The sequence below is a fragment of the Coturnix japonica genome, chromosome 13 (assembly GCF_054131305.1).
Source record: "Coturnix japonica strain WE chromosome 13, WE-NBRP24, whole genome shotgun sequence".
NCBI lineage: Eukaryota > Metazoa > Chordata > Aves > Galliformes > Phasianidae > Coturnix > Coturnix japonica.
In genome coordinates, this window is record NC_140675.1 from 2,285,835 (window position 1) to 2,430,013 (window position 144,179).

At 42.7% G+C, this 144,179-nt stretch overlaps 1 protein-coding gene across 2 annotated transcripts; it reads left to right on the forward strand.

Annotated features, from left to right (window-relative positions):
• The first annotated feature begins 32,264 nt into the window (after nucleotides 1–32,264).
• On the forward strand, nucleotides 32,265–72,926 carry LOC107322840 (receptor-type tyrosine-protein phosphatase T-like). 2 transcript variants are annotated; one of them, XM_085514538.1, is made up of 5 exons: nucleotides 32,266–32,379; nucleotides 35,297–35,412; nucleotides 37,564–37,738; nucleotides 71,846–72,139; nucleotides 72,781–72,926. In XM_085514538.1, exons 3-5 carry the CDS (start codon nucleotides 37,591–37,593, stop codon nucleotides 72,801–72,803), a joined length of 465 nt encoding a protein of 154 aa, XP_085370664.1. In that variant the 5' UTR covers nucleotides 32,266–32,379; nucleotides 35,297–35,412; nucleotides 37,564–37,590; the 3' UTR covers nucleotides 72,804–72,926. The 2 variants fall into 2 exon arrangements, with proteins under 2 accessions (XP_085370663.1, XP_085370664.1); XM_085514537.1 differs by having other exon boundaries at nucleotides 32,265–32,379; nucleotides 71,846–72,926.
• Nucleotides 72,927–144,179: the final 71,253 nt, after the last annotated feature.

Sequence of the window (144,179 nt, forward strand, 5' to 3'; positions counted from 1 at the left end):
ATCCTCAATGCCTCGCATCCTCAATGCTTAGCATCCTCATTGCTTAGCATCCTCATTGCTTAGCATCCTCAATGCTTAGCATCCTCAATGCTTAGCATCCTCAATGCTTAGAAACCTGAATGCTTTGCTTAGAAACCTCAATGCGTGGAATCCTCAATGCCTAGCTTAGAATCCTCAATACTTAGAATCCTCAATGCTTAGAATCCTCAATGCTTAGAATCCTCAATGCTTAGCATCCTCAATGCTTAGCATCCTCAATGCTTACCATCCTCAATACTTAGAATCCTCCATGCTCAGCTTAGAAATCTCAATGCTTAGAATCCTCAAGGCTTAGAATCCTCAATGCTTAGAATCCTCAATGCCTAGATTAGAATCCTAAATGCTTAGAATCCTCAATGCTTAGCATCCTCAATGCTTAGCTTAGAAAACTCAATGCTGAGAATCCTCAATGCTTAACATCCTCAATGTTTAGAATCCTCAATGCATAGCTTAGAATCCTCAATGCTTAGAATCCTCAATGCTTAGCATCCTAAATCCTTAATATGCTCTATGCTTAGCTTAGAATCCTCAATGCTTAGAATCCTCAATGCTTAGCATCCTCAATGCTTAGCATCCTCAATGCTTAGCATCCTCAATACTTAGCATGCTCTATGCTTAGCTTAGCATCCTCATTGCTTAGAAACCTGAATGCTTTGCTTAGAAACCTCAATGCGTAGAATCCTCAATGCCTAGCTTAGAATCCTCAATACTTAGAATCCTCAATGCTTAGAATCCTCAGTGCTTAGAATCCTCAATGCTTAGCATCCTCAATGCTTAGCATCCTCAATGTTTACCATCCTCAATACTTAGAATCCTCCATGCTCAGCTTAGAAATCTCAATGCTTAGAATCCTCAATGCTTAGAATCCTCAATGCTTAGCATCCTCAATGATTAGCTTAGAAAACTCAATGCTGAGAATCCTCAATGCTTAACATCCTCAATGCTTAGAATCCTCCATGCTTAGCTTAGAAACCACAATGCTTAGAATCCTCAATGCTTAGAATCCTCAATGCTTAGAATCCTCAATGCCTAGATTAGAATCCTCAATGCTTAGAATCCTCAATGCTTAGAATCCTCAATGCTTAGAATCCTCAATGCTTAGCATCCTCAATGCTTAGCTTAGAAAACTCAATGCTTAGAATCCTCAATACTTAACATCCTCAATGTTTAGAATCCTCAATGCATAGCTTAGAATCCTCAATGCTTAGAATCCTCAATGCTTAGCATCCTCAATCCTTAGTATGCTCTATGCTTAGCTTAGAATCCTCAATGCTTAGAATCCTCAATGCTTACAAACCTCAATGCTGAGAAATTTTATTGTTTGAAACCTCATTGCTTAGCATCCCAAATGCTTGCAAACCTCAATGCATAGAGGCCTTAATGGTTAGAAACCTCAAAGATTAGAAAACTCAATGCTTTGCTTAGAATCCTCAATGCTTAGAATCCTCAATGCTTAGAATCCTCAATGCTTAGCATCCTCCATGCATTGCTTAGAATCCTCAATAGTTAGAATCCTCAATGCCTCGCATCCTCAATGCTTAGCTTAGAAACCTCAATGCTTAGAATCCTCAATGCTTAGCATCCTCAATGCTTAGCATCCTCATTGCTTAGCATCCTCAATGCTTAGCATCCTCAATGCTTAGCATCCTCAATGCTTAGAAACCTGAATGCTTTGCTTAGAAACCTCAATGCTTAGAATCCTCAATGCCTAGCTTAGAATCCTCAATACTTAGAATCCTCAATGCTTAGAATCCTCAATGCTTAGAATCCCCAATGCTTAGCATCCTCAATGCTTAGCATCCTCAATACTTAGAATCCTCCATGCTCAGCTTAGAAACCTCAATGCTTAGAATCCTCAATGCTTAGTATGCTCTATGCTTAGAATCCTCAATGCCTAGATTAGAATCCTAAATGCTTAGAATCCTCAATGCTTAGAATCCTCAATGCTTAGAATCCTCAATGCTTAGCATCCTCAATGCTTAGCATCCTCAATGCTTAGCTTAGAAAACTCAATGCTTAGAATCCTCAATGCTTAGAATCCTCAATGCTTAGAATCCTCCATGCCTAGCTTAGAATCCTCAATGCTTAGAATCCTCAATGCTTAGAATCCTCAATGCTTAGAATCCTCCTTGCATTGCTTAGAATCCTCAATAGTTAGAATCCTCAATGCTTCGCATCCTCAATGCTTAGCATAGAAAACTCAATACTTAGAATCCTCAATGCTTAGCATCCTCAATGCTTAGAATCCTCAATGCTTAGCATCCTCAAATCATAGAATCCTCAATGCTTAGCATCCTCAATGCTTAGCATCCTCAATGCCTAGCATCCTCAATGCTTAGTATGCTGTATGCTTAGAATCCTCAATGCTTACCATCCTCAATGCTTAGCATCCTCAATGCTTAGCATCCTCAATGCTTAGAATCCTCAATGCTTAGAATCCTCAATGCTTAGAATCCTCAATGCTTAGAATCCTCCATGCATTGCTTAGAATCCTCAATAGTTAGAATCCTCAATGCTTACCTTCCTCAATGCTTAGCATAGAAACCTCAATACTTAGAATCCTCAATGCTTAGCATCCTCATTACATAGCTTAGAATCCTCAATGCTTAGAATCCTCAATGCTTAGCATCCTCAATGCTTCGCATCCTCAATGCTTAGCATAGAAACCTCAATACTTAGAATCCTCAATGCTTAGCATCCTCATTACATAGCTTAGAATCCTCAATGCTTAGAATCCTCAATGCTTAGCATCCTCAATGCTTAGCATCCTCAAAGCTGAGAATACTCAATGCTTACTATCCTCAATGCTTCACATCCTCAATGCTTAGCATCCTCAATGCTTAGAATCCTCAATGCTTAGCATCCTCAATGCTTAGCATCCTCAATGCTTAGAAACCTCAATGCTTTGCTTAGAAACCTCAATGCTTAGAATCCTCAATGCTTAGAATCCTCAATGCCTAGCTTATAATCCTCAATGCTTAGAATCCTCAATGCTTAGAATCCTCAATGCTTAGAATCCTCAATGCTTAGCATCCTCAATGCTTAGCATCCTCAATGCTTAGCATCCTCAATACTTAGCATCCTCAATGCTTAGAATCCTCCATGCTTAGCTTAGAAACCTCAATGCTTAGAATCCTCAATGCTTAGAATCCTCAATGCTTAGAATCCTCAGTGCTTAGAATCCTCAATGCCTAGATTAGAATCCTCAATGCTTAGAATCCTCAATGCTTAGAATCCTCAATGCTTAGAATCCTCAATGCATAGCTTAGAATCCTCAATGCTTAGAATCCGCAATGCTTAGCATCCTCAATCCTTAGTATGCTCTATGCTTAGCTTAGAATCCTCAATGCTTAGAATCCTCAATGCTTACAAACCGCAATGCTGAGAAATTTTATTGTTTGAAACCTCATTGCTTAGCATCCCAAATGCTTGCAAACCTCAATGCATAGAGGCCTTAATGCTTAGAAACCTCAAAGATTAGAAAACTCAATGCTTGGCTTAGAATCCTCAATGCTTAGAATCCTCAATGCTTAGAATCCTCCATGCCTAGCTTAGAATCCTCAATGCTTAGAATCCTCAATGCTTAGCATCCTCCATGCATTGCTTAGAATCCTCAATAGTTAGAATCCTCAATGCTTCGCATCCTCAATGCTTAGCTTAGAAACCTCAATGCTTAGAATCCTCAATGCTTAGCATCCTCAATGCTTAGCATCCTCATTGCTTAGCATCCTCATTGCTTAGCATCCCCATTGCTTAGCTTAGAATCCTCAAAGCTCAGAATCCTCACTGCTTAGGAACCTCAATGCTTAGCATCCTGCATGCATTGCTTAGAAACCTCAATGCGCAGAATCCTCATTGCTTAGAAATTTTATTGCTCTGAAACCTCAATGCTTAGCAACCCTAATGCTTACAAACCTCATTGCATAGAGGCCTTAATCTTTAGAAACAACAAAGATTCGAAAACTCAATGCCTGGCTTAGAATCCTCAATGCTTAGCATCCTCAATGCTTAGCATCCTCAATGCTTAGCATCTTCAATGCCTAGAATCCTCAATGCTTAGAATCCTCAATGCTTAGCATCCTCAATGCTTAGCATCCTCAATGCTTAGTATCCTCAATGCTTAGAAACCTCAATGCTTTGCTTAGAAACCTCAATGCTTAGAATCCTCAATGCTTAGAATCCTCAATGCTTAGCATCCTCAATGCTTAGCATCCTCAATGCTTAGCATCCTCAATGCTTAGCATCCTCAATACTTAGCATCCTCAATGCTTAGAATCCTCCATGCTTAGCTTAGAAACCTCAATGCTTAGAATCCTCAATGCTTAGAATCCTCAATGCTTAGAATCCTCAATGCCTAGATTAGAATCCTCAATGCTTAGAATCCTCAATGCTTAGAATTCTCAATGTTTAGAATCCTCAATGCTTAGCATCCTCAATGCTTAGCTTAGAAAACTCAATGATAAGAATCCTCAATGCTTAACATCCTCAATGTTTAGAATCCTCAATGCATAGCTTAGAATCCCCAATGCTTAGAATCCTCAATGCTTAGCATCCTCAATCCTTAGTATGCTCTATGCTTAGCTTAGAATCCTCAATGCTTAGAATCCTCAATGCTTACAAACCTCAATGCTGAGAAATTTTATTGTTTGAAACCTCATTGCTTAGCATCCCAAATGCTTACAAACCTCAATGCATAGAGGCCTTAATGGTTAGAAACCTCAAAGATTAGAAAACTCAATGCTTGGCTTAGAATCCTCAATGCTTAGCATCCTCAATGCTTAGCATCCTCAATGCCTAGAATCCTCAATGCTTAGCATCCTCAATGCTTAGCATCCTCAATGCTTAGCATCCTCAATGCTTAGAATCCTCAATGCTTTGCTTAGAAACCTCAATGCTTAGAATCCTCAATGCCTAGATTAGAATCCTCAATGCTTAGAATCCTCAATGCTTAGCATCCACAATGCTTAGAATCCTCAATGCTTAGAATCCTCAATGCTTAGCATCCTCAATGCTTAGAATCCTCAATGCTTAGAATCCTCAAAGCTTTGCTTAGAAACCTCAATGCTTAGAATCCTCAATGCTTAGAATCCTCAATGCCTAGCTTACAATCCTCAATGCTTAGAATCCTCAATGCCTAGATTAGAATCCTCAATGCTTAGAATCCTCAATGCTTAGAATCCTCAATGCTTAGAATCCTCAATGCTTAGCATCCTCAATGCTTAGCTTACAAAACTCAATGCTTAGCATCCTCAATGCTTAACAGCCTCAATGATTAGAATCCTCAATGCATATCTTAGAATCCTCAAAGCTCAGGATCCTCAATGCTTAGAAACCTCAATGCACAGAATCCTTAATGCTTAGAAACCTCAATACTTAGCATCCTCAATGCTTAGCTTAGAATCCTAACTGCTTAGAAACCTCAATGCTTATAATCCTCAGTGCTTAGCATCCTCAATGCGTAGAATCGCCAATCCTTAGAAACCTCAATGCTTAGCATCCTCAATCCTTAGTATGCTCTATGCTTAGCTTAGAATCCTCAATGCTTAGAATCCTCAATGCTTAGCATCCTCAATCCTTAGTATGCTCTATGCTTAGATTAGAATCCTCAATGCTTAGAATCCTCAATGCTTAGCATCCCCATTACATAGCTTAGAATCCTCAATGCTTAGCATCCTCATTGCTTAGCATCCTCATTGCTTAGCTTCGAATCCTCAAAGCTCAGAATCCTCACAGCTTAGGAACCTCAATGCTTAGCATCCTCCATGGATTGCTTAGAAACCTCAATGCGTAGAATCCTCATTGCTTAGAAATTTTATTGCTTTGAATCCTCAATGCTTAGCATCCCTAATGCTTACAAACCTGAGTGCATAGAGGCCTTAATGTTTAGAAACCTCAAAGATTAGAAAACTCAATGCTTGGCTTAGAATCCTCAATGCTTAGCATCCTCAATGCTTAGCATCCTCAATGCTTAGAATCCTCAATGCTTAGAATCCTCAATGCTTAGAATCCTCAATGTCTAGCTTAGAATCCTCAATGCTTAGAATCCTCAATGCCTAGAATCCTCAATGCTTAGAAACCTCAATGCTTAGAAACCTCAATGCTTAGAAACCTCAATGCACAGAGTCCTTAATGCTTAGAAACCTCAATACTTAGCATCCTCAGTGCTTAGCTTAGAATCCTCACTGGTTAAAAACCTCAATGCTTATAATCCTCAATGCTTAGAATCCTCAATGCTTAGAATCCTCAATGTCTGGCTTAGAATCCTCAATGCTTAGAATCCTCAATGCCTAGAATCCTCAATGCCTAGAATCCTCAATGCCTAGAATCCTCAATGCTTAGAAACCTCAATGCACACAGTCCTTAATGCTTAGAAACCTCAATACTTAGCATCCTCAGTGCTTAGCTTAGAATCCTCACTGCTTAAAAACCTGAATGCTTAGAATCCTCAATGCTTAGAATCCTCAATGCTTAGAATCCTCAAAGCTTAGCATCCTCAATGCTTAGCATCCTCAATGCTTAGAATCCTCAAAGGTCAGGATCCTCAATGCTTAGAAACCTCAATGCACAGAGTCCTTAATGCTTAGAAACGTCAATACTTACCATCCTCAGTGCTTACCATAGAATCCTCACTGCTTACAAACCAGAAAGCTTATAATCCTCAGTGCTTAGCATCCTCAATGAGTAGAATCCTCAATGCTTAGAATCCTCAATGCTTAGCATCCCCATTACATAGCTTAGAATCCTCAATGCTTAGCATCCTCATTGCTTAGCATCCTCATTGCTTAGCTTCGAATCCTCAAAGCTCAGAATCCTCACAGCTTAGGTACCTCAATGCTTAGCATCCTCCATGCATTGCTTAGAAACCTCAATGCGTAGAATCCTCATAGCTTAGAAATTTTATTGCTTTGAATCCTCAATGCTTAGCATCCCTAATGCTTACAAACCTGAGTGCATAGAGGCCTTAATGTTTAGAAACCTCAAATATTAGAAAACTCAATGCTTGGCTTAGAATCCTCAATGCTTAGCATCCTCAATGCTTAGCATCCTCAATGCTTAGAATCCTCAATGCTTAGAATCCTCAATGCCTAGAATCCTCAATGCTTAGAAACCTCAATGCTTAGAAACCTCAATGCTTAGAAACCTCAATGCACAGAGTCCTTAATGCTTAGAAACCTCAATACTTAGCATCCTCAGTGCTTAGCTTAGAATCCTCACTGCTTAAAAACCTCAATGCTTATAATCCTCAATGCTTAGAATCCTCAATGCTTAGAATCCTCAATGTCTGGCTTAGAATCCTCAATGCTTAGAATCCTCAATGCCTAGAATCCTCAATGCCTAGAATCCTCAATGCTTAGAAACCTCAATGCACACAGTCCTTAATGCTTAGAAACCTCAATACTTAGCATCCTCAGTGCTTAGCTTAGAATCCTCACTGCTTAAAAACCTCAATGCTTATAACCCTCAGTGCTTAGCATCCTCAATGCGTAGAATCCCCAATACTTAGAAACGTCAATGCTTAGCATCCTCAATCCTTAGTATGCTCTATGCTTAGCTTAGAATCCTCAATGCTTAGAATCCTCAATGGTTACAAACGTCAATGCTGAGAAATTATATTGCTTGGAAACCTCATTGCTTAGCATCCCAAATGCTTAGAAACCTCAATGCATAGAGGCCTTAATGCTTAGAAACCTCAAAGATTAGAAAACTCAATGCTTGGCTTAGAATCCTCAATGCTTAGAATCCTCAATGCTTAGAATCTTCAATGCTTAGAATCCTCCATGCATAGCTTAGAATCCTCAATGCTTAGAATCCTCAATGCTTAGAATCCTCAATGCTTAGCATCCTCATTGCTTAGCATCCTCAATGCTTAGCATCCTCAATGCTTGACATCCTCATTACATAGCTTAGAATCCTCAATGCTTAGAATCCTCATTGCTTCTCATCCTCAATGCTTAGCATCCTCATTGCTTAGCTTAGAATACTCAAAGCTCAGAATCCTCACTGCTTAGGAACCTCAATGCTTAGCATCCTCCATGCATTGCTTAGAAACCTCAATGCGCAGAATCCTCATTGCTTAGAAATTTTATTGCTCTGAAACCTCAATGCTTAGCATCCCTAATGCTTACAAACCTCATTGCATAGAGGCCTTAATGTTTAGAAACCTCAAAGATTAGAAAACTCAATGCTTGGCTTAGAATCCTCAATGCTTAGAATCCTCAATGCTTAGCATCCTCAATGCTTAGCATCCTCAATGCCTAGCTTAGAATCCTCAATGCTTAGAATCCTCAATGCTTAGAATCCTCAATGCACAGAGTCCTTCATGCTTAGAAACCTCAATACTTAGCATCCTCAGTGCTTAGCTTAGAATCCTCACTGCTTCGAAACCTGAATGCTTAGAATCCTCAATGCTTAGAATCCTCAATGCATAGCTTAGAAACCTGAATGCTTAGAATCCTCAATGCTTAACATCCTCAGTGTTTAGAATCCTCAATGCATAGCTTACAATCCTCAATGCTTAGAATACTCAATGCTTAGCATCCTCAATGCTTAGCGTCCTCAATGCTTAGCATCCTCAATGCTTAGCTTAGAATCCTCAAAGCTCAGGATCCTCACTGCTTAGAAACCTCAATGCTTAGAATCCTCAGTGCTTAGCATCCTCAATGCGTAGAATACCCAATGCTTAGAAACCTCAATGCTTAGCATCCTCAATCCTTAGTATGCTCTATGCTTAGCTTAGAATCCTCAATGCTTAGAATCCTCAATGCTTAGAATCCTCAATGCACAGAGTCCTTAATGCTTAGAAACCTCAATACTTAGCATCCTCAATCCTTAGTATGCTCTATGCTTAGCTTAGAATCCTCAATGCTTAGAATCCTCATTGCTTAGCATCCTCCATGCATTGCTTAGAAATCTCAATGCGTAGAATCCTCATAACTTAGAATCCTCTACGCTGAGAAATTTTATTGCTTGGAAACCTCAATGCTTAGCATCCCTAATGCTTACAAACCTCAATGCGTACAGTCCTTAATGCTTAGAAACCTCAATGCATAGCATCCTCAATTCATACCTTAGAATCCTCAATGCATAGAATCCTCAATGCTTAGAATCCTTAATCTTCGAATCCTCAATGCTTAGAATCCTCAACGCTTAGCATCCTCAATGCTCAACTTAGAACCTTAAATGCCTAGAATCCTCAATGCTTAGAATCCCCCCAATGATTAGAGCCCTTAAAGCTTAGAAACCTCAATACTTAGCATCGTCACTGCATAGCTTAGAATCCTCAATGCTTAGAAACCGTAATGCTTAGCATCCTCAATCCTTAGTATGCTCAATGCTTAGCTTTGAATACTCAATGATTAGAAACCTCATTGCTTAGCATCCTCCATTCTTTGCTTTGAAACCTCATTCCATAGAATCCTCAATGCGTAGAATCCTCAACGCTGAGAAAACTTATTGCTTTGAAACCTCAATGCTTAGCATCCCTAATGCTTAGAAACCTCAGTGCATAGCTTAGAATCCTCAATGCACAGCATCCTCAATGCTTAGCTTATAAACCTCAATGCATAGAATTCTCAATGCGTAGAATCCGCATTCCTTAGAATCCTCAACGCTGAGAAACTTTCTTGCTTTGAAACCTCAATCCTTAGCTCAGCACCCTCAATGCTTTGAAACCTCAATGCATTGAGTCGTTAATGCTTAGAATCCTCAATACTTGGAATTCACAATGGTATGCTCAGAATCTTCAATGCCTAAAATCCTCAATGCTTAGAATCCCCAAAGATTAGAGTCCTTAATGCTTAGAAACCTCAATGCTTAGAATCCTCAGTGCTTAGCATTCTCAAACCTTGCAATCCTCAATGCATAGAATCTTTATGTCTTAGAATCCGTACTGCTTAGCATCCTCAATGCTTAGCATCCTTAATGATTAGAAACCTCAATGCACAGAGTCCTTAATGCTTGAAACATTTATGCTTAGAAACCTCAATTCATAGAACCCACAATGCTTAACCTAGTATCCTCAGTGCTTAGAATCGTCAATGCTTAGAACCCTCAATGTTTACCTTAGAATCCTCAATGCTTAGCATCTTGAATGCTTAGTATCCTCAATGCATAGAATCCCCAATGCTTAGAATCCTCAATGAAAAGAGTCCTTAATGCTTAGAAAGCTCAATGCTTAGAAACGTCAATGCATAGAGTCCTCAATGCTTAGAACCCTCAATGCTTAGAACCCTCAATGCTTAGAATCCTCAATGCTTAGAAAACTCAATGCTTAGAAACTTCAATGCATAGAGTCCTCAGTGCTTAGCTTAGAATCCTCAGTGTGTACCATCCTCAATGCTTACAAACCTCAAAGCTTAGAAACCTCAATGCTTAGAAACCTCATTGCTTAGAATCCTCAACGATGAGAAACCTTATTGCATAGAAACCACAAAGCTTAGAAACCACAATGCATAGAGTCCTTAATGCTTAGCAACCTCAATGCATAGAAAACTTAAAGCATAGAAACGTCAATGTTTAGAATCCTCAATGCTTAGAAACCTCACTGCTTAGAAAGCTCAATGCATAGAGTCGTTATTGCATAGAAACCTCAATGCTTAGAATCCTCAATGCTCAGCTTAGAAACCTCAATGCTTAGAAACCTCATGGCATAGCATGCTGAATGCATAGCATAGAATCATCAATGCTTAGAACCCTCAATGCTTAGAATCTTCATTGATTTCCATTCTCAAAGCTCAGCAGCCTCAATACTTAGCATCCTCAATGCTTAGAATCCGCAATGCTTAGCATCCTCAATGCTTAGCATCCACAATGCTTAGATTAGAATCCTCAATGCTTAGAAACCTCAATGCTTAGAATCCTTAATCCTTAGCATCCTCAATGTTTAGCATCCTCAATGCTTTGGGTAGAATCCTCAATGCTTAGAAACCTTAAAGCTTTGAATCCTCAATGCTTTGCTTACAATCCTCAATGCTTAAACAACTCAATGCTTAGCATCCTCAATGCTTAGCATCCTCAATGCTTAGCTTAGAATACTCAATGCTTAGAATCCTCGGTGCTTAGCAACCTCAATGCACAGAGTCCTTAAAACTTAGAAACCTCAAAACTTAGCATCCTCAATGCTTAGATTAGAATCATCAATGCTTATAATCCTCATGGCTTAGATACCTCAATGCTTAGTATCCTTAATGATTGGAAACGTCAATGCTTAGAGTCCTCAATGCTTAGCGTAGAATCCTCAAGGCGTAGAATCCTCAGGGCGTAGAATCCCCACGGCGTAGAATCTCCAAGGCGTAGAATCCCCAAGGAGTAGAATCCTCAAGGCGTAGAATCCCCAAGGCGTAGAATCCCCAAGGCGTAGAATCCTCAGGGCGTAGAATCCCCAAGGCGTAGAATCCCCAAGACGTAGAATCCCCAAGGCGTAGAATCCTCAGGGCGTAGAATCCTCAGGGCGTAGAATCCTCAAGGCGTAGAGCCCTTAAAGCATAGAAACCTCAATGCTTATAGTCCTTTATTTTTAGAAACCTCAATGCTTAGAAACCTGAACGCTTAGAATCCTCAATGCATAGAGTCCTTATTGCTTATCATCCTCAATGCTTAGCATCCTCAATGCTTAGATTAGAATCATCAATGCTTAGAATCCTCATGGCTTAGATACCTCAATGCTTAGTATCCTTAATGATTGGAAACGTCAATGCTTAGAGTCCTCAATGCTTAGCGTAGAATCCTCAAGGCGTAGAATCCTCAGGGCGTAGAATCCTCAGGGCGTAGAATCCTCAGGGCATAGAATCCCCAAGGCGTAGAATCCCCAGGGCGTAGAATCCTCAGGGCGTAGAATCATCAGGGCGTAGAATCATCAGGGCGTAGAATCCTCAAGGCGTAGAGCCCTTAAAGCATAGAAACCTCAATGCTTATAGTCCTTTATTTTTAGAAACCTCAATGCTTAGAAACCTGAACGCTTAGAATCCTCAATGCATAGAGTCCTTATTGCTTATCATCCTCAATGCTTAGAATCCTCAATGCTTAGCATCCTCAATGCTTAGAAACATCAATGCTTAGAAACCTTTGATGATTAGAATCCTCAATGCTTAGCGTCCTTAATGTTTAGAAATCTCAATGCATAAAGTCCTTAAAGCTTAGAAACCTGAATGCTTAGAAACCTGAATGCTTAGATTCCTCAATGCTTAGAAACCTCAATGCCTAGAATCGTCATTGCTTAGCTCAGAATCCACAATGCTCAGATTCCTCCATGCTTAGAAATCTCCTTGCTTACTCAGTGCTTAGAATCCTCAATGCTTAGCATACTCAAAGTTTAGAAACCTCAATGCTTAACATCCTCAATGCTTAGCTTAGAATCCTCAATGCTTAGAATCCTTAATGCTTAGAAAGCTCAATGCTTAGCATCCTGTTTTCTTAGCTAAAAAACCTCAATGCTTAGAAACTTCCCTGCTTAGAAACCGCAATGCTTTGCATCCTCAATGATTTGCATCCTCAATGCTTACAAACATTAATGCTTAGCATCCTCCTTGCTTAGAAACCTTAATTCTTAGAAACCTCAATGCTTAGAATCCTCATTGCTTAGAAACCTCAATGCTTAAAATCTTCAATGCTTTGCTTAGAATTCTCAATGCTTAGGAACCTCATTGCTTAGAAACCTATGTGGTTAAAATCCTCAATGGTTAGAAACCTTAATGATTAGAATACAGAATACTTAGAATCCTCAATGCTTAGCTTAGAATCTTCAGTGCTTTGCATCCTCAATGCTTAGCATCCTCAATGCTTAGCTTCAAATCCTCAATGCTTAGAAACCTCAACGCTTAGCATTCTCTATGCTTAGCTTAGAATCCTCAATGTTTAGAATCCTTAATGATTAGAATACTCAGTACTTAGATTCCTCAATGTTTAGCTTAGAATCCTCAACACTTAGAAACCTCAATACTTAGAATCCTCAATGCTTAGCATACTCAATGCTCAGCATACTCAGTGCTTAACTTAGAATCCTCAATGCTTAGAAACCACAATGCGTAGAATCCTCAATGCTTAGCTTAGAATCCTCATTGGTTAGAAACCTCAATGCTTAGGAACCTCATTGCTGAGAAACTACAGTGCTTAAAGTCCTCAATGCTTTGAATACTGTTTAAGTTTTTAACTAACATCTCCATCTAAGCAGTTGCATCTGCATTAGTATAGCATGATATTACAACCACTGCATTTTGAACCAGATATGCAACTCAACATTCATTGGCATTCTTTATCTCACTCTGCCAGTCCTCTGAGCTATGCATATACAACTGAGTTTCAAAATTTAAACTGCATACCTATTATATTGCTGCTAATGTTAGCTTCACAGGTACTCATCACAAACTAACCTTGCATTTACTGTAGGGTAAGAACGTTCCCATCCACGATTGTATGCCACACATTCTCAGTCTAGCCTGGCGGCAATATCCAGAGACAGAGTATTGAGACAAATTCCATCGGAATCAAATTAAGACGGAGGACAGCTGGCTAGCAAGGATTACTGCCAAAAACAACTGGGGATTATACTGGATGAGCTGATGATGTAAATAAATTCCCAAAAATGACATTTCTCCTTCTGGGACACACTAACATCAATGTCTCAGCTAACACAAGTAATGCTGTTCTACTGGTCTTTTTTTCCCCACCTTGTTCAACCCAATGAACAAAAACAACTTGCTTAAGTATGGTGTCTACTGCTGGCCACCAAAGTTTAAAAATTTAAACTGGTGAAAAAGCCATTAAGGAACGATAACATGTTTGGTGTTAACAATGTATTAAGAAAATTAGGGAAAATGGATTTTAAGCTAGAAAAGGAAAGATGAACAGAGAAGAAACAACAGTGTTATTGTCTATCTGCTAAACCTATCTACAGTAACTTGACTGCATTCATGTGTGCCTCCATATTTACACTACCCTCCCGCTAGTCTTTGTCTATAAAAGTTCTGTATGAAGATACTCCACCACAGAGCTCAGAGTAGAATCAGTGCTAAGTCTATTATCACATAGGTCATCCTAGCTACAGGTTTAGAAATTAGGTCCAAGAATGCCCTCTATACCACTGAAACCAACTCTTGGATCCTGAGATTGGCTTGAGATTATTTTTTTTCCTGCAGCACCAGGTAATTTCAGGTATCCAAGTATTTCCTACTAGCATGTATTTTCTACTACTAATCATCAGTCCATATGTTTTTCAGTCTATGTGAGAAAAACATAGATTGCCTTGTAGAAACAGTAGAAGATGCAGTCAGCAGATGCAGAAGACACTGGAGATCCATAAAACAGACTGCAACAATATGCTCATTCAGGATGAGCAAAGCAGTGGAACCATTGCCCTAAACTGTCCCATACGTAAAATGAAGTATAGGCAGGACACGAGAGCAGCAGAGACCTGTAGGATAAGTGCTGCAAAGGCAAAGCAAAGAAATCCACAGAGCTATGAAATCCACTGGCTATTTTCTGAGAGAAGGATTTCATCTGAAATGAAATCAGGCAGGAGAAGCAGACTGAGAAAGTTTCCATTGTCATAAAAATATCTCCCTGGGTAATCCACGCTGATGGGAAAAGGAAACTCTGATAATTTATGTGACAGTTTAATGGGATTTTGGTGACACATGATACTTTAGAAAGAATTTGCCCAAATCGGACAGACAGGACTTTAATAAGGTTTCAGCCTCAAAACAGCAATATTTTCACCCTTTATTTTGCATTTTATCCTACACATACACTGCTCACTCATAGCCCATCTATCTCATTTGCAGGGCATATTTCTATATTGTGAGAACAACAACTCCTCTGCACTTTCTGGTGACATTCTCAGCTAGAGAAACCTCTGCCTATCTGAGATCCCTAAAGGGATCAAGCTGACTTTGCATCTTCAGGGCAGAGCAGCAGAGCTTTGAATTCTGAGCCATAAGCTGCCCATGGGCCACATCCCCAGCTCTGTGGATGTCATTAATAGCTTCTCTGTAGAAATCAAGGGTAGCAGATGGACAGTCTGCAGTAGCGATCACAAACAATAGGATGCACCCAGGGCACACTCCAGGAGTAAACGTCTCTCACGCTGACTTACACCTCAACCCATTTCTTCTCCTTATGAGAGACAGCCTTCACCCCAGTGCAGCATTCCCCTGCCCTTCATTGCCATCACTCAGAGAACAGGCACAGTACCAAAAGTAGTTGCTTAGAACACTCAACTATGGCGAAGCCAGGGTTAACAGGACGAAACTTTGCAGAAGTTGAATATCAGTGAATTATATGGAAGAGTTTCCCCCGTGGAGAAGTAGAAGTTAACATTAAATATACATTGCCCTGAGCACTAGAAGCCATTCTGTACATAACAGCCTCACAGAGGCTGGAGACAGAGATAACCCGACAGGCATTTGTTTTCTTACTCATTCCTATGGATCTACCCCTGAAGCCCTTATTTTTTTCTGGAAAAGCACCTTGTGGGAATCTGGGCAGGTGAGGAACGGTGTGCAAATGATTCAATGTTTTGCCCAGTGTTTCTTTACTCCATGAAGCTAAGATCAGCGTGGGACATGAAATGATACCTGTTGGCCCTACGATGGGCGTGGAAAACAGAGCACCTGTCACTATTTCTTTCACCATTGGGACTACCAGCCAAATTTAACAGGGAAACAAGCTGTGTTGTGTAGTCCCTCGAGCTCTTCTGCTCTACGTGAGACACATTCTGTAGTAAAGAGAAGAATTTAAACCCACCTAATCCCACCAGCAGCATAAAGCAGTGCTCATTCTTAAACATGGGTTGTGTCTTTAAGAGGTACAGATCCATCTCTGCCTCTGACTTGAGGTCTTCCTCAGGGAATGGCTCATAAGAAATGAGATATATTAAAAGGAAGTGAAATCAGAGCCTCCCATTATCAAAGGGATAAAATATCAATTTTTTGTCAAGATAAAAAGCATCGTAGATTGGCTCAGATGGGAAAAATTAAATTCTTGGTCTTCAGTTGATTTGATATTTATCACTCCACCGCTCTAGAAATATTCTGACAGGGAATGTTTCTTAAAATATTATCCTGCATTTCTCCTCAGTTAGCAAGCTGGGAGAGTATGAACTTGTGTGTCTTGTTACACCTAAAAAACTCATAGGAAAAGAGAAAAAGGAAAGAAAACAAAGTCTAGAAAATACACCTTCTAACACTTCATTTCACCAAGAGCTTCTCAATAAAGGACCTCAATTGGGGAATCACTGCTGTCCAAGTCTACCTACCCCATATTGTAGAATATCCCAAAAGCAATTCTCTCTTCCCATATAAAGAGACTAATAAGCAAGAACTGTCTCCCAGTTCATAACAATTAATCTTATCTTGACAGCAAGAGCTCAGATGAACTCAGAGAATTGAGTAAGAAATTGAAAGTAGGGGAATAACGTAGAAGGTCTTTCAGGGAGTCCTGCTGCCCACCCTCCAATGGTGAGGACTGATGTATCCTTCAGCCTGGACAAGCTTACTTCTAGATATACAGTGTTGTCTTGATAAAGAATTAAGTGGAATGAGCCAGTGTTTGTGTCTAAAACATGATTAATGGAACTTGATCACGCACGTAAAAAAAAAAAGTGTTTAGGAGAACTGTCAATTCAATGTTAGTGGCTGCTCCTAATCTGTATTCCCCTGGCTAAAGAGCGACTTGGAAACACTGCAGTGTTTTAACAGCTTGTGTTCAAACCCTCAAATCAAAGGCTCCTCAGTAGCTGTTTAGATCATGGACAGAACATCAGTTTTCCAAGAGAACACGGATGAACCTTGGAGCTCACAGGCAAGCTCAGAACTAAGCAATACTTACATATCATCAAGATGATCAGGCAACTGAGATCCTATGGCATAATCAGAATCTCAGCATACTTGGCAGAAAGATAGATAAAGCAAGATTCGCCATTGCAATAAAGTAGATAGCATGAGGAAATTTCAACCAGTGTGTGTATGCCAAGACACTGTGCAGCCACCATGAGATCAGGAAGATCTTCCATTCAGTGAAGAGATTTCTGATGAATCACACCTTTCTACATCAATCACTATTGGGAGTGGAACATCAAGCCAGGAAGACTACTGGGCAGAGGAAAACTGTCTCCTCTTAGGTCTACTAGTAGGAAGGTTGGACAAATGAAATATATATATATATATATATAATTTTTTGCCCCAGAAGTTGCTACAAAGCATGGAATAAAGGTATACCTGAATAAAGGAGTCAGGTTGTGAAACAGTCTTATCAGCTCCAGAAGGAAAACTAACAGAAGTGAACACAATGTCCAGCACCCAATTGCTTTTCCTTAATAACACGCTATGTATCATTAAAGTGGGAGTTTTCACACAAGAGATCAGTTTGTTCTTTAATTCCTATCTTCATAAGTGATATTCTGTTTTGAATACAATCTCCAGAAGGTTCTTTTTTGTCAAATAATTTAACAGCATGAATGATGGCTGCTGATCAGTTTGAATTTCTGATGCCTACTACAAACAATGCAGACTTACACTATATGTTTGTGAAGCTGATACTGCCTGATATGTTTCTCCAATTCTGGTGCCTCCTTGTATATTCAACCCAACATTTTCCTAGCAGAACTCTTCCAGTTTATGTTGCCAAGGAATCCTTCCACTGCAGCTCAGCCATTCTTCACAGTCTGAACAAATCCTTACTTGAAATGAAGCACTTGCAATGAAACAGTTCTATTTCAGAGCATTCGCTGCCACTTCATCTTCCGCTCTGTAAACTATCGGAATGCTTTTAAAGGAAACACTTATTTAAATAAAAGAAAATCCCTGTAAATCACAGTCGTGACAAGCTAACAGCAAGCACTGCAAAGATGATTTATCTTCCTGCTACATCTAACAAAGCTTCGCACATCAACACATTGTTTGTAAAGACTTCTAACTCACGATTTCTAACTACAAGAATATACTAGTAACAAAAACCTTCTTATATCAGTAATCTCTCCCTGTCATCTAATATCCCATCAACCTCAAAATCTGAGAGTCTCCTTCAATTATTTCTGTTTACTGTCTTATCCAGCATGCCTTCTTCATGGATGAAGAAACCAACTATTTAGTCTCACTGCCTGCTTGTAATCCAAATTCATTTCAGAGCTTGCATGCATTAGCTGCATGCTTTAATTTGATTTATTTTATTTGACTTCTATTAAATTACATTTGAGACAGGTTAGCAGATGGCCTCATGGGGAGCATCTCGCCAGCATCACCCCCTGTGCAAACAGCAATTATTGTATCTTAGCTGAGCCCAATTTCAAGTTATATCTTGACAAGCTAACAAATAAGGTCACAGTATCTGCATTGCAAGTAATATCCCAACTGGTGGGAAAGACACTTGACAAGCTTGAAGGTGGGCCCAGAGAGCGTTCTGATTGCAAGGGGAAGATGTAAAGGAAATTAAGCAGCAAGTCACCACTTAAGAGCAGGGATGCTGTTTCAAGTCTATCCACATTCTGCATTGCTTGCAGGCCCGCCACCTATGTTAGTACAGAGACTCCACGTCACTACGTGGATTGCTCATTCACAGTCTGTTAGTGCTAAACACGGGAGATGATGGATAGTGAGGGCACCACAGCCACCGAGGCCCCCTCTTTCTTCATATTTCTCACTCTTCTTTTGCCCCTGGCCAGTCGCTCTTTGTGAAAAACAATTCCTGCACGTTGCATTACCCTCCACGGTGACCCTCGAGCTGTTTTTTTTTTTTTTGCCCTTTCAAAACACTTGACAAAGCTGTCACAGAAGGAGTTCGGCATCTGGAAGCTGTGACAGACACGATATGACCTGATTCATAAAACATAACTAAACAGCTTGGGCTGCCAGAGGCCAGGATTTACAGGACTGCGTTTCAAGAACGGCCTTCAACGCCTGCTCTACCAAACACACTCCTACTCTGCCGCAATACAAATTCCCCAGCTCCGATGGGGTGACCTGCAACACTACAAAATGACAGAGCAGCTGAGACACTAATCTTGTTACAGTCTACCCTGTCTCCTGCTGGTCAAGAAGGGGAAGGGATGACCTTGGTGTTGGCTGCACCTTTTACACCAGGCTACAAGGGAAGGGAATGCTATAAAAATAAAAGACATCATTTTTTTTTTTTCAGAAATGACTCCAGCACAGCAAGTACAAAGGAAACAAATCAAGGCACTGATAGTTTCTGTTATATTATCCCTACAGCCTCACTTTTACAATAAAAGCCTCTCTGCATTTTTATTTCCTGAAGGTGCAACCTGACCGACAGTGTATTTAAGGACTTTCTGCCATCCTATCCATCAACCCTTTTTCCTTCATTTTCCCTTCAATCACTAGTTATAGTCTGTTAGGTGATTGCCATGGTACCAAAAGGCAAACATCATTAACAATTACACTTTCTTATACCATCAAAACAGTTTGTCAAACAGTACAGTTCTTCAGTTCACATAAACTCCCTTAATACAGTCTGTATTCTTCAGTTATAAACACTGTGCCACAGAACCAGCACTGATTGAACCACCTCCCTCACACACTTCCTCGCAAGCAGTACATAGTATTACATAAATGGGTTGACACTCATTGGTCGGGTGGAATGTACACCTCTCCTCAGGACAATCTTACTAATCTACAGAGTACAAACTCCCATCTTCTTACATACAAGCAGAAAGTACATATGAGTGGACAGACAACACAGTCTTTCACTTTGTCCGTGTCTGGCCATTTCCCTCACAGGAGGAAGGAAACATGGATCGGGACTCGGCACTCACCCTGCAGCTGTTCTGTGTCTCACTCACACCACACTCACTCTGACATTTAGATCAAAAACCATGGTTTATTCATACTACACAATGCTGACAACGTTTTCTAGCTGGAATCTTAATAACACTCATACTCTGGTCGACCAGTTGCAAACGTTAATGTTTTTCCCAGAGTCGGCTTGACACACGGTACCAAACACTTAAAGCAGATGATAATATTGAACATACAACCTATAAGCCCCGTGATTACAACTTGGAGAACCCAGGCTACCATTTGACAGGCTATCCACTATATCCCATACCTGTAGGAGAGACCAACCTAGGCCCCTCCTATTGTCAACTACCTGGGAGAGAGTATTTGTTCTTGTTTCCATTCATATGACATACAGTTCCCTTTCATAGGAACTCACCCAAGGAGTCTTCCTACCCCAGCTGGCAACCAAAGCCATGAGCTCACCTCCCTGGGAGCAGCACGTATGGCTGTAAACTGTGTAGGATGTCTCCTCAAGACATATGGGCTCCACTTACCATACACATACCTGGTCCACCTATGGGTGGTCCTTGTCTGTCCCTGCAGTGATCAGGTGAGGAAGGGAGTCCTTCAGAGAAATCTCAGGGTGCGCCAAAAGTGTCTCCCTCTCAGCTGGTCCTGCAGCGAACAGAGCTGGTCCCACCTGGGCCGCCAAATTGACTACAGGAATTGAACTCTATAACCTCTATAACTGATACAGTCTCCCATGACATCCTTATAACAAAGCTGAGGAAGTATGGGATAGGTGATTGGACAGTGAAGTGGGTCGAGAATTGGCTGACTGGCAGAGTGCAGAGGGTTGTCGTTGGCGGTGCAGTGTCTGGCTGCAGGGCTGTAACTAGCGGCGTCCCCCAGGGGTCTGTGCTGGGTCCGGTCTTGTTCAACATCTTCATCAATGACCACCCTCAGCAAGTTTGCTGATGACACGAAGTTGGGAGGATTGGCTGACACGCCTGAAGGCTGTGCTGCCATTCAGCGAGACCTGGACAGGCTGGAGAGCCGGGCAGTAAGAAACCGGATGAGGTTTAACAAAAGCAAGTGTAGAGTCTTGCACCTGGGTAGAAATAATTGCATGCACCGGTACAGGCTGGGGGAAGAGCTGCTGGAGAGGAGCTCTGCTGAGAGGGACCTGGGCGTCCTGGTGGACGACAGATTAACCATGAGCCAGCAGTGTGCCCTTGTAGCCAAAAAAGCCAATGGCATACTGGGGTGCATTAAAAAGAGCGTGTCCAGCAGGTCGAAGGAGGTGATCCTCCCCCTCTACTCTGCCCTAGTGAGGCCTCATCTGGAATATTGTGTCCAGTTCTGGGCTCCCCAGTAAAAAAAGACAGGGATCTCTTGGAAAGAGTCCAGCGGAGGGCCACAAAGATGGTGAAGGGCCTGGAGCATCTCCCCAATGAGGAGAGACTGAGGGAACTGGGTCTGTTTAGCCTTGAGAAAAGAAGGCTGAGAGGGGACCTGATCCAGGTCTATAAATATTTGAGGTGTGAGGGGCAAAGTGGTGAGGCCAGACTCTTGTCAGCAGTGTGTGGAGGAGTGACAAGGGGAAACAGACAGAAACTGGACCATAGGAAATTCTGCACTAATGTGTGCAATAACTTCTTTATGGTGAGAGTGACAGAGCACTGGAACAGGCTGCCCAGGGTGGTTGTGGAATCTCCTTCTCTGGAGATATTCAAGACCTGCCTGGATGCCGAGCTGTGCGACGTGGTGTAGGGAACCTGCTTTGGCAGGGGGGTTGGACTCAATGGTCTCTGGAGGTCCCTTCCAACCCCTACAATTCTGTGATTCTGTGAATATCATGGGGTGGTTTGGATGAGGAAAGACGACCCCTTTGAATGACCTTTTGTCAGGGCATGTCCTGGGATTCCTAGGATCCTCAAAATGCAGCACTGCTTCTGTCACTGAAAAATGGGGCCCTGTGTGGGACGGAGGGAGGGTCCATGAGTCCCTGGCCCACCTGACTGAGTATTTCCATGGTCTTAGCAAAGACATACGTACAACTTGAGAATGACAGTTAGCTGCGTTCATGGTGGCATGGCCACTGCTGATGGCCTTGAACTGTCTGAACATAACTGAAGAGGCTCAGGCTGATGCAAATCAGCTATTGAATGACAGTGTTGAAAAACTGGAAAGACAGGTGGCAGTTTTGATGGGGAAAAAACCTAATTCAATCATTCTCCTATGGAAGATCAGGAACATCTTTCTGGAAGACCATGGGGAACCTGTACAAGGGAATCTGTATAAAATGGACTCTGTAAATGAAGGCACTAAAAGGTCAGATTTTGAGGTTCCATTTGGACTAGATCTATTTGAGATCTGACTGATTGTAACCCAAAAATGAAAAAAAAAAAAAAAAAAAATGCAGGATAGGCTGGTGGGAGTGCCCTGACCAGTGTCCAACCCCCCAAACCCTGCTGCCCATAATACAGCAGCTGAACTGATGGATATAGTACAGTGGTTTAGACAGAAACCAAGAGAGCATGCCAGCATAGCTGCTCTGGTTATGGGACATGGAGGCAGAAAGCGCTGTGGTGAACGGACTGGAAATTTCAAAACTGACATCCATTACTACTCACCCTGCCCTCAGGCAAAGACTGTATGCTCTGTCCAACATAATGAGGATAGCCATTTGATCAGTGAAGGATTTATGGCTGTGTGTCATATAACATGGCCAAATAAGAATGACATACCATTAAATATCAGCCTGTGGTCCTCTATGGAGGACTAACAAAATTATATTAGAGAATTAGGCATGAAAGAGGCAATCTATGAAGATGATTTTGAGAGCCCAGTCAATAAATTTTTCATCAGGAACGAGGGATCTCATCCTACAGCCATCACCTTTACATCAGGATGGGTCTATGTTATCCATACTGAACCCCCCAGTGGCCCTCAGGTGCTGTAATACAACAGGCTGCCCAATTGATGGGGAGACAAGAGTGCCTGCAGCCAGATGCAGTCTCTGAATGGTGGTGGAAAGGTCAGAGAACCATCTGCTGCCATGACTTAGGCGTCCAGCCCCTAAGGTAATCCAGTCTGGACCCATTAGGGTCTTGAGACAACAAATGTTTAAAGACCAGATTAGAGCAGGAGTTCAGTTTAAAAAGATCGATGGACAGCATAATCAGGAAAAAATATCTGTTAAACAGGCCCAAGCACTGAGTATTTATAGTCCAACCTTTTCAGCCAAACTAGATGTGAATGTAACTCAAGAAGGGTCTGGATGGGGGCTCTGGCAGAGCCAGAGTTCTTTGTGAACCCCTATGAGGTTTTGGTCACAGGTTTGGCATGGAGCAGAATAAAGATACATCACAGTTGAAAAGCATTTATTGGCTACCTATTCTACACTACAGGTGGTAGAACCAGTAACTCAGATTTCAGAGGTTATCATTAAACAACAAGGCCAGTCCAGGGGTGGGTAAAAGATCTAACACACATCTCTATGATGGGGGTGGCCCAATCACAAGCAGTGGTGCGCTCAGTTGTTCTGCTTGCCTGCTCCTCACGGAGTTTGGAGAAATCTGTGCCTGTTGCGTGTTCGAGTGCATGCGCAATGCCATGTGGAGGGCTTATCACAATAAAGATTGGCGGATTTGCTGCGCAGACCGGTCAGAACTCAGATCTGCGTTGTGCTTCCTGCGGCACCAAACGCCCAACAGTGGCAGTTCCGTGTATTGGCCAGCAGGTGGCAGCAGAGACCACGGAAAGAACGTCTGCGGGACAGACCCTGGGGATCCGTTCTCTTTTGATTATAGGGGAAGAACACAAAGATGGAAGAGGAGGGAAGGGGGAAAAAAAAAAAGAAAAAAAGAAAAAAACAAACCACAGCAAACAAATAAAAACTTCTCCAAACGTAGCAAACGTGAATGTCTGTCAATAAATAAATGAGTAATTGAATTGATTTCTGTTTCCACTCTCCCCCGCCCCCCTCAACTTCCGAGATGAAGAAACACCTGGTATCAATTGGACAGATGCACACAGTGAAGCCAGGGATGGTCTGAAACGCAAAGCAGCTGAGCAGCTTTTAGAAGAAAACAGAGTAGTAACAACTTCTGTACCTACATTCACCACTCTGAGATCCTGTCTGGGTCACCCAAGGCTTGTAAATAACCACTGGGTCGGTTCTGATGTCGCGTGATTTGTTGTCAGTTCTCTCATGGTTCTCCGGTCAGTTCTCCGGTGCCAGGATCTGCCACAGGGCATTCTGACCACGGGCATCATGTTTCTACGCTGCCGCCTGCATTTAACAGGCAATGGGACTGCCCAGCATGTGCAAGGCAGCACCTCTGTCACACCACCAGAATGTTTAAGGCTGTTGGGATTGTTGTTAGCGTCCCATTAACACTGAGGCTAGAGATACCCTTAGGATTGACATTACTATTAGCATTACTTTGATGGTGCCCTATCTGGGTCATTTCCAGGGGATGTCAGGAGTAAGGCATAGTGTCAGGAGAAAAAGAACAGACTCTGTTACTTTATAAATGTGATAATAGAGAGAGTTCATTGGAAAAAATACAACTCTTAAATAATACAAAGCATGCTTCTGATTGGATGCAGGCATCATCTGGGCTCTGATTAATATTACTTTTAAGGTAAAGATTATTGTTACCATAATGATTTTTTTTTTGGATTATGATCAGGGTAAAGGTTCCTTTTGCTACAAACTTCTAGCATCATTTTTGTTGTTACATTTGGAGTTAGAGACGATTTTAGAATCAGGGTAAGGGTTAGGATTAGAGTTACATTGCGGGTTATTGCTGTTATCTTTACAGCTCCTGTGAGGGTTGGGGTCTGGGTCAGGTGTTTAAAAAATGAAATGAGAAAAGAATAAAAAAAATATATTGAAAGCTTCAGATTTCCTTAATCTTTGTGGGAATCATATAATGTGCAACTCAGATCTACCTCTTCGTGCAGTGACTGCCTGTAAATTTGCTAGAGCCTAATATAATATGGCCTTGTGCTTTCCGCTAACTCACCTTCATTTCATTTTCATTACATTTGCTTGGTAGTCAGATTTTGGTGTGTGGATATTTTAAAACAATCTAACTGACATTGGCAAAAAATTAAAAATAAATTAAAAAATGCACGACAGCATCGTATCAATTTTTATAGATAAGATAAAGAAGAGCAGTTTCCCTTAGTTTTCTGTGCCTCTTTACTTTCTTACCCTCTCCCCTTGTGTGAGAAACTCTCAAAGTCAAAGATTTCTAGTTAGGCAAAGATGGCAGCGATAGCAGCAGTGCTTATTCATTATTGCAATACTGCGCGCACATCCCCTGTTGGCAAGGGAGAAACTGCACACCAGTCAGTGAAATCAATTCTGTTCTGTGCCCTAAACCCAATGCAGGTGATGCTCTCATGGCTCTCATTGGTTGAGCATCTCAGGCTCACAGACTCCTCCAGACTGTTGCTAGGTTTCATTTCCATATAAGGTCAATTACCAACCTCTTGTTTTTAGGTCTGCCTTGTACTTTTCTGCGGACAGAGAAGGGCAATGTTTCCAAAAGTCAGTACATTCATTCTGTCCTGTGCTGGGCTCTACCCACCCTGTATTTATCTTGTGCTTGTCTCAATTCTCCCCATGTCAGAATGCCCCCAGTCTGAACTTAACTCTGTTCAGCAACTTTCTTGGTGGAAAAACTACTTATACAGCTGTTTTACAAGAGGGTTATACATTCAGTTAGGGCCTACACTATGTACTGAAAATACTGGAAACTTCCACTGCAAAAACACAATCTACCTCTCCCATCTGTGCAGCCTTGCAGACCCAGAGCATGCCAGGTTATTTCTGCTTTCATAGCATTTGCATGCTGTAGGGTGAGCACAAGGTTCTGCTGCTTGATTCTTCTGCAAGAGCTGCCTACCGGCAAATGGTTGCAGGGATGGAGGATGTGACAGAAAGCATTTGTCTCCACAAGAGCAGAGTTACATTCAGTGCAGAGTGTGAGAGTCAGGTTGGTGTGGAAAAGCACTGACACGCTGGGGATGATGCAGTGCTCACATGTCTAACACTCACAGACATTACTGTCAGAAGGATGGTGCTGTGTTGTGCTTCTACCTTTGGCAGCCCCTGGAGAAATGCTGTGGCACACAGAACACCTTTGTATTGCACTGACTGCTGCCATGCAGCATGGATTTAACACCAAATCCAGAGGAGCATGACTGCATCTATTTGCCCTGAGAAAAACTACTGTAGCTGAAGAGATGAGGAGGCAGCTGCTCATCTGCAGAACAAGCAGTACTGCCAGACACTGGGCCAGGTGAGCACCTCCTGCTGCAGCGTGATGATGACAGGGCTGGAGATGATCTGCAAAGCCAGCTTAAAAGTGGGAGACATGAGTCAACATGGCAGGAGGACAGAGGTGTTAGGGAGCAGCCAAGGCATCAAAGAGTATCAAAAGGCTTTGAAAGGTATCACAAAGTGACAGCCAGGAAGACTGGGATTATCATGAGCAGCAACCTGGATGCTAGAGATTATTTGCTCCCATACAAAATGGTAGAGATCTTGCTGCAGACATCCCAAAGCCAGGCAAAATGGGAACCCAGAGCTCTGCCTGCACGAACCCCACAGCCAGAGTGTTGCAAGCTGAGCTGCCTTGCTGTTTGTTGCATTCATCGCAATCACTGTGAATGAATACTCAGAATGCAGTCAAGGCGATGATTGAGCATGAGTGACTTTATTCAATAAAAGACAGGAGGGCTTGAGAGGTCAGGGGTGAAGATGGGACCCCTCTTGTCAAGATGAGAGTGGCTCAGAGCTGGTGCTGCTGCCTGGTGCCTGGGACTGGCAGCCTGACTCTAAGTCCCCATCTAAGATGCTCAGCTTCACCTCACTGATGCTGACCTGCTCCTGCATGGTGGTGCTGCTGCTGGGGCACTCGGGCTGTGCTTGGGATGGGCAGCACTGCAAAGGCACTTGTTATGGTTTTGCAATTTGGTTGGTGTTGGTATTCCACATCAGAACACCATGTTAATAATGGGAGTAAAGGGGACAAGTTTTTTTCCTGTGAACTGCCTTAATGAGCATGTGGGGTGGGGCACCGGAAGGGAAGTGAGGAAGGGGACGGGGTTGCTGGACCGGCTCCCTGCGAGGAGACAACGTGGTCAGACCTTCCTGCCTTCCACAGCTCCATCGGTGAGATCTGGGACTTGGTATTCTCTTTGTTGAGACTCTCTTGTTGTTTGTTTAGCATTATTAGGTTATTAAACTGCCATTCGTTCTCAGATCACCTTTTTCCTCCCTCATTTTTGGTTAGACCTAATCGCAATCTCCCTTCCCTTCCCCGTCTCCCTAAACGCACGTGGCCAGGCCGCGCCGGGCCGCCCCGCATTGCCGCTAGAGAAAAGGGGGAGGGCTTTTGTTCCTGCTGCCCCGGGTTTGTGCCCACTGTCCCGGAGTGAGCTCTAGAGAGAACTCCGTGACATTTTTGGTGGAGAATGCGGGCACAGCTCAGGGCAATGTTTTGGGCAGTAATTAGGTGGTCTTTTTCAGCAGCCCTGTATGTAGGACTGATAGTCCCTAGGTTCCTGTGGTCCTGGCTTAAGGACTTCCTGATGTTGGGGGTAGGGGTAGATTTATTAAGCCGATGGCTGGCAGGGATAGAGATATCTGCCTGGCTCCCTTCCAGACTAACGAACATCACAGGCACCGTGCTTGAACTGGCTCACGAATGCTCTGAATTCCTTAAGTATGACTGGGGTGTCAATTGGAATACTGTGTTGTTAGTCTCTCTAATTGTAGTAGTTTACTATAAATTGCAGAGAGACTTGCAAAGAATAGTGCAGAGAGACTCAGGAAAAGGGCCAGAAGCATCGGGACCCCCAGTATCAGGTAATCTCACCCCTGAACACCAGAGGGACCTTGGGAAATTAATAGAACCCCTGAGTGAGTGTGGGAGATCAGGGGGATCTCAGAACGAATGGCTTATGAAAAAGATAGAGAGTCTCGAGAATGAGATCCAAATACTAAGGGGAAGGCAACAAGTTAATCCCAGCCGACCACAGGAAGCACCAGCATCAGTGTCAGTCGCCCCAGTGGAAGGCCAGAGTTGGGACGTGTGTCCTCACGTCTGGAACGGATGGAGGAAGTAGAGGAAGATCCGGGCGAGGGACCCTCCCCAAAACCACCAAGGAAGGCAACTCAGAAGACTAACAGACATGGAGAAGATAGTGACGATGAAGGCCAGAGATGGGAGCGTGTGCCCTCATGTCTGGAACGGATGGAGGAAGTAGAGGAAGATCCTGGTGAGGGACCCTCCCCAAAACCACTGAGAAAGGCAACCCAGAAGACTAACAGACGCAGAGAAGATAGTGATGATGAGGGAAAAGTCACTGCTTCCTCTACTCGTAAACCTCTGAAAATTACTGAAATCCAAAGTGCGAGAAAGGAGTTTGCCCGACTCCCAGGTGAACGCCTTGTCACTTGGCTGCTCCGGTGTTGGGACAATGGGGCCTCCTGCATGTCTCTAAGCTGCGATGAGGCTCGTCAATTAGGAAACATTGCTCGAGACTCATCTATTGATAGAGGGATCAGCAGATGTCTCGATGGAGTCGCCAATCTCTGGGAGAGGATTCTATCAGCTGTAAAGGCAACCTGTCTTCTCAAAAGTGATTTGGAGCCTGTACTGGAAAAATGGAGTACAGCTGAGGAAGGTATCCAGTACCTGAGAGAAATGGCTGTGGCAGAAATGCTGTTCGATCCCACGTTTGTCCCTGGGGACCCAGAGGATTACCATGACCCAGAAAAGGTGAGCGGTACTCCGGAAATATGCAAGAAACTCATACGGTCAGCACCAGTGAAGTATTCCAGTATACTATTAACGAACTCTAACAGGTATGATGAGCTGGATAGGAGACCTGAAATTTTTGAGCTCATCCTTTCACTGCAAAATATCGAATACTCACTACTGCCACACCGTACCACCATCGCAGCCATCTGTAAAATGGTGGATAGAATGGACCGAATGGAGAAAAGACAGGACAACATGCAGAAGAGCTGGTCTGCGGCAAGGAACCACAGTGAACCTGTGGCAGTCTCAGCTGTCAGACGCAAACGCACACCTGTCCGAGTGAAGGACCGCAGTGAGCCTATGTCACGTGGTGCCATGTGGAACTACCTGCGTGACCATGGAGAGGATATGAAGAAGTGGCATGACGAACCCAATTTTGTACTGCGAGCACGGGTAAGAAAATTACAAAAGAGGTCAGCCACTACTGAGGTTGCCTCTACCGCTGCAGACAACCAATAGAGGGGCCCTGCCCTCAGCCAGGGGGGGGAAAGGGATAATAGAGTGTATTGGACTGTGTGGATTCGGTGGCCTGGCACATCAGAACCACAAAAATATAAAGCACTGGTGGATACTGGTGCCCAGTGCACTCTGATACCCTCAGGTTTCGAAGGGACAGAACGGATACATATACATGGGGTGACTGGGGGTTCGCAGGAACTGTCTGTATTGGAGGCCGAGATAAGCCTCACTGGTAGAGACTGGCAGAAACATCGTATAGTGACTGGCCAGGGGGCTCCTTGCATACTTGGAATAGATTACCTAAGAAGGGGACATTTCAAGGACCCCAAAGGATACAGATGGGCTTTTGGAATAGCTGCTATAGAAACAGACAGTATTAAGCAGCTGTCTGATTTGCCTGGCCTATCAGAGGACCCGTCTGCTGTGGGGTTACTACGGGTGGAAGAACAACGGGTACCAATTGCCACGAGAACAGTACACAGACGACAGTACCGTACTAATAGGGATTCCTTGCTCCCTATCCATAAGCTCATTCAACAACTAGGAAGTCAGGGAGTAATTAGTAAGACCCATTCACCCTTCAATAGCCCCATATGGCCAGTGCGCAAAGCCAGTGGAGAATGGAGGCTGACAGTGGACTATCGTGGCCTTAATGAGGTCACACCCCCATTGAGTGCTGCAGTGCCAGACATGTTGGAACTCCAGTATGAACTGGAATCGAAAGAGGCAAAATGGTATGCCACCATTGATATTGCCAATGCATTCTTCTCTGTCCCTTTGGCCACAGAGTGTAGGCCACAGTTTGCTTTTACTTGGAGGGGTGTTCAGTACACTTGGAATCGTTTGCCCCAGGGGTGGAAACACAGCCCGACCATCTGCCATGGGCTGATCCAAGCCACATTGGAACAGGGCGGTGCTCCAGAGCACCTGCAGTATATAGATGATATAGTTGTGTGGGGTGATACAGCGACGGAGGTTTTTAAAAAAGGAGAACAGATAATCCAAATCCTCCTGTCTGCTGGTTTCGCTATTAAGCGAGACAAAGTGAAGGGCCCTGCCCAAGAAATCCAGTTTCTAGGGGTGAAATGGCAAGATGGGCGTCGCCATAGAGTGGATCTATCACATCCCCTATCACGCACCAGACGCGGGTAAGATCGAGCAATGGTTTGCTGAAAACCACGCTGAAAGCGATGGGTGGTGGAACATTTAAGAACTGGGAGAAACATCTAGTAGAAGCCACCTGGCTGGTAAACACCCGAGGATCAGCCAACCGAGATGGCCCTACACAGTCCAACTCCCTGCGTACCGTGGAGGGAGACAAGGTTCCTGTGGTGCATGTAAAGAATATGCTGGGAAAAGCGGTTTGGGTCCTTCCAGCCTCTGGAAAGGGGAGGCCCCTCCGTGGAACTGTCTTTGCACAGGGACCTGGGTGCACCTGGTGGGTGATGCAGAAGGATGGGGATGTTCAGTGTGTGCCACAGGGAAACTTGATGCTGGGGGAGTGCAGCCTGTGATTCCATGTGTGTGTATATATATATATATATATCTGTATGTACATATGTAATGCATGTTAACTACTGTTCTGTTTATATGTTGATAAAAGTTAGGCATGATGTGATGATGTGTAATAAGGGGTGGAATGTTATGGTTTTGCAATTTGGTTGGTGTTGGTATTCCACATCAGAACACCATGCTAATAATGGGAGTAAAGGGGACAAGTTTTCTTTTCTGTGAACTGCCTTAATGGGCATGTGGGGAGGGGCACCGGAAGGGAAGTGAGGAAGGGGACGGCGTTGCTGGACCGGCTCCCTGCGAGGAGACAACGTGGTCAGAGCTTCCTGCCTTCCACAGCTCCATCGGTGAGATTTGGGACTTGGTATTCTCTTTGTTGAAACTCTCTTGTTGTTGTTTAGCGTTATTGGGTTATTAAACTGCCATTCGTTCTCAGATCACCTTTTTTCCTCCCTCATTTTTTTGTTAGACCTAATCGCAATCTCCCTTCCCTTCCCCGTCTCCCTAAACGCACGTGGCCGGGCCGGGCCACGCCGCACTTTGCCGTACCGTGCCGTGAGAGAAAAGGGGGGGGGGCTTTTGTTCCTGCTGCCCTGGGTTTGTGCACACTGTCCCGGAGTGAGCTCTAGAGAGAACTCCGTGACAGATGGTTTGATCATCTTCCAGATATTTGCTACCTCCTCTTATCCTTCGGACAACCTATTTTTTGCCCACCTTCATCTGCTGCAGAACTCTGTTTATATTGCTAGCACCTGAGCTTTTCTTACTTTGTTTTTTCCCCTTTATTTCTTTATTCTACCTGTTTTTATCATGGCATTTTTCTAAAGGGCTTATTTCAGGAGTGCTCCCACTTGGAATGCTTTGAACTGAGGGAGTAGATCTTAAGATATCATGGGAATATAAGTAGAAACTAAATTATGGAAGCCCAAATGCAAAGCAAAATGATTAATGGCAACCTGATTATGAAGTACATGCTGCTCCACTTTTGTAGCTTGAGCTGTGGTGGTCGGCATTCAAAAAGCTGAATCTTTTGTTGAGTTACATCTTCCAATGGAGGAGATGAAGAAAAGGCTCAATAGTGACAGGCTAGGAATGCCAAATTTTATTTAAAGTGGGAATAGCAGTGTTGAAGACTGGCTTTTAGTAGTTAACAAACTTAATGGTGTTCCGGTAATGATTTTGATAGTCACGAATTATCCTGCAAAAACAGTGGCTGCTGCAGTAGTAGTAACTGTGCCAGCTGAACACATTAATTAGCTTTGTCCTTGTAAACTTTACAGCATTTAATACTGTTTTTTTCCTGAATTTTATTTTGCTTATTTGGCAATAGTTAATTAGTTTGAATTTTACCAGTCTCCCAGAGTCCCCTTGCCCTGCCCCAAACTCTTTGCACACAGTATTTGTATTGTACTTATAGAACACTTCAAATCAGATGTAATTGCACACGTGTGTAATTGGTTTCTTTGCTCTTCCAAATGGAAGCAGTACATAGTTCTCACTAATCCTAATTAATATTGCTCTTTTTGTTATCTGTGTCAAGTTGATTTTCTGTCTTTGACATGTGTCTTCATGCTGTATTGCATAGGTACCCCTTTGTTATTAATGATAAAATGCTTTGAATGTATCAGACATTGGAATAGGAGTGGAATGTGGTGACTGGCCAAATGACTAGTGCAGTTCTTTCTAAGAAAACCTTTTCTTTGTATTTCAGGTGATATTTGAATCTGTCTCTTTGAAAGGACATCCAGGGTACATAGCTGTGGATGAAGTCAGAGTTCTTGCCCATCCATGCAGTGAGTATTCTTTGTTCTTCTAACCGTCTCAATGCGTTAAATACCAGGCTTTGCAGTCTATAATACTGGGCTTGGCAGTCTTAAGTTGTGACTTATCCAATAGTGCCAACTGTAAAATCTCTTCTGTTTTGGTATCCCCCAAAACAACTAAAGACAGCCAGCCTTGTGCAATTAAATAACTTGACAATTTGTGCAAAAGGCAAAGGTGCTCTGATTCGGTCACTTGTGCCAGGATGTTTGTGGAAGTTTCTCATTGTAGAAGAGTCACAAGAACATAAAACTCTGTTTTGTTGTTTCGGAATTGTTCTGCTGTAGGAAAAGATCTAAATGTTTCTGATAATGTCCTGCGTGGTTAACTTAAGGAAATAAGACAAATTGGTTCGATATATAAAGTAGTAAAATAAGAAAAGACATATCCTAAAGGTATCTCTCAAAAGAAAGGTTTTTGATTCTGCATGAGTTATTTAATAAATAAATCTCATTTAGACTTACACAGCAACGAAAACTAATGCAGGTTCATTACACTGTTCAGAAATATTTGTTCTGTTTCTCCTACCTTAGCTGTACTATGCCCAGCTTACATTTTTCCAGCATAGAGAGACATTAAGCCTCTACATTTGTGTGCGCACTTCTTTGGTTTCTCTGTGCATCTACTGAGAGGCTCAAGGACTTTTGTATCCCTACACTGTGTATGGAGCATACAGATTTTTAACAGCTTTCATGTTCATTGATGAGTTTAGACATATCTCTTTAAAATATAGTATTTTTAAAAAGTAATCCATAATAAATTAATGTCTTTTAGTGCTTGAATTATTAATTGTTATGTAGCAGATTAAATTGAATTTATGGGTGATACTTTGGCTTATTATATTTAGGTTTGTTTATAACTTTGATGCTGTAGTATTTCCAGGTGGCCTGATGTCCTTTGGGAAGGTAGCCCACCACCCCCATCAGGTTGGAGCTTTAACAGCCCCTTTCACTGGTTCTTAGTTTCAGTAAATGAGCAGCAGCTCTTCCAAACAAAATTCTGTGGGTGAGGTTCACCCATTTTATTTCAAAGAATAGCAACCATTCGCAATGTGAGGTACATGGCTCTGCTCAAGTTTAACAGGACATTTCTGATAACTGCAGTATGGTTAATTGCAGTTTAACTGAATTATATTTGTATTTACCATGTGCTTGTTCCTCGGGCCTTTGGGTGTATTTACTTCATTAAGAAATACTTACAATCTGTGTTGACCAGATGTTGCTGATAACTGGCAGCCTCCAAACAAATCCCCCAAATGATGTGTATGCATTCCAAAGCATGTTTGGTGGTGACTAATCCCTTTACTGGGAAAGAGGCCACAGAACCAACTGTGAGGCAAAGACTAGAAGGTTATGGGATTAAAAAATATATAGCAACCCCAAATCCTGCTTGGTGAATTATTAAAACTGATGTTTAAAACTCCATCTCCAAGTACATGCAGGTTCCTCTGGAAAATTAAATGCAATCTTGGTGACCCAAAGCTGGAATTACTCAGACTATATCCAGTGCATTTGAAATCAGTTGGCAACCTGCAGTGTGTGCAGGTCCCTACAAGCTATGAGTTCTCTGCAGTCTTTGCAAATACTTCTGTCTGATTCCCAGTGTTGTCTTTGCTGTTCAGTAGTGACACTGTACAGACTTACTTTGCCCCTCGGGTTCATTTTACAATTGTTAAAACTCAAAGCACAGGAATGAGGAAGCTTCTGATTGAGCCTGAATGGCACTTGAAATTATTGGTGTTATGTTTTAGTTTTGAGGCTGGTGTGGCTATATGTGCCTGATTTGGAGCTCACTCATACCTGAACATAGGCAGAAGTCACTCCTAAATAGCCTGCAAGCAGCACATAGTACTTGCTTTGCTGCCTGTCACCCAGAGGTGGTTTACCAGTTGGCTTTGACACGCTGCTCTGACCCCTAGAAAGCACGATAGTACAGAATCCCTGCACTTTGCTTGAGTTGTCAGCAAACTGGGCATATGGAGAATGTGGCACAGGAATTAGATAAAAACCTCTGACGTAGCATGCGGGCAAGGGTTTTCTGTTCATGTGCCTGTAGTAGACAACCATCTATTTGCCAGGCTTCCTGCACACACATGCCTACATCTTCTGAACCTATTTAATTCCAATAGAAAAATGTAGGTTAGTTTGTGCTCTGAAAATATGTAATTCCTTGGCTACTTATATCCAAAAGGTAAAGATGAAGTTGAAAAATGCTGACCCTTACTGTATTAGAAGGCTGTTGTGTGTCCTACTCTGAGAGTATTTGGTTGGTGCACAAACTTCCTTCTGAAGCCCAGCAAGCACAAAGCTAATCAGATGATCTTTTTCTGCTGTCACAAAATATGTTGGTGATATCAGCATTTGGATGTTGGTGGTTTAGTGTTGAACGAATACTGAATTTATTGTCATCAAAAAGCAGATATTGGCGTTATTAACCAGTGCAGCAATCCAACACTTATCAGTAATATCAATGTTTCATTTAATATCAGTGATTTTATATCAGCGGCATTGTTACTCCACAGTTACAGGATGTATTTGATAGTCAATACAATTGAAAGGAGAAAATTCTTTATACAAATTTGTTTTGGCCAGCCACACTTGACAACCTCAATTTCATTTCATTTTGCCCTTGGTAGAGCCACAGTTTCCTAAAGAGAAAAAATGTTCTCAGTTACTCTTAATAGAAGGGAGTAACAAATTGCTTTGGTGACCATGAAAGATCTGTAAGATCCCCTTGCTCTGCACCAAGTAGCTCAGTACTGAGGGACAGCTTTATTTTGCTAAATCTCTTTGTCAGGAGTAGGATGACTTGCTTTGTTCTGATATCTGTGTTGGTGTAACACAATCGCTGCCTTGCTCTACCCTTCCTATTCTTTGCATTTCTTGTTAGGAAAAGCACCTCATTTCTTACGGCTTCAGAATGTGGAGGTTAATGTGGGACAGAATGCGACATTCCAGTGCATTGCCGTGGGGAAGTGGTCCCAGCATGACAAACTCTGGCTTCAGGTAAAGTGATGCAATTTTTTCAAGTAAAATAAATAGACAGAGGACAGCAGGGTGGTGGGGCAAATGTTTATCATCAAAATCCTTTGAGAACTGCCTTGAGTTGTTTCCAGATCAGAATTCAAGATGATAAAATGCAGAACTGTGCTTCAGAAGATGGAAAAAGTGGCCAGCAAAATGTTAGTTCTAAACATACATCTTCAGACCTGTAAGCACTCCTTCATAAAAAAGAAAAGGCAGAACAGGTGCAATAATCCCTCCCTTCTGCTTAATTTTTGGTCTTCTTTCCTTTTGCCCTCCAAAAATATTGTTGACAAAGGCTGAGGGAAGTATGTTGAGATGAAAACATTCCTTAAGGTATGTTATAAAAGGACAAAGCCAGTTTGTACTCATTTTGTTTCTTCCTCCCAGTTTCCGTTGGCTTTTGCTCTGCATTGGCTCTATATTGATAGCAGAATGTTCCTCTGGTTGCTCACTAAATGACCAAAGAGTTCCTTCTCTTTGTGTCTATTTTCATTCTACTGGTTGGACTTCAAAAACTGTGTTGTGCTATTCACGTAGTGACAAACTTAAGTGATTTTCAGTTCTGGAGTTAGAAATGGAGCTTTTAGCAAACTGGAAGGGTGGAGTGCTGTTTGCCAGTGAAGGACAAAGTTATTACTTGTGCCCTTTGGAGTACTTGGCTCTGTGGAGTTCCAGCATTGCCATATTCTATACTAGAGTTCTTCTGGAGACTTTGAAGATAGTTGAGTTGAAAATTGTTTGAAATTGGTAATCACAGCCTGAACCTCTGATTAATCAGCTGAGGCAAATGTTAGGTCAGCTGTGGGAGCACAGGTGAGACTAATTTAGCTGTGGTCCCAGAAGGGGTGGAGCTTGACTCCACCTCCTCTAGACCTCATTTAAGGGCTGACCACCACTGAGGCAGTATCTCTTGGAGATTGCTCCCTGGTGGAGGTTGCTTCAGCATTTCCCAGCGAAGGCATCCATATTAGTGAGTTTTTCCTCATAAATAACCTTCTGAATATCTGTTACCATCTTTGTATCATTCCACCTTGCACTAGTCTAAATACTCAGGCAAGAATCAGTTTACTAATGGTGTAAACAAAAATTAATACCGGGAAAAAGATTGTGTTGGTGAGAAATGTGGTTGGCGTTCTGTAAAAATAACAGTCATTCTAACTGTACATTATTAAAGCTGTTATCTTAAAATATACCTTTTAGCCTGAAAATTATTGGCTATGTTGTACTTTTAGCATTAACAGAAACATATTTTGGCTTATTCTATATCTTTTTTTGAATTATTTCTGTGAAATCTTTCCACTGAAAGATTATATGTGTGTGAAAAAACTTCTGATCTGAAGCACTGTGAACCTTTTTTCCAAAGAGAAGAAGGGATTTGGGAGGAAATCATCATTGGTAGGGGGATCCTGGTTTCCATTCTTTTAAACTGGAGGATTTAATGAAAACAGCCTTGGAAATACTTCCCAAAATTGATTACTGGAAACTGGCACAATGACTCTGTGTTTTCCATTGAGGTTTCTAATAAAATAGACCAACTGAGCAAGTTCAGGTGTTTATGCTGATTTCCAGTTAATTCATCATCTGTCACTTTTCCAGTTGGGAAAATGCTGCATGGCATTGGTGGAGAAAGATTTATTGAGGATTGCTGGACATATAAACATTGCTGTTCATCCAAGCAATGTATTTAAATTGTTCTGGAAACAAAGTTTTATGCCTGAAAATGACAGGTTTATAAAATCTGTTCACTTATAGTATTTTCACAGGAGTACAAAATGCATTCATTTGTAGTATTTTCATGTCCTGGATAAGCTTCTGGATATACCCAGTACAAATAGTCTTAGCTGTCACTCTCCAGGCTTTTCAGTATACATAACACATCAAACGCACAAAAATATGTCAGAATTTAAGTAGATACAAAAAACTTAAATATATAAGAACATTTAAGCCCACTACTTCATAAAACCCAGAAAGCCTGTAAATTTTTCAGGGACGTTACCAGCTGTCTTTTCCTGAATGAATTGTACTCGTACAAAATCTAACCTAGTGAAGGTCTGAGCAGTTTTAAGAGTAACGAAGAGTGAATAATTTGTGTGCCTTTGTGATGTGAGTTGTTTTCATCTGTCTCCACAGCAGTGGAATGGAAGGGACACAGCATTAATGGTTACTCGAGTCGTCAACCACAGGCGTTTCTCTGCTACCGTCAGCGTTGCTGACACTTCGCAGCGCAGCATCAGCAAATACCGGTGTGTCATTCGCTCAGATGGAGGATCTGGAGTTTCAAATTATGCAGAACTAATAGTGAAAGGTAAGTTGTATTAATACAGCAACTTGGTGTTAGTTGAGCGTTTCCTCCTGTGTCAACTGTGTGTAAAATTTGACGTCCTATTGGGCCTTTCTTTCTTTCAATCCTATTAGATTCAAGTAGGAAAAATGGGTAAAAGTGACATGAATTTCAATCATTTTCTTAAAACAAGTATTTGAATCAAAGCTTTATCTGAATACAGCCTTCTTCATGAGCTCTTGAAGTAATGTATGGTAGCTGTGGATAATTTTAATGCAGTCAGCAGAATAGTTTATCTGTCAGTCAGCTTCATCTGGCTTGCTTTACATTTCATCAGACACAAATAATCCTATGGTAGTGTTGCATGTCAGAAGAGTCTGTTCAAGACTGTTGGGTGCAGGTGATCTGGAATGATTCTGTTGATGTCCTGAAGCACACAGTACAGATATCAGTAGCTCTTAATGGAAGCTGGAGGTTTCAGCTCTCTTATTAACTGTGATTCAGGAGGTGATGCTGTGCCTGACACGTGCAAGGTGGTATTTGCTTAAGAACATCCATGATGCACGGAATGAAATGCTATTTACTACGCTGCTTTATTAATGTTACCCAAGCTGCACCACAAGGATGCTCACTGTGTCTTAGGAGAACAAACCAGAAGGTGACAGTCTCCCCTTAGACTGCTTTAGTGTCTATTGAAGGCAATACTGATGTGGGTGGAAGGAATCTTCTCAGAGAATATAGTTTTATTGATCAAAACTTTTGTACGTTATGGAGATAGAGGACTGTTGGAGACATGAGATCACTTTGTTCTACTGTAGTACTTTTTTAGCAACTTTTTCTGTCACTTAGCACTAGCACCTTCACAATGTTTTAAATATCCAATGTTGTAGATATTCAGGCTACACTGATCATGAAGAGAATGTTCAGATTAGGTGCGAAATGCTTTTAATTCCCACCAAATTATCTACTATCTCACTTGTTAGAGGAGTTAACTTATGATTAAAATGAAATCGAGTTGCCAAAAGCAGCATATTGGTACTGTAAAATTGTTAAGTAGAGGGAAGGCAGTCTTCCAGAGCAACCAATATTAGAGTATGCAGAGTTGGGCATGTGCCTGACACTTTCATGTTTAACAGTATGAGGAGGAGAAAAATAGAAGAGTGAGTTGTAAATGTGAATGGCTGGACATCCAACATGATGGACATTGGTAGACTCACTGCTGAATTACCCAGGCAGACACCTAGGCAGAGAAACTTGAGGAGAGGAATATTGTTATGGGAAGGCACACTCCTCTGCTCTGTGCTGCTGTATTAGTAAGCAGGCAAAGTTAAGTGGTTCATTTGAGGTTAGCTTGATGCAGCACTGTGAAACACTGGGATTGCATGGATGAGTACTTCTAGTCTGGCTAATTTTAGCGTGGGTAATAGCAAATTCGCAACACATATATACAGACTGAAATGAAAGCAAATTGGAATTGTTTAATTCTGAAGAGATGTTTATTGAATTGCAGTAATGTACTTGGGTATACATTAAATTAGTCTGTAATTGAAGTTCTGCTCAATTGATAGTCCTGTCCCTAAACCTACTAAATCCAAGCTAATTCTTTGCCTCACATGCTTTTTCCCAGTTAGCTGAACATAAAATCATGTAGGATTTTTTCAACAAAGGTCAAGGTTGAAAAAACTATCTATATATCTTTCTCATGTGAAGATCTGTTTGCTTCCCTTAGCCGTAAGATATTTTATTACAGCAATGAGAAAGTGATTTACAGTTCTTGATGCTGCATAGTTTAGTAGACACAGATTGAGGAATCTTTATTTGAAATACATTTACTACCTCAACACTTGAAATTGGAACCGTAGATACTTCTTTCAGCAAATAAACCAGTGATATTAAACACAAACCAGCCCCTTCGGTTGTCATACGTGACTATGTGGACATTATATTTCCAATACTGAGAATGCTAGAGAACTGCCACTGCAGAGCTGTTCACTGTCTGTGCAAATATCTTCTGTAAGTGGCAGTAAATCTATTCTTCTCTTTGCACTTCAGAATCGTAATCACAAAGCCTGCAAAACCCATCATTTCCATCTGCACACCTTACCATCCTTTGGTGCTCCTCTGGAAAATAGCTCTCCTCTATTTCTTAACTTTCACAGTCTCTCATACAGTAATTTTGTGTAGGGCAGGCTTCGAGTATCCTAGAGCTTCTACATCTTGCTGTACTGATCGCATGCAGATGGAATGCTTCTAGTCCGTAATTTTCTTTTAAGTAAAAGCTGCATGGCAGTTATCCATATTCTGAAATAAATGCATATTTTGCTTGTGTAAAGATTGTTTAAAATACTACAAAACTGTCCAGGATCTGAACACGTGAGATCTGTATTAATGATACAATTCGAGTGTCCTTCCAGAAAGCCTCTTACTTCATGTGGGAGTGTGAATAACATTTTAAACTGTGCGTGTGTTTGTATTGGCAAGTTGTTTGCGATTTATTTTTCTGATCCATTTCAGGTAGTTTGAGTGCCCAAATTAATGAGTGGTAGAAATTTGTAACTTCTTTTTTCTTGAACCTGTTTGTTTTTGCAGTCTTGGCTCACCAGCAGGTCCCTTGAGATCATTTTATTGCTACCTGATGATTTTTATGAGATCTGTTCTATGCTGCCACAACAGGAGTTGCAGTATGCGACAAAACCCCTTTACAGACCTCTCAGGATATGTTCTTTTTCCCTTCAGTTTTGCCTTTGTTGATTTTTATAGTGTTTGATTACTCAACACAGATGTAAGACAGTCTGTTCCTTAGCTGAGTGGCTTTCTGTCATCCATGTGATGTTTGGGACAGCTCATCTGTTTATCAGTCACTTTTTTCTTGAGGTTTTCAGACATGAAGCTGATACTTGCAATGATGCCAGAGGGAGAGGTGGGTTGTTGTTTTTTTCCCCAGTGTTGCTTACTGTTTTTTCTCTAATTCTTTTCTGGTCTGATGCCTGTCAAGACAACAAATAACAATAAATAATTATGCATTAAGACAAAATACCTATGTATGTGGTTAAGTTGCTTCAGTATTAAATATATAGAGATATACCTTGCAAATTCACTATTAAAAATTATGAAGTAGACAACCTCTACCTGCATTTTGACCAGTCTCAGTATGTACCATTGGAGTTGTATCCAGAGTAGTTTCAATTAATTATTAAGCTTCAGGAAGAACTATTAGGAAAAAGAACTTTCCAAAGCCTAAAAAAAATAAGAAATAAAGATATGTCTCGCACATCTGATCCAGGCTGGATCTGGCCATAGAGATGTTGCATCAGGCCCTCCATAGGTCTGCTTGGGTGAAACAAGTGGGAGTGTAGATATGAAAGTATATTATATGGCATTATGCATGTACTGCAGATTAGAGCTTGCATCTGGACTGAAAATACAATTGACTTCAATGTACTTCCTTAGGATGACATTGTTATGGGGGCCTGTAGTGACAGGATGAGCAGAAATTGCCCTCTTCCAGTTTAAAGCTGATTTAGATGTGATATCAGGGAGAAATTCCTTACTGCGAGGCTGGTGAGACACTGGCACAGGTTGCCCATTGAGGCTGTGGATGCCCCTTCCCTGCCGTCATTCAGGGCCAGGCTGGATGGGGCTGAGCAACCTGGGCTTAGAGGGAGGTGTCCCTGCCTACAGCAGGGGGTTGGAAGGAGGTGATCTTAAAGGTCCCTTCCAACCCATTCTTTGATTCTGTGACCATAAACTCCATAGTCTTTCACTTCATATTCATCCACAGTACATGTATAATTTTGTACCTTAGGATACTGGTATGAAAAGTACTCATTAAATGTATCATAATACCCTTGCCATCACAAGATAATATAGCAACTATTGCCATAACAGTACTCAGATCCCTGGGCTGGGGGTACTGATAAGAATAGTAGCAATGTTGCAGTCATCTTCTTTTGCCTGAGAGTAGCTGGAAGATCCTAACCTGGCCCCTCACTTGGAGCCATTTAGGTGAGAAACTCATCTATGGTCGGAAATAAATGCTTTTTAGATTTCACTGTTAAAATATTTTTTTATAGTGTGCAGAAATTCAGATAGGAATTTTCGTGCCTCACGGCTATTAATCGGGCTCATCCAGGTTGTGAAAGTTGCTGAGTAGATTTGAATTCATCTGCCTGAGTAATATGCATTAATCAAGGTCCTGCACGTTATCACTTTATGAACAGGGAAGCATCTCTCGTTGGCACTGTCAGCGGTATCAGGAAAGCTGTGATGGGGAGGGCTTTCCTCAGGCTTCATGCTCTCACACTCTCATGTTCTCTCTTTGCCTTTTTACACAACTGGATTGTCTGCAGAGTTAATGTGTGCAGCACCAGGAGAAGTTAAGTGTAGATTTGATCGGGTGTGTGTTAATGTTGCTCTTTTGGATTACCACAGAGTGTATGTGTGGATGTGAACCATTTGTGAAGGTTATGAAATTAGTGAACATGAGAAACTGACTTTGTGGTTGCGGGGTGCCTGAAGAAGCTGCTGCCATTCCTTTATTCCTCTGTAGTCACAGTGATGTAGGGAATGCAATGCTCCAAACCCTGGTGTTCAAATCTGGCTAATAATTACTCGAACTCTTCACTCTGTTTTAATCATCTAGTTTGGTGTTGTCCAATAGCTATTGCTTTAACTCAGATCTAATCATTGGATGTCTGTGTGCTGAGAAAAGGGGAGATGAGATTTTGAACACTCATTCCCTCTCACTGAGAGCTTTGCTTCCTCTCCTTTCACTCTGCCTTAATAGCTTTTGGAGGAGGGGAGAGCGCTGAGGACAAAGCCGTTGTTTCATAGAAATAGGCAGTTAGAAAGAATGATACGTGTTATTTCAAAAGAAAATATTTCCTTCTCCTTCTGTTTAACCTCCAAAATAGAACTGGAAATGAAGCCTTTCTTGGGAGCTGATTGATAGACATACATGATATTATAGACTGGATCCATTTTTCAGAGCTGCACTGTGCAATGTGGACTTGCAGTCGTGTTGCCATGTTTGTATTCCTTGTTTTCAGTGTTTACGTTAGCCAAGGATGTGTGAATTAGAATGGGTGTTTCTGGGAAGAATACAAAGCTACAGCTGTGATACAAGGACATTTCCTAAGCTAATTGTTGACAGTTCAGGTCTCCAATTTCTTTTCTTTCTGCCATAGCTCTTCAATTTCTAAGCTAAGCAAGCAGAGATTGCTGTATGAACTTTATCTTCATTGTAGGCACTTGGGAAATGAATACAACTTTCCTGTCACAGCACTGACTTGAGTTTCAGGAACTATCAGTGTTGTGCATATAGGAAAGAAATTGGAGATTGGGATGGGGGGAAGGCTGGGCGTTGGAGGGGGGGGGTGGAGGTTGGTGGTGTTTGATTTGTTTGTTTTCCTCCTAGAGATGCATTAAGGAGTTATGTTTTAATCCTGACTGAGCATGGTAGACAAGTAGGCATGGGATTGAGTTCCTTAGGATTGTTCTTAATATGCATGTTTCTAAGCGTGATGCTCATGATGTATAAAGTTCTTAACTGAATACAAGATAAAAATGCAATAACAAGTAGAAAAAAAAAGAATACAAAACAATCTTTTTGAAGTGAAGGAGCTTGAGTAAATCCTTGTGCTTTCTGAGTGTGGTTACCTGCAGCCTCCCTGATGTATCTCAGGAACCGGTTGTGATGGTGCAGGGAGCAGACGGCTCATGTGAGCTGTTGTTCTGCTGGCTGAAAGCCATGGGGCAAGCAGTCCTCACCAGTCTTAGGCAGAGAGAGCTGTTACAGCTTTGTAGGAGCAAGGAGGCTTCTCCCAGGGTTATCATCTTCTCTCTCTCTAGAAGAGGACTCTAGAAATAGCTAGGAATGATTAACTTAGTAAAAGGCTTGTTTGTTTTTAGTTTTGTTTCTTTAAATCTTTCCTCTCAACTTGACCTGAGTAACTGCAAGATTTGTTGTGGGAAGAAGCCTTCTTGCTGCTTTTAAGTAAGATAATGTTATGAATGTATTGAATGTATGAAATAATTGTGCCCTGTCCTATACCCTCTTACCTGCCTCTACCAAACAGAGGAGAGGAAATCTCCAAAGAGCAAAAGTAATGAAAGGAAAAGCATTGCTGTGTGATAGACTTTGTCATCTCACTAGACTGCCCTGGCATTCCTTGACTTTTCCATCAGCTATTCATGTAGACCTGCATATTTCTATATAACCTTATTCTTCTACCTGCTGTTCTGAGAAGTGTCTCCCCACATCAGACAAATACAAAGGATAAAGTGGGAATCGAAGTAAATAAATGAGCTGTTTAATCATAACAATTTCAATCTTAGTATGTTAAAATTGCCAAAACAATTTACATAAGGTTTTGGTCTTCAGAGAAAAGATGTGGTCCAAAAGTTGGTGGAAATAATATGTTGTTTTTTGGTTAGTGTTCCAGTAAACATCTACCTATTAGCTTCCTATTGTAGAGAAAGCTCCCAACAAACAGTTCAGCTGGTGGAAGGAGGAAGCTTGCAAGAACAAATGAATGTGTTTCAGTCTGCCTAGGATTACACTCATGCTTGAAAAGTACAGACAAGGTAATTTCGTATATTTCATGCTGCCTTACATCGTGGAGGAAGATAGCAGTAATGCAATTTTCAAGTATCTATTGCTGCTGGGGCGTACAGCGTATTAACTTATGTTGAGGGACTTTCACTGCTGGAGGCTTCTGTTGTTCTGTAGTATTCATATGACAGTCTGTAGTCTTGCTAATACCAATTCTCATTTGTTTATTTTTAAAGGGATGGGAGGGGTAGCAGTTATTTGGCCAGTGTTGTTTATTGTCTCCATTAGCTTTCTTGCTTGGTGGCTAAAATATAGTCAAAATACAAAATTGTCCCTTTGTTAATTGTTCTGCAATCTATGCTGCTGTTTCTAGTAGGGTTTGATCCTGCTGGGTTATGCCTGTAGTTGATATTTGGCAGTCAGAACACACAGCCCTCTCCGTGCCCATTTAAAATCATCAGAAAAGTTGAAGGCAGCTGCAAAGAAATTAATTCAGGAGTGCTGCTATCGGAAGGAAAAAAAGCATCAAATGCTAAGGAGATATCTTAAAAGCCTTTGCTAGCTGGAAACGTTCTTGCAGTTAGGATAGCTTGGCAACTCAGACGATCAGATGTACACCATGCAAAATGTATCTGGAACTTTCCATTGTTCTTTGTTTCTTTCTAAGGTACGGTGTTTTCTAACAGCTGATTGCTTGTGATGCTCATATGATATTACAATTCAAAATGACGCCCCCCCACCCACCTTATGACTCAACTATGAAATTTAGCAGAAGGTTTGAGTCACATGCGTCGTTAACTGTCTCTCTTCCACTCATCTTTCTTCTGCCTCTTTAATTGTAGGGAAGTTATTAATGAACTTTCAAACCTCTTGGCAAATGGAACCTAGAACTATTCTTAATTTGCCCATGCTGTGGTTACAATCCTGTTAAGTGCTTTTAATTCAAGAGAAGGCACTTGAAGTACCATCTGTCATTGTACTGGATATTGGTGAGGAGTCTGGTATGATTAGGAGACCTTTGACACTTGTTAGATATAATTGGTGGATATGAGCTGTTATCTCCGCAGGAAGGATATCCTTTCTACATCAAAATATCTTTTCTGTTGCAGGAGGGGGGAAAAAAAGCCCAAAATTGTAGTGCTATACTTAATATGAAATGTGGGCAAAGATTCATTAGATTTCTCAGTGTGCAATGGTCATTATTAATAAGAGAACCTGTCAGAGTAAACTGGCAAAACAGCACGGATTCCATTTATATGTGAGAAATGGTTGAATTTCAAATGAAGGGAGTAAACTCATTCTATTGGGATGCAGGTGCCTCAGATCATGATGACTGGAGATTGTAGGAAGTTTGTGGTGCTAGACACACAGAGTGTAAGGAAGCATAGTTACTGAGCTCTTTCAGGAATGCAGTAGTTACTGCAGCTAATAGGCTTGCTGCAAAAGTATTACATTTGCTACTGGACAACTGAATGAAGTCAGGTGTGCTGAATGGAGGCCCTTCAGCCAGCTTCTGTTAGATATTGAGGGAAACAGGGCTTTTAAAGTTCACACAGTATTTGCCTCTGAATGATGGAGCTGAACTGCTTTGCATTCAAAGCCGGCAGAACTGAACTCCAGGGAGAAGCTGGGTGTTGGTTACGTTAACATTCGCCCTATCCAAATGAAAAGATTAAAGAGCATTTTTCAGCGTTAGGGAAGGAATGCTCACTCTGCAGTCAGCTCCCACTCAGCTTCGAGATTATTGGAGGTAGGAAAATATCCGAAGTTGCAGTTTTGCATTTAGATTTTGCAGTCCCACTTCTTCCCCCCTGCTCCACTGAGGAATTTATCTGAGCCAATGATTTCCCAGCATCCATGGTAGCTGTCAGGTGAGGAAATGCAGATCCCAGATGATCACCAACAAACCCCAAAACCTGTTGTGATGCTTTTCAGCTTTGATCTGATGTGTTAATCTTCTGCCATGATAAATATCACCACTTGTTGCCCTCCTTTACTGGTGCTGGGATGCTTTGCTCACTTCACATCCTTCCTGTTACTTCTGCCCTGCTGTGACTTTGAGAGATGCCTTCAGATGTAGGGGCAGAAACCTGCTGAGCAGCAGTTAAGTAGTGTGATTGCAGCAAGCCCTGCCTCTATTGTAATCCTTAGCCTATGGATTTGAGGGCAGAAAAAAAAAACAAACATCAACATAATATGAAGTTTCTTGGCTTTGTACAGACTAGACCTATCTCTCTACAGGTGAGATTTCCCTCCCGAGCATCTCTCACTTCTCTTTCTCGGCAGGAAACTTTCTATCAGTGCACGTTTGTATGTGAGGAGGATGCAAATAGCTGCACGACTTAGGCTCTCTCTCTTTGGATCCTATAAATCAGTCTTTGCGTGTGCTTTACTGTCCTATTTATGAGCCTGCAGCTAATACTGAATCACATGGCAGACTACAACTTACAGACTGCTTGTTCCCTCAGCAGGATACAGACACAAATTAAAATGGAAAAGGGTTGAATTGCTTATTTCTTTAATTCTCTCTTTTGTTTCTGCTGTTTCTAAGTTTCTGACTGGCCCCTGTGAGCAGTGCTGAGAAGATCTTATTCCCTCTTACTTGGCATTATGGTATTATTCAGTCCTTTGTTCCAAACTCAGTATTTCTCAGTATTTTCCATGGTTTTGAGGCTGGAATTCTCAATATAAGCACTTTTGTGTTTCCTCTTGCATTTTCTTTTGCCATCACTCTACTACTTAGTCTTCCACATACCTTTGTCTACTTGTTGAGCCTTGCCAAATCGCTTACTTCTGCTTCCTTGTGTGTGTTATGGATGAACTTCTCTCAAGTCTCAGCAAGGAACCTTAAGCATTGGTAGAGGCAAGCACTTGGGCAATGGAATTACTGCTTACCCCTGGGTAAGGGCTTCCACAGTGATGCTCCCAAGAACTACAGGAAGACACAAAAAGCATCAGCTGAGAACAGCATAAGAGCATGAAAAAGTAATTCTGAAGTTTAAAACTGTACAGTTGGTGATGTGTTCTGGGAGACAATTATTTCAAGTGGTTTGTGTACACTAAATCAGCAGCCTTCCGTATTTACTGCATTTACGGCTGTATGCTGTACGATCTGTTTATAAGTAAAAAAGTAAGGTGTCTATCCTTAGTGAATCCACTGCACATCTCTGTATCAGTTCTTATGCTTTTATATGCACCTGCTGCTTCTCTTTCCTGTTAGCTGCTCTCAAGAGGAGCAACTCAAATGACAGGCCATAATGTTATCCACTCATTGACTTGTCTGTCCACATCAAAATGTTTTGCTGCAGACAAGGTGATAATTTCCCTTACATCAGTCAAACTTCTGTCAGTAAGATCAGACAAATGTCCCTCTGGTTGCTGCAAGGTATATTTATCCTGTTTCCAGTCTGAACAAAGAAAGGAGCAGTAGGTAATTCTGGTGGAACGGAATAGAGCAAATTACTGATAATTGACAAGTAAGACACTTGAGTTGCTAGGGTTACTCCAGAATAGGAGAGGTTTATGTATAATTACAACAGTTCAGTTCCTTGCGTGGGACTGCACTATTGATTCCCCTTGCTTTAGATATGTTTGTGAGAAAAGCAAAAGAGAAAAGCCAGTGTATTTCAAAACAAGTAGTGAGAGTGTTGTACACAAAATGTTCTTTCATTTTGGCTCCTCCATTAAACTGAAATTCCTTGGGCACTAAGCCCAAGAGTTCAGAGTGACATTTGTAAGGTTACGGTCTTCTATACGTTCTTTCTCTTGCCATTTGTGTCCAACAAGCCAAGAGTCCAGACAGTTACATCACAAATTGAGAGGAGAGTTCAGTTAGTAGTTGGATGTGTGAGGTGTTTATATCTTTGGGGACAAATGAGTCAACTTTTCTGATCAAACTATGATTTGATAGTGTTCTACATCAAAATGTGTAGAAAAAAATAAACAAAACCCAAATAACAGATTAGTAGAAAGCGTGAGAGAATCTAACTTAAAACATAACTATTGATTGTTCCATGTGTTCTTATTGTCCCATCTGCTGTTGCAGAATCTGTCATGATTTAATCATCTTAAAAGTTCATTTTTAGGATAGAGATGTCTTAGTCATATATATCTGTCAAGTCTTGACTATGTGGGCAATTCTGGGATTCACCAGTGACTCTCTTCAGTTGTTTTCTCTTGAATATTACATAGTGGTTATTTGAAAAAGATGTAATATCTGGAGACCTACACTGCTGTTTTTTTGTGTTCTTTTTAATTTTATGTTTTCTGATGCTTTATATATGTCTGGTCTGGGTGGCAGCTCTGTTTACTAATACTGCTTCCAAATTGATTCATGTCACCAGACGTGCACCGCATTTCCTGTGCCTTTTGATGCTTGAAGGGAAAAACGTGTTCTACGTACACAGCAGTGAATCAGTTTGGGTATTTACTCTTGTAAATAGATGGAGACAGGAGACAAGCTTTCGCCAAACTCAAAGGCAGTGGATCTGGTGGTATTTATAATTCTAGGAAGCTTTCAAACAGGAATGTGATGGTTGGCTGACAATGGATGGCATCCAGTCTGCCAAAGCTGAGTTATCTGAACTTGAGCAGATCTTTCTCTCAATGGCTTCAAAGGCATCTGCCTTTCAGGGTGAACTGTGTAAGAGACTGAGGCACTTGTTCTCCAAGGCCATTTCATTAGATGACTGGAATTCATCCTCAGGATAGCTATACTTGTACAAGTTAATGTGCATATCATTTCGAAAGCGGCTGTAGCTTTAGGCACAGCAGGCTTAAAATAATCTCTGTAGTTAGGACAGTGGATGCCATCATACTGGAGTACAAGCACAAGTACAGATCTCACTCCACATTGAGTCACACGTGCAAAAGTAAGCATTTACCATATTGCAAATCTAAGCCTATATTTGTTAACATGCATGCAAAAATGAACCCAGGGGACTTTAAGATGATATCTAACTAAATGATTGTGCTTGGGGCCCTGAGGCTAATGGCATAAAATGTGGCAGTGCATTAAGATCACTTAGCTGAAATAGCACCTCAAACAATTTATATGTTAAATGAGTTGTCACATATCTTGCTGGGATCTGCAGCCCTCTTTTCATTATATGCATTAATATATTCCTGTTTGGAACCATCCTTTTTTTTAGGGGGGGGAGGAGGGAGGAGGATGAGGTGGGGTGGAAAAAAGGGAGTATTCAATAAAACCCCACTGGGTTCAATTTTCAAGAAAATTAACAAATGCCAACTTAATTAGTGTAATAAAATTGTGAAGGATGGGGTGTGGTTAATATTGCATGAAATACGTATCCAAGAAGAAAAAGCAAATGGATTTTTGTAGGAATGCATGTTTGGATCCATCTGCAGTTTATAATAGATGTTTTGTTCAGATCTACACAACAGAAAGTTGAATTAGTGTAGCAGGTGTACGTTTTTTGTTTAAATACACTGATTGGCACCTGCTTGCCCCTGCATCCCCTCCTCTGCTCTTATTAATGATCAGTATCCTGTTAGAGTGAGAAAATTCACTTTTCATTCAGTTATATACAATTCATTTGCACTGACAATTGTTTTGAGATGGAACATACTTCAGCAGATTTGAGCAGCATTGCTAGTCAGTGCCCACAGTCTGTAGTTGTGGTGGTTGTCCTTAGCTCTGTGGGGCTTTATATGCACTTAAATCCATACTTTCTTCTCTTATTCTTCTGAATGTCTGCTACGACCACAGCATTCTGAGTTACTTATTGTCCTCCTCTATCTGTCCTCCATCACCTCATTTTTCTTATTTCACTCCTTCAGTCCTGTCCTTGCCTCCTAATCAGGAAAACACACCTTTAACCTGTTGCTAATGCCCTTAGAAAACAATGATGCTGTTTGGATCTTTGCATAGACATGCTATGGTCTGTATCAAGGGAAAAGAAGTTTTTCTCCTGTTCCCAGACACAACTTGGAAGGAAACATACTTAAATCATCTCTGTCACACGTGTTTCTGTGAAGCAGGAGGGCAAAACATGATACTTTCTAGATTAATACTGCTGTTAGTCAAGGTCGTTGTATCATCCATCAAGAGGCTAATCCTGCTGGGTAGGAAGGTTTGAATTTTCCAAGTCTTTCCAAGTGAAAGGCAAGCAGACCATTAGCATAGTGCCTGGGATATCTCTGTTCACATCAGTTATAGGCAATTAGTGTTTTATTTTCCAACTGAATAAACAATTTCAAATATAATTAGTCAACAGAATGTCTTTCCTGTTCTTTAAATGCAGCCTTAGGGAGTGTTGGTTTCAAGCAGGTTAAAGTTCTTATTAGATCAGCTGGAATGTTGTAACAAGATTTATTTTGGTGCTGTATGGTAGAAAAGAAAAAAATCACTGAGAACAGCTTTTTCTTTGTGACTTTTTAGGAGAGAAAAAAAAGCCTACAGGAAATACTGCTGCCACTTGTTTCAGATAGGACTTTTAGGGACTTGAGATAGAACTTTTAGGGCTGTGAATGTCCTTGCAAGATCTGGGAAACCCATTCCAGAAATTATTTCACTCTCCAAGGAAGTGTTTGTTGATCCCTATTGTGGGCCACACAAATGGGAAGGAATGCCATGTACCCACTGAAATAAAATAATAACACTTTTACATTGGTTGTAAATTGCAGATATAATCATGCGTCCTTTTCCGTTATCTGGAAGCAGTGTGTTCCTTTAAAAGCTTACTAATTTTATTTTAGAAAGGGAACATAAGTATCTGACTCACTCTCTCATTCGTCTGCCGTAGAAAATGCCTTCTCTTCAGTATTCAAGGCATCTAACAATACTTATTCACGTGCCTCTTGTTTCTTTAATAACTAAATAAGCATTTCTGAATAAGTACCATTAAACCAATTAGCACAAACATCTATTGTATTGTTGTCGATAAAGGAATAGCCTGTATTTACTCTTTCTGATTCAACCCTTCCTCAATTAATAAATATCTTCTGAGGAGTCCGTGCTAGTAAATCTCCTTTGACCTCTCTCTTCTGCTGTACCAAGGCCATGTGTAAGCGCTTCCTTGGGAAAGGAGTTTAGTTCTTACTCTATGTAAGCTAAATAAGCATCACTGAGTTTGAGTTACCTCACAGCCTGTGGCTGTTTTCCTGTGCCCACTCCCAGGTTTGGGTGGCATATTGGCTCTGGTTTCTCATCTTCGTTTCGTGTGATGGAAGACCCCAAAGTCATCCATTGGACATGGCTGCTCATACTCTGCTCCCTGCGTGCTTGATGTCACCCACCTGTCTGACTACGTATTGCTCGTCATGCCCAATGAGTTTTATGAGTTTTTACATACATCCAGAAAGCCATCTTTTCCTATTAATGCAATTTATATCAATGTGTATGAAATAATAATATTTTGTATAATTTTGCTCACTTATAGTTACACCTAAGCATTGTTAGTTATTTTTCTGAGTGTATTAATAAGGAAAACATTGGTGTACAGAATAGTTTCCCTCAGTTATCCCAGTGGCAAGGCAATTAGTGCATCTCTGCTGGCCACTGACTTGAATCTTGCATGGTTGTAGTGCTTTTATTCACAAGCTGTCACTGTTATTCTCTAATCTATCTAGTTCACAGGGAAATAAAGTATGCCATCTTTCGGGATTGCGTTGGAAATGGAAATAACGAATAAAAGATATTTAGTTTAAAAAAAAAAAAAAAGTAATGCCTAAACTAAACTGTAGTCTGATTCTTCAGGGAGAAAATAAAATACCTGCTGACAGCTCTTACCATAGTGACGTTCTTGCTTCTGTCAAAATATCAGACGCCCCATCATTTCCATTGGCATTTGCAAGACTCTTTAAAGAGATGCATAGGAAAGCAGAATGTTTTGATGGGTGAATTTTTCAGTTGGAATCCCTTTCTGTAGCCACTGTTTCAATTGAAAAGAATTTTTTTTCTGTCTGCATGCACTCAGTTTGATTAGAGAAGGTTTGGGAGCAAGTGAAGTTGAAGGGCAGATAAGATATTAAAATTCAGCAAAGTGTAAGTTTTTCCACCTGTTGTGCAACTGGACAGTGAGAACTTCTGCTATTATTAGAGAAAAAGAGATATTTATAGTGCAGATGAACTGTGGGACCTGGGATGCGCTGCTCATCACTTGGGTATCTGTGTGTTATTTACAAGCGAGTGAAATTCCTCCTTTACAGAGGTGTAAGGCAGAGTGAAAGACATAGCAATGTCCACTTTGAGATAAAGATAATTGCTCAGCATTCAAGACCTCCTCCTTTCAGGTTCTGGTGCTTCTAAAGAAATATTAGTCTTATCTCCCTAGGATGTGTGTGCCTATTTCTGACGCTTGTGGAGAGCGGCCCACACTATCTGTGTTGTGGTTAATCTCATCTGATTAATAGAGGAGAAGTCAAACATCTGATGTAATTGGGACTGAGGCACTGAGCACAGGTGTGTGAGCTGTCATTGAAATAGGAAGATGGATGCCTATGGAGAAATAAGCCTTTAATGTGTCATTTAGTACTGCAGTGTTTTCTTGTCTGCTTAGCTTTTCTAGATATGGGGCAACCACAATCCTTCTAGTTACAAGAAAACAGCATCCTGTGATTTCGTAGCAAAGTGGTTGTTTGTGACTTTCTTTCCTTGGAGTATAGATTCCTTTACTGAGTTGGAAGAAGGCTCCCCTTCTTTTTTCCAGACATATTGCCTAAATAGGAGGGATGGTTATATATATATACTGTGCCAACAACTAACTGGTACTGGGGCAGGGTACACACTTGATAGCTGGACGTCCATGCTTAGTACCTGGTGCTGACAGAAAGGATGACAGACTCAAATACAGTGTATTAAGTAGTAATCTGCCTAACTTCATCTACTCTTTGTCAATAATAAACCCCATAGGACACCAATTTTTTTTTTGTCCGTGTCCACACACATGGCAGAGAGAGGATGAAACTATGGAGAAATAGGAGCGAAAGAGGCAAAAATGAGAAAGTAATTCCCTGTCCAATTACCCTTATCCACACCGCTGTTGTTTGCAGTCACTTTGTCTGGCTGTGTCGTGCTGATTGGCAAAGAGCTGCAGACAGGGTAAGAACAAGTCCATTGCAAATAGGTCTGCATGACTCCAATTCATTGGAAATTTTCATTTAATACTTACTAAGTATTAAACTTTCTTTGCTTCTTACTTCCTTGATGAGATGGACTGGAACATAAATGCAGTCAGCTCTGTGTTTATTGTAATGTGGCTTTTAAAGGAAATAACAGATCATGGGTAATTATATCCCTCCTTCCTCATCTCTGTTCTTCAGAAGCGATTTAGGCTGCCTCATTATAAGCCCTGTTTTCTTTACTCTGAGAGCTTCCTTAGGAGCTTTGCTTTCTGTTTGGCACCTCTGCAGTGTGGAAGTCACCTTTTTACTTCATGGATTTTTTTGTGTGTGTGTTTTTAACAAGAAAGGTCAATAGGGCTGGTATTTTAGAATGCATAGTCTTAGGTAATGAGTTTGGGAGACTCCTCTGTGCTTTTGAAAAAGGAAAACCATTTTAACGCTTTCCTTCACATTGCTGGCATAGTGCAGTTTTTGACAGCTGCTCCTTTACTGTGATTGCCAGATTTGCCTTTACTGTACTTACCAGATTTGGTGATGTATATTAAAGGCTAAACATTCTGATCTCTCAATCCAGCCGTTGGGAAAACCATTACTTAAAGAATGATGTGATGACAACAACTGCAGTAACAGGACCTGTCATTACATTTAAAGACTAAGAAGGAACCGTTGCTGCAATATCAAATGCATACTTTTGTACCTCACTGGTTCATCAATTGAATATGTGTTCAGTTTATTGTTCAGCTTATTAATGGAAGTAAACAACCCCCTAAACCTTCACACTGCATTATGAGAGGTACTGAGCTCTGGCAAACAACTGGAAAAGATAACCCATTAAACAAGCTGGCCTTAAAACTGCCTATAGCAGGCATGAATCCTGGAGCATACCTGGCAGTCCCAAGTTCCATGTGTTGAACGAATGAAAGAAGCCCAGTTCTTTGCACCTCTGTGGTTCTGTATGGGTGCACTCAAGGTTTGCACCAGGTCTTTTTTGTTTGGAAAGGTGTCTTGTAAATGAACAAATATCACCATATTATGGATGTGTAGGTGGTGATTATAGGATGAGAAACATCTAACTTGGGTGATAAAGTACGTGCCTCCAGCTGTGAAGTGACTGAGCAGGGAATATTTCAATGACTGAATCCTGAATGCTTTATGTTGGTAGGAACCATCTACTTCCTTGGGAAGAGGAGGAAGAAGAGTTCTTAGAGCCCCAAGAGTGAATCCCTGTTGTTTTTGTTAGCTTGGTATGACAAAAGGAATTCAGTGGTGTTTAATATAGGTGGGATTAATTATTTACTAAGGCTGGATCTATTTGGCTTTAATGTGGATGCGCTTATGTGGATTAACCAATAACTATAAAGACCAGGAAAGCAGGAATAGCACAAACCAGGTCTTCCTTGATGTACTTTTATTTTATTTTTAAGCTAAAGCACATCAAAAGATTTATGTCTGACAGAGTGAATTTTTGTGTGTTAGTGCACCATCCTGTCCTGTTGTTGGAAAAAGAAGAGACTGTAAATGTAAGTGTATTGCATATTCACTTTGCAATTCTTCTTAACTGTTCCCTGAGTGGCTTGTCGTTTGAGCAATCATAAATGATCCATGATCACATTTGCCACTGCTCCTTCCAACAAATGAAGCAATAGCAGTGTACCCTGTAAATCCCGCAATACAGATGATCTTAGAGTGGAGGTAATGAGAAGATATTTTTCCAAGTATGAACCGTATTGCTGCTTCTTTTTTTTAATCAGCATATACATCTGTATCTTGTCTAGCCGTGATTGTGTTCAACTGTTGAGTTCAAACATCACTTAATCAAGATTCTCAGTCCTTTATTGACATGACTTGTTAAGTTTGCTTTGAAATAGGCTTTGTATAGGAGAGTTGTGGTGTCTGTTTAAGTGCTTGGTTGAGTCACTGCATTTACCTTTTGTGTTAAATTACTCTATGGGTAGTTCTACTAATAATTTGTAGCAACATCCTGAAAGAAATACAAGGAACTCAGGTCTGCCAACTAATTCCTGCTCACATGCAGCTGCTAGGCATTTTTTCTTGTTTACATACAAGATAATAGTGCCTTAAGATTTATTTCATAACGGCTTCTGAGATGCATATGCTGTTATTATCTACATAAATTTCTTTCAGTGAGAGATCTCTTATACAAACAACTAATTTTAATGTCCAGGCACTTTCAACTGAGCAATGAAGAATGAAGTAATTCCTTTTAGCTGATATCACATTAGGACATCTTTCTTACTTTCTTAATTCCAGTGATTTGAAAACAAGATAGGCTGCCCAGAGGCAAATGAGCTGGTAGTGCTGCTGCTCTTCTACCTGAGCTCTATTGCAGGAGCTCATTGTCCTGCAGAGGTAATAGGTAGGTAGATTTTCATCGTTGTGTCTTTGAAGTATGGTTAATATGAATCATTAGGATCATCATAAATCTGTGCTGTGATTTCTGAAGAAAGGAATTGGGTGCAAGGCAGTGGTAAATTAACCTAGCCGAGTAATTAATTGTATCAGATGGAAATTTCAAATTCTCCACTTTCGTATACCTGTCCTCCTTTCATGTGGTTAACTGAGGTCTCCCGAAGGATTACACTGATTGAAGAGCCAGATAACTGCTGTTACCAGAAGTGTGAAGGAGGCATTGAACTCAATGAATCAAATAAATGAAGGGATTTGTAAGGCACAATTCAAGTAAAAAGCACTTCAAAGATACTTGAAAAGGCCACATGGGTCAAGTTAGCTAATTGTGGATCTTAACCTATGCGCTGCATTCTGGCCCAGATTTGTGCATACCTGTGGGGGTGGGCCATGGGAACAACGCGTGTGCTGCTTTCTTCATGGTCTGTTACGTTGCCTGCTGTCTTTATAAAATTAAAGCTTACTGAAAGCTTTTGCATACCATACACTGGTAAGGCTTGTCTTGTTGAGATTATTTTTCCCTTGTGTTAGCTAATATAAGATTTCTGTTTTTATTTTTATAACCTGAATGCTTTCAAGGAGCTGCAGGTCTTCTCTGTGTTTTTGCAAATTCCTTTTAGGAAGTACTGAGGTAGATCTGTCCAGTTACCCCTACAGCTCTCAAAATGCAGAGTGCTGGATTTCCTGGGGAAGGAGTTGCAATTTTCCATACTGGTGTGGCAGAATACGAGGCTGTCATGGCAGCTAATTAGATGGGAGAGGCAGTGCTGCTTTTTTCCCCTCATGCTCTTCCATGTTATGGTAATCTCTTATAAAGAAGCACCTTAAACTGTAGTGGTTAAATTTAATAACTGTCTGTAAAAGTCATTTAGCTGTAGAAATCCTTTGCTATGGAGAAGAGCTTATTTACAGCTTCCTGTGTGCTCGTTCCCTTTATAAAACAGTGGGCAATGTTCTGTTGTAAGTACACCTTTGTTTAGGAGAAGGTATGAAATATCAGGACTGTGATTTCCATGAGATAACAAGATTGTCTAAATATTAAGCAATGAATTGTGAGGACTAGAATCCAGAATTGGTACCACAGGCAGTTAAGAGTTGTAAGTGAAAATTGCGTTGGTTGTGTAATGGATTGGCAGCTAACACAGTACTTGAAATTCATTTGGCATTTACATGCACGGTAAATTCCAAACGAGCTCCTAAGAACCCTATAAAAAGAAAGAAGTGCATGTGTGGACTGCTAGTCCCTCCCTGTAATCCTCATAGTATCAGGTTATCATCTGTGCATCATCGGGAGTTTTTTAATGCATGTGCAGAGATGAGTTACATTCCCAGTTATAATACATTTCCAACACCATCAGAGGAAGTAGACTGTTGTTATCTTCTCATCTGATGCTTGCACTTTCCACATGAATTTATCTCAGTTTTTCTGCCCTGCTGCTTTTATGCAGTGAATATTGGTAGATCCCAAGAAAATACAGCCACAAATTTTATTACCAATGAAGTGATTGCCCAGCAGATCGCATTCACACTGGCAGCTTGTGACAGATGTATATATAATGGTCCTAAATCATTGCATGGATTCACTGCGTTCTGTGTTTTACTTGAATAAGTTTCAATAACAGTTATCCAAATAAATTAAAATGTCGCTGTCAAGATCACCAGCAGGAGCTGAAGGCATGGACAAAACATATTAAATATCCAATTCCTTGTGGAAAACCTGTGAAATAAATTTTGCTGAATCTGAAAGCGGCAGATTCATCTCCGCTGTTCGTTTTTCTTCTCTCACTTTTATTAATCAAGTCAACTTGTAATTGAGCTTATTCCAGAAGGTTGCTTACAGTTCTGGGTCTGGTTCTGTATCTGTTCCATCAGTCCTGGTTTACTTTTTTTTCTGAATTATAACTAATTTTCCTGGAAGTTATATACTATAATACTTTATCTAGGGTTTCCAATACCTACAAATGAACATAGCTTCTCAGAAACTCCAGATAGATTTGACTGCCACAGTTATTTCCTTTTATAAAATTATTGCCTAGTTCTTAGAATTGGGGTTTTATGTGATCTTAAAACTAAAAATCTACTGACAACTCTATTTTAGACTCTCGTATTTTATCTTAGTGCCCCAGAGATGCCAGTTCTGGATGTTGTCAGTGCGTGCCTAGTGGTTTGAGTAGCTCCCCATCCACTTCCTTTGTCTCCAGTCACTTCTTATCCAGTTGGCAATGGCTTATTTTGACTCCAAGCTGCTGGCTCTGCTTCTCCCTGTGCTTGCTGGGGAGCTGAGCCAGACCCTCAGGGGCCGGCTTCACTCCACTGCCTTGCTTGCAACCACTGTCTCCAAGTAGCATCCTTTCCACCCTTTCCTGTCAAACTCTCTTATAATCTCCTATTTCCCAGCACCCCAGGACTTACTCATTAATTCATGCTGGAGCAAAAAGTAAAGGAAGCTGTGCAATGGCTTCTTTTCTCTTGACCTCACTTTCAACACTTGGTCATCACAGTTTCTGACAACCAGCGGGGTGCTCAACATTTATCTGTACTCACATTCATAGATCTGTTGGTGTTGAAACATTTCTAGAAAGCATCAACTCTTTCTACGTAGCTGACAGTGGTTTTCGTATCTCTCCAGGCTCATTATAGCCACCTGTTCAACAGACTAAGTTCATCAAATCATTTTTAATCATGTTTGTTGGGCTGTGGAGCTGTGCCAGGGTCCTACTAAGCAACAAATGGGTTCAGAGCAGGCACAGCACAGATACTGCTAGAAAATAGTTCCCTCTGGTGCTTATCTTCTTACCAGCTTGCCTATGAAGGGTAAGAATTTATCAATATTTCAGATTACTCGGGGACAAAAGAGCAGGAACTTGGCTTATTTACCTCACAGTGGTAACTCCATTTATTTTGCATTTGTACCAGAGTAAACTAGGGAAGAATTAGGCACAGAGCCAAGTCATCTTTGTGTTTCTTAAATAATCAGCCAATTCTGCAAGGAGTTATGCTGATGAATATTTAACGAGTGAGAGGATCAGATGCTATTCGTTAAAGCCAAATATTATACCATAATCCATATCTTCCTGTTCTCAACCAGGAGATGTTTTTAGGGGTATGCTTTGAAAAGAACTCTGAGGAATGCAATCTAACCGGTGCTTACAAAGCAGTAGATTTTGCTGTGCAAGTACTTTGGGTAAGATTTGACCTGTAGTGTTTTACTCTAGCTCCTCTAGGGTGCATGATTATCTGCAGCAATTCACTTGTGATTAGACACTAGTCTAAGAAATAGAGGGTTTTCTATTGCACTGGAGGGAGATCTCATCAGGTATTACCCGCAGTTTGTTTGGACACTAGGTTTCTGCTTGTGCAGATAGAAAGTAGGAAACTGAACTTTTAACTCAGTATAATCAGGTCTTATCCATTCATATAATAACAGGACAGTTCTAAATGTTTTCTGTTGCTGCTCTTTGTTACAGTACCTGTGTTTCAGTGGCATAGTGCAATGCTGCTTCATGTTGAGAGGCATTAAGAATCTGAGAGTTTCAGCAGGTACATGGCAGGTATTACTGACAGTAATAAAAGTGAATTTTGACCCAGTGCCTCATAATTACATAATGAGAAAATTGCTGACTTTTTTAGCACAGATGTTCATGATTATGTAAATGACAGCTTATGGAGGACTTGTCTGCTTAAAGTTCTCCATTGATCTGCATCAGCAGGAGTTCCACACGTACAAAGTAATGGGCAAAAAGAAACCCCTTATGTACCCTAACTCAATTTTATGTACGTACCAAAGGCTGAAATAATCAACATATGGCCTTTGCTGTGTTGCTTCAATGTGAATGACAGCTTGAGAGTTCACAGCCTACCTTTCTAAATTCTGTGGCTTTTTTAATCAAACCTGTTTTTCCATCAGTGACTCAAATGGATCTAAATTAATGACTTCTCCACTGAGTTAAGAAGTACAGACCTTGTACAAAGTGATAAACGTCCCTTACTGAGGAAAACATATTTTTTTCCAGTCATCATTTTCATCTAAGCTAGGCATAACACTTTTTCATACTGAATAGTATGTTGGTCATTTTGCATTTTAGTTGCTGATTCTTCACATTCACAGGATGACACATTGTTCAGGCTGCTGCTAATTACGTATTAGCTATTAAGGTAATTGGCAGCTCTCAGTTTAGCTGTTGTGATTACAAAGTACTTGGTAACAGGATGATGGTGCGAAAAGGTTCCAGCCAGTCTTCCTGCTGGGAGTCAGTGCTGCTCCTGTTCTCCTGTCTGTGTGTACAGGTATGAGCCTGGTGTAGAGTTTCATCTGTGCAGTGCTTATCACCATAACACAGATAGTATGGCAGTGCAAACGCGTGCAGGTGTGTAGTCATGTATACATGTGTAATCCACTCCTCTCTGTCAGCAGTGGTCTCAAATCACACTTTGGAATAATGTAGTGTTTAATCAGATCTTGTTTCGGCCAGAAGGCATGTGTGAACTGCTCTTTCTTGATGATTCTTGACCTGTTTGATGGCCATGCTTAGGGAGTGTTGCTATTAGAAGCTGACAGATTGTATATCAAAGCTTGTGTACCACAGCACATCATCTTGAAAGGATGAGTCGCTGTGACCTGAATCCTTTGAAGTGTTTTTGAGATTGTAGTTTTTGGTTGTTGTGGGTTTTTGTTTGTTTTCAAAGCTGTCTTTGCATGTCTTAACAGATTTTCCCTTCTGTTTTTAGACTTCGCTGAATGTTTGTCTGTAGGGAACTAAACTATTTGGGAAGCACTCAGCTCATTACATCAGTACATTCAGGTAGATTCTGAACCTACTCAGGATTGCCCAGGTTCAATTTGCATGGGTAGATGGAGTAATAATGTACTTTAAGCAGAAAACTCTGGACAGAAAAGTGTCCTTCAGTGAACAAACTACTAATAATCTGATGAGTCTTATATGCAGATGGTTCTCAGACACCTGCAGATTCTGTTTAGGTAAGATTTGTAGCAAAGTGAATATTCCATCCATTAGTTCCTCCATAAATCATTTTAGTCTATCATTTTATATCATTGGAACACACACTTTTATAATGGAGATTTTATTTGGAGGAAGTTGATTTGAGGTCATGCAGGAAGTGTGTGAAACTTGATGCGACGTGAATGAGAAATAGCATCTTCTCAAGAAGGACAGGGTTCTGTTGCATAAGCTCAAGTACAAGATCTTGTCTGTGGAGGACACAAGTTGTCTTAATACTAATTTTGCATTGACTTCTAGATACAGTACACTACATCAAAACCTGCTTTAGCTCTTCTACAGTTACAGTCTGTATTCCAGGAGCCATGACCAAATAAGCTTCCAGGTTTGTCTGGTTATAGGAGATCTTGTTTCAAACTAACTCCCTCAGTGACAACAGGACAAGCAGTGAACATGTACTTACTGAAAGAGTTTATTAACTAATTACAGACATCCTTGGGAATACTGGGAGACTGCTTGACAAAAAGCCAAAGCACACCCAAACCAGTAAAATGGCAGCACCTTTTTTGGGATCTTGGATTTCTGCTGGTCTTCAAGTCTAAAGGAAATATCCTACCAGCCTTCGCTTAGTTGGACTATTAGATTTATTGATGTGGTCTGGCCTCTTGGTTAGGGAGCTGCACTCTGTGTTTGGGACATTTTCTCCATTGTGCTGCAGCTGAGGAAATTACCAGCTCTTACTTCTCATCCCCTGTAATTTCTCTGCGATTGGCTGCTCACTCAGTTGGTAGCTCTAAGAATAGTTGGGTAGAAATGTCATTCATTGTTCACCACTGTAGATTGCTGTCTTAGACCTTCAATCTCTTTTCTTTAATGGCTACAAAATAGATTCTTTCATACACAAAAGAGATTTTGAAATGCCTCTTTTATACTTTTTCAGGGGGAAGTTTATGATACAGGGTGAGACTTTTTAAATAAAATGGGGATTTATCAGGCCTGAAAATCCCGGTGTCAACAGGCGCAGTTTCCCAAGTGCAGTGCTCTATTAGAGCTGTACACCTATGATAGGTTTCAGTGTTCATGGGTCCCCATGCCACAAACCAAGCCCTTCTGCAAGAAATTCTTTGTTTTATTCACATGATTAACGTAAGTAGCAGATACATAGAAAACAAATTGAGTGCAGTTTGTATCATCTCTGAAATAACGGGGCTTTTAGGGCTGTACGGATATTGTCAGGCACTTTTTGGACTGTAACATTTCAGCAAGGAGAAGGTCTTGGTCTGAAGCCCCATTTAACTTACATTAAGATTACTTGGACTAGACAGTGAAAGTGGTTTTTTGAAGAATTCCTTATCTTGTTGGAGTGTATTTGGGGTTAATAGGACCGACTCTCAGGTATTCTGTTAGGTACATTCAGAAGTAGAAAGTTTGTTCTTCATGGAAATAAAAACAACAACACCACACATTGGAAATCATAAGTACTAATACAAATAACCAGTTTGGGGAGTATTTCTTGGTGTAATAGGCAGATTTCTTTCTTTCTGGCTGGTATGAAGTATGTACAAGAGTCTGGCATATAAGCTAAGGGTGGAAAGAGATCCCTTTATGATCTGGATGTCAAAATGGAGCTTCATGGTGTGCTATTAGGACACACTTGGACTTTTTTACACTTTGCATGAGTATCTTTCACATACTTTTCAGAGGTGGCTGATGGTAAAGGGCAGTGGGATGTTTTAATTCCCCAATTTGCCTTAAACGAAATGAAAAAGCCCTGCCTGAGGCTTTTCCTGCAAACCTAGCAGGTTGCTATGGATTAAACTACTTAATCAATCTGGACAAACTGTTCCATGCTGCTCATAGTAGTCAATACCACCAGTCACTTGCCATTTCAGCAGCTTAGAGACAGACAATCCTTCATTCTGCAGACAGAGATGTGCCAGAAAGCCAAAGTTGCTAAATAGCCTCTCTAGAAGAACCTATAAAATCTTGTTGTCTCCATCCTTTCCCATCATCATAAGCTAGTAGCATAGCAACTGATGAAGCTGCTTGAACTTGAGTTGACCTGAAATTACATGTTTCACGGTTTATGTGTTTACTACTACTACTGCCTTTCTACTTTTTTGTGCTTGTTGAATTTACATTTGCAGTCCCTGTGGGAGATTAGCAGCTTGTTCATGCAGAAAGCTGAAATAGATTTAATAACACATGATATATGAGCTTAAGTAGCGCCCAGAGTTAGAAGCATGAGATAGAGCTAAAGCTGGCCCTGACTACTGGCTGTTGAGAATTCCTTGTTTTTGAATGGGATGTGGATGCAGTTTTCAGTATCTTTGTACAGAGTAGTTGCAGCCATAAGAAAGGAGACTTCATCTGTCTTGGATATGAAAGTTACCTTGAACATTGTCTGAAATTGTCCATTTCTCTCCATTGACTATAGAGGGAACTTGAGATGATTAGTACAAGCTTGAATATATAGAAGCTACACATTAAATTTTAGAGTATTGCCATCAGTTCATGGATATGTAAGTTCTTAACACATAGGAGTGTGTTGTGTTGAGTCTCTCGTGAAAGATGTCCGTAACAAGAATGGTATTCCATAATAGTGTCATTCCATAAGCAACAAGGAGCATGATGCTGTTTCTCTTGTCATGATGTCATTGTGTAGCTATTCTGTGGTTGAGAAGATCACACAAACATTAAAAATGAGTTAAATGGCCATTACTCGCAACCCTGGGGAGCTTGATGCTCGCATAGATTAGCTGGAGACTGCCTGTGCACTCCTATCTGTGTAAAGAAAGGTTGCCTTCTAGCACTCTGAGAGCACAATACTTATGAGTGTGTCTTGCTACAGTAGTGGAGGTTTTTGATTCTTTTGATACAGTTGTGTCTCGTCAATACTGAGCCATTAGGGAGCCTTGGGAGAGTCTACAATCACCTTCTTTTTTCCCTCTTTTACACTACAAATGATGACTCAAAGAGAAGCATTCTGTTCTAATCTATGTGGGTTCTTGTAATAAGCTTTACAATTAGAGCAGTCTTCCATCTAATTCACTTAATTTACGCTGGGAAATGAGATACTGTTCAACTAATCCGATGCTATTTTCTTCTTTATTAGAGAATGAAAGCATCCTTGGAGGCTCTGGTGGGATTCAGATTAAGCTTCTGAGAGACAAACAGTATGAAAGGCTAATGAAATAGCATGCTATGGTAATTCCCAATCAGTATCCGTGCCCCACTCCTTTAACCTATAACAGAATTAGGAGAAGAGTTGGTAGGGGGTGATGGACTGTACCAACTCTTTCTGGTCTCAGGGTAAGTTCATAAATCTCTGTTTAATAGGATGACACTGATAAACTTTGTTAAGTAGGGTTTGTTCCACCTGTCTTATCTGGTGACTGCAGTGCTTTCAAAAAGGTTTCAAGAAGTTTTCTGAATTATCTTACCTCTTAACAAACTTCATTGCATTCCCCTCTTTAAACCCAGGCAGCTCTGTTGCTTAATTTAGAACAGACATATTCAAATCACTGAGGAGTATTTCCACTGCTTTTTAAGGGGGAAATGTATAGAGAGTGTGTTCCTCATTCTCATCAGGCTGCAAGTTCTTTAGAACAAAAGTACTACACCTACCCTGCTGTGAGATGTAAAGGATATAATTCCATACGTTTTGACTATTAGCTCTTTGGGAGTGTCAGAAGATGAGCATCTTGTCAAATATTGGTTATCTTGCTCCAATAGCTTCTTTTTTCTTTCTGTGATTACAGTTACTATCCCCAGAGATCTGCTCTGCTCTTGTTTTATTGCCATTGCGTTGAGTTTTTTGACCACTTTGTTTAGTTCTTTGACACCATTCTGGATCGCATATGTTTTCTCCCCTGCTTCTTCTACATATGGGCTTTGTTTTACTGCTTTTTATTCTCTGTATGATCTCCTGTACTTGTGCCTTTTCAGCTCTCACTTCTGTCCTTCTCAGCCAGATCGCTGTGATTGCCTTGCTGTCAACTTGCAATTCCATTTCTACACAAAACCTCCCACTTTCCACCTTTCCCACTGTAAATACCAACAACCTTTTGTTTCTTATGCTTTTGGAAACTAAAGCATTTCCTAGCTTAATCTGTCACATAGATCTGCACTGTATCTGCTCCTTCTGCTTCCCCATGACATTGATGCCAGTACTTTTGACCGAGTCTTCTACAACTTCAGTTTTTGGGAAGGAATTCCTGCCTCATGACGTGGTGGACATTGGCTAATATTTGTAGGTGACCTTTTTGTTGTAAGACAGGAGACAGTTGATCAAATCATGATGTTGTGTCCAGTCCCTTGCAGGCAGAGATATTAGCCGTGAAAGCAAAAGTGAGAAGCAGATGACATGCTATGACGTGTGGTCTGTATCATACCGTACTGAAGCTACTTACTGTGTGCTAGTAAATTCTGCATTGGAAGGAGTATCACATGGAAAGGACTGACATTAATTTGCTAATGCATTAAACAATATGGCAGCATCTAATTGCATCTCCCCAGTTACTACTCCAGTGTCCTGGATCTTTAGCTAAGTACCAGCCTGCCAAGTTCCCATTCTTTCTGTAAGTCTTTGATTGTTAAGCACATAAAAATCTTCTGATTGTTCCCAGGAATGGCTGCAGTGTTGATCTCAAGAGGGCCAACGAGACACCTGCACACCCGCTGGGCCTCTGCATGCAGTGCAGGAGTGCTTGTGAAGGATGAGAAGTGAAATGTTTGTAAGGGTGGTGATTGCAGGTTGGGACTGCTGTGTTGGGATACAAATGGGATAACGGGATACAAAACCAGCTTCTCGCAAGAAAGGCTTTTGCATCCTTAGGATGTATGAATCTTTGTTCTGTAGACTGTAGAAACCCGGCATTGTCTTCTCTCTCTTCCGTGGATTTTTGCTTTAATTAAATATTCAGAATTATTGATTTTAGAGCTGGTTCTGGGCACTTTTCTTTGAGAGTAGGCAGACTGGTGCAATTTACCCATGCAGGTGAATTAATGAATCACTTTATTAACACCACTGGCACATTTCTTCCAACACAGTTGACATATGCCATTGCTGTCAGCCTATTGCATTACCGAGAGACTGATTTGAATGTCTCTCTTATAGACAAAAGAGCTATTAGTACCGTGTCTGTCAGTGCAGTGAAATGGTCTCATGCTAAATTTCGTCAAATCCTCATGCTGTTTCTTTGTGCAGTTAATGGAACTGGAAGTTCAGACAGTCACTGGAAAGCAAAATTCAATGGCTGCATTTATAACAGTAACGTGCTCTTAATAAGCAATATAAATACCATGATTCAGAGCTTAAAATGCTCATTACAGGGGTGTAAAAGTAGAAGGAGTCACACAGATGCTGTTCAGACATTTACATGACTGGCTCGAAGCTGTCATTACAAACAAGGTGTGCGACACAGCTGTGCTAAGGTGACAGATTTATCTTCAAGGACAGAGGTACGAAAAATCCCAACAGTGGCACTTCAATGTGTTGCCACTTCATTTCTTAAAACAGCTGGGTTTGCATTCTTAAATGTAAATTTAATTATGTACATTCTCAGTAGCCACTGTTTGTGGCTGTTGTGCCAAAAAACACACAATTATGTTCTGTTCTGCAGTTTTTGTTTTATTCGAAGAAAAAGGGTTCTAAGAAGCTTGACATTTGCCTTCTGGCCTCATCTTTACCCGTTTCACCTGCTCAGTGAGGATGCCGTGAGAAAATTGTGGTTACAGTTCCTATTAGTAGGGGAATAAGCAATATCAGGTTTGGAAACACAAATCCTGCTTGTCCAGCAAATAGCAGCTCCCCATCCCCAGCTCTTTAACCGCCAAAGAATGAAAAGCACTGTGTGTCTTTGAGCTTGTAGTTGGAGCCTGTGCTCTTGGCTGTGTGCATGTGGGTCTGGGCAGGCTGCAGCTGTCTTGCTGCTCTTTGGGATTTCTGGCTACAGACAGGACATGTACTACTGATGTTACAGGATATCAAGCACTGTGACAGGTATAGACTGGATGGCTCAGGCAGCCTTGTAACAATAGGGGTTCTTTTTTATCTTAAATCATCTCTTGGCCAACATGCAAATGCAGGGTTGATTTTTTTCTAATGCCTTTCTCTTATGAATTGTATCACAGTAGACAGTGAAAACAGTTCTGATGTTTCAGTATTCAATCGGCTATTGACATTTCTAAGCTGAGTTCTTGCATTTGGTGCATTTTTAAGTTCAGGTGGAGACTCTGGTCAGCTGGAGGTTTGTCCTGTGAAACTACTTGGGATGATACAGATACTGGGAGACTCTTTTAGGGAGCTTGGGAAGTCCTTACGTAGTACTATGTGCTGTAGAAAATCAACATGTAACTCTTCTGTTCTTATGCTTTGCTAGAAGTAGACTTGGAACTGGTTTTTGAGTGTGACAGACCTTTGGGCTGATCAGGTTGAGCTGATGTTGTGTTCCCATGTGTATGGCTGTCTATGGAAGCAGGGCAAGAAAAAGTATCCAGTATTAACTAACTCTCTGTAAAGCCATCAGCTACTTTCCCTTTTGTTTTACTCTCAGATCAGTCTCTTCTATCCCTGTTTAAAAAGCAGCAACATTCCATGGCTTCAGTTTTGCCAATTAATTTTCTTGAATCTTTTGTAATTGATGTAAGCTGTTCACATAATTCCCTTCTGTCATGAGATACTTGCATGAAGTCTCAAAACACCAAAAAGCAAAAAACAGCCATCTAATTGCAACAGCAACCCCAAAAAATAACATCAGCAGCGTGCCAATTTGGCATAGAACGTTTTTTACTTTATTATAGAAATCAGAAGCTCTGATTTAGAGCAAAGCAACAAACAAAAAAACCCCTCAACATTCTCCTGTTTTCACGTCTCAATTTGAGACAGCTTCTTTGGCAGTTCCTTTCTGGTGCCTGGGAGAACAATGGAGGTTTTCTAAAGGTCTCTTGGTAGAGTTTGCCCTTTTCCTCTGGACAGATCAGGGATGTCATGGTGATGGAACTTCAGCCTTCTTTCACAAGGATTGATATAGCAAGATCTCAGCTGTGCTCCTTTCCAGCTTCGTGCTCAGGTCTTTTTCTTAGTGAGGGGATTATTGCTTTCCATCTGGGATTGCAGTGGTTTAGAATAGGCAATAAGCAAGGGCTTGTTCAGGAATCGCCTCTCTTTTTTCTTAAAGATGATACAAACTTTCAGACAGAATTAATGCAAGTGACATTCACTGCAACATTTAAATAGCTCATTGGTTGTCCTAGTGGGTATTACCTCTTCTATGATTATCTCCATATGGAATATAATCAACAGTTTCTGTTTGTATTTAGTAATGGATAATAAAATTAATGGCTTTAGCTCTGTTCCAGTTAGGCTGAGTGTGTTTCTTGCAACTGTATTTTCAAACATTTTTTGCCATGTCTGCTTCCTCCTATGCTTCTGCCAAAAGGGAGTTTTTCCCTCAGTTCTATTTGGCTTTTGAACAGGCTGCTTAGTTTTCAGCAATCTCATCTTGCTTTTTCACACAGGGGTTTTAGATGTGAGAGGTAAGTTGGGCTGAAGTTGGCAAAAAAGAGTTCAGAAAAAGCACTCTGTGAAATAATCTTAATGTACCTCTGGGTGCATTTCCGAGATGAAAGTCATTGCTGATTGGGGAGTATTTGTCACACTGCTGGGAGAACAACTACATGCCTTTTACTTGAATGATAGTCAATCTAGTACATTTTACAGTTGCTTACACATTGGTCATCTACTGATCTACTACTTAAAGGATTACCCAGCACCTCCTATGAAGATAACTGTAGTTTCTTTCACTGCAGCAATCAAAATCTGTAACATTTCATGTTTTCATTGGGAGCTCCATTAAAAGCTCCAGAACTGTTTAGACCTCTACCAAGGACTGATGGACCAGCTGCTTCCTGCCACGTTTCTAACAGACTTGTTGATTTTTTCCAACATAACATTTTCTTACATCATCTTTATGGGAGAGAAAAAAAGTAGCGTGTTGAAGGTGTCTCCAGCAAATAATTTGTCTTCTATAATACCGTTTTCCTTCGCGATTGATCTCAACGGACAGAGCTTAGCAGTCTTCTATTGACTTTCTCCATCTTTTGGTCCACTTTACAGTGTTTTACCACTGAACTATACAGATAACTGGAAAACTAAGTATAGAACATAAACTCTGTTCTCATTTCAAGCTTTTTCACCCATGCTGCATCCAGTGCTTTGTCACGGAGCACTCGGTTCATCCTCTTTTCTCTCCCTCATTTTGGAGCCTTTTGAGCTCAATTAAAGCAATTGCTTAGAATTGTCAGGTAGAGAAGTATTCCAGTAGAAGGGTAGAGATACCCAGAAGCGGTTGTCCAAGAGTAAAATGGGTGCTGTATGTGAAGTATTTCTCTTCTTATGGAGGGCAGAAGAGTACACCCTGAATTCCATCACTGACTGCATAATTGGAACTACTTTGTGTGCAGGGTAAAATCTATGCATGTTCAGTAACTATTTTGGGCTTGTACTATGTCTTTTCTTTTCTTGAACCCTCATTTTTGTGTCCATCCTGGGACTGGCATTCAGGCTAGATGCCGTCCCAGTTGCAGCAGCCCAGTTCCAGGTGTGCTCTTCCCTGCAGTGTCTGCAGGAAGAGGGATAAAGGCTGAAAGGGAGCAACATGGTGGACAAAGCTTGCTATATAAAATATGGGCTGGATGGATCAAATGATGCTTAAAATACTGCTGATTGCAATTACATGTGTACAGACCCAATCTGTTTCCCTGTTAATCGAGGTTGCAGAAAGGTTTTAATTACAAAAGGAAGCTGTTAGCATGAGGCTGGTCATCTGTAACTGACAAGTGGGTTTAGTTATAATGGCCAAAAAAAAGGTCCTGGTTTATGTTCTAGTTGTGCTAAATAGTGAATAACTAGTTAAGATCACTTGCAATAGTTTGGCAAAGAGTGATATTGAAAAGTAGCTTCCTGTCCAGTTGGTGCCAGTAGGAAAGAGCCCATTATGTGCAGTGAGGTGTTACTGAGTCTTGAAAAATTGCAATTACATCTGCTCATCTTTGCTCCTTCTGTTTGGAAAATGAGAACAACAGTTTCAACTCCTAATATTCCATTATTCTGCAACATCTCTTCCTCTAATGTTATTAGAGAGACAAAAATGAAGGGGTAGATGAAAATGGAAACCCTGTTTTGGCAGAGGTGGAGGGGAGGTGGTTTAGATCTGTCCTGAAGTAGGCAGGGAAGTAATGCTGGATGCCGTCTTAATTTAAATTGCTTTGGCAATATTAGTTTCTAAACTTGCTAGACAAGACTTTAATGTCTGGTTAGCAGGACAAACTGTTCTATTAATTAAACTCAGGCCCATAAATCTGTTCTAACTGGCAATCAAATCCCAGAGTAACCTGGATCATGCTGTTGTTGAAGCATCACCAGCCCAGGAGAATGATGCTTAATATTTCATTTGTCTTGTGCTCAGCTGTAATGTGACTTTGCAAGATGTCATTTTTTGCACTGGGAATAAAAATCAGTGAGTCCATCTTTTAATGCTCTTGCACCAAGAAAAAAGCAATAAACAATTTAAGATTTATAATGATGTGATTTTTAATGATAATGTATCAACATGCATTTCTTGAAAACTAATTATTTTATTTTTAGAGAAATAACTTTACTGCATAGCTGATTGTGATTAGATAGCCAGAGGAGGTGAATTAGGTAACGTTTTAGTTGGTACTTTTGTATTTACGCTGGTTTCTGTATATTTGTTTCTCTTCACTCAGCAGATGTTAACCTGCAAAACTTCTCCAGAGGGGAAAGTGCTCTGGTCCTCCATCCCGTGTTGCTCCATCTCCTTTCTTCCCCATTCCCGTGGTTCTGCCCTCTTGCTGTTTTCTGTGCTCAGTGAGGAATCAGCTGTGGGAGTTGCAGAGTAATTCCCATAGGGCTCTAAAATTAATGTCGTGATGTAACATTCATAGGTTTCTTTTTTTCTCAGAGAGAAATGTCCTTTTCGTTGCCTTGTTTTCACAAGAGAATAGGTTTTGTGTCCTCTGGGCTGAAGGCAAACTGCATTAGAGTGTGGCAGAGCAAAAGCTAAATGAAATTAATGAAATTGCTCATAATCTTGCACAGTTCAGCTCGGGTTTTCAAAACCACAAAGCATATGCTATTCATGTGGCTTCCAATACCCAGGTGTTATTTCCAACAGAGGGGGATGATCAGGCAGGCAGGGCTCAGGAGACCATCAGTGGCTTTTGTCACAGGGTGCTGCTGAGATATCAGTGCTTGTCTTTGCTTTTCTATCACAGAGGTTATATTCAGTGGCTGAGTTCCTCGTGATGCTTCTCAGACATCTGGGCACTCTTCCAAGTCTCACACAGACTTTATTTGGGTACTTCTGCTCATGAAATTAAGCAAGTTCACAGTCAATCCTTGGTGCCTTTGTTTTTTTTAGCTCTGAGCTATCAAAGCTCTCAGTCAGTTTTAGTGGTGCCTGGAGTGCAGGACCACTGAAAGATCCCCAGTGTTTGTAACTGCAGTACCTTCTCAGACAAATAGCCAGTGCTTTCACTGCAAATCTGTCCTATTTTTCATGTATGTTTGCCTCTATAAAACTTCAGAATGAACAAGTGATTTGAGTTTTCTGCTCTTTGCTAGTTGTGTCATTTTAAGCACTACACAGGTGTGCTCAATCTGTGTTATTTAAGACTTCTTTTCCTCCTCCTGTGTTCTATTGACTGCCAGTATGTGTATGCGTAAAGGAGGAAATAAGTACAAACCTTCTGTTCTTTTAAATGTATGACTGTTGTGCTTTATATTTTCAGCAGAAGTTGCTTTGTAAGCACTGTATTTTTTGAAGTGGTGTTTCTGCATTGGTAATGCTACCAGTTGCATTAATACAGCAGTGCAAGGGGCAATAACTTCAAAACAAATATAGTGCCTTTTTATTGTTTTATTTCTGTAAAGCAATAAATACTTTCATAAAAAGAATATTCCAAATGAAAGATTTGGTAAATAACAGGAAAAATTCAATAACTAACAATGGACTGGGGGCAGACTTGCTTTACAGGTACATAGTGGAAGGCCTCAGGCCTCTCATGATTTCTTTTTGTCTACAGAACCCCCAACTCCTATTGCTCCTCCTGAGCTGCTGGCTGTCGGAGCCACCTACCTGTGGATCAAACCCAACGCCAACTCCATCATCGGAGACGGGCCCATCATACTGAAAGAGGTGGAGTATCGGACGACCACTGGGAACTGGGCAGAAACCCACATTGTGGACTCTCCCAATTACAAACTGTGGCATCTGGATCCAGATGTGGAGTATGAGATCAGAGTGCTGCTGACTCGCCCTGGAGAAGGAGGCACGGGACCACCTGGACCACCACTCACAACAAGGACAAAATGTGCAGGTAGTGTTTCTGCTGCTTTCCAGTACTGCATGGATGTTTTGGTTTGCTTACTGATGCATTAACAGACAGGACTTTACCTGTCCTTCTTGTAGATGTGCTTCTTTGGAGATCTGAATGAACTTTATGGATTTTGATATGCTGTAGGTATATTTTGACTTTTTATCCATGGACAAGTGTTTGAGAGTGTTGTTTTTATTCATGCAGTGTGTTTGCTTGCAAGACTTTCTTCCACAGGGTCTGTCTGCTTTCTGTTGAAACGGACAAGCAAACGAGAGCTTTTCAACTGATTCTCCAGTAGGCAAATAGATCTTAGGACTTGACTATTATCACATTTTCACCCTGCAAGTTTATAGCAAAATATGTGTTCTTCTTAAGTAGAAGCAGTTCAGTGTTGGCTATTCTGTGCAACAGGGATAAGCGGTAAGCATTGAATTGTTAGAATATATTTCTGTACTCTATTTGATTGTGCTGATTGTTCCTCTACCTTCTGACAAAGAAACCTATTTGAACACTGCACAGTGTCTTCCTTTTTGCTTTTCATATTGGAACAGATCAGTTTTGATCCAAGGTTATGAAAAATCTTTCTAAAGCATTTTGGACTTATCAGTTAAAATTAAAGGATCACATTCTTCATGTTTCAGGTATATTCATCCCATTTTCATAAATGGATCACTAATGGAAATCAAGAATAGTGCTCCTCACTGTCTCTCACAGCATAAGTATCCCTAGCATCATCCTCTTCCTTTGCCAAAGAAGCCTGGCAGGTTGAGAGTGCAGGGCAGAGCTGGGGGCACGTCCCTACTGCCTTTGCTTTTTGTGTGGCTTATACAGCAGTGAACATCTGGAGTCTCTTTGAGAAGTTTTGATTGGTAAAAAAAATAGAAAGGACACTTTAGCATAAGGATTTGGCAGTTGGGTGTTTGCTATATTCAGCACTTATACATTGGCAGAAGACAGATGTTTGGAGGCTTTACTTCAGTGGTATGGATGTTCTGCTGGCCTCTTTGGGAAATGGCATGTGCTGTGCTTCCAGCTGTCCTCATTCACTAGTGTTGTGGTCACGTCGGTGTCAAATTTTCTAACCTTCAGCAGAAATAACCTGGCACAGTGCATCTCCATGTGGAATTATGACATGCTGAGGTTGGGTTTCTTGCAGCTTTGCAGGCCAACTTTCTGCGACAGCCAAACTTGCAAGCCTGTCTGGTAATACTTTCTAGGTAATACAGGATTAAAAAAAAAAGTGGTTAACTTTGTGCATTATGACGGCTTGTACAGGAACCCAAATTGCTCAATTTCTTGCTCTGATTATCAACTGATGTCATAAAGGATGATGTAGATAATCTATTAAAATTGGCTAAGTGGTGCTACTTGCTGTTTTCCGTCCTAGTTTGCTAATGAAAATCTTACTGGAGAAGGTCATTCTGTTAATATATGTTGCAATTTAGAGCTTGTTAAGGCTGATGATGGTGGCATTTATGTTTTGTTTAGGGCACTGGGTGGGGGAACTTGTAGCGATCTTTATGGACTCGAAGGAAGAGACCTCCCTACTGTCTGAAGATGTATGCCTTCTAGAAAGGGCTAACTGAAATGATAGACAAGAAAACATGTGGTATTTCCTGATTTTCATATGTGGTGGCAGGACTACAAAATAACCTATTTCTGGTATAATTATACAAAATTTTCATAGTAAAGGCTTTCAGAAATGTACTGAATGAAGAAAGCAGCGCTACCTCCTTGGTTTTCCTTACAGCACCCAATGAATGACATCAATTGAAAGAGAGTTGTTGTTTTCTAAATAGTTCAGTGATGAGCAGTTCCACTTTTTTTTCAGCCCATTATTTTCTTTTGTCATTGTGTTTTCTTAGCAGGGAGGGAAGTACCAAACTCCCACACATTTGTATGTCATCAGTAAGTGGTGAAATGGTCCTGTTTTATGTTGTTTGTAACGAGTCTTGCTTTAAATAAACAGAAATAATACAAAGTTTTTATTAAACTAGATAATATCTTATTTTTTATAACTTATATATAATATATATAATGTATATAATTTTTTATAATTTCTTTTTTTATCCCACTGGTGGAGCTTTTGCTTTCACACAGGATGGTATTGCAGGACTTCATTTATATTTGATATTTAGAAATGATACTGAGAAGTAAGTCCTACCTTGCTTTCTTCCAGGAAAAATCCAGATGCAGGGAAAGGGCAAACCCTGCCCTTGCAAATAAATGATTATTTTTGTTTGTAGTTTGTTTCCATAGGCTGTGATAGGTCCTGACTTGGGGTATGAGAAGGTTAAATGGTCTGGCAGTGCATTGGCAGTCACAGGGAAGAGACAAGAGAACAAGAGAAAGACTGTTGGAGGTTAAAACCAGACACAGGGTTGAGGAGCAGTTAGAGGAAAGGATGATATCAAATGTTAGGTTGTTTTCCCCCCAAAAATAATAGGGAAGGGATAATAGGGTCAAAATAATATGTCTGAACACAGCTCCCAGTAATGATCTGTTCTGCTCAGCACCATCTTCTGAGTGAACTGAGCAACCAAAGCATCTGTTCATGGTAAACACTGAGTTTTTACAGTTTCAAAAACATTTTGTATTTACCTTTAAGGTGATAACTCCCCTTAAATGGGAAACGTTACCTGTTGATGTTGGAAAATAACATTTGGGGTTACTTACTTATGTTTCTTGTCTGTTTTTATTGGTAAATGTTGTAAGGGACTTTCTATTCTTACTGCACTAGACAAGGCACAAGGCTCAGTGGCACATGTTCCGTTCGTGTTTGGTTTTTGCTATATTCCCCAAAAAAAAGGCTTGTATAGCACAATGAAATGAGTTGTTCTTCTCTTGATAGCTTCTGTTCCCAAGAGCCACAGAGCCCTGCAGGTGAGCTGCTGAGGATGGCACAATCTTACATCTGCGTTTTGATATGTGGATCCCACAAAGCCTGTGGGACTTGTACCTGTTTGAGCGACTCTGTCCGTGAGCTGCAGCGTTTTGTTGATGATTGAAACTCTGCTTTCATTCCACCTCAATAGCCTTTGGCATGGCAGCTGGAGAGATAAGAATAGACTTAGGAAATATGATATTCCTTTTTCTTGATCCCCAGTTGGTGCTTGGAAACAGTCTGATGGTGTTATTGAAAAATAGGGACTTCATCTTAATGGCTTATGTCCTTTTACGAGAGATGATGACTTTCTCTGTCTAATTGATTCAATAGATAACGCACGTTTCTTGGTTTCTCCTTTTTCCCTCCTCACTTCCTAATTTTTGGGGAGCAGAAGAACAGCATCTATCCTTTAAATAACAGCAAGAAAGGGCGTAGTGTTTCCTGATGACATGCATTTTGTGGCTGTCGACGTGCTGGAGTGGAGCAATTTCCTCATCTGTCAGGTTTTAATTTCTTGTAGCCCATAATAGGTACATTCAGACCTCCTGGACAGTGCAGACATGGTGTCAGTTTGAAGAGCTGAGTTCCATAGGAAGAAGTTGTTTCTGTTTTGTCTTTGTGCTGCTGGTGCCAGGGGTGTCCCAGGCAAAAGGTGTCTCTTGGAGGAGCTGCCAATACCAGGTTAGAGATGCACCAGCTGTGGAAGTGTGGTCAAAGCAAAGTGACACCTTTCAGAGAACAGAGGATTGATTGTATGTAACTAGGAGTTATGGACACTAGAAAGGAACTGAGGAAAATGCCATCAACCAACTGTGTTGTCTGAGCTGTAACAAGGTGATGACTTACAAGGAACAGAAAGAATCTGGGAGCAGGAAGGGGTGTAATTAAATGGTGAAATGAGAAGCAGGATGCTTCACAGTACAGGACTCTTGAAGAGCCAGATTGGAGTATGACAGGTTATGTGGATAGGCTTGAGAAGCCCAGCCAAAGTTCAGGCAGTACATTCAGTGCATTGGGAAATGATAGTGTGCAGAGGAGAAGCTGGGATTTACTGTGGGAGTTCATCAGCATGGCACAGATCTAAGGCTTGCTTCTAGCAGCTCCCGAGCCTAGCAAAGCGTGTCTCCTTTTGCCCTGAATCAGGACACATGTGGTGAGGAAATTTCTTTATCCTGATCCTGCAGGAGATCAGCTTTTGTCCCAAGGCGTGTGGATTGACTACCCTTATCTTAGTCTGCATAAATACTTTCATGAATGTAGAAGCAGTCATGATAGGGTTTTGGTCTGGAGGTTTTTTTCCAGTGGGATTTTGCTCATGATGGATTTAAATTCTAGGGATTTATTTCATTTTATCTGCAAAGGCAGTTTGTTATCCTGAAGTGGTTATTTTTATTTATTAGTCTGAAGTCTATTTATTCATTTCCACATCCCCCTGTTTCTGCTTGGTGCCGTTGGTGTTAAATCTAATGACTTTCTACAGTGGTGTTTGAATATAGCACTACAGAATGAATATAGCACCATATTCTGAGTGGGCTGGCTGGCCAGCCTTTCAGAAAGGCATGAGGCTTTCATGGTAAGAGGAGGAGATCTTGCTGGGGATGGGACAGCATCTCTTTCCCAAAGGAACAGAACCTACCTGGCACCTGTTTCCATGCCAGCTGTGTTGGGACACTCTTGATATTCCTTGTCTCTCAAGTCCCATCTGGGTTTCACCCTGAACTGACAGATCTGAAGAGGCGGAAATGCAGAGGGGGGAGATAATGGCTCGATTCTCCTTTTTAAGCTCACTTAAAGAAGGGAGAGCAACAAAACAAGCGGATATTGGCGCGCTGATGGCTTCTTTCCGCTTTGCTTTCGCAGCTTCATTTTAGCATCCTCGATTTGAGGGTCTCTTCACCACACGATCCTAAAAGTGCCATTGCACAAAATGGTATTCAGGGGTTTGTGTGCAACCAGAACTGCTGTACCAACATCACCATTTTACACCAGTTGAAAGTCGGGCCCATGATTTGCACAAAAAAAAAAGGGCCGGGAGTGGGGTTGTGGTTTTTTTTCCTGATTGTCACTCAGTCCCCTGCTAAAAGCAATTTATGGAAATTGCATGGTGTCTTTTAGTCTTCAGTTAAGTGCCATCTCTCGTAAAATTTCATCCCTTATTACCATATTATTACTGCTTCTCTGCCTTTTTGAGGGTGCGATGAGATGATCATTTCCAGATGTTGCTTTATACGAGAGTGAAAAGCCCAGTTAGTGGGAGGAAACTGGAACGGAGAACACTGTGTGTGTTCCTGCCGTGCCTGTGGGAAGCACTGAGCTTCCACTGGGGAGTGACCCAAGAGAGGAGGCTGTTTTTCCTCTCTATACAGTTCACATTGTGAAATGACAGACCCCACACTTACAAAGCATTCATGAAGCTCTGTGTTTGTGTAGTCATGAACCTACCTTTGTCCTGGGACTAACGCTGCTTCCTGCTTACGCTTCTCTTTCTGCTTTTCTAAAGGCAGCTGAAAAATAAATGCCTTTTCATTTTGATGTACGTGAGTCTGCATGAAAAAGCACCCAAATAATAACAGATGCTTAGGGTTTGTATACCAAAAGTGCCCAATTTTAAACATTTCATAGAATAAAAGGCACTTTAATTGGCTTTTTTAGAAGCTCCAGCATGTAACACAAAAGCAAGGTAGGGGCTGAACTGAATAGAACACTGCATCTTTAGCCTCGCTTTACTCTTTTAACCCTGAAATATTTGTGAAACATTTAGAAAGTGTTTTGTTCCATACATTGTCAATTGTTTTACATTGCCGTGAATATTTTACCCTTTTACTTTTTCCCCACTGGATGTTGAAATATTAAGGTGAGTGTGGCTTCCTGCCCAGTGCTCTCCAGCTTACCCCTATCAGCTGGGATGGTGCACAGCTTATGAGAGAAGCGGGGAAAAAAGAAGTAGAAAACCCAAACTGAACATAGAAATACAACTGATCCCTACTGAGGAGAGCCAGCAGGTGGAGTATGAGAGTACAGAGCCTTTTATGTGCTGGTGTGTGAGTTCACCTTCATAAATACTTTTCATTTTCATTTGGATCTCACCCTGGTTGAGCTTGAAAGTTCGTTGTGGGTTTGTCTGTTTGCATGGGTTTTTAGCCCCTCTTTTGTTCGTGGATGCTTCTATGATCCATTACTTTATGGCATCTGAATATGACAAAGCCAGGAATGAGCTAGACTTGTCCTCCCTCCTCAGAGGGTGCCAGAATCCCTCTGTATCTCAGTTTGCATTTTGCAGGTGGAGAAGCAAAGACCCCGAGCTCCACAGTCTTTGGATTGTGGTGCAGTTTGTTTGCCATGGGATTGATAGGAGACGGAAGCTTTGCTGCCATCTTAATTCTTTGTTATTCCACTGAGCTCAAAGTAAGTGAAAGGAAATGCTTTCACCTCCTTTAAACTTAATCTATAAGCTTTTAGCTTATAAAAGCTTTTTATTGTGATTTAATAAAAGCTGTGCTTCTAAAGCATGTTTAGTAGTAGACTGTTTTTTGACTCTAGACATTTTCATGTAGGCCATAGCTGTGACCATATCAAAGTATTCAGATGTTGCTGGAGAGGCGTACAGGCCTGAGCATCATAATCAGCCTGACAGTTGTTATTACAATGTACTTCATTCAACATCCACAAATCCTCCCCTTAGCTGCCAATAATCCTTCAAGTATTAAACTAAAATCTTGGTGCAGAAACCATTGGAAAGGGATTTACGTGGAGAACCACAAGTGCCAAAATAACAAACTCTGAAACCTTAACATAACAGATTTCTCCCTGTGGCACTTGGAAAATTTTTCCAGCATTTACTAGAAAATGAAGAATAATGCAGGAGGGAAGGAGTCCTTGAATATATCCAGATCTCCAGAAGCTGATTTGTGAGTAAAGGAAGGGTGAAGAAACATATTTGGTGAGCTTGAAAGATTATTTATCAAGGAAGGCTATTTATCGAGGAAGTCCATCACTTTGGAGATGAAGTCTTAGAGTGATCTATTTGTCCAACGTGGAATTTTTAAGGTACGTTTGGTTTAGCAATGCTTGTAATAGGTAAGTTGTTAGTACTGAGTTATTTTTAACAGAGAAGGGAGTGAGGCAAAGAAACAGGACATCAGCTACAAGGCAATGAACGCTGCACCAAAGGCAATCTCAGGTACCAAATACTGTATGTGCTGTGATCATTGTGAGCGTGGATACTCAGTCCTCCACAGGTTATTGTCTTCCTTCTAAATCACCCTAATTTCAATGAAGAGAACATGAAACACAGACATGAAAGCTGAATTTTGACCTGGCCTAAAACCCACAGAGTTAAACTCAGCCCTCTGTGCGCTGCCTGTGCTCCTGCTTGTTCCAAAGTGGTTTTCAGTCACTGCTGGTTTCAGTTTGTGCTGTGCATGTGTACTGCAAATACCTGCCTTCTTCCTACCTCCTCTCAAAGGTTTGTGCAATATATAGCTTTCCCTTGATCCAGCTGGCACAGCAGAGCAAATATTTACTTCTTTTCCCACAGAAGCAAATAACCTCAGTGTAAAAGAGCTGGAATTGCATTCTGTGCAAACAGGTGAGCAAGCAGTACAGCATGTTACAGCCTATCAGGAGCTGAATCTCCCAAAGCTCCTGCACTGCTGCAGCACAGCAGGGGTGCAATCTCAGGCTGCAGGCAGTTCCTTGTATTGCAGGGCTGCACCTGGGGGCTGGGGGCATCAGCAGCATCACCCTGTAGTTGCTGCCTTTTCTTTGGGACACTGGGGGTCCCTTGGGAGTAGAACAAGGAGGTTTTAAAAGCAAGCACTTGTTGAAAGAGGGGAAGGCACTGCATTGTTTAGGTTGGATATCAGGAAAAACTTCTTTACAGAAAGAGCTGTTAAACACTGCAATAGGCTCCCCACGGAGGTGGTTGAGTCACCATCCCTGGATGTGTTTAAAAACCATTTGGATGTGGTACTCGGGGACATGATTTAGTGGAGGGTTGTTAAGATTTGGGATAGTACGGTTAGGTTATGGTTGGACTTGATAATCTTTAAGGTCTTTTCAACCTGAGCAATTCTACCATTCAATGATTGCTTAGATGTGTTAAGCAAAGGGTACGTTTCCAAAAGTGCAATGGAAGAACCTAAAATGAAAGCAGTGGGGGGATATTCTCACTGTACTGAAAAACACTCTAAAAATTGGTTTCAAATCACAGGCTGTTTTCTGGGGATGTGTGTGTTCTGAGCTGAATCACTTCAGTGCTGAGTTTCTTTGTGCAGGAAAAGGGTTGTTGTGTTTTTTTTTGATGTTGTTTTTCCTTCTGATTGGAGCCGTTTGCTACAAAATATTTACGTTCACCTGAAATTTTCTCAATCATTTCACTCAGAGACAGTAATTAAAAATGAAGAATGTTCTCCTCGCGTTCATCCTTAAGCCATGTGATCCTCCAGTAACCCTGAGATCCTTGGATCTTGTTTTCCTATGCATGTGGCAAGAGAAAGTTAAAGTAATAGGAGTTATAAAAACACAGAACATACCTGAGTCTTAACTGTAGATGACACGGATGACAGTGGAATGAACAAATGTAAAGTCAGTCTGCATATGTGCAGTGAAACTTAGTTTGTCTAGCAAAATATCTCGGTGGTGTTTGACTTGCAGTTTGTGTGGCCACCATAAATATTGGCGTATGTGCAATTGTGCACATGTTGGAAGTTTTTGCATAAGAAAAATGCTGGGTGAAGTTGGTAGGTGTTGGATTGAATCTGCATTTAAATATCCTAAAGAATACTTTGGCTTCATGAAAATAATTATTTTAAAGAATGGATAATGAGTTTTGTTTTTGCAATGCACTTGCCTTCATTCACAGCATGAAAAATAACCCTGTGTATAATTCTGCATTTCTTTGTCCATAATTGCTGCATTGATTCCTCAGTTTCAGATCTGGAAGCGGTAGTATCCACAGAAGTACATATGGAATCATATAAACAGTGAGATAGAACGGATTATGAGGCATTATGCTATTCACGTTATAGATATATTATGTATTTTGTTTCCTCACAGGAGTAATAGGAAGATTAACGTTAGAGCAGCATGATGCTACAGCTCAGCTTGCGGGAGACACCAGAGGTTTCTGGTGTTGCATCTGATATGTAGAACTATGCATTTGTATTTCAAGCCAAAGCAGCAGCCGTGCTCTGGGAAGCAGGGCCCAACAGCTGTGGGGCAGGCACTCTTTGTCACTGCCATCCAGGAACAGGTCTGTGACCTGGACACTCCAAACCTGGTGCTGTGGCCGAAGCTCTGCCCTGGGCAGTCTGTATTGGAGGTGGGGGATTCCTCTGAACCACCAGCTGGGGGAATTCAGGGCTTCCAGCTATTTCGTTGGGAATGGCCCATCATTGGAAGTGCTTGTGACAGGGTTTTATAAAAGAAATCTCAAGCAATTGCTGCTATAAGAATATGGAGAGTTAGACATCCGTATGCATTTTTGTTTTCTCCTGTCTCTGTCTCTGCCTCAATTCTAAACAAATTCCTGCCTGTGAAGCTTTCATCTAATTCAACCTTTCCTTTCAAATAATATTTTCTTCTATCTCTGATTTCTGAAATCAGAGTTGAGTTTTCTCTTACATGCCTGGAATCGATGCCCTCCGGTCCCTGCAAACAGCTTGCCTGCACTCGGTGATGGTTTTCTCTCTGCTGGAGTGCCTGTCCTCAGTTAGCTGTCCCACTTGGCACGGTCACTTTTATCTGTTTAACCATTGACAGTTTGATTGCTCAGACCTTTCCAGTTGTCAGCAAACCTTAACAGTTACCCCCTTATACCAACATCTGTTTGACCATATATTTTCCATTTCAGGTAAATAAAACCAGGTTATCCTCCCTGGGGTTAAGGGGGAAAAAGATATATCCAAGAAGGCATGATTAAACTGCTACCTGAGTGACAGACTTCATAAACATCATGAAGAAATCTCCAGTATTCTCCATTGCAGGACAAAAATGGCCATACTTTGCATGGCAGCTGCATGGGATTCATGAAATGCCATTGCCTCAGATAATGTACTTGAATGTGTTGACAGCTTTGAAACCTAAATACCTTAAAGGGTTTATGAAAAAAAATCCTACCTTGGGTTGTCCCCTGGGTTAAGGACTGGGGCACTGGTGGTGTATCACCTTCAGCATTTCCTTTCAATTGGTCTTTCTCAAAGGAGTCAGGCTGAAAAATAGCAAATTGTAGCCTGCAGCCGTCCATCTGTTCCCTCCTGAGAGCACAAGGACAGTGTGAGATGCTCTGGGCACCCTTCACACAGCTGCAGGTTGCCTTCTTGTGTATTCAGAGCATGGAAGGAACAACAACGTGATCGGATTCTGGGCAGCAAAGCTGAGCGATTCCCAGATTGTGTTGACAGGTCTATCCTTAAAAACCCTTTCTGCTTTGCTTTTGTGATTTTTATGACAGTTCTAGTACCATTGGTCCAAAGAGCTTGAAAATTTTGGAGTCAGAAACCATCTATCTGATTCGCCACTCCCTGCATCCAACAACCTCAGGAAAACTGGTCTGGTTTTTGTTTTTAAACCTTCTTTTTGCTTATGCTTTCATGTGTATTTAACAGTCATAAATGGATGTTTTGTTCTCCATGCAAAAACCACAGGCATTGAGCTGTGCCTCCAGGCTGCCATCTACATGCATCCTCTCTTCTGCATTGCTCCACTTCAAGACTGAATACATTTCCACAGTGGTAAAACCAACAGCTTTTCTGTCTAGAAGGCAAGTTGGGGGGCAGGCTGCTAAAAACTGCTTTGTTGGTTCTGCTGCCTGTTTGTCCTCGAGTCCAGCCCCAAAAGAGTCAGCAGGTGGTGGGATGTGCTGCCCCAGGACTGTGCTATTTGTTTGCACTGCAGGGCTGATGGCAGAGGGTCTGGTATTTGCTCCTGCTGTCTCTGTAGAGCACCAGGAGCATCTTTGCTGCACTGCTCTTTACCTGGTCGCAATTAACTCAAACAATTCCTTTGAGCTTCCTGGGCTTCTTGCAATGCTAATTGCCAAATCATGTAGCTTGCAATAATTTTAGCTCTACTTACACTAAAATATTATCCTAGACTATCTAGGGAGCCTTATTCTGTGTAGTATGTTGTCTGCTTGAAAGGAAGCGTGGGAGCTCAGGAACTGTGCCAGTCAGCGTGATCTGCAAAGCTTTACGTTTCCTACACTGCTGAGACAACATATGGGTGTCAAGATGTACCATACTAGAGAGACATTTATAAGGGGAGGTTTGACATGAAGCTTCAGAACAGCACAGCTTCTTGGCAGCCTTTGCATTGCATTATACCAATGTATATTTATTTTTTATATATATACAGAGCTATTATGGTATTAATATGCAGTGCTGAATTTAGTGGAGAAGAGCAGTGATGTCTGGAATGCTGTTGAGTTTACTGCAGATACAGCAGTGCTGGGCTGAGTGCTGCTCAGCTTTCACATTAACATCTCTTGCTTCTGTTTCCATTATTTTCTTTAAATTTTATTATCTCTTTTCCTTCCGCTGAAAAAGAAGTATTTTTAAATTTCAGAGTTGAGCTGATGCTTCATCCTCACGGGAATAAGAGCTCACCTTCTCCTCCCTCCAAGCACAGTCTCAGATCTCTGCTTTCTTTAAGCACTGTGCCAGCTTTCAGCTCTCGAGTGCCTCCTTGCTTTGACTGCTGTGTCAGGTGGGTAGTGCGTGAATTCCAGGTATTGTCCTAGGAGGATGAAGCATCACGGAATGGGGGTTTTTCATCCCTCATACTGTGTCATCTGCAAAGCCTTTGGGTTATATTTAAGCTCCTTAGGGCCTTGCATGTCACTGGAAAACACCACGTTTTCAAATAATCAAACTCTTATAACATTCCTTAGATACGGTTTTATAACTCCAGGTCAAATTGCCCGAGAACCTAAATTTTAAAAATTATCTGTGTGGGGAAAGGCAAAAAACCTCTGAATAAAATGTGTGGCAATTAAACATCTAAGCAATGTCACTTGCTTAGTAGCAGCTTTGTGGAAGATCTCATTATTTGATACCATATAGAGTATCCTTTGTAATAACAGAAGCTGGAGACATCATGCTCCTGCGGTGTGTTGTATTGATGCATGTTGTCTGTGTGCATAGAAGTGCTCAGTAGAAACTGCAGTCCTGTCTTTTTGTGCAGTGGGAACCTGAACTGGACCCAGGGCTCCAAAATACTGATGTAATACTAATAAATGTAGAAGGAGATGTGAAATGTGGTAAGAGCATCATTGAATTGCATCAGACTTTGGCAACTGGATGGATGCACTTTGTGCCCTTCTCCATCCTTGAATGTGCACGCACAAAAAGTGGGTGAGCAGCCATTTCTGTGACAAAACTTGAAGACTGAAGGCTTCTGTTGTTTTTAGTGTCGCTGAGGCTGCACAAAAGAGGAAGAATCTTCTAATTCTACCCAAGTCTAAATACTGGTGTTTGGTTGGTGTTCTGTCGAATGGATGGGGCCAAGCTCTTCTTGGTGTTGTGTAGCAATAGGACGGGGAGCGATGGCCTCCTTAATGTTGAACATAGAAAGTCCAGTACTAACGTGTGGAAGAACTTCTTTATGTAAGGGTGATGAAGTGCTGCGGCAGGCTGCCCACAAAGGTTGGGGAGTCTCCTATGGAGTTATTCGAGGCCTGGCTGGATGCCCATCTGTGTGACCTATTGTAGGGAACTGCTGTAGCAGGGATTGGACTCAATGATATCTTGAATCCCTTTCAACCCCATGAGCAACAAAACATTTCCATTGTAGGGATGTTAAGCTTAATATTTAATGGGGAAAGTAAGAAATTTTCTATTTAACTTTCTGTGTGAATCAGTACCAAGGAGCAATTTTCTGTATATAATATCTGTAAGTATCTATCAGTAGCTTGCAAATGTTTGATCAATTTCTTTCTGGCCTGTAGCCCATTCAGTGAGTCTGTAGCATTGAGCGTTAATAGTGTATATATATATAGTGTATAGTGTAATATATGAAGTGCATTAAGAGTCCTTTTCCTTGCTCCCTGGATGGGACTCGTTGCAGGGCCAGCAGGCTGTGGCCTTCCTCTGCTCTTCAAACACAGCCTCTGACATCCAAACAGCAAATGGAGCAGCTTCCTTCCTGTCCCTGCATGCCATACAAAAAATAGTTTTAGTGAAAATAAGTGATCTAGTTTAGGTTCTAAATACAGAAATAAACAAGTCTGTGGTAAATGAGGTTTCAGTCTGACTCCTGACCCACGCAGTAACTGTGGCATTTAAAATGCAGCGCAGGTTCAGCTCTGGGTTCTCGGTTACTGTTTCTGCTATCCTGAGATGAGACAAAATGAGGTTTCATCTGGTGCAGTCACTGGCAGTTTGAAGCGTTAACTGCTGTGGAAGAAGATTTGAAAGGCAATTTCCCTTCTCAATTTTCTCCTAAGTCATTAAAATTCATCTTTGGTTCTTGAAACATCCAGATTCTGTTCCGCCTTGTTATCTGGATTGGAGATCTTACGATTGTTCGCTGCATTGAATATCCCTTAAATATATAGCAAACTGTTTGACACCGTTTTACAAATCGTCTGTGATTCTACAGATTTATCTTTAGAAGTTTAATTTTTTCCCTGCCAAATGAACGCTAATCTCGCAATGATCTGAGCTTAGTACTGCTGAAACCTGAAGCTTCCTCGTTGCTTTCATTACTTATTAGCATGATGCACTGCTGCGGCACTTTCTTGGAACTGTTCTTTCTTCAGGTTGGACCCACTCTTGACTCCTCAGCCCTTTCGTTTAATGTGTTTTGCTGTGATGCTGACGGCTATTGGCAATAAAATGAATGGAGAGAGGAAGCAGAGTGCACAGTTCACTCATCCATGCCTCAGAGCACCTATTTGGGAAGAGACCTGGAGGAAGTTTGTCTTAGAAGTGCAGAGGAGTATAAAAATAACTGTGTCACCATATTTGAATTTAAAATAACTTTTTTTTTTTTAATTCAAAAAAGCTCATGGCAGGAGTTGTCAGGCTGTGGGTGTCAGAAGGGGATGAATTTGCGTGAGCGGAGGCTAGAAGAATACATAGGACTTCCTGCATATCTTTTCTTTAGGAAGCTAGTGGGAAGGGAATAGCCTTTTGTCATGCTCGTGTCACATTTTATTTTAGCTTAAGACTGATGAGAGAGGAGAAGAATCTGGCTGTCAAGATCAGCCTGTCTCCTCTTGCCTGCTTTGTTCCTCCAATCCTCAGCTTCCACTCCTTGCAATGTGCAGCAGAAACAAAGCTCCAGCTAATCCAGGCATTCAGCTGGCGATGCTCACTGCCCTGCTCATGCTACTGGCTTTTAGTGAACGCGATGATGTGCCTTATTCTTGTCTTCTGAAGGTTACTCTAAACCATGTTTGTTTCTACTCGTTATGTTCAGCTCCGCAACTGTTTTAAGTATGGACATTCTAGGGTGCGCTGATTAGCCTGGGATTTGGGAGCTGGATTTTTTCTGTCTAGACAACAACCTTGACAAATGATCATTTCAAAAAGTTAAGGTTAATGACAACACACTTTTCAAGGTGCTCCAATAATAAATTACTACGAAGTGAAACATGGGCACACAGTATGTATTTATATCCCAGTTTTGACACCTCTCGGTCATAGAAGAGATTGGCAACTCTTCTGTTTGTCAAGTACAGCGGGAAAGAGAGGGGATGAAGAGATTCATCTTGTTCTCTGAAGTTACTTCTCGTTTCAAGGCAGACACCAAAAGAGAAGGTTAAATGAATGGCGAGAACCTCTCTTTTCCTTTCATTTCATTCTTCAGCTGTGCCTGTGATTGTGCACCGCGCATCAAGTAGCCAAAGGCCCTTCTGAAAACTCTTTTCATGTGAGAATGATGCCAGACAGAGCGCTTGTGAAATAATTACAGAAAATGAGTGTTGATGCATGTTTTGACTGTGCTGCAGAAGTAATTCTGTCTTCTCTAGCTGAAGTAATTACATTTGTTTCTAAATAGAGGAAAAAAATGGTAATTGTAAAAAAAAAAAAAAAAAAAAAGATAATAAAATTAATAATAATAATAGATCCAAATTCTACTTTATGTAGTGGCAGATAGTTGGGAAGCAAAAAAAGTAATTGTTATATTAGTGGAGTCATTGTTGTGTGTTATTCATTGAGTGAAGTACTGTTATTAAACACATCGAGTCGTGAAGGATTTGTGGGTTTTACGGAATAGTTTGCCTGATGGTTGTTGCTTTCTGTAGCTTTATGGAGAATCAACGTTTTTACATTGTGCTTGGTTAATACTAGACAGCATAGAATGCTGCAGGAACTCGTTAGCTGCTATTACTTTTTAATCTTTTTAAAGGCAAAGATGATCTTCTGTAGTTTCAACTAGAGTTTTCACCAGGGGAGGAGCAAGATTGTCACTTGTAGTTCTATACCTGCGAAGTTTCTGCTCCATGCACATGGCCAGGGGTGAGGCTGTGCTGTCCTTCCTTTTGGACTGGGCTGGGACTGCCCTGTCAGCAGCACTGCTCTCAGCCCTCCAGCAGAACAAGCCTGCAAGTTCTGCCACTCAGTATCTATTTCACCATCTATCTTTTCAAAGAGATAAAAAGTGTGTGTGGTTCCTTGAGACTCGGCTCCCTGAGGTTTTGGTGCAAATCAAGTGATGTAGACCTTACAGCCTTCAGTAAGGACAGAGGTTTAGTGTGTGTTTGGGGTGGGCATTTCAGGAGCACTCCGGGGAGAATCCCAGGCTCTAGAAAACTGCTGAGACTTCTTGATGCTGTGTGCTGTTGGTTTTTCTGTCACAGATGTGGCCTTGCAAGCAGCACATGTATGCTGAGTCTGTTGGATGTACTAGAAATCTTGGTGGTTTCAGAAATGCAGATGACCCAGGTCTCAATGGGCTCAGCGTTGCTCACAGTTTAGTGTGATGGACACGTAATTCTTCATGCTTTGCTGGTGCGTGGTTTTCTTGATTTTATCTTCTGTCTTTCACATTCAGGGAAGCCTTGTTCTATTGACCTTAACTGGAAATTGGACTTCCACTGGAAATGGGGATTAAACCTTTTGAGATAAACTTTGGCTAGACTTTTGCCCAGCATACTAGAGTCCTGTTGGCACATATCTGAAAGCAGAGTTGGACATCTGTAATGCAGATTGCATGTTACTGTGAGTTGTTTAATGAGAGAATTTGAATTGTTGAGTGTATTGTTAAATTTAGAAGTTAGTGAAAGGAAATACAGTGGAACGTTGCTCTACATTCTTAATGAGGCACCTGATACTCTGTTCAATATTAGTTAATTTACTAGTTTCCTGAAGAGACTTCTTAATCTCTTCCTAATGCCTGTACTCAATCTGACAGCATTCATTTACATAGCTAGTGTTTGATTGCATGTATTTAACAGGTGCACATCACCGTAGAGTCATGGACTGAAATAGCCACACATCAGCAATGGATTTAACCGAACACTTTTGGTGCTTCTGAGATATGTGATGAAATTCTGCATCTCCCAGTCGGTCACAATCTGGAAAACCTGTCTGTGTAAAATCACATAACGTGGTTCCAGCATTAATGCTGTGGACTTGCTTTGTGTTTCAGTATTCTATCCATAGATTTGCCACCTGCTCTTTGCATGGTGAGCTGAGCAGCAAAGTAGGCATCAAGCCTTGATTCCACACTGCTAGCAAGGCAACTGAGATGTCAAATAAAGAATAAAGGCCACTGAAATTAACAGGGTTTAATGTCCTCCAGGGATGAATTCTATTTGCAAGGCGATTCTTTCCGTTTTTAAGGGAGAGCTGTCAAAAATGATGCGGGGACCCTACCTGCTTTTTGGAGAGCAGGGTAGAGTCACGGGAGCTTTGTTTTGGTGTAAAATCTTGATGAGTTAACCAGAAGCACTGTGCAGACTCTCACACAAATTGTCCCTTAGTGAGTCATGAAATTATACTCACTTTTCATTTCTATTTTTTTCTTGCTTGTGCTGGAAAGCTTTGGATGACACACGATGCTGTCAAGGCTGTCAAAACTTCATACAGTATATTTCAGCTAAAAGAAAAACCCACAAAACCAACCTCTGGTGTGAATGGGAAGAAGGAGAACCTGGCAAGCTCTCTGACATCAAGGAATGAGAAGGGCGTTGAGAGATTTCTCCCTATCCAAGATCATAAGCAACATATGTTCAGTATGGTGATTTTTTTGCTATATATATTTTTTTTCTTTGATAGTAAAATACAACTACTCTCTTTTCACTACAATGTTTGATGCTTGTGAAATGAAGATCACTTATTTGTGCTAGTGTAGTTTTGGTGGGGATGAACTGGCTGTGCGGCTGCTTTCAGGTCAATGGTGGTAACACAGAGCTGTGGACTGGCAGGACTTGAGGTATGAAGCCTGTTTGTGGGGTCTTGTGAAAGCCCACAGACCCTCTTGGAAGTACCATTCCCATGCTGAACTTCAATAACCCCAACATCTGCTGGGAGGGCAGCATGGCAGGATATGAACAGTCCGAGAAGCTTTTGGAGTGCAGCAAGAACAATTCTATGAAAAAGATTAGAACTTGAATCATTTGGTAGGTGATTGTTGGAACTGGATGCTCTTTGAGGTCCTTTCCAGCCCAGGCCTTTCTAGGAGAAGTTAAAATGAGTTTGTTCCACCTGAAAACGTGGGTCTGGAGGGGAATGGTGTCTGATTGCTGTAGCTGTTATGTGAACTGTAATAGAGAGAACACAGTGAAATCATCCTTTTGATGCACAGGGAGAGGATCAGAAGAATATATCTGTTGAATTTTGAAGTTGAATGTAACTTTGAAATTCTGTTTTGGATGTGGAGTTGTTGGACCAGATGACTTGCAAAGGTTTCCCCCAACCCGAATGACGTCAGGATTGGCTTTTTTCCCTCTTTGGCTTTTATCCCTCTTCATCACAACCCTTACTGGGTTATAGAACAGCTTCTCTTGTCCTTTAACTGACACTTTTCATTTACTGTTCCACTTATTCAACAAATTCTGCCTTCTGACCAGGAGTGTGTTACTCTTGATTTTTAATGTTGCTGCACCAGCTATTGGCTGGTGTTGGTGGTGGGGGGGGAAGGATGAGGAAGCTGCAAACTAAATCAAGGACCAGAGGACTTTTAGTAAAGGATTCAGGAGAACAGGGGAAAAAATGCGACTTTAAGGTCACCCTGTGAGGGGATTGTTGTTCTGCAAAAGCCAGCTGTTCTCCCATGGGTGCTATGAACAAAGGCCTTGCTGCATGCAGAACTGATGGAGAACTCTTTCTGCAAATACCTTCTTTACGCTGTTCTTCATGTAACTTTATTGTGTTTTTAACTCTGAGGTAACAGCATTTTGTGTTAACTCTATTATGCCACGTTTATAAATTGCCAGAGCTCCCAGATGTATCACAAACTACCAAAAAGCAGCAGCATGAGAAGTGTAGTGATTTTACTCAGTGGGGAATTGCAGACACTGGACTTTGAAAGACTTCATTTAAGGGAAAAAGAGATCTTCAAAGCTGGCATTTCCCAAGTAAATAAGGCTTCATCTTTGATATGCCCGCTTCGTGCTGCCTCGTTGGTCTAGAGAAAGATGTACCTTAAATCAAAGTGGACAACTGAGAATGAAAGCTGATAAAAGATTATAATAACAGAAAGGAATCCCTGACAAAAGAAAAGACAAAAAAAGAAAGACATTGTGCTATCTGTTACAGCAAGCGTTTGTCGGGGTGGATAGCTCATGTACAGTCTAGACTGAGATTTCTTTGGGTGAACTTTTATCATGCGCTCAAAGCTCTGCAGGGTGATGTGAAAAATCATGGGGCAAGGGAAGTCCCCAGCCATAGGTTCTCTGTCACCTTGGAGACTCCATAATGTTACCATTATGAAAGAAAAATCACTGCTGGGCTGGTGATGGTTTTGCTGAGCAGGCAAGTACACAGTATGTATAAGCACATGGATGAGGATTCAATAGCCTCATATTTTATGACTGAAATCAGCATGATTAATATTTAGCAGAGCAATAGATCCCTGACCTTGAACAGCCCTGCACAGGCCATCATTACAGACTGGCCATGGAGGAGGCAATAGCACTTCACTAATGGAGAGCATTTGTCACTTTTAGGGAAGTTTGTTTGAGCTCCCAAACTTGGGCATTTCAAACTACTGAAAATTAAGATTAAACCAGTCTGGAGCTGAGTTCTTTCTCCAAGAGCTTGAAGTTGATGCTGGTTTGGGATAGGGAAGTGTTTCTTGTTTTAACATGTTTCCATGGCCATCTTGGCAGGACGGCACAGTCATTGGTGCAAGACTGAAGCACATGTTGTGTATTGGTGCAGTGCTGGGGCTCAGTGATGACACTCATAATCTCTTTTTCTCTTACAACCTCAGAACAGGGAGTGCAGAAGGGATTGCCAGATACATGGGGCAAAGAATCTGCCCTTCTAGGGGTACAGGATGTTGGTGGTGATGTGAGGTACAAGAGCAGGATGAACACAGGTATATCTAAATAGTCTTTTGGAAGTTTGCAGTGCGGGGAGGACCTCTCAGTTTGTTTTACCTGCCCTGGGACCACTGCCAAGTGCTATCTCTAATGGACTGAAGGGGCAGAAAGAGTCCTTGCTGTCTTTGTGACTTGGTTTCTTTGCCTGTAAGCACTGGATGTTTTGTAGGGTTGGTTCAGCTGGAAGGCTGAGTTGTTGGAAAGCCTGAAAGGACCTGGAAGTCACTGGGGAAATAAAGAGTTCATTTCATTTTCCCATCTGTAAAACAAGGATTAGCAATGCTGCTTTGCATAGTGTTTTTTTGTTTATTTTAGGTACTGCAATTGTAGGAGCCCTACGATATCTGTAGCACATTGCCATCCTCTCTTTGGTAAACAGCAACAAGATGTTACCCCAGTTATCCTGGTGCACTTAACAGTGTTTACAGTGTGCTTCAGCTGGGTGCTGCCTTCATGTTTGTTCCCTGCCTGATCTGTGTAGTAGTGTTGCACAAAGGATGCTGAGGCAGACTGAAGTGCAAAAAGATCTTCTAGTGGCATCTGTTGTTGCCATCAGGTCTTTCTGAGGGATAAAACTAGAGAAAGGACAGTGAGCCTTCCAGTGGCAGCTGGGAGGAGAAGTAGTTCAGTGCTTCCATGGTCATGGAAATGATGCAGTTTCCATCAGGATCTTCTTAAAGTCACCGCTGGTTGCAGCCAAGTGGGTTTGTGTTGGCTGGAGCACTTCAGGGGCAGGAGGTGCTGCCTACTGGGAGCTGCTAAGGGCAGGTCCGGTCCTAGCACTGCCTGGGTTAAGGCACTTGGGATGCTGTGTGCTGCTACATGTGTCTCAAGTGGGCTTTTGCCCCTCGTGCTGGGGGCATAGGCCTCTTGTCAATGAGGATTTTCCATAGCATCTGCTTTCCTTGCTGGGAATTCAACAGCAGAAGGTGGTGATATGAAATATCCCATCTTCCAGATAAACACGTTGATGACTTCACAAGTGAAACACGGTGCCAGGTTCTGAAGCAGGAGAGCACACGGTGCTGCAAAGAGTAGGATTTGGCAGACCCTCCGATAAATACTGTGACTTTGCATGTTGTAGGTAATGGCCCTGCAACAAATTATCTCTGATAAAGCAGGGCTGTAGTAGCATGGGTAGATTCCCACTACTGTCCTGCTGCTTGTAGACATCCTTGAAGAACCATTCTCACATCAAATACTTTCGGAGTCCTTTGTGCTGAACTGCAGCAGAACTGTGCTGTGCACGGTCCTGCGAGTGACATGATGGCTCATTTTGTCTTTACAGTCAATGCCAAATGAATAAATAATGTTCTGCCACTTACTATAAATAATGCCCTATTTCCACTATGAAACCACATGCATCCTGCAGAACTCTGACACACCAAGGCCACGGAGCTGCTTCTGCAGAGGTGCTTTGCTGGGCTGGCAGAAACGATGTGTGTGTGGCTTCAGGCATAGAGTCCGGTGGCCCTGCTCTATCTGACAGCCACTCAGTTCTTCTGGAAAAGAAACTGAAGATAGAAAGTCAAGCAGTGACAGAGTGAGCATTGGCTGGGAGCTGGAATTCACCAGCTGCTAAATGAACAGCGAGGAGCAGGACGGCTCCATTAGGGAGAAACATCACACAATATGCTGTGCTTAAAATGTGTCGTTTCATAGCAAATGTTACCGTTTCTGTGTGTCAGTCCTGTAATAGATTTACGTGAGCAGCCTTTGGCAGGTGCTGAGTTCTGTCCAAACCCATGGAGATCTTCAAGTCTGGTTTACATGATCAGATCTCACTAAGGATGCAAATCATCAAGGATGGCACTTGGCAAATTCTGGGGCACTGCATAAATAATCTCAAGGCAGAATATGTTACAGGTGACGCTCATTAATATGCTGCAAAGCTGGGGATTGAACCTACCTGACATGAGATGTCTTGGGAAATAATCTCTGGCTGCGTTGTTCCTGATCAGTCACATGTGGCTTGTTAAAGCAGTTGGAAAAAACACCAGACTGATATGTTCTGCAAGCAGAACAACTTGTGTGAGCAGCAAGTTTTTCACCCAGAGGGTGGAGATGCACTGGAACAGGTTGCCCAAGGAGGCTGTGGATGCCCCATCCCTGCAGACATTCAAGGCCAGGCTGGATGTGGCTCTGGGCAGCCTGGTCTGTTGGTTGACAGCCCTGCACACAGCAGGGGGTTGAAACCAGATGAGCATTGTGGCCCTTTTCAAGCCAGACCACTCTGTGGTTCTATAAGGGTTTCTATGGGGAGGGATGGTCTCCATGACCATTTAGGTGTGAGGAATGACCCAGCATTATTCTCAGCCTGCTAATGTTGTTAAACCAAAGTATGTGCACAGCTACAGTGTGCTGAGGAACATGGAGGTTGTAAATGTGTTTGTAAATGCTTTGCTTTAATTGTATAAATAACGTTTCGCAGGGAGAAGTAAAGAACCATAGGCTGAAGCAGCCCTAACAGTCATATTTCTCTTACAGGGAACTGACAAGTTTAAATGTCAGGGCCATAATAACAATTAATTCAAAATGCTTAATTATCATTTTGTAGCCAGTTTTCCTCTCTGTGCCACAATGCCAGGCATAAATTGCCTGCTGCTGAAATGTGGCTACCAGGAGAAGCCACGGCAGGCATTTTAATGTTGTTTGGGAACGTTATATACTAACCAGTAGCTTGAGGTACGAGGGGGGGGAGGCATCTCTTAACTCTCCATTTTAGTGCACATAAAGGCAGCACGCTGATGTATCCCCAGCTCCAGAGACTGACCTCCCCATGCTGGATGTTGCACTAGGGATGAGTTTTGGTGCTTACATGTGTTTACAAAGGCAGACAAATGCTTCAGTGCCCTGGGCTTTCTGCTGTGTGCTTTGAGTAAGAGAATTTGTCAGCAAACAGTGTGGCATACTCCAAGAGAGCAGGGAAAGCAATTATCTTCCCTGGCACCCTCAGTTCCAAGCCAAGCAATATTGAGGGGCAGGGAGCTAATTGCTCCATCTGTTGCTTTGGGTCTTTGGGAAGGAGCCGGGTCTGTCTGCCACACCCCATGGAAGCTCCAAGTGTCATTGGCTTCATTAGAGCCCACACGATTTTCATTGCATCGCTGCATTAGCCTGGGTTTTCTGTCAGACTGGGGTCGATGAGGTTTGTTTTCAATCACAACTTGTGTTGGATGCATTTTTTTCTGCCTGGTGGTTCAGTTGCGATGATAAACCAAAGTTCTTTGTGCCTGCAAACCGCTGTGCAGAGATGCATGTTGGTGTCTGTGCAAACTTTAGTGGCCCAATATCACAGCGGCATTTACAACAGGATGCTCAGTACCCGGGTTTGTACTTAGGGTCTGTTTTACTTAGTGGTAAAAAAGAAAATGGGCATTGGCTCTTCAGGTTCTGTATTGGTCCTGCAGTGCTTTCCTGTCCTCATTCATGTATATGATGCTCTGATACGCATTAGCATTGGTTTGTACATTTATGAACTGTTTTTGTACGCTGGGATGGCAGTCACATCAAGTATAGCAGAATAGCAGCCGTTACAGGTACAGCAGTACTGAAATAACCTGAGATGGAAGAGACCTGAGAGGACTGTGCTGCTTCTGATGGTGAGGTCTCAGTTGTGTAGAAAGCCGAGCTCTTCTGTGCTGTGCCCAGCTGAGCTTTAGTCTGCTGAAGGGGGGTGGGTTTGCCACGAGGCTCTTGTACAGATTGCTTTTTAGTTGCCTCTTGCTTTTTGTTGCTTACATTATGCATACCCCCAAACTGGAGGCAGTGCTGCTGATTAGCTCATCAGGCGCGCAAACTGTGCAGCACCGCACTTTGATCTTTGCTGTATTAGAGATTTAAATGATAAAGCAAGCCTGATTTTCTGTTGAGGAGTCAGAAATAAAAAGCACAAATTTAAAGAGCCCAGGAGTCTTCCCAGTAGGCTAACATTCTACTTAAAGATATTTTATATGGCAATATGTTCCCGCTAAATATCTCTCCAAATACCATCGTTAGCCTTCCATCCAGAGCCACGCTGACATGCTGCTTTCAATCAGACCCAGGCTGCAGAGGATGTCTGAACAGAAAGCAAACCTGAAGCTGAAAGTTGGAGCTTTCAACCCACCTGACTGGCCCAGAAGAGCCCAGGGAGCAGTTCCCTATGATCCACTTGGTTATGGGACAGCTGCACTGGGAGCCTCCAGAACAGCTCTTCTTTGCTATTCCACTGCTCTGCCCCTCTGTGATGGCAGCAGCAGCTCACAGAGTTTGCTTATCCCTGTCTTAGTATCATCACAGCTAGAGACAGAAAGCACCTTAACACAAGGAGCTGGTAGCACAGGTCCATGTCATACATCCTTATCTGCAGCATGCCCTGCAGGAGCCATGTCCATTACACAGGTGAAGGTGAAAAGGCTTGTTCGACCTCAGTGACCTCTTCATTTTTTGTAGTTCATGAGGTTGAGAAAATAATGTTACATTGCTTATGTTACATTGCTTATCTTTATGATTAAGTTTTAGAAGTCGCAGCTTATCTCAGCCTGCTTTTTAGACAGATGCTGCTGTTTTCCACTGAAACTGTTAGGAGTGCAAAGATCAATGCTTTCGAGTTGGAGTAAAGGTGATTGAACATGCTACAGGAGAAAAACAAAACCAGGTTTGCATTCAAGGCTGCTGTTTGAAGAATTGTTAGCTGTAGTAAGTGATATTGATTCATTCTTGGAGATGCAAGTTTGGAAAGAGCTCTTTTCTTCTTGCACCTCTTGCAGAGGAGAACAGAGGGACATTCCCCTCTTCTCAGCACCCAGCTGCAGGAGTGAAGCTGAGCTGGCTCAGTGAGTGACACGACTGCTGCATCTTCATGGCTCCTGAGCAGCAGCTGCAACTTGTTCTGTTCCAAAGTTCCCAAGCAAGTCTGGGATGCAACATTTGTTTAAAGCTTAATGAATGTGTACGGTCTGTAGTACTAAAGAGCCTGGGAAAATCAGCATTAAAACAAAAAGCAAACAACAAAACAAAAAAAGGCCAGAAGATGAAATAATTACCTAAAAAGCAGCTTGTAGATGCTAGAAAAATATATCTCCCATTTTCTTCTATGTGAAATTTTGCAATCTCAATTCTGTTTCCTGAAGACCCATGTACTTATTGGGTCCTCCAGCAAGAAGCTCAGTGAGGAACATGAGGCTGAAATGCTGCTCCTTGCTGCCTGAGCTGCCCCTGAAGAAGGCTGAAGCATCCCAGACAAGTGTGCAGAGGTGAAGGAGGATTTCTTCCTGCTGTTGCTCATGGGCTTGTTTTGTTGCCAGCTTCCACAAGAGTCAGAACAGAATCCTCTCATTTCACTTCCAGAGGTCAACAGAAGCAAAAATCTGAGGCAGTAGCAGTCCTTGGTTGGATTTTTGTAGCTCAGCATGTAGCAAACGTGAGGAGGACGTGCTTGTTCCCCCCTTTTAAAAACAAATAAAGAAGTCTTAGGTGCTTTTGCATTGCATGAAGGTTTATTTCCCAGGTAAAAACCATACATCCTAGAGAACACTTTGGTGTACACCATGGCTTGCTGAAGAAATAGAATGGGAAGACAGAAGGCATATGCAGACAGGCATATGCGTGCATGCATGCATTCACGTGGACTATAACAGTTCATTTCATATACATGAAAATCAGTGACACGTAGTAAATGTGACCTGACACACTGCAGATAACTGTGTGATTTGGTGGTGTTCCATGTTCTGAAACTTGGAACCATTGTTGTAAAGAGATTTTGGAATATGGATGATGTTGGCAGAGCACACCCTGGCTGTTTGATTGGCTCAGAGACCGTTGCCAACCAAGTGATAAGAGGAACTGCATCAAAAAGTTCAGTTCCTGCATGAAGCTTGAAAAATACAAAGGTGCAGATAATTCCACATTTATCTGCTTTAAATTTTGATTCATTTCCCTAGCTGTTCTGTTGATGGAAATCTGTGTAATCTGCATATAGGCCTGCAAAGAGAAACTCAGTGATTTTACAGAGCTTTTGGGAGAGCTTAAGCATCAGGCCAGTAGGAGAAGCACAGGCAGCTCTGCTTCCTTGCCAGTGCATGTGGGATGAGGGCCCTGCCCCTTGTTTCACAGCACTCATGTGCTCCGTGAGTGGCATTAAAGACCCACATCAAGGCTTTTTTTGTTTTGCTTTGCCTTGCCCTCCCCATGGGTTATTTGAAGTCTGCTGGGACCAGGCATAGTATGAAGTGCCCCATGGCTGCTGAGGACTGTGTTCTGGTTGGGGGGAAAAGAATGTTCTGCTGCATGGCAGAAGGGGAAACAGCATCTTCAGGAGCACCCCTTGGTTTGGGTAGGATTGTTGTCCTGTGACCCCATTAATTACCTGCATGCAGCCACCCACCTTGACTTTATGAAGCCCCCGTGTGTATATAGCTTGAAGAATTAGGCTGTATTTGCATCTATGAGATGACAAGAAAACCAGAAAAATATAGAAATCCTTTTAAATGCAGTATTGGTAACCATTTTTACAAAACAATTCATGGAGTTGTAGCTCATCCTCTATTTCTCAATAGGAAACCCCAAGTGATCCCAGGTTGGCAGCCCTGGATCTGTGAGCATTCCTTTTAGTTTCCAGAATGAAATTTAAATGGGAAATGAGCTTGGTGCTGGATGGTGTGGGGACAGATGGAAGAGGAAACGCTGGCAGAAGGAAAAAAATACCTTGACTATGTCAGTACAGGCGAATGTGCAGCACTGCAGCGCTCATACAGTGCAGTGATGGAGCCATCAGTAATGGGAATGCACAGAACAACAAGGCTGGGGAGCAGCAGATTTCTTTTTTGCTATTAAGCCTATAAACCTTTAGGCTACTTCCTATTAAGGCCATGCAATAAAACATTCCCAGCTGTTTCCAGAACACATTTTGTGGCAGTGACCACAGCAATATAGTATGAGTATTGGCTGCATTTTATAGAGGCTTCTGGAAGTATGAGATACTTGAAAAATACACTGGAGTAATGCTTGAAAACACTTAGGATGTGCCCTCAGGCCACTGCTATAATGTTGGGACTGCTTGTTTCTTTCCTATATTGTTAATCTTTCCTTTTTCTGCGTGCTTGGTTCCACGCCAGTCCTGCAGGATAGGAAATCAAAGTGTCACCAATGACGGAGCTGTCTGAAGGTGAGTGTGCACTGCTGGGTGCTGAGCATCCCATCAGCACCTTCCTGGCTCTGGAACTAAAATGTAGGAGTGCATTTCCATAGCTCCAGCATAAGGTGGCTGAAGTCAGATGTGTTTTGATGAAGAAGCCCAATTGAATTGCATTGCCTTATTCTTCTCAAACGCTTTGGTTAGAGTGAGCAGGCATTTAATCGCCCTTGTGGGTCACTGCTTCACACTGTTTCCTTTCCCATCCATCCCTCGAAGTCACTGCTGAGTTTCAAACCAGGTTTTTCCTTTTCTCTGGTGTTACACGTTCAGCTACGCAGCCAATTGTGGTTTGTTTCCATATCTTGTTCTACATCTCTCCTAGTGGTTTCATTTCATGCTTTAATTAGAAGAAAGGAGCACATCAGTTATTTTCAAAGGAACCGTTGTTAGGTGGAAAAAGCATTTGCTGCAGGTTCATTGCTTCATAGTTTTGACCCTTATACGCTGTTTGATTTAAACAGTTATTCATCAGGGAAGATGACAGCTAGCTCCTGAGTGCTTGAGGGTGCTGCAGGTATTGCACTGCTGATCTCTGTGTGTCCTGCAAAACACCGTGAATGGTGTCTGAAGGATGAAACCAACAGGATCCTGCTTCTAAAAGCAGCAGAAATTAATAAAGAGCTGTTGGAGTGGGTCCAGAGGAAGGTCACTAAGATGATCAGGGGGCTGGAGCACCTCTCCTGTGAGGAAAGGTTGAGGGAACTGGGCTTGTTTAGCTTGGAGAAGAAAAGGCTCCAGGGAGACTTCATTGTGGCCTTCCAGTACTTGAAGGGAGTGTATAAACAGGAGGGGGAATGGCTTTTTGTGAGGGTGGGCAGCGATAAGACAAGGAGGAATGGTTTTAAACTGAGACAGGGGAGGTTTAGGTTGGATCTTAGGAGGAAGCTTTTCACCCAGAGGGTGGTGATGCACTGGAACAGGTTGCCCGAGGAGGCTGTGGATGCCCCATCCCTGCAGGCATTCAAGGCCAGGCTGGATGTGGCTCTGGGCAGTGGCGACCCTGTACATAGCAGGGGGGGGTTGAAACCAGATGATCATTGTGGTCCTTTTCAACCCAGGCCATTCTGTGGTTCTATAATGTCTATTCCTAATGTGTTTTTTTAAGACTTTCCCACATAAAATTCTATAGCAGCGATAAAATATACAGTGATATGAAAACACTGAATATAGAGGGTAATAGAAAAATTAAATATTTTGTGAGGTCCTTCCCCATCAGGGATAACTAGACATCACTAGTCTGTCTGAACTTCTAATCAATATGAAATTCAATTTGGAAGTGGATAAAAGAGCTAACAACTTCTTTGCAAAGAGAAGATAATACATCTCAGTTCAGCGAACATACACCATTCTGAAGTACAGCAAAAATGTTTGGGCAGTAGAAAAAGATGGGAAAAGCATCCCTGAGTGGTGTTTGCATAACAGAAAGGCGCTGTTAGAGTCTTCCAGTGCTTCATGGGGAGTGAAGACCTCAATGAATACAGTATGTAGGATGAGGAAAGGCTGATCTCTGGCATTTGTGGTATCAAATAGAGATGAGGGTCTTATTTTTTACCTAAATAGCCTCAGTAATGTTACTGGTGTTCTAAATTCAGCTGCAGAACAGTGACTGGAGCTCCCCATGCTGCCCCATACAGACCCAGAGCCCAAACCAAACCACTGGGCACACCCAGACTGCAGAGGATAAAATGCATCATCAACACAGCGCTGTTTCTTGTGCACAGGGATATTGTTTGGATGCCATCTGAGGGCTGCTGGTCACAGAGTTTACTTGTTCAGGTCATCGGTTACATCTGTGAGATTTTATTTTGCCTTTCATTGTGTAAAACCCAGAAACTGGGTTATAAGTAAGTGACACCTGAGCTCATGATCTGTGATATGTTGGAGGAACTGCATTTGCGGAAATTCTTCCTCAGAAGATCCCCCAAACATTTGCCAACAGATGACTTTGTTCTCTTGGCTCTTCAGTGAGGTTTAAATGCTATCATGAGGCTCAAAGCCTCGATGGTTGTGAGGGCAGTTTGCATAGAGAGCATTAACAGGTAGCTAACCTTTCCCACTGCAGCTCATTATAGGTTCAATTAATGCTCAGGTTTCTTCATAGCTACGATATAAAAAATGTCAATAGTGTGCAATAGCTGGTTCTGTGCTGTGGAAGAGGTGTGTGTGTAAGAAAGGAAAATGCATTGCTTGGAAAGGGAGCGCAACAGAAGTCAATGGGCAGCATTTCAAAGTAGAGAGTGGTATCATTTCAGGGGTTGTTGGATTTGGGGATTGGAATTAATTTCTGACCAAAAATGCTGTTTGTGGGTGGTTTTCTTTGGTTGTTTTTGTGTTTGCTTTTAAAATTTTTTGAGCAGTGAACTTTCCCAGTGTGAACTAGAAAAGGGGCAAACAGAAAGCAATCTTAATATTGTTTAGGCTGTGATAGATGTGTAAATATTTTATAAAACCATGGCCAGCCAACAAGCAAATATTCTGTCTGCCCATTGTGACTAATTAGAAGATGGCTGAGCCTTCTAATGCCACAGTGCCTTCAAATACAATGCACAAGCAGAGTAGCAAAGCACCATCCGTTATTGACTCGTATTGTTTTATGCTTTTACCTTTGTGCTGTATTGCTGCAGATGAGATTAGACGTCAGTCTGCTCAAACAGAAATCTAATTGAACTTCTTGATTTAGTGCCTCGTTCTAATAACGTTGGAATAGATGGACTAAAACTTTGTTATTGCTCCCTATATATTTAAAATTAAACAAACAATAAAAAAGCAGGCAGAATCTGGATTTTATAGCTGTAGCCTTTGGCAAGAGCAGTGTATGCTTCTATAAATTCTGTTTGATATTGTTGGATCTCTTATGTGACAGCAGTGTTGAAATGAAAGAGTATTACTGCAGAGAACCCAGGCACGAATAACACACCAGCCCGGCGGTGCTCAGATACAGAGGGGCGGCTACAGCTTTGAAACCAAGGTGTTCATTTTGTTTTCCTTCCTGGAGGATGAGTACAAATGTGTTTGGATGCCGCTCATTTGCAGGCAGGAACTTGGTTGTTCACACCACCCCCATTGTCTGTTTTGTTCCGTTTCGTTTTTTCATTTCTCTATAAATGAATTGCTAGAGGGAAATTTGGCCAGAGAAAATGTTTTTAGATGCCTTTGAAGATGTAAAAACAGCAAACGGAACGTGCTGTGGCATAAACATCAAAGATCTGCCCAGGAGGAATCAAAGGATTTTTGTCAGTCTATCAGCTTGCCCATAAGCTGCAATGCTTCAACTGCTGTATGTTTCCTCATGCAGGGCACCTCGCTATTGATTTTGGTGCCACCCATGCATGAAAAGATGCATGGTACATTACAACTGCAAAATTCTACCTCTCATTTCTACACCAGCAGTTCTCCTAAGTGATGTCAGCTCTTCTTCCTTGGGTCCCACACTTCTAAGAGTTCGGGGATGCAGCTGGCAGCCCTCCTTTCTCTGAGCTGGGAATAAGGCAGCAGGTCTTGTCCCAGAGCTGCTCTTGGGTGTTGTTAGCAACCTTCGGCCCTAAGAGGGATTGGGGAGTTGCATTATTAGTGTTAATCTCGTAGTGCTACTGTATGTAGGCAGAAAATGCTTTATGCCAATATACTCGCATTTTATGTCTCTGTTTCTGTTCTGCATACTTGTGCTGCATCAGGGCAGTCAGGTATTAATAACAGTGCTAATGGGACACACACATTTTATTCCTTCCAGATTAGTATGAATACTTTTCCCTAAATGGCTTTTCAGATAGAGGAAAAGTTAACTCTGTGCAGATGAGCTGGTATTGGTTACTAATGTAGTTTCCTTCTGGTTTTGATGCAGTGACCTCCCAGGGCAAAGTGAGAGATTTTTCTCAGTGGAATGCAGAGTGAATTCCTTTGCATTGAACCTGAGGTGTTAACAGTGCAGGTTCAAATGTTCAAAGAACATTGAAATTCTGTCTCAGCAATCCCTAATGACTCTCTTTGGATGTGTTCTTAACTACTGGGTGTTAGAAAGGGGTTGGTGCTTTTTGCTTTAATTATCTTCTGTGAGTTAAGGAGAAGTTATGCAATAGCCTCTTATTGCTATTTATGCCACTAGTTCCATTGTGATAAGATCCTGTTTTTGAAGAGTAGAGCAAAAACGAGGCATTTCTGGGTGAAGTCTTTCATTTGGAACCATGATTAGGACTTCTTGAGAGCCTCCCGGTTTGGTGCATCCATGTAAGGCCGTGGCTGCATCCCACAGCCAGCAGCAAATCCCTGCCATGGAGCACTGCAGAGTTTGGGCACCGATACCTCCTGGGGCAGAAGACAGAGTCCAGCCTGGCACTGTAGGAGAATGTCAGCCCAGAGCACAGTTTGGAAGGAAAAGCCAACTGCTTGAACATCATGTATTTTCTCTTCAGGTATTTTTTTTCCCTTTGGATAATTTTCAAATTGCCATAGTTAGTCTCTGTGCCGGTTGCTCAGGTTTCCATGCCTGCAGCGCCACATACGCAATGTCAGGGGAAGTTGTTGATGTTGAATTGATAAAAGAGTGAAAAGAAGAAAAAGAACAGCTTTGACAACCTGACAGTAAAATGCCAGTTTAATTGCTGTGCCCTCTAAACTGTGCTGCTGGCTCTAGTGTGGTGTCCCTGCCAGCTGGGCCTGCAGAAGCAATGAGTGGTTTGATCCACCGGTTCTGTTTCTTTTCTAAATGACAAAATTTCTCTTATGTTTCCCCACATGCACCTTGCCCAGGAGCTGCTCTGTCCATTTAACACCTCTCCTTTGGCATTAATTGAGCTAGGAAGGTGTGATAAATGGAAAGCATAGTCTGTTTGCTTCCTTTCCGCTCTTGCAGTCATCCAAGACTGGCCCATTATAGTGATTCCCTTTGTCTGATGTTCATGTGAATGCTAACTGATGGTTAGGTGCTCTCTCTAGTTGCACTTCTAGCTACTGGAATTGAAGACCTTATTTCCTTTCCCTTGGATCACACCAGCAGCTTTTCTCTTGTCTTATGAATTCTTATTGCTTTCAGAGGTGGAGAAGTAATATCCTCGTCCACTAGGTGAGAAGTACGTGGGAGTATTTACAAGTGGAAAGATAGAATGAGATTGGTTCCTTCTGTCAAGCTAGATTAGTAGGACGCATCTTCCCAACGGAGCTGGAGCACTGCAGGGTGTCCCTCTGCTGCCCAGTGCTGCACACAGGCTGTTTAACAAGTTTTCCATTGCTTTTCTGAGAATGATTAAAAAGATGGGAAGTTTTGCAGTCAGCTGGTGCTCCCGTAAGCAGGAGCTACACATTTATCTTCTCGTGTTGCGTTTTTCCGTGGGAGAACTGTAGATATATAACAAATCTGATGGACATCTGTATTTCACATTATGAAATACCTGATTTTAGAATGGTTTGCTAAAGACAGAAGAGCAATTCTGAACGTAGCAGGGCTGCTCAGACTGTTTGCGGAGAAGTATCAGTTTTAAAACTGGGTTCTGTTGCTGAGTTGGCATTGTATGTCAATTGTTTCTTCACTTCTTGTGAGATAGGAAGCCAATAGAGTATATAAAGTGAATGAGGGAAAGATCACCACTTCCTATGCTGTGCTTCGGTGGGGAAAAAAAGCACTTAGAATATTTTGTTCTGCTCTAAGAAATAAGACATAGAAATAGGAGGTCTCAAACACATGAATACCCACATGTGCAAGGTCATGTTGTGCACTGCTGTGCCTGTCCAGATGGACAGAAGTTGGTGTCAGGCTATGGGAGTGTAGCACTGCAATGACAAACTTTAGTACTTAATTGTAGGCTCTGCAACTCGGTGTGTTTGGGGAGTATATGTTTATTTCTAGGAGGAGGAAAAAAGGCTTAGTGCCTGTTGGTGTGAAATAGTCAGCAGTTTCTGTCTGTGAGAGGACTTCATAATAGCAAATGGGCTGCTTCTGGAATGGGGACTCAGTCGATTTCTTATTATTGGTTTTTAATTTTATGGTACATTCATGCATTTCCTCGTGCCCTGGAGGAGGCTGCTTATTGCCAGGACCTTCTTTTTACTCTTCTTTGACAGGCCAGAAAGGCGCTTTTATAAATCTAAGTTCATTATCCAAACACAAGTGTAATTATTAACACGACAAAGCTAAACTCAGAGAAAATGCAGCTCATTCAAGGACTGTTTCAAAGGATGCCCACTGGGTCAAACCCAACAGATCAAACATCCTGCAGCACTGTAAGGATTAGGTGTCAAACTGCAGGATATCAAACTTGCTGTCCTACGGTCCCGCATTGCAAAGTGAATTATCTTGAGCCGATCAAAGAACACCTCCCCCCTCTCATGCTTACTGCAGTGCTTGGAATGAAAAGCTTCTTAAGAGTAGTTTCCCAAGGTTATGTTTCTTCACTGCTGTGTATTGAAGAGGGATGCATGTTGTGTGTTTGGGAAGAGTGGGGCAGTGGTAGGAAAGAGGCTGATAAGATAAAATGCAAACCCCACGTTGTTCAAGGAGTGTCACAGATAATGTTCATGTCTCAAAGATATCTGGAACTTTGGAGACTGAGAGCACAGGTGGCAGAGCATGCTGATGGTCGGTGGTGTTTCTGCTGTGTGTGTCTTTATGCAGCCTTTCTCATCTGCTTTTGCCATTAGTCTGCCATATCGGATGCTCAGAAAGATGCATGGGCTCCTGTGTGAGGCACAGGCAATACATTTGGTTTTAGGGACTGCTTCCAGTTCTAGCAGAAGTGTCATGTAAAACCAGGAACTCTTCTCTTGCATATGATTAATAAAATAGAAAACATTGATTGATTATATTTCCAGCACAAACATGAGAGCTTTTGATCCAGTTAGCCAAAAAAAACCCAACAACACCAAAACACCAAACAAACAAGCAAAGAAAAACCCCAAACTAAACAAAATCAAACACCAGAAAAATGCTTATCTGTAAATATTAGAGTTGCAGTGGCTGGTCTGAGGTAAGTTACTGCCTCCAAAGTAACAGCCCTATTTGTAGTATTGCATTTCAGCTTTCCAGAACTCTGAGAGTCACTGAATCGTTCAGGTGGAAGAGAACGTTAAGATCATTAAGCTGGTTCTAAATGTGGGTCTTAAAATAGTGCAGGAAGAGAAGAAAGATGTTAAAATATTCTTTTACGCTGTAACTCAGTTCATTTTGTCTGGATCTGAAAGCTTGATGTTGTAGATGGGGAAGATCGTTTCTAATAAGCTCCAGCTGGTCGCCTGGTTTGGGGATGGGATTCAAGGAAATGGGAGAGGAGAGGAGAGGAGAATGATTCCCTCTCTCCTTAAGCCGCTCCTACATGGTCTGGCAGGTGGGAATGTGGCTCGTGGTTGTTTCCCCTCACTCATTACTATGAGATACTGGTTATCTTCCTCCCTATTTTATCAGCTTCCAGATGTGACTGTGGAGTACATGAATTGTTCCATGCCTCAAAGTCTAAAATGATACATCTGATCTCTCAGGAGAGTGAGCTGTTATCTAGGAAGGAAGAAAACAAGCACAATGGACAAACCCCAAAAGCTCATCAACCAAGGGCGACATTTCTGGCAGCCTGTGTTTTATGGCAGGTTGCTTACAGCAAAGTTTTTGGGCTCTTGTAGTAGATTTCATCTCTTCTACCTCTATTGTTGGCTTGTGAAGTACCTGCAGCAAATCCTAAAGAGATCACAGTACTCAGACTGCTTTTGCAAATGTAATGCAAAAAGGCTCCTATGAAGAAGTGGCCTGCAGGTGTTTGGGGAACAAGACAGCATTATTAAAAATGGAATAATTAATCTCCCAAGGCTTGTTGTATGTTGCTTTTACAGTCAGCTGTTGTTTCTAGGCAAGCTTCAGATGCTGCAATCAGTACTTGAAGTCTGTGGAAAACTTGCAGTACAGTGTGTATCTGTTCAAGTGTGTGTGGAATGGGCTGAAATGGTCTCTGCCACCCTTCTTACCCTATGAAAAAACGATGCCTGTTGTCCCAGAAGCAGGTCAGTCTGGACAGCCACATCTTTGCATGCTAACCCTGAATCTTTTAACCTCTGTCAGGGACAAACTTTGTTTTCCATCATAACTTTCAGCTGTTGAGCCGAGTTCCCCTTACCATTGTTATCTCTCAATTGTAATAAGGCATTAATAAGGCTGCAGCTGAAGAATCAAATCCAGTATTGGATGTTGCAAAGTAAGACCTGGAAAGCAATAGGAAGAGCCCAAGGGAAAGCATTAAGAACAATCAGAGGTCTGGAAGGCAAGATTAATAATTAGGGTGGTTTTGTCTGGAGAACAGCATGTAAAGCACATAGTGTTCTTCAAGAACATTAAAGGAAAGAAGAGAGTAATTTATTTCCCATGTCTATAGTGAGCATAGAGAGATGCAGTCAGGTTAAATGGCAGCTTTGCAGTTTGACCTAACATTAATGTCTATAAGCCAAAGCTTGGTATAGTTTCTGCTTCAAGACCCATTTGGCAAAGGTAACAGCTGTGCTCCGAAGTATAATTCGGTATCATGCAAGAATGGAACATCAACAACAAAAATAGAAATTATTTATCTAAGTAAACTTTTTTTGGTAGTAATGCTTAGAGTTGTGTGTTTATGATTAAATGCCTAATTAAATATGAGCATCTCACCTTGATAATTAAGCAATAAAGACACATCAAGCAGTGCATTTCAGGGTGATTATAGTCTGCCTTGGGTGTTACTATAAGGCATGAGGCCAAAGATTAAGTGGCTTAAACCACCTGAGAAATTCATTAATATCTAGTAATTTCCTGCTTGGAGTGTTTTGTTGCTATTGAGAACCAGATTCATACATAAGAGCAAGGAAAGCAGGTCTTAGAGGGGAAATTTAGGTAGTGTGGTTAGAAGTGGCTGAAAGCCATAAGGCTCTCAAAGCAGTAGGTACATGTGGTGTTAGCTTATATTCCTTATAAGAATAAAATGTACACAAATGCATATGTATCTTACCTGCTTTTTCTGTTTGACTTCTCTTAATATATTCTAAATCACTCAGTAGCCCCTATGACTTCATGGAGCTCTGTGCATGTCAGTGCATTAACCTTGACTGGATTCTCCAGGTACCACTTTGAGATAAACATTAGGCAATAAAGCATATTGTGGCTGGTATTAAGCAGAGAAGAGTGCTGAATGTTTAATAGGCTTGTGATTCCATGTGTTAGCTTCATAAAATAACCTACATCGGAGTCCTTCCCCTTGCATCCACCAGAGAGCTTATATTAGTGGGGTTATGCTGGCTTTACAGCACAGAATTATATATGTTGATGTTGTTATTTTTCCTTTTCATCATCCAGGCTTTATGTTCTTCACTTACCTTCTTCAAGCATGTTCTAATTTTGTTTTCTAATTACTCCAACCAAGTCCATTCCCTTGCCAGCACCAATACCTGCGTACAACTGGTTGTCAGTGGGGACTTGGTGAGAGCCTTCCAGCTGGTAGTTTGTGTGCCATCCAATCTGTGATGCCTGTTTATTTTTGCTTGGATGAAATATAATTGCTCCTCGGGTTGACATTGATAAATGGTGTTGACTGGAGTGTGTTCTGATTGCTTCAGTGAATGATGTGAACCATGTGCTGATTTTTGACTGTTAAACAAACATCTCCTTGGAAGACAGTAGATTATTAACCTCTTGCAACGACGTGCTAATTAGCCACTATAAAAATGGGAGAAAACAGAGTCTTATGCTCATTGGTGTTCAGTGGGGATAAAGTTTCTTGAAGTTCTTGGTAAGATCAGCAGGAAACATGCAGCAGTCGGTTTGTGCTCCCAGAATAGGAGGCACCCTTAATTTTGATGCTGAATATTAGAGAAAGAAGTGAAACTAATTTATGTACCACGGGAACTTCTGAATTGAATCAAATGGATTCTGAATCCTGTATTTTGCTGCTTTCTAAAGCAAAACTGGCATATCTCAGCACAGATGTAATTGCTGTTTCAGAATTAGAACTGAGATTTGGGCTGCAGTAAATGTCTCCGGTTACATTTTGGCCCAAGTCCTTCATTTGAATAAACAAACTTTAGAATGGTTTTGGGAAGTGATTGAAAGGGATAGATTAGAATTTCCCTGCCATTTCCAATCAGAAATACCTTCCAAGCTCTCTGTTTCTGTCCGCACTGTTTGAAATATCTGACCCTTTCTCTAGTGGTTCTGCAAACATTCTGCCCAGCTCTCATCCCATCTCCCCCCATGCTTGTTTGATAGATTTGTTTCCTCATCATTTATTTGTGACATTTGTCTATGCTTCCTCATTGTCCCCACATAATGCACAAACTTTGGCATTAAAATTCATTTTCAGATACTTCTTTTTCACAGTATTTTTGGATGCTGAGTTCAAAAGGAGGACAAAAAGAGGCAGGTAGCTGCCTGCTTCCCAGCATCAATGACTGCTGGACCTACCGACCTTAGGGGTCTTAGAGGCACATAGAATCTTACAACCATAGAATGGCCTGGGTTGAAAAGGACCACAATGACCATCTGGTTTCAACCCCCTGCTATCTGCAGGGTCACCAACCACCAGACCAGGCTGCCCAGAGCCACAACCAGCCTGGCCTTGAATGCCTCCAGGGATGGGGCATCCCATCTCATCTCATGTTCTGCTTGAAGCATGAAGAGATGCGAAGGGAAGAAGCTGCATTCATGAACACGCTGTTGTAATCCACAGGTATCTTCAAGATGCTGCAAAGTTGGAAGGATTAGAAATAATAGTACTCCAAATGCTCAGGGAACTGGAAAGAGACGTGGGTTGTGGAGAGGTAATTAGATGTACGTGTTGTGCCTCTATTGGCCAACATCTGGGCAGAGAGTGAAAATTAATAATTTACACATTTGTAAACATTGAGAGGGAAGAAGAATTTGGGATGACACCGAGAATATGGCTATGAATAGTTGAATGGAAATAAAGAAAGCAAAAGCAAAATAATAGTTATAAACCTCAGTCTTGGGAAATGTATTAGAATTAGTAACCTCTGCCTGGGGCATTTAAGATTAGAACGGAAATTGCAGTGCCAGCTCATTTCCTACAGCATGCTTTACAGAGACAGAGGACATTATCTTAATGATCTGTGGTCCTGAGGCAGAGCTAATTTAAATTTCATGTTTGTGTAAGTGTAATGTTTTGGAAAAGAGGATCATTTATATTTTTCTGTCACTTTTTCTGATATCGGGTCTTAGATATGAACAAACGCGTGAGCGTTTGTGTTGATGGGTTAGAAGGATGCCAGTTCAAAACGTGTTGCTTCAGGAGGAGTGGTTGTCATACAGAACCTCTTGCATGGAAACAGAATGGATGTGGTGGATGATTGGAGCAGTGTGACAGCACATGTCTTGTTGTGCTTGTTCATTTTACAACAGGTTTTTAGTTAAAAGGCCTTGAGTAACAGGTGGCCAAAAAAAAAAAAAAAGTCTAAGGAAAAGCTGTATTTAAAAGGAAATCTGTTGTAAAATAGTTCGGGGACTTCTGATCACGATGTGATTGATCTCACTGGGACTTGCTCGAAGAATTTCAGTCTTTAATCCTCTCTGGTACTGACCACTCTATTGATCACACTCATTGAAGGCCAATCACAGGTCAGTAGCTGCTAATTTACAAATGTGCTTTCAGTCTCCAGACCTCATGAAACTCATTTGGATGCATTAGATAACGAGCAAATCCGAATGCCTTTAGTTTGACTGACAGAGAAATCTCCAAGGCATTGTACAGGGACCATAAAAAGCACCTGTGTCAGAATGCCAGTGCACACTTTTTTACCCTCCTGTTTGCATGGACTGCTTAAGGCCCTTTTTGATGAAGAAATAATTAATGTATTGCTTCCTAACCCCGATTTCCTTCATCTCTTTGGTCGTGTTTCTGATGTAATGATCTCAGTACCATCTCCACAGCACCCATCCAAGCTACAGTGTTTTTCTGTTGCTTTGGGAGAAAGGCGAGGACTTGAGACCTGTTTCTTGTTTCAGTTGCTCAGTGTATCCCAGAACAGCCCCCATTTACATTCTTTAGTCTGTAGCATAATGTGCATACAAGTTCTTATAATCTGGATGCAAAGTAAACTGTGAAAGTAGATGGAAATAAATGTGTTCAGCTTGCATTCAAATGCAAAGCTATTCAAGACCAATACCATAGTACAAATTGCATACAAGCAAACCAATGCATTCCTGTTTAGTAAGGGAGATTTCAGTGCTATTCTAACACTGCCTACCATGGCAGGGCAATTACACAGCAACTAACCACCCTCCCCTGAGTGCCTGTTCTGTGAGCCTGAGCATGTAATTGAAAAAGCCACAAGTACATTGAAGAGCCACCTGTTTCCTCTTAGGATTATTTAAGGATGTAAATATCTCACTTCAGAAAATCTTAAGAACACATGCAACTATTTGCTGATTCACGAACAATTTATCTCCAAGGTTACCTACGCTAGGACAAAAAGAAAAGGATGTGCAGCAATTGTACTAAAACACAATCCAAAATGGTTTGAAAGCAGCAAGGAAACCTCATAACCATGACAGCGGTTCACACTGTAGGGCTCATCCTGTGCTCCTTCAGCACAGGCATTTCATTCCTGCCCTTCTCTTCCTTACGGCAAATTAAAGTCTATCAAGATTGAAGATGTGTTAAGAGCATGTTCCAATGAAGAGAAGCCAGTGGTGGCTGCTGGTGCCAGGGACGATCAACTTCCTCTTCTTCTTGAGCAGCTTAAAGCAAAATGGATGCCCTCTGCACTGAGATCAAAGTGTGTTTTCAGTGTTGGCAATGGAAACCCAAAGAGAGCAGCTGGTTTGAAAGGAGTTTGTCAGCAATTATATGCACCAGGTCTGTGCTAAAGGGCAAACGTACATTTCTGACAAATGGGACCATTCTACTTTTGAATAACACTTCTGGAAGTGCCTTTTGAAAAGCTTCCCATCTTTTGTAACCATTTGAGATTCTAAATAGGTCAGTATAAGCATATCAGCTACGACTATCAGCTGACAAAAGCCTTGCCTGGAGTGGACAAAATGACATCCAGATACAGAACTCAGTCCTTGCTATTGCAAGCATTGAGAATGAACTAAAGCAGAAGTTTGCTAAAAATTCAAAGATAGAAATGCTAAACTAAACAACTGCTGATACATTCATGGAAGGAATACCAAGGTTTGTTTTAATGTTTAGAATTCAATGGCAAATTTAGAACTTGGAGCAGCAAGTGGGGGGCTGCTCCGCCAGGGCTGGGAGTGGGGAAGGCCCTGAGCCTCCAGCAAGACGCTGGCACAAACCAAGCATCACCTCTGCTTCCTATGCAGGTGTTCATTCATAAAAATACACCTTCTGAGACTGAAACACAACAGAGAGAAGCTCACAGCTCTGCTATCTTTAATGTGTAAGGGTTGCATCTACTTAGCTTCAGCTGTTTGCCATCAGCATGAGGTACTCATCAAAGAAAATCCTTTCTATTCCCATTTGATTAATACTGCAGTTCTGGACTGGGAAAAGGAAGTTTTGAGGTAGAAGCAGTCTGTCACTAATGAAAGAGAGCAATTTCCCTTTGTCTTTGCTTGGCTATAGACGATCTCTGTGAGCACTGATATTCAGGTGTCAAATTGGATAAAGCCAGGCTTACTCTGTCATTCTGTGCTCCTGAACACAGCTGTTGTGGCACAAGTTCTTTCTCAGTGGTTCTTTTCTATACGAGGGGATAGACCATGCTTGTGGCTGTGTGGGCCTCACCTTAGTACCATTGACAAGCTGAACCTGGAGTCATTATTGGTATTCCAGTTGCTGAGGCAGAAATCCAACTCTTGAATAGCTCTGGGACTGGGGTGTTCTATTCCTGTTGCATCTGATCCAGCTGCGGGATGTTCCCAAACTGACTGACATTTTGCAAGAGATTCAAATGAAACAGAAATATCACATCACAGCAATCTTTGTGTCAGGGTAAGTTGGAAGCTTTCAAGTGTGAAGCAGAATGGCTGCCTCTTTACTGTATCCGTGGGCCAAAAATTTCTTTCCTGCTCAAGGATTTTTTTCCTACTGGATATAGGTAGAAATTGAAGGCCAGGACACGTGAGTGTTCCCTTTTCTCATGTCACGGCTATTGATGAATAGCAGACCTAAGATGTTTTTAGTATTATCCTGTACTCCATTTAAAACTTAAGGGTTGGAAAAGTAGGAAAGAGATTTGTATGCACACTGTAAGCAGAGCAGCTTCCATCACACTGCTGCTTCAGATGTGGAATGATGGGATGTGAGCTCCTCTTCTCAGGTTGCCTGATTAGCAGACCAGGATTAACTGACAGGGCTGACTTTTTATCACAGTGACGTACAAGATTGGAAATGCCAAAGATGTATTCTTATGTAAAGGCTGGTATTTCAGCTCATGAGCTAAGTAAGACTGATTTATGGTTATTTCTACCTGGGTATTAATTTCTGCCTATAATAGAAGCACCAGATGTGTTCTGTCCACTGCTGCTGAATGCAGCTTTATTTCACTTCTCAAAGCCATCTCCTAGGAAGTTGGATTTGTCATATCTTGGATAGGAGGATTATTATCACAAGCACAATAACTCTGTGGCTGAACATTTCCTTTCCTCCGTTTCTAGTTCTTTCCTCAGTACTTGTTCTCTGATGGTTTGTTTGCATATTTACTGCATATCCATGTTTTTTACTGCTCTCTGGTGTTACTGTCTGTGGGTTTTGCGGTTATCCAAAGGTGATTTGTAAATGACCTGTTGGACACATAGCCCAGAAGAGCCTGGGATTCAGCAGCAGCTCAGAAACCAGCATTTACTGAGTTGGTACTTGCATTGCAGCATATGTGGCTACTGCAGCCTATTTCAATGGCTACACTGCTAAGGATGCTCAACCCATGAACTTCAAAGCTCAGCTGGATATATACATACATACATACATACATACACATATATATATGTATGTATGTATATATCCAGCTGACCTTTATATATATTATATATATATAAAGGAAGTAGGTAAGAGTGCTTAATGGGTGACAGACATGTTGCTTTGTCCTCTTATGTCTGAAGATCCAAATTTCCTTTGAGGAAGGAGAGAAAGCAGGATGTTCTGTGCTTGTGTAGGGGGGTCTCAGTCCTATAGCAGAAATTGATAGTTTAGATTCTGGCTTAGGAAGTCAAACCCATCCGCTGTTCGTGGGTTGCTGTAATGAACAGGTCGTGTTAAGGAAAGAAACTACGGCATGGAGCACGTTTCTTTTAATTACTATCCACTTTGAAACGTGTCAGCACGTGTTCAGCGCCTCAGCTGGGAGGAGCTGCGTCTGCCTCGAGGGCGGGGACACGGGTTGGGTGCAGCTCCCGCAGCGGTACCTGCTGCTGCCGTCGGGCGCTGACAGAGCCGGGCAGCCCTGCAGCCCGAGGCCCGGCCGCACGTTGGATGCGGAGCCGCGTCCGGGCGGCTGCGGCGGTTATTGAGGCTGCGGAGGCCGCGGCTCCGTGCCCGGTGGGGGCCGTGCTGGGAGATCATCACCGCCCTTGTCCCCCCTGGGCCTTCTGGGCCCAGCACCGAGCACAGGCCGTGCCTGGGCAGACCCTCAAGTACCCACATGGAGAGGCACAGACTGTTTTTGCTTTTTTAAGAATTGCTCAGGTTTTTATTGTTATTATTTTGTGTTGTCCTTTTAAATCCGTTGTGGCCCACTGTTGAAACAAAAGTCCCAATGGAGCAACTGCGGTGGACCTTCATGCTGCCCTTGAGCCCTTCTTCCCGTCCAAAGCCAAGTCCTCTGCTTCTCCAAAGGAACAGCCGCCTCTGTAGCTTCTGTGCCAGCGCCTGGAGGCCGCAGGGAGCTCGGGGCCGTCCGCTGGACTCCTCGTGCTGTGGTGGTGCAGCAGCTGAGAGGACACCAGTCCCAGTCCTGCCCTCTTGTCAGGGCTCAGCTGGAGGCTGCAGGAAGCTGAAAGCCATCTGTTGGACTCCTTGTCTTGTCCCGGCGCAGCAGCTTGTAGGACAGCAGTGCCAGTCCTTCCCGTCTCCTCAGAGTTAGGGGAAGAAGAGGTGAGAGGTCTTGGGGAAGGCTGAGGATGGAGGGCGGGGAAGAAAGGGCGGCAGGGAGCAGCAGCTGGCGCAGGGGCTCTCTGGCGGATGGTGCCATTTCAACGCCAAGATGGAAATGGAGAGCCCCTGGTGCGCCGCCGATGGAGGTAGCAGCGTCGCCAGGCAGACACGATGTTGGGGTGTCTGCCCTGCCTCGATGGAGGTGGATCCACCTCCATGGGTTCCTCCTGCTGCGGGATGTCCACCTCCATGGGCTCGACGCTGCTCTGTGGTGGATCGACATCCATCGGCTCAGGTTTGCTGCTGCTCACCTGAAGCCGCCGCTTCTTTGCTGGAGGAGGATCCATCCTCCTCCACGAGGGACAACACGAAAGGTGGGAAGGGACTTTTTGAATTGCTCCTTGGGCCACAAGCGTGCAACCAAGTCGCGAGTCTACTGAAGACTGATGTTCTGTTGTCAGGGTCCCTGTATTTATAGCGGTTGTCAGGGAGGTGGTTTGTGACATCAGAAAGCTGTGGCAGTTGTGACCGTTAGAATGTCCCATGGTGACCAAAACATGGCTGTGTTGGGCGTGGGGAGGCAATGGCGCTGGTTTTGAAGGAGGATGAAGGGTGCATATGATTTGAAGTGTGAAAAGAAATAAAACCAGGCTCACTGGTGATAAACCATGGGAGAAGTCTCCAGAATTTTAGGGATTGTGTGTTACTGAGATCCTTCCGACATTTCCATGAGTAATAGGGTAGAGTGAAGCACACTTGAAATGTTTATACACCAATTCACAGTAGGTGGAAGTAGGTAGAGCAGCTGAAAGTCTTGGCTCTGTCCCATAGCTGCAGTGTCATTGGCATTAGCAAAATGTGTTGGGAAGAGCCCTGTGCCTGTTGTGTCCTGATGGACTGTTACTGACCATCAGTGACAGGCAGGGCAGTTGTGGGAGAGGAAGTGAAGTGTCATCTACCATAGGCCACCAGCCTGGGATGATGACACTGATGATGTATTCTTTAAGGACCTGAGAGGTACCTGTGGATCAGGCACTCTTGTCCTTATGGTGACTTCAACTTGCCAGACATTAAGTGTGAATACCACACAGCTGGTATAAAACAGGTCTAGAAGAGTCCAAAAATGGCTTGTTGGTAATTTCTTGGTACAGTTTCTAGGGGAACCAATGGGGAATGATGCTTGTAGGTTTGTTGCTTTTAGACATTGAGGTTTATGCCCTGTTCATCCCTGGAGATGTCCAAGGGGGTACGACTTATTTGGGGCTTGGCTTGTGCTTACCGTGCTCTATAGAACACTGTTCCGAAAAGAGAGAGTTTCCGAGCTGAGGTTCAAGCCAAAAAGTGAAATCCCCAAGTCAATTTTGATCAGTCACAGGAGGCACCAGTAACAATATCAGTTGCCCCTGTGGAAGGCAAGAAATGGAAATGGATGTCCTCACGTCTAGAACGGAAAAAAGAAGTGGAGGAGGAGTCAACAGAAGATCCAGGTGACAGGTTTGGATCAGCACCGAGAAAGGCAAAAGGAAAAGTGGCATGAAGAAGAGAGTGATGAGGAGGAAATCTCTATTACTGTTTGTCGACCCCTGAAGATGACTGAAATCCAAGGCGTAAGAAAGGAGTACACACGGCACCAGAATGAATCTCTTGTTACCTGGTTGCTTCGCTGTTGGGACAGCTGGGACGGTAGCTTGTTGTGATGTGACAGTCCCTTCCCCATATTCTGGAAGAATCTTAGTGTAATACAGTGGGTGTAGACAAAAAGGCGTAGGTTATATAAGGATGTGTCTGTTTCAATAAATCGCCATTTTGCCACTTCATCTCCTTGGTGTCACTTGGTAATTGGCCTAGCTGCTGCTTCAGTTGAAGGCGAGAGATCGTAAAGAAATTAATGATCATAAAGCCTTCATGTGTATCATTAAAATTCTCAGCTATTAGACACAAGCGCTTTCCAGATCGAGCAAGGAACAACAGTACAATTGCACCACGTGTTTCCTTGTGGTGTTACCTACGTGACCACAGAGAAGACACGAGGAAGTGGCATGACCAGCCTACTCCTGTACTATGAGCACGGGTGAGGGAACTACAAAACAGTCCAACCACCAGTACGGCTGCTCCAGTTATCACAGGTAACCAATAGAGGGGCCCTGCCCTCAGTCAAGGGAGTGGAAGGGATAATAGAGTTTATTGGACTGTGTGGATTTGATGGCCTGGCACATCAGAACCACAGAAATATAAGGCACTGGTGGATACTGGTGCACAGTGCACCCTAATGCCCTCCAGTCATGAAGGGACAGAATCAATCCATATTTCTGGATATCTCTCAAGAATTGACTGTGTTGGAGGCTGAAATAAGCCTCACTGGTAAAGACTGGAAAAACCATCCTATGTGAGTGGCCCAGGGTTTCCATTCATACTTGGTATTGAGGATACCTCAGAAGAGGGCATTTCAAGGATACTAAGGGGTATCACTGGGCCTTTGGAATCGCTGTTGTAGATACGGACAACATTAAGCAGCTGTCAGTTTTACCTGGCCTGTCAGAGGACCCGTCTGTTGTGAGGCTGCTACGAGTAAAAATAAAAGAGCAGCAGGTACCGATTGCTACAAAGACAGTGCACAGATGGCAGTATCGCACCAACAGGGATTCCTTGCTCCCCATTCATGATTTGATTCGCCAGTTGGAGAATCAGGGAGTGATCAGTAAAACTCACTCACCTTTTAACAGTCCCATATGGCCAGTGCGTAAAGCCAGTGGAGAATGGAGGCTGACAGTAGACTACCGTGGCCTGAATGAGGTCACACCCCCACTGAGTGCTGCTGTGCTGGAGAGCAAATAATTCAAATTCTTCTATGAGCCAGTTTTGCTATTAAGTGAAGCAAAGTAAAAGGGCCTGCCCAGGAAATTCAGTTCTTAGGTATAAAGTGGCAGGATGGATGTCATCACATCCCAACAGTGATTGACAAAATCACTGCCATGTCTCCACCAACTAGCAAGAAAGAGACACAATCTTTCCTGGGTGCAGTAGGCTTTTGGAGGATGCACATTCCAAACTACAGCCTCATTGTAAGCCCCCTTTATCAGGTGATGCAGAAGAAGAATGATTTTGCATAGGGCCCAGAGCATCAGCAGGCTTTTGAACAGATTAAACAGGAGATAGCCTGTGCCGTGGACCTGGGGCCAGTACGGACTGGACAGGATGTAAAGAACATCCTCTATACTGCTGCTGGAGAGAAAGGTCCCACTTGGAGTTTGTGGCAAAGAGCCTCAGGAGGGACTCAAGACCAACCCCCGGGACTTTGGAGCTGAGCGTACAAGGGGTCTGAAGAGTGCTACACTCCAACTGAGAAGGAGATCTTAGCCACGTATAAGGGGGCTCAGGCTGCTTCCGAAGTAGCTGGTACTGAAATGCAGCTCTTTCTGGCACCTCGACTGTCAATGATGAACCGGATGTTGAAAGGGGAGGTTCTCTCTACCCATCATGCTACCGATGCCACCTGGAGCAAGTGGATTGCACTGATTAGACAACAAGCGCGGATGGGGAACCTCAATCGTCCAGGAATTTTAGAAGTGATCATGAACTGGCCTGAAGATAAAAAGTTTGGAACATCACCAGGAGAAGAGGTGTCATGTGCTAAAGCGGCCCCACCATACATCGAACTACCAGAAAATGAAAAGAAATATGCTCTTTTCACTGATGGATCATTTCATATTGTAGGGAAGCATCAGAGATGGAAAGCTGCTGTTTGGAGCCCCACATGACAGGTTGCAGAGGCCACTGAAGGTAAAGGAGAATCAAGTCAGTTTGCAGAGGTAAAAGCTGTCCAGCTGGCCTTAGATGTGGCTGAACGGGAGAGGTGGCCAATGCTGTATCTTTATACTGACTCATGGATGGTGGCAAATGCCTTATGGGGGTTGTTACAGCAGTGGGAACAAAATAACTGGCAACAGATGTGTAAACCTATTTGGGCTGCTGAACTGTAGAAAAACATAACTGCTCAAAAAAAAGATATGATTGTAAAGGTGTGTCACGTGGATGCACACTTGCCCAAGAGTTGGGCTATTGCAGAACAACAAAACAACCATCAGGTAGGTCGAGCTGCCAAAATTGAGGTGGCTCAAATAGACTTGGACTGGCAGAACAAGAGTGAATTATTTCAAGCTTGATGGTTCCATGAGACCTCAGGCCATCAAGGAATGGACATAACATATAACTGGGCTAGAGACTGAGGGGTGGACTTAACTATGGATGCTATTGCACTGGTTATTCATGACTGTGAATCATGTGCCATAATTAAACAAGCCAAGAATATGAAGCCTCTCTGGGGGGAAGGCCAAGGCAAAAGTATAAATATGGGGAGGAGTGACAGGTGAATGACGTCACCTTGCCAGGATCTCATAGTGATAAGTGTTTTGTGCTTACCATGGTGGAAGCAACCACTGGGTGGCTTGAAACATACGCAGTACCCCATGCTACTGCCAGAAACACAATATTGGGTTGTTAGAAACAAGTCCTATAGAGACATGACACCTCAGAAAGAACTGAGTCTCATAATGGGACACATTTCAAAAATTCCCTTAATAAATACTCGGGCCAAAGTTCACGGCATTGAGTGGATTTATCATATCCCTTACCATGCACCAGCTTCTGGTAAAATTAAAAGATACAATGGGGTGTTGAAAACTATGTTGAAAGCAATGGGTGGTGGAACACTGAAGCACTGGGAAAAGCATTTGCATGTGGTGCAAGGATGCTGTTAAAGTTCATATCCCACATGTGCCCTGTGTCTCATCACAGGATGTGGGGTGTGAGAAGGGCCCAGTCTGAACAAGTAGTCAATCCCAGTGAAACTCTGAACTTCAGATCTCTCAGTTCCAGTGCCCTCCTGTGCACACTCTCCCATAGTTTGATGTTCTTTATGTTATGCAGTGACCAGAAGCGCACCCAGTGCTCCAGGTGAGGCTGTAGCAATGCAGAGCAAAGAGGGACAACCCTTTCTCTCACCCAGCTGGCAATAAATTGCTTTATGCGCTCCAGGGTACCGTTGGCCTTCCTGGCTGCCTGGGCACACTGCTGACTCACTTCCAATTTTATGTTGAGAAGGACCCCCAATGCTTTTCAGTCAGACCTCTCTCATGTGTCCCATATCCAGTCAGTGTGTATGTCCAGGGTTGCCCATACCCAGGTGCACAATCAGGCACTTGTTCTTGTTATGTGTTATGCACTTGGTGCTTAGTACCAACTGATACCCACTTCTCTGACTTGTCCACATCTCTCTGCAAGTCCTCTCCACCCTCAGTGGAGGCAACAACACCTCCTCATCTGGTCTCACCAGCAAACTTGCTCAGAACATCTTCTAGTCCTGCATGCAAGTCATCTGCATAAACATTAAAGGAAAGTGGCCCTAAAGTGGAGCCCTGGGAAACTCTGACAGTGAACATCTACCAGCCCAATGGAATCCACTGACTATAATCCTTTGGGACAGAACTACTGGCCAACTGCTCACCCACCACTGCTGGTGAACCTGAAAGGCAAAATATCAGCGTGCTGGGACAAACAAACACCAATATGGTTACATATAGCTGCATCAATTTATTGCTCGAAAAGCCATGCTTTTATAGGAGACAGACAAGGGCGTCCAAAAATCACACATGCTAATTGGAGGAAAGCTACTGCAATAACAACCCTATAACCCCCCTTCAAAGCCATGAGCAATTCATTCTTTTCCTAGAGATGTCCTTTGTTCTCATGCTGTTTATCCTGCTCCGCAGCTGCTGCTCTGTGAACTCCTTATCTCAATCCATGGCTGCTGCTCTGTAAAATTCTTCTTGTATTACAACACACCACGTTCTGTTTCTGTCTAGCCGTATGCAGGAATTTCTGTCCAGAAGGGTGCTGGAGAAATAGTATCAAAAGCTCTACTGAAATCCTCAAGGATTACATCAACTGCCTTCCCTTGTTCAGCTCAATGGATAAAGGTATCATAAAAAGACTTGAAATTAAATAGGACCATCCCCTTGGAATACTGTGTTGTCTGTGACCAATGACAGAATTGTCCTTCAGGTGTTTTTCCATAACTCCCACCATCATTTTCTCCATAATTTTACCAAGCACTGTAGTGAGACTGACAGGTCCATAATTGCCCGTGTCATCTTTCTTGCTCTTCCTTACAATGAGACAACATTTGCCAGCTTCCTGTCAACAGGTATGACCCTAGATTTATTAGATGCCATTGAAATGCGAGCCCAGAGCATGCTAAAGTGTCATCAGTGCAAGAACGTAGATGTGCCATAGCTTTGCAATGCCTTGAAATCCAGACTATGCCATAGATGGAGCAGAGAGGAAAATCTGCCTCTTCTGTTCTGAGCTCATCCTTTTGATAAGCTGAATATCACTACATACTCCATGGGGTCAGGTGCAAAAGACACACTGGGTGCCCTAAGCACGGGGCTGCAGTGGTATTTAGGATGGCCAAGAATACCTCCATTCTGGCCCTCAGCTGATGCTCCAGAAGGAGGTGTCTATCTCATAGATTTTCCGTCACAGTTTACAAGCACTAGCACAAAACTAGGATCACCCAAGGCATCTTGGGCATCACTGAGAGACTGTGTATGAGTAGTGCAGTCCCTGTGGAATAAAAACCAAGGATTCAGATGAGGGACTCACACACAGACACCTCACTGTGCACATCTGAACTCAGCTAGGTGAACTTGCAGCTCCCGTGGTTCTTTGAAAAACTGATCCCAATTCAGCCCCAGGGTTTCCATCTGAGGATGAGATGCCTAACGCTAGAATAATGATGGGATGGTCTGTTGACAACAGGACAAATGGAAATGGATTTAAATTAAAAAGGGGAGACATAGGTTAGATGTGAGGAACCTATATTTTTACACAGCAACACTGGAAAATGTTCCCCTTAGAGGCTGAGCATGATGATGGATGGGATCCTGGTTTTACTCTGGGTTTACCCTCACGTCAATCCAGGTTTCTACTCATACTTTTCTCTAGGTGAAGTCTCACTTTACTCAAAGTTTTACTCACAATTTACCATCAGGGAGTGTGATCGGGAGATGGGCTGGTGGAGTGACTTGCTGGCATCCCCAAGGGAAGGCTGCCAGGCAGATACCCCCAGAAAAGTGGTTGACTCCCTGCCCTGTCACAGTCAGACAGACCTGACTGATGAGGAGGGTTGGAAGAGAGTCCCAACTCAACGTCACAGGAGCCCCCCCATGCCTGCCTAGCCCTCTACCCCTGCTCCCTCTAAGCAACAGGTTTGACACTCTGAAATCTGAAGGAGATAAGAATGGGGAGGCAATGGAGGATCTGCCTAGGAGGGAACCTAATGCAAGGCAGTCACTACCAAGCCTTGTGACTTCCTCTGCCATGAAAGAAAGAAGGGTGGCCGTGGTGGGTGACTCCCTTCTCAGAGGAATAGAGGGCCCCATTTGCAGACTGGACCCCAGTTGTCAGTAAGTCTGCTGCCTTCTTGGCTGCAGGTCAGGGACATAATGAGGAAACTCCCAATGCTGGTTAGGTCCACTGATTATTTTCCACTACTCATAGTTTAGGTGGGCAGTGATGAAATTTCTTAGATAAGACTACAAACTATAAAAAGAGATTTCAGGAATTTAGGCCATTTAGTTCACAAAGTGGGAGATCAAGTGATTTTTTGTTCTATACCTTCAGGGGCAGTGAGGGACACGGAGCAGACTTGGAAAGCAAAGCAATGAACTCAGAGGTTGGTACTGAGCCAGAAACTTTGAGTTCTTTGATCACAGGGCAGTTTACTTGGCCCATGGTCTGTTATCCATGAATGGAACCCAACTGTCTCAAAGGGGGAAGTGAATCCTAGCACAGACGGTAGCGGGGCTTATCAAAAGAGCTTTAAACTAGCTATGATGGGGGAGTGGACAAAACAGGGCTTACCAGAGATAAGCCTAGGGAAATGCTGTTTGAGCTGGGAGAGAGGCAGATGCCTCAGCTGAAGTGCGTCTACACCAACGCACGCAGCTTGGTCAACAAGCAAGAGGAGCTGGAAGCAACTGTGCATCTGACAAACCATGACCTAGTTGCTATTACCGACCCATGGTGGGACCACTGCCATGACTGGAGTGCTGTGATGGATGGTTACAAGCTCTTCAGAAGGGATAGAGGAGGAAGGAAGGGTGGTGGTGTGGCCCTTTATATTAAAGAGAGTTTTGATGTTGAAGAGCTTGGGCTTCAGAATGAAGTGCATGTTTGTAAGGATCGGGGGAAAGGCCTGTAAGTGTGACATCTTGCTAAAGGTTTCTTATAGACCGCCTAATTGATGGGTGAGGCATTCTATGAGCAGCTTACTGAAGTCGCAAGATTGCCAGCACACATTTTCTTGGGAGACTACAACTTCTCTGATATATGCTGGGAATATAATAAATAGCAGAGGAATCAGTCCAAGAGGTTTATAGATTGCATGCAAGACAGCTTCCTTACACAGCTGGTATGAAGTCCTACCAGGGGTGGTTCCTTGCTAGACCTGCTCTTCACTAACAGTGAAGGACTGGTAGGAGTTGAGAAGGTTGGGGACTGTCTTGGGCAGAGTGGCCATGAAATGGTAGAATTCTCTATTCTTGGAGATGTCAGAAGGGTGACTAGCAAAACTACTATCCTGAACTTCTAGAGGGCGGACTTTGACCTGTTCAGGACACTTGTAGCACAGGTCCCTTGGGAGTCGCTCCTTATGGGTAAAGGGGTCCAGGAAGCCTGGACACGCCTCAAGATGGAAATCTTAAAGGCACGAGATCAGGCTGTCCCTGAATGCCATAAGGTGAGCCATAGGGGAAGAAGACCAGTGCAGATGAACAGGGAAAAACTATTGAGACTCAGGAAGAAAAAGAGAATCTACGCCCTCTGGAAGAAGGGACAGGATACTTGGGGAGATTAAAAGGAAGTTGCTAAGGTATGAAGGGAGAAAGTTAGGAAGGCACATTACTTCCCTGTCCCTTAATCCATGCCCAGAGCTTCTCAGCCATGTCACTGCCAACTGTAAGCTCCATGCAGAGTTCAAGTGGGACACAGAGGGCACAGCCTTCTGCTGGGTGGATGCAAGTGTTGGTGGAACCGATGGGACAAAGCCCTCCCACCATGCCCTCCTGGGAAAATGGCCACCCCAAGACTGGCAGTCTGCCTCCTCCATGACCCCATCTGAAATGCTCCTGCACTGATTGATTAAAGGGCTTTAAACCAGGTCCAAAGGGGGAAGGGAGGGGAATTGGATGTGACAGAGAAGGGCTGAGGGATATTGTTGCTGTTGGAGATTGAATGGAAAGCCTCTGAGTTGTTCCATAGGATTGTGTGAGGATTCCTCAGAGAAAGTCTTGTTGCAAATGCCCCATCCTAAATCTTATTGTGAACCCTCTGGGGGTAACCCCAACCTGCTGCTGCCCTAAAGTGCCTGTAGACCAGTGTGGGTAGCATGGGAAATAAACGGGACAAATCAAGAGAAAACCACAGAGCATTTCCTTTCATGCAGGCTGCTGTTTCTGAGCAAGGCCCTGAACATCAGTACCACGGTGTAGATGCAAGGCCCAGACAGGCTAAATCAAAGCATGCTTCTGGAAGGGGATGCTTTCTGAAGAATCCTTACACTAATGAGAGGACCACAAACATTCACTCAGCTAACTCCAAATCTCTGTGCCTTTGCAGGCCTAGGGACTTGTTTGTCTCACAGAGACATGGTGGGATGGTTCCCACCTCTGAACTGTAGCAAAGTAGGTACAGACTCTTCATTACGATTAGGCAATGAAGATGAAGAAAGGCTGCTGCCATCTGTGAGAGTGCACTGAGCTCTGCCTGGGGATGGCAGAGGAGCCAGCTGAGAACTGATGGGAAGGGCTCAGAGAGGAGAGCGGCAGATTCTGTTCCTTGCTTCCTGATCAGGAAGAAGAAGAAGAGGGGACAGGCAGGAATCTGAGTTACAGCTCAGATGAATATTTTTTCTTCAGACTGCCTGCTATGGTGCAGTGTTTTGGTTCTAGGAGAAAATCATTGATAACACTCTGATGTTTACAGCTGCTGCTAAGCAGTGTTCTACAGAGCCAAGGCCATGGTCAGTAAAGGGCACATGGAGCTGGGAGGGAACAGAGTGAGGACAGCTGACTGAAAGTGGCCAAAGGGACGTTCTCTATCACCTGACAGCAAGCAGAAATTGTATTGAAATGGGTGGGAGTTCATCTCAATCTCTTCACTGCCCAGGGTCCAGCTGAGCATCAGTCTGGTGGTGCTGAGCAAGTGCTTGTGCATCAGTTGTTACATACGATTCCATATCAACGGATATATAGTGATAACTATTACTCCTCTCCTTTTATATCTCTTAGTAAATTGCTTTGTTACAACCCACAAGCTGTACTTTTTTTTCCCAGTTCTCTTCCCCATCCCACAGTGAATGGGGCAGTGCACCAAGCACTGTGTGCTGCTGAGCCACATGTTGGGTTCAACAACCACTGTCATTTCGGTGCCTGATGTGAGACTCCAAGGGTAGAGATAACAGCACAACTGTCCAGAGTGAGATAACTCAGGGCTTTGTGGGAGTTGGAAAAGTGCAGGCCATGATGCTAATTGTTTCCCTATTTGTGGAGCTTGTTGAGTCTTCTCATGAAGCTTCACTGCACAGCTCCTTACATGGTGCTTGGTTGCTGGATTAGGGTATTTATTTTGCTATGCTGTTTGACCTCAGTTTGTACCATGTTAAAATTGGCAGCTGACAAAGTGAAGTTTTGTGCACATTCAGCTCTGCGGTCATCTTTGGGTTTTGGAAGTAATATTGCTGGTATGATTAGGAATTACACAATTTACATTGTTGCCTCTGTGAGTCCGGGGGTGTACTGGATATTGTGTTGAGGGACATGGTTTAGTGGGAGCTATAGGTAATAGGTGAACGGTTGGACTGGATGATCTTTTAGGCCTTTTCCAACCTTGGTGATTCTATGAATCTATGATTGAGGTTAAACAATTATTCAGGAATATCAGTGAGAGATCTGCCCCAAGGTGAGAAGGCTCTGCATGGCAGAGGGTGTGGGACAGTCTGGGCAGCTGCCTGGAGCGGTGGGCACCCCGAGGGCTTTGGAACTTCATGTCCGAGCAACTGCAGGATCCTGAGAAACTGGTAGAATATTGGGGGCAGGTCTGCTGTGGCACTGGTAACCCCCAAGAGGCACAAATGACTGCAGTGTGCCAGATCCAGAGAGCTGGATCTGCTGACAGTGCTGCAACCTCTGCAACTCCTGGCACAGACCCTGCAGCAGCTCCAAGGTTTTGCTACACGTCCTGCAGTTGCTCCAAGCTCTGGGACAGATCCCGCTGTCACTCCATCCCTCATAATGAGCACTGCAGTCACTCCTGCTACGGGTCCTGTAGCTGTTCCAAGTATGGTAATAAGAAAATGCAACAAATTCCTCCCAAGGGAGGAAGTACAGCCCTGCGGTGGCTCCAACCCCTCCAATGAGCCCAGTGGCTGCTCCAACATAGTCACAGGTTCACAGGTCCTGTGGTGGTTCCAGCTCTGGCAATGAGCTCTGAGGTCACTTCAACTCCTGCAACAGCCCGACAGCCACTTCAGCTCCTACAGTGAACCCTGTGGCTGTTAAAACCCCTGCAACTAGTCCTGGACTTGCAAACAGATGCGCATATGTATTAGTATCTGTGCATATATGATTGCAACTGCATATGTTGTATATGTGTGAAAACATACTAAATATATTATATATGTATAAATACATTTGTCATAAATATTATCTTTTTCTTTTTCTCTTTATCTCAACCCATAAAATTTAAACCACAGCACTGCCCCAAGTCTCTTACTGATCTCCTTGGGACTATTCAATCTGATCTGGTCACACAGTGAAGAGCACCAGAACATCTCGAGGTTTTCTCAGGGAGCAGCTCCTGATGTATATTCCTTACATCAGCTTTGGAAGAGGCCTCCCTCCAGTTCTCTGGGCCTGCTCTAAAGGGGCCCTCTTGTTAATGAAATTGCCAGCAAGGAGACCAACTCTGACACAGCTGTTCGTATTGCCGGCCACTGACTGCAGCCCTGGATTGCTGCTGTAGAGGCAACAGGACTGTTGTGAGACACACAAGACCTTCAGGACTGCACAAATGAGAGGACTTGAGAGCACTGTGGTGGTGTAAAGAGATCAGAAATGAAAAGAGCACGTTGAGCTGCTATCTGTGGCTGTACCTCCCCAAATCCAGACAAAGTAGGATAAAAGAAAAGCTAAGTAAAAGTCTATTTTGAAACCTTTTTAGGTATCTTTTAACGTATTCGGGGAATCTGGATACATGTTTACATGAGCTCCTAAAGTGACAAAATGGAAATTAGGTAGGAAAGAAGTGAAATAAATTTTTATTTATAAGTCCAATAACAGTTTTTTTGAACATTGCGACATCTCACATAATCAAACAATCAAAGATGCATAAAACATGAAGAACCATCACTGGGAATCCTATGAGGAAGTTGTGCATTTTATGGAAGCTGGAATAGTGCTTATTGCAACACCTTCCTGAGAGCGTGCTTGATCTCCCTGTTCCTCATGCTGTAGATAATAGGGTTCAGTGTTGGAGGAACCACTGCGTACAGAAGTGCCACTGTCAGATCCAGGAGTGGGGAGGAAATGGATTGAGGCTTCAGGTGGGCAAAAAAGCCAGTGCTGAGAAAGAGGGAGAACACAGCCAGGTGAGGGAGGCACGTGGAGAAGGCTTTGTGACGTCCCTGCTCAGAGGGCATCCTCAGCACAGCCACGAAGATCTGCACATAGGACACCAATATGAAAACAAAACACCCAAAGGCTAAACTGGCACTAAAAATGATAAGCACAACTTCCCTGAGATTTGATTCTGAGCAGGAGAGCTTGAGGATCTGGGGGATTTCACAGAAAAACTGGTTGACAACATTGCCTTGGCAGAGAGGCAGTGAAAACGTACTGGCAGTGTGCAGCAGGGAATAGAGAACCCCAGTGCCCCAGGCAGCTGCTGCCATGGTGGCACAAGCTCTGCTGTCCATCAAGGTCCCGTAGTGCAGGGGCTTGCAGATGGCAACGTAGCGGTCATAGGACATGATGGTGAGAAGGGACAACTCTGCTGAGATGAAGAAGGTAAAGAAAAAGAGCTGTGCAGCACATCCTGTGTAGGAGATGGCCCTGGTGTCACAGAGGGCGTTGGCCATGGCTTTGGGGAGAGTGGTGGAGATGCAGCCCAGGTCGAGGAGGGCCAGGTTGAGGAGGAAGAAGTACATGGGGGTGTGCAGGCGGCGGTCGCAGACTACGGCTGTGCTGATGAGGCCGTTGCCCAGGAGGGCAGCCAGGTAGATGCCCAGGAAGAGCCAGAAGTGCAGGAGCTGCAGCTGCCGCGTGTCTGCCAACGGCAGCAGGAGGAACTCGCTGATGGAGCTGCTGTTGGGCATCTGCTGTTGTTGGGCTGTTACCAGTGGTCCCTTTCACGCCAGGATTCAAGGGTTAAGCCTCCGCGAATCCGGCCTCCTCCAGCCGGGGCCCATTTAACTACACGTTCACACCAATATGGTGAATAGCTAAATGGCGTTTTATTGTGTGTGTTAGCGGTTTAAATAAGCCGCTATCTACTTCGTCTACACCCCTTCTACATATGCATAACTCCTTCTACATATGCATAACCGAGCAGGGGAGGGCCTATCGCGTTACATCCCGAGTGTTCGTGCACGCCTGATGCAACATCTCCCCCCCCCCATGCTTAACAAAACCATCCCCGTTACAACGCAAGCGCCGATCCTAATCCTAATATATAAAAGTGTTAGTCCTTATACAATTTAAACTTTGTTACATATTAACTATAAAGTGAGGTATACAGGTTACAAAACATGCAGAGATAAGTGGTGCAATGTCTAACAATGTTAGTGGTGTTCTAAACAGTATGTCCAAGGCATCTTTGGTTATATTATACAGTTCATCCTTCTGCGCAAAGCTTCTTGTATATCCGCTGGAACTCCATTCTCTCATTAAGCACTCTTTCCATCGTAAGTTGTAAGCAACCCCTCAAAGTCCTTGCACTTGTGCCCTTGAGTCAGCAGCAGGAAATCTATTGCAGCTCTATTCTGTAAAACAGTATGCCTGAAAGAAAAGTTCTCAGCTTTCGATTAGTTTTCCGTTTCTCCCAGACCGCCCTTTTGGGTGATGACTGCATCAGGTTTTATTTTTCTTGACAGGACCCATAAAATTTTTCCTGATTCTCTATACTTTACTGTGGCATAACCTCTTCGTTCAAAATGATTGATTGCATAATGTGCTGCGCCAATACTTCGCCTGCTGGGCTACTGGAATCCTACCTCTGTGACCTTCCCCCTCCCCAAGGACATGTATCTTGTCCTTCAGGAGTCAGTTGGCCCTTTCCACAATTGCTTGCCCCTGGGAATTCCCAGGGATTCCTGTCGAGTGCGATATTCCCCAATGCTCAAGCCATTCTTGAGTAGATCGCGAGATGAAGCACGAGCCATTGTCTGTCTTGACATGTCGCGGCACACCAAGGACCACGATGGCAGTGGCCCAGTGTCGCTGAGCTGCAGGGGACTTAAATGTTAACATAATCATCACTCAATCAAAACCTTGACTGACAATGCACTAAACATAAGGTTACATGTAAGGTCATAATTTTTTGAGTTGACATATACACACTCATTCAAGCATTCATTTTAGACAATTCTATAAATGGAAATTTCTAAGCTAATGCATTATTACTTATCGACAACTATGAGGTGCTAAACCACCAAAAGGAGAGAGAAGGAACACAATAGTGGTGAATGTGATAGGCAGTGCCTGCAGGGCATCCCCTGCTTCAAAGTGCACTTTGCCTTTCTCACCCATCTCAGATTCTCTCCTGTTTTAATTCTTGCTAACAAACCACTATATTAGATCTCTCTACAATACAGACTACTCAGAGGAAGTTATTTACAGCTATAGTTACTTATTCCTATTGTTACTTGTTTTACCCTTAACTTTCTTCTTTTTGTTTTATTTAATTGGTAAGCTTTTCTTGTTGACCTACTCCTACTATAGTTACAAAAATCATCTATGGGTAATAATTCTTGATGCAGTATAGAGTGAGATGCACCTGTAACTGTCAGAAAACAAATATCTTTGCACTGCTGTGTGCACGTTGCATTCAGCCCACTGGGGGCAAAACTCATCCTGGGATCTTCAGGTCCTGCTCTAGTACAGCTGCCACCGTTCCTCCCAACTCCACCACCACAATTCCCCCTCCATACAATTTCCAAGCTCCATCAACAAATTTGTCCAAGTCCTCTACCCTAGTTCCCTAAATGAGTATATTATTGGGAGAAAATGAAGACATTCTTGCTGGCACTAGCAAGAGACCTTCAGAGGTGCAAACAGCTCTGCAGACATAGAGGAAGAAAACCGAAAGATTGTAACAATTCCTGCCAGACAGACCATCTTGGCATGATCACGGGATATCTAGCTTGTGCACCTGGCATGGGTGTGAGCAGATACTATATAGGCCATTGGCAAAACCCACCAAAACTGAGGCGGTTTGGAGTGAGTGGCAAGAGACCATGGGTTCATGTATGACCAAAGCTCAATCAGCTGAGCTGTCTGTGTTACTCTGAATGCAATTGGTGCTGCATTCTTATCCCTGTCTCGGGCCTCTACTACCCACACCAAATTATCACTTACTTTGTAATTCAGGTCCCAGCAGGGGTAGTGATTAACAGTAAACTAGGGGCACGTGCACTCTCAATGTTTTGCTTTTGTCCCCATTCGGAAGTAACGATTTGTTTACTTTCACAAGCAGTGGAGGAGGGGGGTAGGCAGTGAGGGGGGGCAGTGCGGGGGTTTGCGTTCTCTTGCTGGCACTTAAACTTCTCTGGCTAGAGCAGATCACATTCGATATTTTAACTCACTGTTCTTCTGTAGCCTTTTTCCTGTTTTTTGTTTTTCACAATTCCACTATTCGTACCCTCAATTACAGTTGCACATAACATTAATAATTCCACTTCCATATAGCATTCATGTTTACACATCCCTGTAACATTAAGATTTTCATATACCATTTGCATTTAACAATCACAAAGACAGTGACAATAACCAATACAGTTTATCCTAAGCATTCTTGCTCTCCTCCAAGTTATCAGCAGGAATGGGCCTTCCCATTAACCTGATTCCAAATTCTTTAATATTATCATATTTTTTCCATGACTTTTCACTCTTTCCTTGTTAACTGAAATGAAGTGAGGGCTACAGGTTGTTGCCCATCATCACATCCTTGATTTAAAAGTTCAATACATATGTCATTTTAGCAAGCCTTCCTGCTGGAAGTGCCATGATTATTGTCCACTGATACCATTGGGCTGGAACTGACACTGAAAAACATCAGTGCAAAGGTGTTTATGATAGATTTCTTTTGTAACCACAACTAACAGATATTAGATAGGACCCTTGGCTCATTTCATTTGGAAACACTATGGAGGAGTTACATGTGAATCATAATCAGTTTGACAAAAAGAGGTGAAAGAAAGGAATGATTATCACTGTGAAGGAAGTACCAGAAATCCAGGATGACCTGAAAAAAGGTCTGCAAACATTTCTAGGTTTTTCAAAAGCAATAAACTTCTTGGAGAAGCACAAACATCAAAAAATTACTTTCTCACTTCCCCAAGAGGTGCACACACAAAACTTTCCAAATTCCAAGATACGTTACAAGTTACTTAAACCACCAATCTTCAAGCCATAACCAAATTATGTAGTTTTAACACATCCAAGGACTGATATCAATCACAATCCACAACCACAACAAACAAAAGCATAGATGAAAAAAGACTTCTCAAAGTTGTTAACAGCAGTTTAACCGACTCCGACTGCCGTGGCTCTCTCATCCGCTGGTCTTGTTTCAGCTTCAGAGACTCCACTCGAGCCCAGGGCCCCCTGACCGGACCCCCAATTAACGACAAGAAGGAATGCCTCCCTTATCTTTGACCAATCCGTGACTTGGTCGCTCTTCTTCTCCCTTCCCCCTCCTCCCAGGTAGAGGCGGACGAACAGCCCACCCTCTTGGGGAAGGGTTATGATGACTAGGAACGCCTCCGCCTCCGCCCCCGCTGATGTGGATTGGCTTCTATCTTGGTTACGCCTATCCACCCAGCCCCCCGGGGCGGAGCCACACCCACAACCCATCCCATCTCGAGGAAGGGACCCATCCTCTCGCCCCTGCTCACTCCCCTTCCCCACCCCCAAGGATGGGCGAAGGAACGCAGGTTGCTTTGGATACCGTGATGGGGCCTCCGAGGAAGGCTTCTGCTGGTCAAGAGATAAGGATGTGGAATGTGTGGAATGCTGCTGCACAGGGCCATCTGGTTGTTGTTCAGCCGGAGTGATGGCTGCGGTCGGGATGGCGCGCTCCACATTGTCTTTGTCTTTCAAATCCTCACATCTGCAAGAGAAAAAGCCTCCCGACCCACATTCCGCAGCCCCAACCTGAATATCAGTCTTCCCCTCTTTCCGAGCCGCTTTCAGCGCCCCAAGCACCAACCCCCACGTTTTGAGCTCAGCATCTTTCTGCTCGTTCATTGTGCGTTCACAGAGCGAAAAAGTTAAAGAGTCCCACTTATTGTGGTCCAAAATCTCCCAAGGAGAGGAAAGCTCTCTCTCCTTTTCTAGGCATCTAATGACGGCCACGATGTCCTTCTTAGAAGGAACACGCTTGCCACCACGGTCTTTACAAAATTGAAGCAATACCTTTACGACTTGCTCCATAGTCGATCCGAGGCGAAGAAGTTCGCTCGGCCCCGAAACCACGGTCCTACCGCCGGTAGCCTGCCGCCGACCTCACAGACTCTCTCAATCCGACGGGCATGCAGAGGATGTCCAACGCCTTGAATCCTAACGTCCTCACACGGGGCACCACTTGTTACCAGTGGTCCCTTTCACGCCAGGATTCAAGGGTTAAGCCTCCGCGAATCCGGCCTCCTCCAGCCGGGGCCCATTTAACTACACGTTCACACCAATATGGTGAATAGCTAAATGGCGTTTTATTGTGTGTGTTAGCGGTTTAAATAAGCCGCTATCTACTTCGTCTACACCCCTTCTACATATGCATAACTCCTTCTACATATGCATAACCGAGCAGGGGAGGGCCTATCGCGTTACATCCCGAGTGTTCGTGCACGCCTGATGCAACATTGGGCTTGGAGTCCTGCTCAGAGTGCAGAAGATAATGACAAGTCATGACCATTCTCAGAGACACTCCTCCTGCTATACTATGAAATCTTTTTATTCTCTTACAACAGTGTACATTTAGCACCATTACTTGCATTTAATTTCATGTATTTCAACATTCCTTAAGCAGAAGCAACATATGGAGCTCTAACCTTATCTTATTTTCTTATGCCTTCTCCCTGGATATTTTCATCTGTTTCATGTCTCATATCTTTACCCCAAGTGCTCTTAGAGCCCCCTACCCAAGCTTCTGTGGCATTCAGTTTCAGTTAGAAAATGCTGCCTGTTTGTAGGATAAGTGAATTATTCATGCCTACAGAAAATGATGATAATTCCATCCTTCGAGAAAGAGGAGACTGAAAGCACATCATGTGTGACTGTTCACAAAACAAGCAATTGATTGACAAAAAATTCTCAGAACTCTTATTGCCCCTTTTAGATTTCTGACTTCAAACCTCTTTGCCTCAGAACAGGAAATGGAAACCCCCTGCCTTCGCTCTCCTCTGGCAAAGCAACCTCACAAACATCCTGTTGTGCAGTGGAGTTGTGATCCCCTGCCCCAGGCAGCAGCTGTGGCAGCACAAGCCCTGCCGGGGGGCTCCTTCCCCCCACCCGTCTCCCTGCAGCACCCTGGGCAGCTCCCCGGGCAGGCTGAGTGCTGAGCCTGGCAGGCGGCAGAGTCCCATACCCGGCACACAGCCCCTGGGGCACAGCAGGGACCCTGCTCTGCAGGACAGCCCTGGGCACCCGCCTGCAGCCCCGGCTGCACAGCCTGCAGCCGTGCTGGGACATGCAGCCCTCAGGGCTGTGCTCTGACACTGCAGTATGGAAGCCCTCAGCTGGAGCAGAAGGCTTTTTCCACAGTAAAGAAACATGCAGTGCCTGCATCCAGATCTGCTATGGGATATCCCAAATTAAGTTGACCCTCTATGAAAAGCAGCTCATGGTCTGCAGTGAGACTTACCCTGTCATGGTCTGTGAGCTATGGTCCTGCAGAGAGCATGCAGCCTGCTCACACCATACACATCCTGCAAGCTCTCATCAGTTTCTCTCCTCTCCTTCTGTCAACTGCAGGCTGTGCTGTGCACAAGAGCTGCTCCTGGGCACAGCTGTCTCTCTACATCTCTTCCCACTTTTATGAGCTCCCTGTGTCCCAGGTGCCAGGACAAGCAAGCAGCAGATGATGTCATTTTTATCCTTTCCACTCATCTCCCCTGACATGTCCCTGGGTCCTCATGGCCAACAACTCATGAAAGACAACAGCATCATGACTGTGCTTTGAAATTCGCTCAATTAACCACCACATGTCCAGTGGTCAGTGACTGATTGGAGACATATAACGAGTACTTTCAGAGTTAGTTTGATGAAGCACAAAGGGCACCCAGATGAGGACGGGGAGGTTTGGACTTTCCCTGTGCAGGACAGTGATCCAGCTGAGGCAGTGCAGGAGTCTCATCCGTTGACAGAAATCCTGGAGCTGAAATGGGATTCAGCTCCCTACACACCCACAGTAGCTGGGATTCCTCTGGTTCAGTTCAGAAGTGCACAAGGAGTTGCCTGCATGTGAGCTCCTGCTCTGAGTCTTCGGTTCTTCAGCAGGGAGGCAGCTGCTCACACACAGACACTGGGTGATGCCCAAGGTGCCTGGGCTGCTCCTGATGTGTGCCAGTGCTTGTAAACCGTGTGGGAAATCCCTGAGATAGACACCTCCTTCCTGGGCATCAGCCGAGGGCCAGAGAGGGGATAGCACTGGCTGTCTGGTGAATTCACATGCAGCTGCAAGTGCAGTACAGGGCCTTCAGCAAAGTCATGCCCATGGTGTGTCCGTGCTGCTACGTCAGCTCCAAGACCCACGATCGGTCTAATGTTTGTGTGCCACCTTCTGCACACTGATACCATAGATGAGCTATCCAGTCAGGCTATGTCCAGTGATGCTTTTCAATTAGGATGTTTACTTCTGTGCTTTTGCACTAATGCAAACACCAACACACAAGAAGCTAGAAATCTTGGTAGAGCTGCTGGCCTGAGCTCCTGTTTGGACCACGGGGACACAGTTGAATGGCTTCCACAACTGCACTGTAGCACAAGGGGGATACCGAGTCTTTAGGATGGATGGGCGAGGAGATAAAGAAGGGTGACTGCCCTCTGTGAGAGTGCACTGAGCTCTGCCTGGGGATGGAAGAGCAGACAGGTCAGAGCTAATGGAAATGGCCAACAGAGGAGACCATCAGAGTCTTTTCCTGTCTTCCTGATCAGGGAGAGTAAATGGAAGGAGCCCTCTGCAGACAGATGGGAATCTGATGTTGTCTGTCCCTTGTCCCATTTGGGGGCCTTTGTCACTCCATTATCTGCGGCAGGGACAGCACAGCAGGGCATGTGGCATCCAGCAGATCCATGGAGAGCACAGATGGCAGCTTCTTGACCAAGCAGTGGAGGAACCAAAGAGGAGAGGTGCTCTGCTGGATCTCATACTCACCGGCATTGAAGGACTTGTGGGAACTGTGAAGGTCAAAGGGGCATCAGGCCATGTGCAAGATGCAAATGTATCTCTTTTAATTTATTTATTTATTTTGAGGCTGTAAGCTTAATAGTTGATAATAAATGTCAATAAAACTGAAACAAATAATTGAAGACAAAGATGGAAATCAATGAAAATGTGTTAACCCTTCTCAACATGAAAAATTCTCATGAGTCTTGTTCCATTTTAAGTTGTAAATATGAATCTTTGAGGTGATTTGATGTCTTTTTTTTCTTTTACTGAAACTACAATGTTTTCCAGAACTGTGTTCGCTGGACACAAATGTCTTCAGATTCAGAGACACAGACAGTGGTGCCAGTGCCAATGCCCTGTGACTATAGCCCCGTGCCCGGCACTACTCTTCCCTGCTGCGTATTTGATGTGCCTCAACCTCCAAGTTTTTTCAGCTCTCCTAAATAAATGGCCATGGTTAAGGGCATGTTTTCAGCAGGCCATTTGGGCACACACTACTCCCACTGCCCTCCAGATTTCTCCATCCCTTGCTCCTTGTTCAGTCAGATACCTCCCAATTATCTGTCTGATTTCTGACTTTCAGGGGGATTACTGGAATTTGTTCCATCTCCCCAAATTCTGAGAATCAGTGAGAATGTGTTAATCCGTCTCAGTGTGTGAAATTCTCAGAAGTCCTGTTCAGTTTTAAGTTGATACCTCTCAACTACCTGGCTGATCTATCCCAGGGAGATTACTGGAATTTGCTCTATCTACCAGAGTCTGATGGCCTCTGTTGTCAACTAATTCACTGTGAATCAATCTATCCTATGCTACCTCAGTATAAATCCTTTCTTTTAAAAGTATTCCATATGAAAGACAAACTTCAATAGATGCAGCTTGAACATGGCATGAAGTTGATCACTGTGTTTTACTGTTCATTCAATTGCATCACCTTTCTTTCCATTTGCTGGCCAGATAAAAAAGAGAAATCTTTCCTTTTCCATGTGCAGCTGGTTCTCTGAGGAAAGCCAGTGGGAGTTGGTGCAAAGCAGTTTTAATACTGAGCGGATGAATGCAGAGGAGAAGAGTGATGTGAAGAAAAGTGATGCAAGTCCCATAGGTCCATTGTGAGCAGAAATTGGGTAGGGAGGTTGAGAAGGACCTTTGTCAACACAGTAACAGTACAGAACTCATTGGGACATCGTGGATTGGTATCAGTTGCACAGTGCTGCTTTCAACCCAGCTATAAACAAATAGACAATAAATTTATAATGGATTCTTTCTCTTTAATCTCTCTCCAGATATCCCTCCTTTTTGCTGAACAAGTTCTGATAACCTGAAGAAGATAACAAGATGGCATAAAACACAGGAGATTCTTTAGGTTATAATGGTCCCAGGGCGCATTTGATGCTGAGTTGATCAACCTCCAGTGCAGAGAGAAGTTTGCACAAAGTGCTCAACAAGACAAAGTCAGAAGTAACAGTGAAGTTTCTTGGAGTATTAATGGGCCCACTGAGGAACATTAATAAGCAAGCTTCCCAAGGGACTTGTTAGAGAAGATAACTGGAAGCCATGACTAAAGGCAGGCAAAGGCACTGGCATGCTAAGAAACCTCTCCTTTGCCTTACAAAGCAGACAGGTCAAGCCCTGATTACAAGACCAGTGGTAGAGAGATCCTGTATCTCATGTTGGCTCCTGGCATTTCCTGGGGCAATGGGTTGGAATTTTGTATGATGTTAAATGAAAGACATGGGGACAGAAGATCCCAGGCTCTGCATGTGGTGCAAGGACACTGTGAGGTTCATGTCCCATATGAGACCTATGTTTCATTGCAGGATGTGAGAAGGGATGTGAGAAGGGCCCAGTCTGAACAAGCAGTCAATCCCTGTGAAACTCTGAACTTCACATCTCTCAGTTCCAGTGCCCTCCTTTGCACATTGTCCCAGAGTTTGATGTCCTTTATGTTCTGCGGTGCCCAGAAGTGCACCTAGTGCTGCTAGTGAGGCAGTAGCAATGCAGAGCAGAGAGGGACGATCCAGCTGGCAATAAGTTGCTTCATGCACTCCAGGGGACTGTTGTCTTTCCTGGCTGCCTTGGCACACTGCTGACTCACATTCAGTGTGATGCTGACCAGCACCCCAATCTTTTCCAGTCAGACTCCTCTCCAGTGTCCCATATCCAGTCAGTGTGTATGTCCAGGGTTGCCCCTACCCAGGTGCACAATCAGGCACTTGTTCTTGTTATACTTTATGCACTTGGTGCTTAGTACCAACTGGTACCCACTTCTCTGACTTGTCCACATCTCTCTGCAAGTCCTCTCCACCCTCAGTGGAGGCAACAGCACCTCCTCATCTGGTCTTATCAGCAAACTTGCTCAGAACGTCTTCTAGTCCTGCATTCAAGTCATCTGCATAAACATGAAAGGAAAGTGGCCCCAAAATGGAACCCTGGGGACCCCGACAGTGACCATCTACCATCCTGATGGAAAAAACTGACTATAATCCTTTGGGAATGACCTACTGGCCAACTGCTCACCCACCACGTTGTGTTTCTGTCTAGCCATATGCAGAACATTCTGTCCAGAAGGTTGTTGTGAGAAACAGTATCAAAATCTCCACTGAAATCCTCAAGGATTACATCAACTGGCTTCCCTTGGTCAACTAAACGGATAACTGTGTCACAAAATGAGCTTAAATTAAACAGGAACTTCGCCTCACAAACTTGTGTTGGCTGCAACCAATGACAGAATTGTCCTTCAGCTGTTTTTCCATAACTCCCACCATCATTTTCTCCATAATTTTACCGGGCTCTGGACTGACAGGTCCATAATTGCCCATGTCATCTTTCTTGTTCTTCCTTACAATGAGACAACATTTGCCAGCATCCTGTCAGCTGGCATGACCCTAGACTTCTATAGATGCAATTGAAATGAGAGCCCAGAGCACACTAAGGCGCCATAGGCTTGATGAAAGGATAGTCATTTATAGTTACTATTAATGATTTAGCATTTTCCGGAAAGCAAACGGGATCCTGGGCTCCATCAGGAGAGGGGTGGTCAGCAGGGATAGGGAGGTGATCGTCCCTCTCTACTCTGCTCTTGTGAGGCCCCATCTGGAGTACTGTGTCCAGGTGTGGAGCCCTCAGTACAAAAAAGATATGGAGATTTTGGAAAGGGTCCAGAGGAGGGCCACAAAGATGATCAGGGGGCTGGAGCACCTCCCCTATGAGGATAGGCTGAGGGAGTTGGGTTTGTTCAGCCTGGAGAAGAGAAGGTTGCGAGGTGACCTCATTGCAGCCTTTCAATACCTGAAGGGAACTTACTCCCAGGAGGGGAGTAAACTCTTCGAAAGGGCTGATAATAGCAGGACTAGGGGAAATGGTTTTAAGTTGAAGGAGGGAAGATTTAGGTTGGATGTTAGGGGAAAGTTCTTTACTAGAAGGGTGGTTAGGTCCTGGAACAGGCTGCCCAGTGAGGTTGTGGATGCCCTGTCCTTGGAGGTGTTCAAGACCAGGTTGGACAGGGCCCTGGGCAACCTGATCTAGTAAATGTGTATGTTTGGTGGCCCTGCTAGGCAGGGGGGTTGGAACTACATGATCCTTGAGGTCCCTTCCAACCCGGGTAATTCTGTGATTCTGTGATTCTGTGATTTTTCAGTGGTTTCAGGCTTTCCATGCCACCCATGCTATTTGCCAAACTAAAGTCACTGCTACTTTTTGCACCAGAGACTATGCTACATATCCTGTAGCCAGCCTGCACTGCCATTTAAACCACCTGTTCTCAGTCTGTTCTAGAAGTTTCCCACAATGTCACAATTGCCAATATGAGAAGGATCTCTCTTACAGCACAGCAAAAACTTCAGAGTTTTTATTACAATATTTCAAATGTGAAACAAATCTCTCCAAGTGGGAAGTGACCTCATCCCCTGATCTGAGTCCCCTCTCCCTTGGCACATGGTGGTTCCCTGGGACATGTCCTTGCCACCAAAGTTCAGCCGATCTTTCTGTATCTCCAGAGACTGTCCCAAAACTACTCATTGCACATTAGTATCAGCTCTCCTTCCAGCATCAAAGTGCAGATGAATCAGCCGGGCTCTTCCTAGGAACTCCCATCTCTCTTCTCACTTCTTAACCAAGTTGAATTTTAGTTCTGATCATGCTTCAGTGTCCACAAAAATGTGATGAAATATCGTTAAGCTGTCTGAAATTGAGTTTTATTTTGCTTTCAGAGGGTACTTTGGAAAATTTTTCTTTATCTTTGTCAGCCTTTGTAAGTAGTTGAATGACAGCTTTACCTGTCTCCTGTGATGCCTTGCAATGTGACATGCTGCCTGTGAAGTGCTTTTCTCAGAACTATTATCCTGTATGGTACAAATCACACACTTTATGCCCAGCACCTCCTCCTACTCATGCCATTTTCTCTTAATGCTAGCAGGTCAGACTGTGTCCTGGATGTTATACCTTGTCTGTTGTGTTCCTTCCACCCAAGATAACCGTTCTCATCTCTGATTCCAGGACCTCAGGTCCATTCTCCCTTGTTCCTGATCATCTGTCCAAAGCACAGCCATTTCTGTGTTTCTTACAGCCTGCATCCCCTCTTTAAATGTTGGGCAACAATATCCATCATCCATTCAGCTGATGTCCTCAGGAAATAATCATACATCTGTGGCCACTTCACATCATTTACCTTCTAACTTTCTAGATATCATTGCTAAATTCTCACTAATTCATTTCTTCTACCTTTGTGTAAAAGTGAACATACATATTACGGCATCTCCCTGCTCTTTTCCGTCCTTTCCCCACCATTAATTTCATTTCCCTCAAGCCCAGAGGGAAATGCTGGAAGGATGCACCTTCCTGTGAATGTGCCCATGACTCTCCTAAAGCTTGCCTTGTACCAGTCTCAAGTCCTTCATTTCTTTCCTTTTCTCATTGCATCCTTACATTACTCCCTTAAGAGGGTCCTGGTCACCCAAGTCTCCACATTACGTCTTCATTTCATCAGTCTTCTTTGATCTGTGCTAGCTGGTATCTAGCATTGTCAGTCCTTTCTGGTTTACTTCTTGTAGTCAGTCCTCCTCTTTTTTGGCTATGGCATCTAATGGGTCACCCAGTCTGCTCTGATTTATGGTATCTCTCTCCATAAAAGGTTGTGGAAGTGGCACATAACTCCATAAGTAATCCCATTCATCAGAGCAGAGTCAGAATAATCACCTATTTATCTCCTATTCAATAGACTTGCTACAGCACACATTATGAATTCATTTAAACTGATGCACAGTGTCCCATTATGTACTAATGGCGATGAGAAACATGACAAAACAAATGCCATTTTAAAATTGGGAAATGAATCTGTTCAGCAAGATGTATAACTATGGCTACTCATGAATTCTTACTCTTGCGGTCTTCTGCAGCACACACCTTGTTGTCTCCTCATACCTGAGCTGTACCCTGCTATGATGCTTCTGGCAGAATCAAATCCCCCCCTGCCATGGCTACCAACACATGTTGAGGCTGCATGACTCCTGCATTCCTACAGCCCACCCCTCAGCACAGCCCCTGTGCAGAGCTCCCACTGTTGCAGTGCTTCTCTCATGACTCTGTAGCACCAGCACAGCCTGAGTCCTTGGTGCTGGGGCTGGGAATTGCCCAATGACTGTGGCCATGCTGAGCGCCCTGACTGTGCTGCACTGCACCATGCAGTCCTGGTATGGCTCTGAATGTTCTTCAGGTCTCTCCCCTGTTCTTATCTTCAGGAGGATGGACTTTGTAGGGCTGTTAAATCTTCCTCTGGCACACCTTTGAAGCCATTACTTCTCATCCTATCACTAGTTAGCTGCTTCTGCTGAATAGTTTTCCTAAGGCAGTGGTTCGGCTCTGTAATGTAGTGCTGCAACCTTCTTTAGAAACAGCCCAAAGGATCCCAGCCATGTGTATGACTGCCCAAGAAGCTGATGTCTGGAGCGGTAGGATGAGTCCAGGAGCTTGTGGAAATCCTTGCCTTGCCATGGAGCCATATGTTTGAAGACTTTGATCACAGCTTTGCGGGGAAAAAAAAAGCACACTGGGAGATGATGGCGAAAAGATTTCTTCAGAAAAAGAAGCATGTGTAGAACAACCCCTCCTCTCGTTATGTTGCTGATGCTCTGGGTGCCCCTGTTCATGCCGAATTGTTCTGGAGGTCAGCCTTGGATAGGAGTGTGTCAGAGGCCAGCAGACCCAGCACTGCTCAGGGGGTTCAAGCCTCTGCCAACCTGGTACAGATAGTGGGGCTGCTAGAATGGGGCATGTGTGATCCCCCTTTCCCCACCCTTCTCTCCCCCCCCCCCCAGCCATGTCTAGGCCGTAGGAACAGCAGTGGAGTTGTTGTTGTACCTGTAATGACAGCAGTGGAGTTGTTGTTGTACCTGTAATGATAGTTCTGACCCTGGATGTCCCACTGCTCACTGGCTGCAGCATCTCCTCTTCAAACTTCTGACTTCTAAGGGCTTTGGTTCATGTGGAAACTTCTCTCAGAGGTCTTGATGAGGAGCAAGTTGGATGCAGTCCCAGAATAGCACCACTAACAAAAGCTCTCACAAACAGCCAACCAAAATGCATCCTGAAGTGAGATCACAGAAATGATGCAAAGCAATCAGATGAGAGACATGGCCATAAAGAGCTGTTAGATTTTTAGAACAGAGCTTCCCTTTGCCTCAGAATAGCAAGAGGATTGCTTTACATGTGCATGTGGCCTTGTAAAATTCCAGTATCTGGGAGTTGTGTGTGTTTAAAACTGCACGAGCAATACAAGGCGCAGTGTCAGCTTTCAGCTGCATTAAATCAACAGGTGGGTGTGCAGTGCAGGGCCTCCCCAGCTGGAACCACCTCCTTAGAGCCTGTCCTGAGCTGCTGTGTCTCCACCTGGAGCCCAGGGCAGGATCCTGTGCTCAGCCCTGCTCAGGAGGACTGTCCCCTTTGTTCACAGTACTTTGTCACAAAGCCCAGTGACCCATCCAAGCCCTCGTCCTCCAGCCCAGCACACTGTCTGTGTGATACAGACGTGCTCCTCGTGGCCATTCACAGAGGTTTGCTCCAAGTCCTCAGCTCCAAATGCAAATAAACAATTATAAGTCATCAATATGTCTGATATCATGGAATTCTTGGCTGGCAACAGCTATCCTGTGTTGTATAATTGAAAGAAATGCAATGGAGTGTTATTTAATAGGTAATCAATCAGTGCTGTACTTGTACACCTGAGCTAATCAATTACTGCAGGAATGCCAGTGCTGGCCACCTGCTGGGAAACCACCTGTGTACATCAGGGCACCAAAATGCTCCCCTGCTTGTTGTGGGTTCATTAACAAAATTTCATGAAGAAATCTTATGTTCATAGATGCCAGTCATCTAATAAATGTTGTAGAGTTGTTTCTCAATCTAAGCTTTTTAATTTTTATTATTCCATAGAAAGTCTGAAAATGTAATAAAAACAGTTTAATAATTCTAAACAAACAAATGAACAAACAAACAAACAAACAAAAAACCTAAAATGGTAATTCAATGTTCCTGACTTGCTTTAAAAAGATCCCAGATTTAAGAAGTAATTAAAAAGTGCAGGAGAAAAAAATACATCCTAGAAAGCCCATCTGTGCTTTGCAAAGTGGCCTCGTTGGTTCTGGGCTGTGTCCTTCAGCCCTGTGCTTTGGGTGCTGGGTGCCTGCCCAGAAGGTGTTCTACAGTCCACTACCTGCATCTCATCATGTGCATCCCACCTGAGCACTGGGATTCTACAGCCCTCTGTATTGCTATTTTATTTATAAAATGTTACCAATAAAGCCAGAAGCTTCAAACAGATTAGATTCATTCATCCAGCCTTCACACAACGTTGAATTACTCACACAAACCAGGCTGTCTGAGGCAACGACAACAATGTTTTCACAAATTGTTTAATTAGACAACTTCTGGGCAATTTCTTCCAATGGTTTCACTTCCCCTGCCCACAGATATTCTGGTGCTCACCACATCTGTCATAACAACCCTTCCTGGATGCTGGAGTTTTGGGGCCAAGCCCAAATTTTTTATTTATTTTTATTTTTATGTTTTGCTTTGAAGGACAAAAAGAAGCATAAACAGCAAAGAACCTTCTTTATTTTTTCCTTTTTTTCCCCCCCTTTTTCTTTTTCTTTTCCTTTTTTTTCTTTTCCTTTTTTTTCTTTTTCTTTTTTTCCTTTTTTCTTTTTTTTCCTTTTTTCTTTTTCTTTTTCTTTTTCTTTTTCTTTTTCTTTTTCTTTTTCTTTTTCTTTTTCTTTTTCTTTCTCTTCTTCTTTTTCTTTTTCTTTTTCCTTTTCTTTTTCCTTTTCTTTTTCTTTTTCTTTTTCTTTTTCTTTTTCTTTTTCTTTTTCTTTTTCTTTTTCTTTTTCTTTTTCTTTCTCTTCTTCTTTTTCTTTTTCTTTTTCTTTTTCCTTTTTTTTTTTTCCTTTTTTTTTTCTTTTCCTTTTTTTCCTTTTCTTTTTCTTTTCTTCTTCTTTTTTTAAGGAACAAATTATCATCATTTTGTTTGCTTAGCTGAGAACTCAACCAAGGTCTGGCGGGCAGCTCTGAGGGCACTGCAGGGGACTCCAGGCTCAGCTTCATCACCCCAGTCTCAACCAGAAATCCAAGGTCCCTCCTGCAGCCACAGCCATGAGTCACTGATGTCTTATGCAAGAAAATTCCTCTTCCCATTTTAAACTATGGATGAGAATTTCATCAGAGGGAAGCAGCTTCGGAACAGACGTTCTCACAAACTCATTCTTTGG

Bases quoted from the DNA above. Each gene is read 5' to 3' on its own strand.
- LOC107322840 (XM_085514537.1), top strand. From the start codon at position 37,591: ATGGTTACTCGAGTCGTCAACCACAGGCGTTTCTCTGCTACCGTCAGC. The intron at 37,739-71,845 runs GTAAGTTGTATT...TTTTGTCTACAG, and splicing joins TGCAGAACTAATAGTGAAAG to AACCCCCAACTCCTATTGCT.